Source organism: Gymnoscopelus microlampas (genome assembly GCF_963454915.1).
Source record: "Gymnoscopelus microlampas genome assembly, chromosome: 21".
Classification (NCBI taxonomy): Eukaryota; Metazoa; Chordata; class Actinopteri; order Myctophiformes; family Myctophidae; genus Gymnoscopelus; species Gymnoscopelus microlampas.
Genome location: NC_139958.1, coordinates 38,565,211 through 38,670,273, shown reverse-complemented (window position 1 = coordinate 38,670,273; position 105,063 = coordinate 38,565,211). Strand labels below are relative to the sequence as shown.

The window sequence follows — 105,063 nt, the reverse complement described above, 5'->3', positions numbered from 1 at the left end:
TAAGCCCTTAATGGTGAGACGCGGGGTCCAGCGAGGCCAGGCTCTTTGTTGGAATCATCACATCATACAGCAAACAGCTCCACTGTACGTGCTGCTGCTTGCGTTCTGGAGGAACACAGGGCTCTGTCAAAGGACCGCTCTGTTTTCCTGACCCGCTGACATGCTCACAAAAAGGATCGTTACGTAATCCAGTGGTTCTCAGACTTTTTCGTGTCAAAGGACTCCCCAAAAGACATGTGTTTGGCCGCGGACCCCAATGTCAAAATATTTTGTGTCCCCCCCCCCCCCCCCCCAAAAAAGCAAAGATTTGAGTTACAAATGTTCGCTCTGAAAAGTATTATATTCAAAGATTTGCACCGATTTTAACGATTTTTACTACGCTATGAGCTTGCTATTTTTGAATAGCCAAAGTACAAAAGGTTAAAGTGGTTCAAATTATTGTGATGCTATATTAACACATTTTGCTGGGGACCCCCTGGAACAATTCCCCTCACAAAGAACCCCCACTTTGAGAACCAACGATGTAATCGACTGATATGATGAGTATTGTTTTCAATTAATCTGTGATTCATTTTAAGCAGTGGATCTCAAAGTGGGGTCTGCATGAAAGACTTCTCTCTCTCTCTCTCTCTCTCTCTCACACTCACACACTCACACACACACACACACACACACACACACACACACACACACACACACACACACACACAAAGACTCACTCTCTGTCTCACTCTGTCATTCTCTCTCTCTCAGTGTGTGTGCTGTCCAAATTATTGTTCCGGTTCACACTGGGCCAATGCGAGTTGAAATGCTCTCCCTTCCCAACCAGCCCTGCCATTGATTCATTCAACATGCACAATGGGGTGACGACTGACGTCAGAGACTGGCCTCCAAGTACCATGATAATGGATGTACTAAGTACTCTGACAACCAGTGGTGGACAGTAACAAAGTACATGTACTTGGGTAATGTACTTAAAGGTAGGGTAAGAGATATTTTTGGGTAATTTTTTTTTTTAAAGTACTATATTCTGATAGTAATCATTGCTACAGAGCGTTTGTTCGGTCACAGGGGTCTCTCTAGCTCTTTAGTAAACAGAATATAGTACATTGTCAGATAGGTGACAACATTTAAACCATACCAATAAACCAATAAAGTATTCAATCAATCAATCAAAATAAAAGTTCACCGTCTTGTGGACATTTTCTGACTAAAGAGTGGATTTCATACAAAAGGTGGGTTTCTGAGAGGCTTCCCGCCGCGGAGAACAGGCTTTTATAAAACTGCCTTTGTTTCGGTGAGTAGCTAAATGATATTCTTTATTTTTACTACAGTTTAGACATGGCACTTTACAACCTATATGAGAAATACACAGTTCCTGGCAGAGTGTGTTTGTATTAGATACATACACAGCCACAGAAAACACAATGCATTTTCTTGGAGGGTCAGTGCTCCTTGTGTAGGATAGGCTACTCTTCCATAATTAATTGCACGACTTTGGGTCAGCTGTTTCAACTAAAGTTCTGGCAGAAAACGTGTATTTAGCCAAATATCTCCACTTTTCCATGATATTAACTCGGACAACATTCTCTGCGTGATGGGATGACATTCATAGCAGCAGCAAAAACATGTACGCTTCCTTCAATGAACGCATATAAACTATGGATGGGACACACAAATTGACATGTGCATCGTTGTTGGTACGGGATCACACAATAACAATTACAATGCTGCCGAGATAATCTCTCCACGAAAATGCATTGAGTGTTCATATGGCCGTGTATGGAAGCCATGCAATAATATCCTGTGTATTGCAGCCTTATCACTAGAAAAACGATCCGAAGTTCATCTTGAGTACTGCTGGTGATTGTAGAGTGGGAAATTAGACTGGAGCAAGCGTCGGACAAATTATATAAGTTGTAGTTGCAACTACTAGAAACTATTCACATCCAACACAAATGTAGGCTTTTGCTGGGAAAAAATACACCCTTTGCCACGCACTTGTTGCCATGCATACAGGCTCACATGTATATTTTTGTCATTCATATTTATTGATGTAATTCACATTTTAATGCTATTCATAACATAATTATGCAATGTAATGTTTTCATATTGGTCAAAGTGCGCTGTCACAATGTTTTCATATTACGTCTGCATGTTTTTATAATGTGTGCGTGTCGGCGCGGTTGCGCACGTGCACGCGCGTGCATGTGCTCGCACGCGTGTGTTATAGGGCGCTCCCCCACTTCTAAAAGTAGCACTGCAACACTGGTCGAGCGTCTATACACAAACACAATTAGTGTTCGGTTAAGGGAAGCCGGGCGGGGAGGGTGATTATTGTTACTGCATTTAATCTCCTACGGGCTGGGGGGCGGCACCTGTCAACAGGGAGTGTGGGGCGGGAGGAGTAGGATGAAGGCTCTACGTCCTCCCGGTGGGGGCTCCTCACTGGCAGGTCAGTGAGGATGCAACAACAGCGACAACACACAGAAACATTGGAGAAAAAAAACGTTTTTAAGGTTTGTGAGGTTTTTGGGCCTACCCAGCTCAATGGTTCCTCCGATGCCGATCATGGAGGCAGCGCTGTGGTACAGCGGTAGAGGAATGTACACCACGTCCTTCTCTGTCGCTCCGAACGCCCAGAAGCCTGCTGCTGCCTTCAGGGTCTGCAGGTGGGTGATGACCGCAGCCTTAGGGAGACCTGGACACATTGTTGCCAGATTTTGTGAGAGAAATAAGCAACTTGTCGTCCCTATTTGGGGCATGCCATTATAGGCGACCAATAGATAAAACAATATCTATGCTACTTTTTTTTTTAAACACTTCTGACACTTCTGACCCCAGGGTCATTCAAATGTATATCAAATATCTAATGTAGGTATTTGATATACATTTGATCAGACACATCAAGACTCACTGAAAACACACATCCCTGCTTCTGGTGACTAATGTTGTCCTTCTAATGCGTGAGGGGACCCGTCATTTTTCAATTAGTTATTTCATGCATGATTTTAATGGATTTCATGCATGGACTTGATTAACCCTGACCTCACCATCTCAGACAGGCCACTGAGCTGGTAAAAAAAAAACTGTCTGGGGTGCACACAAAGGCTGAGTAGACTATTAAAGGTAGGGTAAGTGATATTTTTTGGTTAAAACAAAAAAAAAATTGTTAAAATGTTAAAGCACTATTCTGATAGTAATCATTGCTATAGAGTGTTTGTTCAGTAACATGGGTTTCCCTGTCTCTCCAGCTCTTTAATAAACAGAAAATACATTTTCAGGAAGGTGACAAAATTCAGCCAATCAGGAGAGAGTACCCGTTTACCAGCTTCATTTGTATAGTGTTCCAGTTCCAAATTTGTCTGTTCATTTCTTTGTGTCATCACTTCCAATTTCACTTGTTTAATCTGTATCTTGTCTGAGTTCTCTCTCCTGATTGGATTGAATTGGTATCCCGACCCGAAAATGCATTTTCTGTTTAATAAAGAGCTGGAGAGACATGCAGACTCCTGTTACTGAACAAACACTCTGAGTGTATAGCAATGACTAAAGCTATTTAACACGTAATTTAAACCAAAGAAAACCACTTACCCTACCTTTAACCTTTAAAATGATCCCCAAAGTGTTTTAAAGTGAAAAAACCCTTTCAGTGGTTAAAGCGTGGGTTGTGTAGGTACCAGCTTTGAGCTTTGTACTGTACCTACGAACGCAAACAACATCAAGGCTGCCTCGGCCCGACCACCAGTGTCGGTTTGTTTAAGTCCGTTTGTGTGTTAAAAGTTCTTCCATCACAGAGCACAGTAACAACACATAAAGATGATGGATGATTATTTGGACTTCTATCATGGCCTGCTACCCACACACAACCCAACCTTCTACCAACCTTCAGCATCACTTTAAAGGGATAGTTCACCCCCAAAATGACTTTTTTTTCCTATCGATTACACACCCCATGGAGCCTTGAATTCATGGATATTTTTTAGTTTTTGTCGCATTCCTAAGCTAATAATTTGATGAGTCTCCGGTACTCCGGTGAACTTAATCATATTTGAACTTATAAATATTGTGAAAATAAAGCTTGTAGATCGGCTATTTTCACAATTTTTTACGTAATATTTGACAAGTTGGCCAATTTGGTATTTAAAAGGTCTTAAAAGTCATTACATTGTCACTTTAGAAATGTGCAGATACCCTGTATACACTTATCCTGTATGTTGGCCTGTTTACTGTTGAGCGACAAAACAATGTTGCACATTAAGCTAATCGTCTGGGGACCCCCCAAAAAAAATGTGGGGACCCCCCCTGGTCCCGACCCCCGGTTTGGGAACCACTGGATTATCTCACTATAAACGCTATACATTTGAGCAGAGTTTCTCGGTTACCGGTGGTCCCAGAGGTGAAGATGTACAGGGTGTGGGCCTTGAGGGAGGTGGTGTGCCGCAGCTCGGCGGGGACGGGCCGGGCCGAGGCGGCGTCCATCTTGTCCAGCAGCGTGAGGACGTGGGCGGAGTCACTGCTGCGCGTCATGGACCACACCTGGATGTTGTCCTCCTGCAGGCTGGGCAGGATGTCCTCCAGAGACGACACCAGATCTGGAGACACACACACGACCAACCAATCCACACCAGGCGTTAACCCATTATTAAGACCTGAGGCCTTAATAAATCCTAACAGCTTTCTGAAAAACCTATGTTGCTATGTATCGTTGCTGTCGGCCAGAAACCTCATATCTCCATATTCTACTTTTTTTTGTAAATGAATGCTCAACTACTTGATCATACTGCAGCGTCACACAAAAGGATCAAAAGTAGCAGATCTACAAGCTCAAAACGCGGCGCAAAGCCGCGTTTTGATATTTTTGAATTTGAATCCTGAAAAGTAACGATATCTAGCTACATTTTTCGCTTTCAAACATGTTTGGGGTCATTTTAACGTCTACTCTGGCCTTTGTGTTCTACCCCCGGCAGTTTTTAATTTGCTTGATTCAGTATTTAGATATTTGCTTTTAATTTTATCAGACACGCCCCCTTCCTATACAAAACCATTGTGACTTCAAACTCCATTTTAACCATGTTATATTCATTGAAAACACCCATCCTTGGTTCTGGTGACTGATATTGGCCTTCTAGTGTGAGGGAGCCGTGTTTTTTCAATTATTCTTTTCATTTATTTTTTATAATTTCTTTGGAAAACAATATAAAATAAATAAATGGGGGGTCCCTGGCACAAATATATATTTTCAAATGGGGGACCACGGCCATCGTCTCTGTTGGGTGGAAACCTCGTACGTCCAAAACTGTTACTTCTCAGGATTCAAATTCAAAAATAGCAAAAGTAACAGATCTACAAGCTCGAAACGCGTCGCAAAGCGACGCGTTTCGAGCTTATAGATCTGCTACTTTTAGTGTGACGCTGTAGTATGATCAAGTAGGGCATTCATTTACGAAAAAAACACAAAAGGTTAGAATACGGAGATAAGAGGTTTGTGCCCGACAGCAACGACATCAATTTGGGGGGTCGTCCATCCTCGACATGGAAGAAGTCTTAGGTAAGTATACCTGCTCCGACCACCAGCGTTGTGGCCCCGCAGCAGTGGAAGCAGTGCAGCAGGGACCTGGACTTGATGTTGGTGTTGAGAAAGGCCACGGCGCAGCCCAGCTTCCACAGGCCCAGCCACACGCACACGAAGTCGGGCTCGTTGCCCATCAGCAGCGCCACGGTGGCGCCCCGCCGCACCGCGGCGCGCGACAGGAACACGTTGGCCACGCGGTTGCTGCGCTCGTCCACGTCCCTGTCACCAATTGATTGATTGATTGATTGATTGATTGATTGAACACTTTGTTAATTGTTAACCCATTAAGACCTGAGGCCGACTCAGCAAATGCCTTCTAAATCAGTAGTTCTCACACTTTCAAGATTTTTCAAAAATGTTCTAAAATAGCAGATGTAGCCTACAAGCTCGCAACACAGATGCTTTCCTGGTTTTAAGGATAACACAAAAACGTCCTGGGAACTTGTTTCCATTGTGGTCCTATGTAAATTAATTCATCAACATAGCATACAAAATGAACACAATAATACATGTCATCAACAAATGCAAACACTATATGAGCATGAAAGTTTAGTCGATGATTAATTGTTGTATACATAATTGCGATTAATGGAGCACTTCACCCGATTTCAACCTTATTATTATTATTATTATGATTATTGTGGACAGTTCGGAATCTCGCCTACCAGTGACATCATCGATGGGGATTCCGAGCCAATAGAAACTACAGTCTCTCTTTCTGTAAGGTTAGCATGCTGAAATAGAAGCCATTGTTCTTGCATTAATAACAATTGTTTAAAAAAAATTGTATTTGAAATTACCAAACCTGCATACCGATGATGTCACTGGTAGGCAGGTTTCTGAACTGTCCACAGCCCTCCTCTGAGACACAGACACACGTAGACAAAAATGGTACCATATTATAATGAGAGTTAGTGAGGACCATTGAAAATGGGCGTAGAGCTCCTTTAATGAATTACATTTCTGTTTGAATTTAAGGCTTCGTAAACAGAACTTTCACAGGGCAGATATGAAAAAAAGGTCAATATACAAAGAAATGAGTTATAATGACATATTTGACAGATTAAATAACTTCATACTTTTAAAAGATATTAAAAAATATAGCTGCATAGCCGGTCTACAAGCTTACAACACATCATGATGTGACATGTTGTAACTGTAAGCTTGTAGATCGGTTATTTTGCTTTTGAAAATATTTTATAATGAATTAAAAATGTTCAACATGAAATGTATGATTAAAACTGATGCTGCGGTATGATAAGCTGGGTAACCGGAAGATTCGCCCCAAAACGAGCTCGCCCCCATGTTTTTCCTCTTGTATTTGTTTTACTGAGGATAAGGTTAGACATAAGTTAGGGGTTAGGCATAGTTTTACTGAGGTTACGTTTAGGAATACCAGGTGAATACCGCCGGATTTGCCCCGGGGGGCCGGGGCAACTGTGTTTTGGGGCGAGCGTTTTGATACCTGTGTAAGACAAGACCCTAGGCCAGGGGTCTTCAACGTTTTCAGGCCAGGAACCCCCTAGCAGAGAGAGAGATGAAGCAGGGACCCCCTCTATATTGTAAAAAAAATGTATCTCAGATAAACTTTTGCTGCTCTTTTTTCCCTCTACACCTATAACTCTTTGCCAAAAATAGCAGATCTACAAGCTCACAACACCTCGCAGTGAGCTTGTAGATCTGCTATTTTTTTCAGAAAAGGGATGCTAGGGTTCAAGTGGTGAAGGTAAAAAAAATAAATCATATCACACAAAGATTTGGCGGCCCCCCCTGTAGTAACTCTGAGGACCCCCTAGGGGTCCCGGACCCCCAGTTGAAGACCCCTGCCCTAAGCTAAACCTAAGTCTTCCATCCAGTATTATATCAATATTTTAATATTATATTATATAATTATTATAATAATTATAATAATTATAATTATAATTATAATAATAAAAAAATAATAATAATAATACATAAAAATAATAATAAATAAATAAACAAATAAAATAAAAAATAATAATAATTAAAAAATAATAAGAAGAAGAAGAAATAAATAAATAATAATAATAATAATTATTATTATTATTATAATAATTATTATAAACAAGTCCTAACAACATTTCTGCTTTGTTGTAGCCTACTTGTAAGTTAGTGACAAATAGGCTAAAACCCTCTTGTCATTCCTGGGATTATGCAAACATCAGATCAGAGGGCGGCGGTCAGTCATGTAACAACCAACACAACAGTGCCATGCTTTAGCTTTACCGGTAGGTGTGCGTCTCGTCCCCGTAGAGGATGAACGGCCGGTGGGGGGTGCTGGCCGCGCGGCGCGCGAACGTGTCGGCCACGGTCACCACGGAGGAGCGCAGCTTGTAGAGCTCGAGCCGCGCGCCGCGGCTCACCACCCGGCAGAGGAAGCACGCGTCCCGCCACAGGTACGGGAAACACAGCCTCTGCAGCGCGGCGGCGGCGCCCGCGGACACTAGAAGAAGACCCACCCAGTAGACCCAGCCCGGGGGGGCGATCATGATGAGGATGCCCGCGATCAGAGCCACCGAAGCGGCCAGAAGGAGCGACATGACCCCGCCGATGGAGAGGAGTCGGTCACACTGACTTCTACTACTACTCCTCCTCCTCCTATTATCTGTCTTTCTATCAGCCACAGGCTGCTCTCTGGTCACTTACTACCGGTGTTGCCAGGTAGTGCGAGAGAAACAAGCAGTGGGGTCTATGAAAATAGACAAGGGGTCCGGGACCCCTAGGGGGTCCTTAGAGTTACTACAGGGGGTCCGCCAAATCTTTGTGTGATATGATTATTTGTTTTACCTATTCCACTTGAACCCTAGCATCCCTTTTCTAACGAGAACTTTAGCCAAAAATAGCAGATTTACAAGCTCACAACGCCTCGCGCTGTGAGCTTGTAGAGGAGGCGTTGTGAGCTTGTAGATCTGCTATTTTTGGCAAAGAGATGTAGAGGGAAAAAAAGACCACAAAAAAAAGTTGAATCTGAAACACAATTGTAAACAATATAGAGGGGGTCCCTGCTTCATCTCTCTCTCAGCTAGGGGGTCCTTGGGCTGAAAACGTTGAAGACCCCTGGCCTAACATGTATTGATTGTTTTTACCTGTCATATCCCACTGGGGAACTCCATGAATGCTTTATTTACAGTTTGCGAATAGTACAGTGGTACGATTATACAATTAATGCTGAAAGGATGACACAAAAAGCCCTGAGGGCTTGTTTCCATTGTGGTCCTCTGCATTCAATTCATCAGGACATTTAAAGACATGCAATATACAGTAATATACAGACATCATCAACACTGACTAGTAGTAGCAATAAAACGTATACAGTAGACAGTTGGGGGTGGGGGGGGTCATTTCTGGTCTTAAGCTTCTTAGACTTTACACCAAAAGACCATAGGCTACATGAGCACTTTAATTCGGTAACAGCCCAACTCACTCCAAATCCAACTCACTCCAAATCGCGCCCAACTCACTCCAGACATCTCCCTCCACAGCAGAGCCCAACTCACTCCACACACTTGGCCAACTCCCTCCACACACTTGGCCAACTCCCTCCACAGCAGAGGACAACTCACTCCACAAATTTAATTTGCACACTCCACAAATTATTATTGAGGAAGACATTTGTGCTTAAGTACAATATTGAGGAATTAAGTACAATATTGAGGAATTTCTTACTTTTAACTCTATTCTGTTTTAGGCTTGGTTAAAGTTTCCACAAATTTAATTTGCACACTCCACAAATTATTATTGAGGAAGACATTTGTGCTTAAGTACAATATTGAGGAATTAAGTACAATATTGAGGAATTTCTTACTTTTGTGGTGTATTTTCTGGATACCCTTGTAGAAATTGTAGACCAGACAGTGCCTTTTTGGGAGGAAGTCAATTCTCGAGTTTTATTGACCAACGATTGAACACAATCAGCAGGGTTAGTAGGGCAAGTTGAGGCATCAGATGAGTGTGAGCTCTGAGACACAGAGAGATTCTGTGTCTCCCTTTATACAACCAGATCGGCATTTGATTTCGTAATATTGGAAGACACCAGATATGATGGGTGGCGTTACACAAAGCTTATTAATATCACACCTCCTGACCGATCTACCTATCCTTAGCCATCGGTTCCTTACAAGGGCCAAAGTCAAGGAGCCACCTGTCTTTGTCAGGTGCTCTAGTGCCAGCCTTCAGATGCGTTCATCATTCTTACTAAGAATAGGCTTGATTCAGATTCGCCGAGTCACTGTTGATATTCAGGCCTCAACCTCTAAATCTCCTCCAGGCACAGGGCTGTGTTATAATACACAGCTTTATAAGTAAATTATGCATAGATAATGTCACAATACATCAACACTTTTAACTCTATTCTGTTTTAGGCTTGGTTAAAGTTTTAAATACTGTCTCTGGGGGGGGGGGGGGGGCTCGCTGGCCCCCGTCTTGTTAGGCTATTATTGAGCCTTAACAGTATCTATGGCCCTGGACTGTTAACACTTTGGCACTTGGAGTCCAGTGTTTGTTAGATGTCTTATTCTATTGTTGGTCAAATCAAGAGGTGTTGTTATATTCCTCGTTAAGGTTTTGTTTTTTGACCTAAACCAAAGTGGATCCAAAGTTTCTCTTTATATTGCATGTAACCAAATGAACCCAAAGGTTTAAGAAACACTGCTCTAAATACCAGGTTTATACACAGGTTTATATAAAAGCTACAAGCTGCTGTTCATAACACAACACTATTTTTACCAATTCTATAGGTAGCCTACATCAGCTATTTGAAAATAGACAATCTAGATCTGCTATTTTCAAAAAGATATCTTGAAAAAAAATGATTGATATAATTGAATACTTTTTGAAAGACACAAGTCTTGTATGGCCAAAACATATTTTCAGATGGGGGTCCGCAGAGAAATACATTGACAAGAAAATGTTTGTGAAAAAGCACTGGTTGAAACAACAATGGGAAACAAGCCCAAAATAAGCAACTATACTCTTTAGAAACAAGCCCACAATAAGCAACTATATTCTTTAGAAACAAGCCCAAAATAAGCAACTATACTCTTTAGAAACAAGCCCAAAATAAGCAACTATACTCTTTAGAAACAAGCCCAAAATAAGCAACTATACTCTTTAGAGACAAGCCCCAAAAAAAGCAACCGCCAATATTTACAAGCAACTTCACAGAAAAAGAAGCCCAAAGTCGCTTATAATAAGCGGACATGGCAACACTGCTTACTACTGTAGCCTGCTGTACTTCTGTGGACTGTGGACTCTGTCTGTGTGTGTGTGTGTGTGTGTGTGTGTGTGTGTGTGTGTGTGTGTGTGTGTGTGTGTGTGTGTGTGTGTGTGTGTGTGCGTGCGCGTGCGCGTGCGTGTGCGTGTGCGTGTGCGTGTGTGTGTGTGTGTGTGTGTGTTTTTGTGGATCATGTGACTGTTGTTTCGCTAAATAGGGGGAGGATTCTTTGTAAAAGAGGGCGTCTTGTTGCGGTCGTGCATAAAAATAGATAGAAGGGTGGGGGGGTGTAGCCATGCAGGAGACCTGAGGAGACCTAAGGATTGATGATGATGTTGGTGAAGTGATGATGATGATCATGATGATGATCTAATTAAATGACAATAACTTTTTTTTATTTCAAGGACTCATAGTCTACTAATCCACTGGTTACATATTACATTATTACATTATTTATTTTAATGTATTTTTTATCTCTGGGGCCCCACTCTACACTGTCAGAGTGTTCATTCTACACTCAGAGTTACAGTCCTGTAAGGGTCCATCAATCAAGCTGTTTTTTTGTGTTATCCTTTTCACATTATTGTATAACATCAGCACTTTCAGCAAACTGTTAATAAAGTATTCAATCAATCAATCAATCAATCAATCAGTCAGTCAGTGTCTGTCTGTCTGTCTGTCTGTCTGCTGGGACCCCTGGGTGCCGATCAAGGACCCCCACATTGCAACCCACTGACATAAGGAATTATATAGAATCATCCTTTCTACAAGGGATCTACATTTATCCAAGTCCAATTAGTCTGCAATGCAATGTTTCTAAAAAGTTTTGATTATAAAGGACCCCCATTATATGCATTATTATATGCCATGGACCGCCATAACTCTGAGAGTTTGTAACTCTCAGAGTTACAAACGCACAAGGGTCAATTTTGTTATTAACTATCAATCATTTTGCTGGGGACCCCCTAGAACACCTTCCCGGACCCCACTTTGAGAACCATACTCACTGAAATGTAGTCAAGTAGACTCAGTTTTAGGTGGGTTTGAACAGAAATGTCATTATATTTGTCCGCATTTTGGAAACAAAAAAAGGTTTCAGTTGATGGATGTTGGAGGAAAGATTTCCATAGAAATGCAGTTGATACTCGACACAAAATACAATCTTTAACAACTGTCTGTAGTCATTTGAAAATGTTCCTCTGTTTGCATTTGTTTTTGTTGTTTTTTTGGCTGAGAAGAGTAGGGTACATTCTGTCACCATAGTCAAATATTAACCTGACATGCATGGCACAAGGGATAGTTTTTTCCTTCTGTAGCTGTCTGTCTGAACCAAAAATACTCCAAAATAGCAGATATACAAGCTCGCAGCGCGTCACTTCGTGCCACGCTGCGAGCTTGTATATCTGCTATTTTGGAGTATTTTTGTTTCAGACAGACAGCTACAGAAGGATGAATAGCCAACATATAGATGGATAAAGTGGTTAAAATGATTGCGATGCTACGTTAACTACTAGCTCCTGTGCTATGCATTGGACAGAGGGGGGATGTCCCAGCATGCCTGTGGTTATTGTTTTTTATTATCATTTAATTAAGTTGTTATGTAGCATGGGAAAGTGTTGAATTTATGTGTTGTGCTGTTTTATGTTATACATATCCTGGTTGTCAGGCAGTAACCTTGTATCTCCATATTTCAGCATATTTCAAAAATAGCCGATGTACTAGCTATGCAACACAGTGTGAGCTTGTAGATCTGGAATATTTTGGTACTTTTGTGTGTACCTTTGGGTTTTATAAATATTTAACCAATGAAAAGTATTAACAACAGCTTGTGACTAAATAATAACTACCTTGGATCCATTGAAACAGGTTCTTTTTAGAAAAAAAAAAAAAGGTTTCCAGAAGACAGTGACGATATGTGTGTTTGTGGATAGAGGGTTAATGACAGACTGTCTGTGTTCTATGTTGAGTGAGTGGTTCGGCACACACACATTGTGTAAATCAGAGCATTCCTGTCAAAAGAAATATAATGAAAACAAAACAAAACCAAGCGCTCGGGTGGCGCAGTGGTAAGGTCCCTGCTCACCACCACGGGGGTTGTGGGTTCGAAACCACCGTGGTGCATCCGGCTTTGTCGGGCGTTTATGCGAACACAATTGGCCCGTGTTCGGGGGAGGGAAGCCGGGCGGGTAGGGTGGTATTGGTCATTGCACTTTTTCCTACGGGCTGGGCGGCACCTGTCAGCGGGGAGTGTTGGGCGGGAGGAGTAGGACGAAGGCCCTATACGTCCTCCCGGTGGGGGCTCCTCACTGGCAGGTGAGTCAGTAGGATACAACAGCAGTGACAACACAGAAATGTGTGTGGGGAGGAATCAATCGACTAAATTGGGGAGAAAAAGGAGGTAAAAAATAATTGTCTACTCTAAATTTAAAACAAATAAATACAAATAAAAAACGAAATAAGTGTGTTGGCACTCTGAACTGTAGTTATTCCTGTATTGCTCAAACCAATATTAATCAATGTATATAATTAGACAAGGTATCTGTACAAAATTACAAACATTGAATGTTTATGCCTGTCATGATTTATGACCTTCATCAGCTTGACCCAGTACACACATAAGCATATTGATATCCGTGATACGATGATCATCAACTACTTTATCAGAGAGACTGACGTCTTCGCACAATGATACAAGATGCATGTTCTATTCCTATCCATTCTGTTCTGTCCTTGTTCCATATCTTCTGGTCACGTCATGTGTCCACTGTACAATACTGTATATATTCTCTATGTGTGTATTAAACTTAAGAGAGCTTGTCGTGTGATGCTGCCTGGTGTCAACTGGTTCTCCGTGCGTGCGACTCAACAGAAACCTTCACTCACCACCACCCTTATAGATGGAGACTCTTAGGGAGAATATGTTGGTCAACCGAAATCACAACAATGTTGTACTGCTTTTCTCTCTATTATTATTTTTATGTTGATATTGTTATTTTATATACTGTACAAGGTATCTGTATACATGGTTTGCCTTATTGCACATTCTCTTCTGATGCTATTGCTGCTACTATCCTTTTTTCCTAGCCTTTTCCTATCTTTATTTTTCTTTGCTTTATCTCTATTGTTCTATTTTGTGGACCTCACACACTTGCTTTCATTGCTTGTACCTGTATGTGTAGTGACAAATAAAGCTTCATTTCTGGCATTTATCAGTTGCTCTTATCCAGACTACTACGTGCAAAAACCAGAGCAAATGGCATGAACTCTAGTCAGCCAACAAGGTAAATAGTCACATAAGTAGAGTGCAGAGAGGACGCTATTAAACACTGGGCCCGATTCATGAACCGTACTTACAAACACATTTGTTCTTGACCCACTTAAGACGTTTTTTAAGAGATTTTGGCATTCACAAATGTTTTCTTAGCTGTGATTTGTTCTTAAGTTAAGAAGAAATCTACGCATACTAGAGAGCACTCTTAGGGTGGCCTTTGAGTTCTTAAGTGTGACATATGTGCAAAAATAATGAATTCTCGAAGTTTCTTCAATTCTACAGTTGTATAATATGGGATTTAAATTACAATAATATTTTTATCTTTAGAGCAAAAAATGTTCTCAAAAGTGTGGTCTGGGAAACGAGGAACCCGGTTGAGTTGAAGCCCAAGCCCCATACCCACCCCATAACCCCCCACCCAACCCACCCTCATCGCCCCCCCCCCCCCCCTCACCCTCATCGCCGCCCCCCCATACCCCCACCCCCATATCCCGACATTCGCCATACCCCCATTTTCCCGTCCCCTTCTTACCCGAAAGCCCCCCTATACCCACCCGTCACACCCATCCCCATCCCCCCCACACAGCCCCCTACACCCCTCCTTGCACCACCATACCACCCACCACACCCCTATTTCCACCCCATTACATACCAAGCAGCTGCTACCTTAAAGACCCTCCATATCCACCCACCAGCTTTCAGTAATAAAATGTTTTGTATCCACTACTAACGCTATACTGAACATGAAATATGGATAACATGGTAATTTCAGCAAATTTACATTGATGTCTAGTGGTGATATGTTGATTAATATGAGATAAATAATAAAATACATTCATTAATTAAATAAAATAATTTGCTGTTCACTTCAGAAGTACCTCCACAGAACTATTTATGATTTATTTATTTTTATGTTTGGAGTCTGGTGTTCAACCATCTTTAGACTTTAGTTTAGGTATTCTTTACTTCATTCTCTCAACTTTATTTCTGTGTGATTTCCTGTGATGTCTGTGAGCAGAAATCACACACAGGTGTGACTGCAGGCAGGGCCATGCAGTCATGCCTTATATGGGGATTGGTGGGGCAGCTCCCTATGGTAATTTGGATTAACTGGCGCACCCCTTCAAGTTACGAGGACTGGGATTCATCATCATAAGAACATACGTTACGAACAATTCTGCCATTTAAGAACGCTTCATGAATCTGACTCGACTTCTCTTAGGAATTCACTTAGGAAGAAATTTAAGAAGACAACTTACGAATTTATTGCTGAATGAGGCCCAATGAACCTAGCCTCTGTTTAAAAACAACATGCTGTCTAAATAACAATCTGTACATTTGTGGTCAAATAAAAAGTAATCTAAATAACAAAAACGTGTGAACAAGTAACCAACATACCGCAGTTGTACATACTGTAGTATGACTAGTAGGAACGTATCAAAAAAAGGTGCCATTATTCTTCCTTTGCTCCCAGGCACCGCCGACTCATATGCTACTCATATTATGAGTAGCACAGCTTGGGTAACTCATCCTCATCTCACAATCAGGCCAGCCTGGTATCAACTTCCAGGCCGACCAGTGTGATTCAGCGCGATTACAACTGGACCGGCCTGAGGTGGAAACACCAGCAGAACTAGTTCTCTACCGTGCCGAACCGAACCGTACCGTGCTGAAAACCTTAATGGAAAAGCAGGCCACCTTAAGTCACCATGGGACCCATACATACTCCCAGTAAGTACAGGGAGCTGATGGTAGGTGTTGTTGTAAGTTCTGGGAGCTGATAGTAGTACTGGGAGATGATGGTAGGTTTTGTAAGCACTGGGCGATGTAGGTGTTACGTTGTTCTAAGTGCTGGGAGCTGATAGTAGTACTGGGAGATGATGGTGGGTGTTGTTGTAAGCACTGGGAGCTGATGGTGGGTGTTGTTGCAAGCATTGGGAGCGGATGGTATATAGGTGATGTGCTCCACCTCAGTAATCCATATCCCAGGAGTCTAGCGCATTATTCTCAGTTGATACCCGACATTAAGTCACTCTGACCTACTTACTCACATATGAAAACATCACACAATGACATTATATGGTACCCATGGTGCACTCTGAGGGCTCTAAAGGTGACTCTCCAAACAGACTACTTCAGACTACAACAGACTGCAACAGACTAGTAGTCTAGTTCAGCACAAGCAGTCGGTTCGACGGTGACGTCATGACGTTCACTGTCAGTTTTGGTGTAGCTCCGAATAGTAGGCTACACAAATGTAACCAAATGGACTGGCTTATTTTGAGCCAGAGAGGTCTACTCTTTCCAACGCTTTCCAACGCTTTCCAATGCAGTCGGCTCGAAATCGGTGCGGTGGAGCTGCCTTATAGGCTACTCATAGAGTTACATATTTTAGAGAGGTAACCAGAAATCCACGCCCATTCACTTGTATGGAGTTGCTCACCCAGCACATACTCCCTTTTTACCCCTTCTTCAGGGTTGGGAAAGTTTGACGGACGGGGCCTATCTGGCGCCTCTGCGCGTCGTCTTGCATGCGCAGTAGTTTCACGCAACCCAACTGAGTGGAGCCCATTGGTCGAAACCAATGCTGCTCGTTCATGTGTCTTGCCCCAGCTGTAGTAAGCTGCAGTACCAGAATCGTCTGATTCTGCTTGTAAATCTGCTATTTTCTGTGAATTCCCCCCCAGAAAAGGGACGCTAGGGTTCATGCGGTGAACACTTACTTGGCTATGGACCAACTGGACCAACTACTGTGTACTTTAAGGACAAATTGCACTTTGTTCCTGTTTGCTAGAAGGCTAGCTGCCACACACGTGCTAATGGGACTCATGGGAGATCCTGAATGAACAAATAAAGTTGTTGTGGCTTCACTTAACCTTGACTAGACATGAACTGGAGGTACGGCGTGGTGTGGATATTAGCCTACTTAGTAATAAATTAGTACATTTTCTTCCACACTTCTTTCTATTGACTCAATACGATCAGCTCAAATGTTTTCATGAGAAAATCTTTGAGGATGCTAGAATCAATTAATCACTTAAAGCGGCACGTTATATAACTTTATTTTTAATGAATAAAATGTAATTTTGTCCAATCTGTATGGTAGAGTATGTTAAAACAATATAACTTATAGGCTACAACTGGGGTTTCAGCACTTGCGCAGGAAACCGGGTTCAAATCTGGGGTAGAAGAGGAAAGTTACATAGTGAAGCTTTAAAGGTGCTTTTGTTGTTATATTATGTGTTGATTTGCTCAATATTCAGATAAGCACTGCTATAGAGTAGTGTTTGTTCAGTAACAAGGGTCTCGCTGTCTCTCCAGCACTTTAGTAAACAGAAAATAAATGTTCAGGCCGGGATACCAATTTGATCCAATCAGGAGAGAGAACTCATATGGTATACACAGGATAAACGAGTGAAATTTGGAACTGATGAAACAATAATGAGCAGACAAAATTGGACATACTTTAAGCTGATGAATGATATTTGTGGGATTCTGTCTCCTGATTGGATCAAAGCTGTAACCCACCTGAAAAATGTATTTTCTGTTTACTAAAGAGCTGGCAAGAGTCGCGAGACAGGGAGACCCTTGTTACTGAACAAACACTCTGCATCAATGATTGCTATAATATAAAGCGTGAACTTTTTAATACAAATGTTTTGTTTTAACCAAAAAAAGATATCACTTACATCTTTAAGCTCAATGTTATACTTCGGCTATTCAAAAGTAACCAATCTACACAAGTTATGGGCTTGTAGATATGCTATTTTTGAAAACAATTAAAGATAATAAAGATCTTTATAAAGACTAATAAATATTTCCGAAAAGATTTATATTAGCCACCCAGGCTCCTGGTGAATCATGGCCATAAAGCATGTGATGTTCTGTCAAAAAGAAATACTTGAAAAACACACAAAAAAAGGTTTTTAGCCTATTAAATATAGTAAATATGTAATTAAATATTCAAATATTTTTGGACACAGAATCAAATGTTTTATGGTCAGTATTCACCAGGAGCCTGGATGGCTTGTGTTCCAGGCTTAAAATACTTAATATCAATATTTTCTGAGATCTCTGTGGGCTGAATGAATGGGCTTTCTATCCGTGGAACCTCAAAATTGAGCCACTGCTATGCTCCATTACAGTGGTTCTCAAACCTTCAAGGACCCCCAAAATGATATGTATTTAGCCGCAGACCCCCATATCAAAATATTTTGTTCCGGGGACCCCCAAGAAGCAAAGATTTGAGTTACAAATGTTTGCTTTAAAAAAATATATATATTAACGGTTTGCAAAAAAAAAAAATCTAATTTTTTAAAAATGATTGTGATGCTATATCAACACATTTTGCTGGGGATCCCCTGGAACCCCCTCCCCCAAGGGCCGCTGGGGGTAAAGCACCCCACTTTTAGAACCCCATGCTCTATTAGTGAGGGCCACAGAGAAGCCTATAGGTGATTTGTACCTGATGCTGCTGCCTGTCATGTCACCGCAGGGCAGTGTCACCAGTCGGGTCCGTTTGTCACACTGGAGCCACAGGATCGACTGGTTTGACATTCCAGCACCATTCACTCATCTGACACGCTGCTGGGGAGGTGTCACTTCATTGGGTCATGAATGAGCAGCTACAACTGACATAGTCCTGTATATATATCAGTGGTTCTCAATCAGTGGTCCGGGGACCACCAGTGGTCCTTGAAGGGGTGGTCCCCAGCTAAATGATGGAGAGTTGGTAACCAAATGAACCCTTATTAGATCTTTAACTCTTGAGAGCGTAAAATGAAACCAAATGGACCCTTATGGGTCCATTTGGTTTCATGTTACGCTCTCAAGAGTTAAAATATTGTTAAACATCTGCATTACTTAATTTACAAGAAGTCTACACAATTAGAGAATGTAGAAGAATTGTTACTTTGGTCAACGTTTGCCTGTTATCTCTACTAATGGTACGATATCAACACAGCATGGAATTGTGGAAATATTCTTAAGTCTTGGGTCTGAGAGTCTAAATTTCATCAAACCGTTGTTCTAATGCCGAATAAATAATAGACCATGATATTAAAAGGGTTGAGAACCACTGGTATATATGAAGGGATTTGTGTGCTAGACCAGTGAATAGTCAATAGCCATGGTTTTAGTCATCATAGCTTAGTTTTTACACTGCCAAGTTCAAGAACCATCGTTTTGTTTAGTTTTTTTTAACCATGTGAAATGTGTTTTTTTCTTTTCTTTTTTTCCCCATGCTGTACAAACTGGTCTTTGAAACAGCACCTTTAAGAAACATTGTACCTGCTGCTACTTTTCACCTGCATATGATGCTGGTGTTCCAAATATCATGAACATTATCTGCTTTCACATATGCTATTATAATATGATGAAGACTGTGAAAGCAGTAGCCTACTGTATGAGATATATTATCCATTTGTTGTATTTCTTTTCCTTTGCTCTCTCTTCTCACAGAATAATACAAAATTATTTAGTCCACAAGAAAAAAATACTTCCCCCACTGCTTTATAATGTAAACCTGTAATGTGAGGGCTTTCACTGAAGGTCAGCCTTTTTCGTGTAGATTGACTTATTCCCCTGGGGTATTTTAGTATCAAAGGGGCCCAGATTTACCTTTTATTCATATTCATTAAAATATAGTATTTATAATTTGTACCCTGCCATACTGTATTGGTGGCTTACTCATTCAAAGAAGCAGCCATTGCAACGACAAGGAAAAGACATTTTATTGCTGCAACAGCTCGCATACCAGAACTCTAACTCCTTGATGCTTATCTTACCCCATCAGTCATGGTGTAAATACACATAGACAGCATGAATAAATGACTGACACGAATAACATAACACATAATACCCTGTTAACGCAACACTTTCCCATAACGCAATAACTACACATCAAAATGACAGTAAAGCCATTGCGTCACAGGGAATATTTGGAAGTCTCCCCCGTCCCCACCCAGCCAGGGACGCAATATATATATTTTCTTTTACCCCCATTTAAGTTTCTATCTCCTCTAGGCAAAAATGACATTAGTGTCACATTAGTCTTGCGTAGCCAGACAACTATTCCACTCTCTCCGAATGCCATAGGCTATAGAGTCTGGAACTACAGACTAACTACAGAGAAAGGAAGCTGGCATCCGTTTGTCATTTCAGTTCACGAAAATATATTTAAAAATATTTTAAAAACATATTTTTTAATTCCCATTTCTTTTGCTGCTTTTTACCCCCTTTTCTCCCCAATTTAGTCATTAATGCAAATGATTTCCTCTGCACACACATTTCTGCCGTATCCTACTGACTCACCTGATAGTGAGGAGCCCCCACCGGGAGAACGTAGAGCTACTCCTCCCGCCCAACATTCCCTGCTGACAGGTGCCGCCCCCCCAGCCTGTAGGATTACATGCAGTGACAAATATCACCCTCCCCGCCCGGCTTCCCTCCCCCTGAACACGGGCCAATTGTGTTTGTAGACGCTCGACAAAGCCGGATGCACCACTGTGGATTCGAACCCCCAGACAGCAGATAGATACTTTATTATTATTATTATTATTATTTATTGTTATCGTTATTCATCCAAATTAAGTTCAAGTTCTATTAGAAAACATAATTGCATAACAGTATGAATTATGATGTTTCTTACCAATTCAAGATCTAAGATAAAAACACTCAAAACACAAACAATAAAAATAAGTTTCTAATACTTCTGGTAAAGCTTGTATGCTCTTGGGGAGGAACAACATCTGATGCCTTTGTGTATGACTCACATATTGTGTGAACCATGCAGTGTTGCCAGATTTTGCAAAAGAAATAAGGAACCTCTCTCTACGTCGTCCTCAGAACCTGGTCTATAACAACAAGAACAAAAGAGGCGACCTAGGCCAAGAACACTTGAAACCCATATGCATCGGCTATTTGAAAATATTGAAACATTTTAAATCCACAAATCTTGTATGTGGGTCCCTGGCACAAAAGATATTTCCAGATGGGGGTTCGCAGACAAATACATATTGACAAAACAATGAAAAGAAATAAGCAACTACACTTTAGAAACAAGCCCAGTAAACCACAACGCGTAGCTATCAATATTTTTCAAGCGTAAGGCTGACTTGATGGGTCAATGTGCATTGACAATACAGACAGACAAACAGACAGACAGACAGACAGACAGACAGACAGAGAGAGAGAGAGAGAGAGAGAGAGAGAGAGAGAAAGACCTATTTAGTCCCACAGGAAGAAATTCTGTTTCAGCCAATTGATGGCTGCTCAGAAGGTCATGGTGAGAACTGAGGGGGGAGCAGTGAGGGGTTAAGCGTCTTGCTCAGGGACACTTTGGCTGTCAATTTTGGAAACGCTTCAATTAGGAATTAGAAATGCCAGTGGTTCAGTGTCATGCTACGCAGCAACAACCCCCCCCCCCCCCCCGGCATCAGTATAAATGATGCAGGGGGCAGCCTTTTGCACACACTGACGAAACGCCGACCCTGAAGACGTTTTGCATATCTTTGCTGTCGGGCAGAAACCTTGTATCTCCACATTTCAGTTTCACACAAAAAAGTAGTGAAAAATAGCTAATGATGTAAGTGGTTAACCACTTAAACACCATATGGGTAACAAGAGTTCCTCAGGGCTCAATACTAGTGTATTTTTTTGTTTTCTGTTATTGTGGGGAAAGCTTTCGCTGAAAATAGCCGACCGACAAGCTCACAATATGCCACGCGAGCTTGTCAATCTGGTATTTTCAGCGAAAGCTTTCCCCACAATACGCATGCTGGGGTTTAAGTAGTTAAGTGTGTGTATGTGTGTGTGGGGGTATATTGAACCAATGAAAAGTATTAACAAGCTTGTGAATATAGTAGTATTATATTATAGAATATAATAGGAACATAGGGCTGATGACTGAGGGAACATAGACAGTAGACATGCTCCCAAACTGGCCATAACTCAACATCTACTGTTAATGACACCCCTTCGTCAGCTGTTCCAATAAATGTCCTATGGCACCCCCTGGTGGACGTAAGGTGCACATACCTCTGTGAGACGCTCATACATGGCTTGAGGTCTAAGTTCATAAAATCCCCGAAACGAAAATATTTCTTTCTCCCCCGCACCAGACAACCCCATGCATCAGTTACTGTATTGTGTCCTTATGTCCCTGTGTACACCAAGTGTCCTTATGTCCCCGTCAAGGCATTTTTTACTATTTTGAAAAACATTTAAAAAAAAAGTGAAAATAGACTAGTTGTGAGCTTGTAGATCGGCTATTTGAACTATTTTAAAATGTTTTTCAAAATAGTAAAAAGGGGCAAAACAGTTAAGGTATAAGGGGTAAGGCAGCGTGAAAGATATGGCCCCAAGTGTCCCTGCTTATTCTGAATCAGACCAGTGCTCTTGTAAAAGAAGCCTTGTTTGTTTTTTTAATCAAAAAAGGTCATGTTGGACTGTTGGTTCTCAATGTGGGGTTCAGGGTCCCCTAGGAGTCCTTGGTGGGGTTCCAGGGGGCCCACAGCTAAATGATTGATTGTTAGGAACCAAATGGACCCTTATTGGTCTGTTACTCTGAGGGCGTAGATTAGAAATGGAACCAAATGGACCAGGTCTTTGAAGTGAAACATTTTCAGAAGCAGTGGTCTAGCCTCAGTGTGGGAAGCACTGCATGTTGCAAAGTCACTGACCCACTTTTCCAGTCAGTTAACGGCACAAGGGACCGTGTCGTCACTTCCTGTTCATTGTAACGGACGCGTCCCTCTGGATTGGACAAAAAAAAAACAGGTGGGCGGGTTGATGTTTATCTGAGAAGAGACACACATGTTTGCCCCTCCAGATGCATTCACTTTATTTGAGAAATGCTAAGACATTGACTTACAAAAGACTGACATTTATATCATATAGAATCTAATTTACAATTGAAATAATGGAACAATACATCAGACTTTTTTAAAAACATTTTGTACATTTTGTTTAGAGGAATGAATGCTTGATAGCTTGTGCTTTATGCTGGTGCGTCATATTTAAAAGAGAGAAAGGTCACATGTTAGATTAAAAAAAATATGAATCTGTAAACCAGAATATAAAAAATATTTCACTGTTACAATAAAATCTTTCTAGCCTGCTTTTATTATGATTTTTTATTTTATCTACAGCAGTGGTTCTCAAACATTTTCACGTCAAGGACCCCCAAATTGATATGTATTTGTGTTATTTGGTGGTGGACCCCCATCTGAAACGATTTTGTGCAAGGAGCCCCCATTAGAGAAGATTTAAAAATGTTAAAAAATCATTCCACATTTTTCACAATTCCACAATTTTAAGTTTTTTGAGTGGTGCCAACCACTCCTATATCTGATTTTGTCCGTGTGTCCGTATGTATGTATGTCCAATAAACAAACATTGATGACAACATCAATACAGGGGTCAATACGGGGCTCATCAAAGGCACCACTCTCTTCACACAGGGTGTGATTTTTTATTTTCAAATTGCTAAATATAAAATATACTTAAAGTGGTTAAATTGTTCCTAATCTTTCTGGGGACCCCCTCGAGGATCCCTGGGGGTCACTCCCCAGACCCCAGTTTGAGAACCACTGATCTATAGTGTTGTGCTATGATAGTTTAATGCCTATCTGGAGGTAATAAAGAAAATAATTAAGTTAAGAAAATATCTCTTTCATTTTCCTTTTTATAAAGGTCTGTCTTTGTAATACAACCTGCCCACTCTGAAGTCTGTCCTTTGACACACACACCCAAACAGAAAACCTTGTTATCATTGTGATACCCATAAATAGGAACTTAAAGTTGCACTATATAACTTTCCTGTTCTACCACGGATTTGAACCCAAGTCTTTTTGTTATTATTTTTTTTAAACCACTGAGCTAATAGAGCCTGTCTACTGTCTCAGTAGAAGAGCAGGGAGACCAAATACAACCACCCCAATTGTATACGCTATATCGTATTAAAGAAGTGGCCGTGAAATGGTTGTTGTAAAAAATGTTGTAAAGAAATATGTCACTGAAAGATTATAACAAAAAATACTTTTTCTAAAATTGGAATATGACTTTAAACTGCATTTGATGCATTTTGATGCTGGAGTGATTCATTTATGTTGGCACGTTTGTAAACATTGGAGTGAAAGTGTTCTCCGTTGCCGTCGAGCGGAAACCTTGTATCGCCATATTTCAACTTTTTACATTTCTTCAGAAATCAATGCCCTACAAGCGTGTCACACTAAAGTAACTTAAATAGCAATATCTACAAGCTCACATCGTGACACGTTGTGAGCTTGTAGATCTGCTATTTTAGAATATTTAGGATACTTTAAATGAAAGTAGTAAAGTGTGTCTGTGGGTTTTATAAATATTGAGTCAATGAGAAGTATTAAAAAGAGCTTGTGACTAAATAATATCAACTGGAGCCATTGGAACACGGGTTCTTTTTGACCATTTCATGAAAAGTAATACTTTTGGACATACAAGTTTTCTACACCACAGCAACGATTATACGGACTGAGGGCTGTAAAAAAGTGAAGGATTCCTTTAAATACATTTTAAAAAAATTGCTGATCGGACATATAAACGTTCGAGTGTATGTGCCCCGGCATCCATACTGTTTGGAAAACGTTTCGCAGAAAACAGCCTATCTACAAGCTCACAATGCGTCGATCAGCTATTTTCTGCGAAAGATATCTAATGTAGAGCGAAAACAGAAAAGCCACCTGTAATAGAGCCCTGAGGGACTCCGCTCAACAATAGGCTCTACAGCAGCCATATTGGGAATGAATTGGGCCCCTTCCTTACTTCCTTCACAGGTGTTACCAATGATACTAATTAAGGCTCGGTTCCATTTAGTGTGGCATAGTGGTTGTCTTATTTTCAAGGACCCCCTTAACTCAGAGTTATACACCAACCATAAGGGGCCATTTGGGAACCACAATGGAGTGTTTCTAGTGACCAGAACAGAGCCTTCATTAGTATCATTGGTAGCACCTGTGAAGGAAGTAAGAAGAGGCCCAATTTCTTTCTAATATGGCTGCTGTGCATAGAGCCTATTGTACGAAATTTCAGACAAACTAATGAGACTGCATGGAATGTTAGGAGAGTGCCCCATCTAGTGACATAGCACTGGTACTACGCATACATATCATTCTCAGTTTCATCACCATGTATGTTCTATACAGCGGTTAAACGTTTACTGGACGTCATTAGTTTCGACAAACTTCATTCTACATGTGTTTAACCCATTAAGGGAGGCCGAATCTAAAAAACGTCTTATAAATCCGTTTTTTTTTCTGAAAAAAAAAAACGTATGTTGCTATATTAGTGGTGTTCAAACTTTTTCATGTCAAGGACCCCCAAAATTATGTGTTTGGCCGCAAACCCCTCCATCTCAAAAATATTTTTGCTCCAGGGACCTCCTCCAGAAGCAAAGATTTGAGTTAAAAATGTTTGTTTTAAAATATATAATATATATTCAAGGATTTGCAAAATTTTTCACGATTAGCTAAAATCTAAAATGACACAGATGCTCTCCCAGTTTTAATGGGTTAATAGAAGCATAATTGACGGAGGTTTGGTCGATGTCCGCCATGTCAATTCTGGAATGTTGTTGCGGTCGCAGTAACCACGTTGCATTGTGGGACATTTATAGCAGCGTAGTGTCCACTGTTGCATACTGCAATATTTCAGGAAACTAGTATGCATTTCACCTACTATTGAGTAGCTACTGAGCTTTCGAACATACTAAAAAGTCTCGCATACTATTTTGGCATACTAAAAATCGCACGTTAGTATGGCATTTCGGACGAGGACGCGGGGTCACTGTCACAGAGGACGCTACAGTTTGACCTGTCCGTTGATGATGTCGTGGTACACAGATGGTGTTAGGGAAATGTAGTCCTTCTGGGACACGTCCAGGAAGTACAGAGGACTGTGGACGGAGTCGGGGTTGAACCCCTCTTGGACCAGCGTCTGCTTCCGTTGCTTGTATGTCTCCGTCACGTCCAGAGACTCCTGACCCACAAAACACATTCAGACAAAGAATGATGCTTCACCCATTAGGCCTGTTACACCTACTTATGAAATATTATTTAAATATACTGTTCATATATTTAACAAAGGTACTGTATAATATACTGTCTAATTGTCACTTCTTTTTTAAACATTACCCCATGGACCACCTGTAATGATACCATGGACCACTAAGTGGTCCGTGGACCGCTGGTTGAGAAACAGTAGGAACAGTAAAACAATAGGCTCTATGCACAGCAGCCATTTTGGAGAGAAATTGGGCCTCTTCTTACTTCCTTCACAGGTGTTACCAATGATACTAATGAAGGCTCTGTTCCATTCTGGTCAAACAGAGTCAGGGTGCTGATATTGCACATTTTAAAAGGTGTGTAACTCTGAGAGTGTACAAATGGAAACAAATGGACCCTTACGGGTCCATTTGGTTCCATTTGTACACTCTCAGAGTTTGAGAACCACTGTGCTACTTGAAATAGAACAAAGCCTTCATTAGTATCATTGGCAAAACCTGTGAAGGAAGTAAGAAGAGGCCCAATATCTTTCCAATATGGATAGGCATAGAGCCTATTAAATCATTACTATCTGAAATGTAAAACATGAGGTCAAAACAAAATAAAACGAATGAAAAACTATAATATAGGCGTAGTCGTACGTACCTGTATCCTAAGGAACCAGGGCCAGGAGTAGGCGGGCAGTGTTCTCACTAAATGCTGGTGGAGCATCACGCCGTCCAGCTTGTGGTCTGCTTTTAAAACCACGGCTGCCATGCCTGCTCGACCTTCATATCCTGTTCACACAGTGGAAACACCGTTTCTCTCATCACTGCAAAATGATAATGACAGTGACCGTGTCACATTGACAGTACGTGTGGTGACGTTTGTCGGGGTACAGACCTGGGACGGTCACTCCATAAACGTTGACCTCCTGGATGAAGTCCACGCTGCTGAGAGCCTCTGACACCTCCGTGGTGGAGACGTTCTCTCCCTTCCACCTGCAACAACACACCACCACCAATCAACACTTTACCTCTGAACCTCATGGCATTCTATATTAGGAATAACCGCTTGAGCATCTCAGTTTTAAGGGGGTCCAAAAGTTAATCAAACAAATCAATTTAATCAATATATATATATTTTTTAATAAAATATAAATACAATATTTTGGGGGGGAAATCTTGAAATTCGAAATCTATTTTCTATCTATTTTTGAGCGGATCCTGCTCTATACCTGACTTTGTCCGTGTGCGTACGTCAACGTTCTGATTGGTCAGGTGCGTCAACAAAGTGATTGGTCAAGCTTCACGTGACACATGGGTATAAACACATTATAAACACATATCGATGACAAAAAGTATGAAAGGCGCCGCTACCTTCACACAGGGTGTGATTTTTTATAGTTGGTGTGAGCTCTGCCATCCACATGACTTAGAACAATTTTTAAAACTATACTTTTATAGTTATTATAGTTATAGTTACAGTGCTCAGTGTGAACGGCCCTTTATGGGGTCTTGAAATTTAAATGTTTGAGAACCAGTGGAGGTATGCCAATTCAATGTAGTACTGTAGTTAAAACTGGTTGGAAACAATTTATGGTAGATAGATAAAAAAAAAATCTAATCATATGGATCTTGGGATCCACATAGAAACGTTGTGGCTCTGTGGATCTCTGACTTATGTGACCAGCCTGTGACATCAGACATCTGTGACATCAGACATCTGTGACATATGTGACATCAGACATCTATGACATCAGACTTCTATGACATCAGACATCTGACATCAGATATCTGTGACATCGGACGTCTATGACGTCAGTCATCTGTGACATATCTAGCGGAGAGTAACAGGTTCAGATATCATAGCTAGCTAAATGTTCACTTTTGCATATTTCATTTGTAGAGGTACTAACCCCGTTTCCAACTCTTCAAGGACAGACACTTTGTCCCCAACCAAAGCATCTTGTCTACCAAACAGAGCCTCTCCGGTAAAACACATAAATGCCCGAAAAGGACAAAACACCTAAAGGCCAACAACAGAAACCCAGCGTCACTGACGCAACGTCCTCACTTCCCCCTACCGGGCCGGTAGCGCGGGACAAGAGCGGAGCTCTCGCCGTGTCTGTGCGCGCAACACCCGGCGCCAAGCGGACCGCCATCACGCGCGTGTCCCCGGAGGCGGTGGGGGTTTCCATAGCAGCGCCCCCCGCAGACGGGGAGGCCAACGCGGAGCTGGTCAGATACCTGGCTGAAGTCCTGGACGTGAGGCGGACCGACGTGTGCGTGGTTAAGGGGAACAGGTCCAGAGAGAAGAGGGTCACACTGAAGTGTTCTTTGACTCCACTTCAGGTCCTGGACAGACTCACACAGGCCGCCGGCTGATACGGCTGTGGGCGATACTGAAGTACATTTACTTGACGAATATGGCACTTGTGTGCGACACGTCGTAAGTAATAGGCTCTATGCACAGCAGCCATATTGGGAATGAATTGGGCCCCTTCCTTACTTCCTTCACAGGTGTTACCAATATTATATACTACTAATTAAGGCTGTGTTCCATTTAGTGTGGCATAGTGGTTGTCTTGTTTTCAAGGACCCCCATAACTCTGAGAGTGTACAAATGGAACCAACAGGTCCATTTGGTTCCATTTGTACACTGTTACGGCCCTAGCCGTATGGTTATATTATGTGTGGTTATATTTTGGTTATATGTCTGTGCTATGTGTGGCTTGTGTTATATTGTTGTCTTTCTGTGTTCCATATAAGGTCATGAGTGGTGGTGGAAGCTGTGAGTCTGAGTCTGGGTGTGGTGCTGGTATGAGTGAGTGAGTGATTGCCTTCCAGCTGTCCAGATTGACAGGTCCAGCCTCTGGCCCTGTTCTCCTGCTTCCATTCGTCGCCCCTTTGTCTCCGCCCTAGCCAGGGCTGGCTGTTCTCTGAAGCTCACCTACAAAAGCTCATTCTGCTCTGTCTGTCATGGGGACTGGTTGCTCTCACTTGAAAGAGCTGCAGAGATTCAATCCCTCTGTCTCCCCGAACCCATGTAGCCTGGTCTGATCTGTTCTGTTTTGTTTTGTTTCTGTTTCTTTGCCTTCTGTTTGTTCATTTGTCCATCAGTGACTTTTGATTCAATCAGTTATTTTGTTTGTTCTTTAGCTACTTTTTGTTTGCCCTTCAGTTATACTTTTCAGTTTCTTAGTTTAATCTATAATTTAATTATAGTTAAACTTGTTGCTTTTTGCCCAGTATTATTTTGAGTTAAGCATTATCTTGTAACTATTTGTCCACTTCCATTATTTCTTGTATTTAGTTATTCACTCGCCTTGTAGGGGTGTTTGGTCTTTTTGTTGGTTAAACCACTTTGTTTTTGTATATTCTTTAGTTAGGTAAGTAAGTTTAGTAAATGTATATTTTTCTTTTGTTAGGTTTAGGTTAGGGGTAATTTTCTTTATTAGGCAGCCTTTTTACAAATGTAAACCGGCACCCTGAAGTTCTTTGGCACTGGTGAAAAAAAGACAAAAAGAGTTTGAAATCTCTGCATAAAAAAAGGAAATAAAAACAATCCATTTTTGAAAGCGACTTTGTCCTCCATTATTATGTCACCTCCCCTACCCTAGACAGGGGGTCGTAACATAATTTGGGGGCTCGTCCGTTCCAAATTATAAAAAAATATCGATCCAAATTATAACATAATTTGGGGACTCGGCTTGGTTCAAAAGTTTACCCCTGAAACTTATTCCTTTTTTGAGGATTATTTGAATTTGGTTTAATTCGTTCGTTTAACAGGTTGCATGGGTTTGGTTAGGTCCTTCTGGGTTTCGTTCGATCTGGTGAGTAGTCAAAACTTTGCTCCAGTTGTCTGTTTTGGTTGGCAGGTTAGGTAGAGTATTTGATTAATTGTAATGTCCGCGGTTGAACCAGATGAGGTTGCATTAACTTTCCCAACTTCTCCCACTCTAGACAAATTAGATAAATGCACTAAAATTGAGTTAAATTTGATTGCTAAAGTCTTCAAAATTTCTGTCCCATCGGGTGCCAATAAGGCCGAACTAAGGTCTCATATAGAGGAAAAACTTACTGAAAAAGGGATCATAGAGCGTGTAAGCATCGGGCTGGCGGAGAATATGGCTGGGCGTTCGGGTGAGAATGTGGAGGCGACTGCTGACACAGGCTCCCCTGCGCTCACTGAGCTTGAGGAAGGAGAGGCTAGTGTCTCACCTCAGGACTCAGAGATAGATCCGCTTATAGCTCGTACCAATGCTGGGGGGGACTCACATAGTCTAGGGCTGGCCCTCCGCCTCCGAGAGGTGGAACTCGCAACAAAAACCAAGGAGGTTGAGCTGATGCAACTCCGCATCAGGGCCGCAGAGCTCGACAGGTCACCTGCCCCCCAGCCCAGGATTTCGGGATGCTCTCAGGATTTCAACATCAGTAAGCATATTCCTTTGGTACCGCACTTTAAAGAGACAGAACTCGATTCGTACTTTGACACTTTTGAACGCATTGCAACCACGGTGAAGTGGCCAAAGAACATGTGGAGTTTATTACTGCAGTGCAAATTAGTGGGAAAAGCTCGGGATGTGTGTGCAGCCTTAACTGTTGAGGAGAGCCGCAAATATGAGGTGGTAAAAGAAACCATACTAAGGGCATATGAGTTAGTGCCGGAGGCGTACCGCCAAAGGTTCAGGTCCTGTGAGAAAACTGCCAACCAGACTTATGTAGAATTTTCCAGGGAGAAAAGCGGCAATACGCTTCGATTCTTCAACGACATCAGCGCCAGCCTGTCCAGAAGACGCTCAGCATTCTCCGCCGTCATGGCCAACCTCTACAAAAAGAATGCTGCATTCAGGCTACTCCACCCGTGTCGATTAAGGATAAAGAAAGATGATCAGGTTTATTTCTTCAACACGGCCGACGAGGCACAAACATTTTACAACCTACACTGGGGTGAGTGACTTACAAACACACAGAGGACCAGGCGATATGACAAACTATTTGTGATTATGCACGGCATACATATTATATGACTGAGACACTTATTATGGAGATAACCTATCTAAGTTTACTAGCCATTCTTCTTTTTATTTTATTTTATTTTTCTCTTAAACATAACGCACCGCAAAGAATACAATTGCACTCGCCTCCTGTGCTGCGCATGCATGCACGCGCTGCGCACACAAGCACGCGCTGCGCACACATGCAAGCGCGCAACGTGCACACGCACACACCGAGCGCTCAATGGAACGAAGATCACACAAGGGGGGAAAAAAAAGGCAGAGCGCAACTACACGGACAATTGACTATCTGTTACTTTCTTAATGAAGATGCCTTTACATTCGCCCTATTTCTATGACACTCTAAGATATACGGACAATTATACTGACAGTGTATGACAAACGGTGAAGACATTAGACCTCGTGACACCGCCCGCAGCAGTCACACAGAGCCTCGTAGCGAGCGAGAGAGACACACACACACACACACACACACACACACACACACACACACACACACATACACACACACATACACATGCACATACACGCACACACTTGTGCGCGCGCAATGTCCATTGGGGTGATGCACACGTGAAAGGAATAAGTCTGAAACTGTGTGTATATATATATATTAGTGTCTGTTATATCTCCCAATGAAGATGTTGTACTCACATGATGTAAATGATTACGCAACAGTATACTTGCAAAACTAAAGAAATCAGCCATAGAGTGATAGTGTATCCATGCATAGAGGACTGCCTTAACTGTTCTGATACCATACGCCTGTGCAGAGCTGCCAGTTTGCACGCGTACTACACACACACACACACACACACACACACACACACACACACACACACACACACACACACACACACACACACACACACACACACACACACACACACACACACACACACACACACACACACACACACACACACACACCCTTTCTCTTGCATTGTAAATGATGATGTTGATGGTTACATTTGTTCTTTTCTCTTTTCCTCCCTCTCTGTTGCTTTATCTTCTCCCTTTTCTTTTTCTTTTTCTTTTTTTTGCATTCAAGGGAATAAATGATAAATCAAAATTGTATTATGATCAAAATGCTGACTGAGACATTTTCTATAATATTTCAGGTGCCAAACTCATTGAATCCGATGCTATGTGTATTACAATTTAAGAGTTGGGTAAGAGTGTACAAGACAGCTGCCTATTAGATAAGAAAGACAGCAAACTATAGATTATTATTTTTACTTTACTCTTATTTCTTATTACACTGCGAAATGGAAGCAAAAATGCACACAGACAGCAGCTTGGCATTATAAGGCAAACTGTACCCATCCATCTGACATGGACATCTTTTTTTCTTTTGCATTAAAGGAAACCAATGCTAAATCTAATGTGCATTATAGTCGAAATGTTGACCGAGTCATTATCTATATTATTTCAAGAGTTCTGAAACTCCCTTGCCAAACCCATAGTACCCGATGCTATGTGTATTATAATTCAAGAGTTGGGTAATGAGTGTATAGCGCACCTGCCTATTAGACAAGAAAGATAGCAAATTTCAGATGATTATTTTTACTTTATTTCTATTTGTTGGTGCACTGCGAAACGAAAGCAAAGATGCATACAGACAGTAGTTTGGCATTATAAGGTAAACTTTACCCATCCATTCGATATAGACATTACTTACTTTTCTCATTACACAGGTTAAAGTTAAGCAACGTAAATTTGACTTAGAGTCTCTGTGAGCGGTTGATCGTTTTTTTTCTTAAATACTTTAATTTAAATGTATTGGTTTCACTCCCCCCCCCCCCCCCCCTATTTGCCTGTGCCTCAGCGTGCCCACAAATAGTTGCATTTATTTCTACTCACTTTTATGTGAAATGAGTGTATCCGAGCTTGAAAACAGTTATTATAACTCATTTAATGAGAGATCCACCGTCCTAGTCAGAGTTAGGATAATGCACCGGTGGTATAACAATTGTAAGCTGCAGTTCCCCATTTTTGTTTTTCAAGGGAACTTAGTATTTCAGTTCGTTTTTGTCTTTTTTGTCATTAGGGGTTTTTGTTTTGTTTCTTTGTGCGTGGGTCACATCATGGGTCCAGTTTTCTCAATAATCATGTTCATTGAATCTTATACAGTGTCAGGTACAATATCATGGCTGCTTACTTTCTTGTTCTTATATCCCTTTTTCAACATAATCTATGGCTCATAAGAAAAACAACCAGATGAACAGTCCTGACTGTTCTGTGAGGATGCTTAGCTGGAATGTAAGGGGTTTGAACAGTCCAGTAAAACGATGTAGAGTGCTTAATCATATCAAAACCTTAAAAGCAGATATTATATTCCTACAAGAAACCCATTTAAAAAATGAAGATCATAAAAGACTTAAAAACAAATGGAGTAACCAAATCTTCCATTCAAAATTCGATTCAAGAGCCAGAGGAGTGGCGATTTTAATAAATAATCAAATCCAATTCACAGTTTCAGAAATAAAAGCAGATGTAAATGGAAGATACATAATTGTGTCAGGAATACTGTTCCAAACTCCAGTCCTGCTAGTTAATGTCTACGCCCCTAACTGGGATGACTTAGACTTTATGAATAGACTTTTATCTAGCCTTCCAGATTTAAACACTCACAAACTCATCTTTGGAGGAGATCTGAACCTAACGATCAACCCTTTGCTGGACCGTTCAAACCCTAAAAGCCTATCTGTTTTAAAAATGTCCAAATCCTTATCAACATTTATGGAAGACAGTGGATGTGTTGACCCCTGGAGGTCACTAAACCCTCAGACTAAAAGCTTTTCATTTTTTTCAAATGTCCATCAAGCTTTCTCCCGTATTGACTACTTTTTTATAGACAAATATTTTCTTAATTATGTGACATCAGTAGACTATCTGGCGATAACAATCTCCGATCATGCACCACTTCAGCTAGACATCTCATTTCCTCTAAACATTAAAACACGCCCTCCCTGGCGCCTGGATGCTTTGCTGCTTAGAAATGAGGATTTCTGTAAAAAAATATCTAGTTCTATTGACAACTTTCTGGCTGAAAATAAATCTGATTCGGTCTCTGAATCACTTCTGTGGGAGACGTTAAAGGTGGTTTTACGCGGTGAAATAATTTCTTATTCATCCCATGAAAAGAAAAGAAAAAATAAACGTTTTAAAGAACTCACAGAAGCAATATCAACAATTGACAGACAATGTGCTATAGACCCATCTCAACAACTTTTTAATAAAAGGATTAGTCTTCAATCAGAGTTTAACATTCTCTCTACCACGAATGCAGAGAGAATGCTATTACAATCTCACGGCTTAACATATGAATATGGAGACAAAGCCAGCAGGCTACTTGCACATCAGCTTAAACGACAAGCAGCCTCACGATTAATCCACCAAATTAAAGATGAGTCTAATCAAACTATTTCGGACCCCCAAAAAATAAATGATGTGTTCAAATCCTATTACTCGACCCTATATACAGCACAAGAAGTTAATGAAACAAATATGAAGTCTTTTTTAGACGATCTTAATTTTCCAACTATTAACGTGGAGGGTAAAAACAATCTGGAGAAACCGATAGAGCTTAAAGAGATTGTTACAGCAATTAAATCATTGTCTAATGGCAAGGCTCCAGGCCCAGACGGCTTTACAACTGACTTTTACAAAACATTTATTGACAAGTTGGCCCCCATTCTGCTAAACGTTTTTAATGAATCACTCAAAAATAAGTCTCTACCGCTAACACTCACACAAGCTACTATAACTCTTTTGCTAAAAAAAGACAAAGAACCCACTGAATGTGGCTCATATCGCCCTATCTCACTTCTAAACCAGGAACAAAAAATATTGGCGAAGGTTCTAGCCCAACGCTTAGAGTCTGTCATCGCCCAGATAGTCACACCAGACCAAACAGGCTTTATTAAAGGCCGCCACCTGTTCTTTAACATTAGAAAGCTGTTGAACATCATCTACACATCGAACGCGCTTCTCCCTCCAGAGGTCGTTATATCACTGGACGCAGAGAAAGCGTTCGATCGTGTAGAATGGCCTTACCTTTTCTCTGTTTTACGTAGATTTGGCTTTGGTGAAACATTTGTGTCATGGATTCAGCTGTTATATTCAAATCCACTCGCAAGTGTAAACACAAACGCATCGCACTCTTCCTTCTTCCGCCTAGCTAGAGGCACACGCCAAGGTTGCCCGCTATCAGGGTTACTCTTCGCTGTTGCAATCCAACCACTAGCCATTGCGCTAAAAGATTCTCAAATGATCCAAGGTATTACTCGATACGGGAAAGAATACAAGACCTCCTTGTACGCAGATGATCTTTTACTTTACATTAAAAACCCAATACAATCAATCCCGGCCGCTGAAGCTATACTAAAGGAATTTGGCTCGTTTTCCGGCTACAAATTAAATCTGAAGAAGAGTATATGCTTCCCCATTAACACCTCGGATCAACAAATTCAACAAAAAGATACCACCTTCCAACTATCACACGCTGGTTTCAATTACCTAGGAATTAACATCACACCAAAATTATCACTTCTTCATGAAGCCAATTTTGTACCATTGATAGCAAATATAAAATCTGACTTTCAACGTTGGAACAACCTGCCTCTATCACTGGCGGGAAGAGTGCAATGCGTAAAGATGACTACCTTTCCTAAGTTTCTGTACCTAGTCCAGTGTCTTCCAATATTTCTGCCTAAATCCTTCTTTAAAACTATAGACCAACTCATAACTAGCTTCATCTGGAACAATAAAACCCCTAGAATTAGTAAAAAAATCTTACAAAGAAGGAAGATTGACGGAGGTTTAGCCCTTCCTAACTTTTTAAACTACTACTGGGGAGCTAATACTCATAAAATAAATTACTGGCTACATGCACCGGACATAGACTGGTGCTCCCTGGAACTTCAATCGTGTCAGGTAGCCTCACTACCAGCCCTAGTTTACTCATCTCTTCCTTTATCTCCCTCCCGTTACTCACTTAACCCTATAGTTTTGTCAACCCTAAAAATTTGGATACAATTTCGACGTCACTTTAAATTTACCTTACCATCTATACAGGCTCCCATTAAAATGAACCACTTATTCACTCCTTCTACCATAGACTCGTCATTTAATAGGTGGTATGATGCTGGACTTAGGTGCTTTAAGGATCTGTACATGGATAATATATTTCATAGCTTTCCGTCTCTATGTTCTGAATTCAATCTGTCCCGTGATAACTTCTTTAGATTTTTGCAGATCCGTCAATTTGTAAAAGATACATTTGGTTCATTCCCACACCTTCCTAATAATCAGAAGTTGGAAAAACTGCTCCTGATCTCACCAACGGAGAGTGGATTCATCTCAGAGAGCTATACATTTATTTCATCGTTAACTGAAGTTAATACACAACGATTAAAAAACAAATGGGAGAGAGAATTGAGGATGGAGCTGACAAATAAGTGGTGGGCTGATGCGTTGTATAGAGTGAACGCAACTACCTCCTGTGCACGGCTCAGCCTAATCCAACTGAAAGTAGTACATAGATCTCATCTTAGTAAAGCCAGGGTGGCTGAAATGTACCCTGATGCTGACTCAAAATGTGACCGCTGTGCTCAGACACATGCACACCTTACACACATGTACTGGTCCTGCCCACACTTACAACTGTTCTGGTCACTTGTGTTTGACACCCTTTCGGAGGTCTTAGAAACTGCACTGCAACCCTGTCCACTGCTAGCTATATTTGGCACACCAGCAAATTCTTTACAATTTTCGAATCGAAAGTTAGATATTATTGCCTTTGCAACTCTCTTGGCAAGAAGAAGAATACTACTAGCTTGGAAATCTCCAAAGCCACCCTCTCACTCAATTTGGCTAAACGATGTGATGTACTTTTTAAGCCTAGAAAAAATTAAATTCTCTCTTAGAGGAACCACTGAAGGCTTCTATGAATCATGGAGACCTTTCATTGAATACTTTAATAATCAGACCTCTCGAGAGTAGAAAGCTCCGTAGGCAGCAAGTATATCGGTCAGTGGATTTCGGTGTATCTCCGTTGGGTGTATGTGACACAATGACAATGGCTGTGACCCATGATGTGACCCATGACCTTGCTTGTACTTTTATTTTTTTTTAGTACTTAATCTCAGTTACGTCGTTGTTTTGTTTTTTTTTGTTGCTTATTTGTTGTTTTTTGTTTGGGGGGGATTGCATGTTGTCTTTTGGCTTGTCTTGTTATGTAAAAAAAAAAAAAAAAAAAAAAAGAAAACAATGGGGGTGACTATACGCAATGATTGTGTATGCAATGATTACTGTAACACTACTGAATTATCCCCAATAAAAAAGTGTTATAAAAAAAAAAGAAAAGTGTCTTATTTGACAAATGGTGCACTGCAAACAAGGTATTGACTATTCACCAGCTTCGTGATTTGGTATTATTAGAGGAATTTAAATCCTGTCTACCTGAGCGTATAGTTGTCTACTTAAACGAGCAGAAAGTGGATAATGTGGTTAAAGCTGCGGTGTGTGCCGATGAGTTCATTTTGACACACCGATCTGTGTTTTCTGCTCCCTCTGCACGCCGCAATCCCATGGGCGGCAGAGTGGGGGGGAAGGAGGTTGAGTATTTGCTAGATAATGGCCTTGCCATTCCCAGCTCTAGCGCATGGAGTTCGCCTTGTCTGCTCGTGCCAAAATCTGACGGCAGTCAACGCTTCTGCACAGATTACAGAAAGGTAAATAATGTTACCAAACCTGATTCGTATCCTCTGCCTCGCATGGAGGACTGTGTAGACCGTGTTGGTGCTGCTAAATTTGTTACAAAACTTGATTTACTTAAAGGGTACTGGCAGGTCCCTTTAACTGCTCGTGCTTCAGATATCTCTGCCTTTGTTACCCCCGATGGTCTCTATCAGTATACTGTGATGCCATTCGGACTCCGTAATGCACCTGCAACGGCTTATGCACAATGTGTTAGCTGGGGTGGAAAATTGTGAGGTGTACCTCGATGATGTTGTTGCTTTTTCTGATACGTGGCCTGAGCACATGCACACTCTTGGTTTAATCTTCGGCAGGTTGGCGGGCGCTAATCTGACTCTAAATTTGTCAAAGTGTGAATTTGGTCGTGCCACCGTTACGTATCTGGGAAAAGAGGTAGGTCAGGGTCAAGTTCGGGCCATTGATGCCAAGGTCAAGGCCATAGTGGACTACCCTGTACCTACGTCACGCCGTAGTCTCCGCCGTTTTCTAGGAATGTCGAGCTACTATCGTGCCTTCTGTAAAAATTTCGCTGATGTAGTTGCTCCCCTTACCAGTTTGACCAGTGTGAAAAAGCCTTATGTTTGGTCGCCTGCTTGCCAGCATGCTTTTGAGTCCTGTAAGGCTCTTCTTTGCAGCACTCCTGTCCTGGCTGCCCCAAACTTCAAAATGCCTTTTAAGTTGGAGGTGGATGCGAGTGGAAGTGGAGCCGGAGCAGTACTGCTGCAGGAGGATGACGTAGGTATTGACCATCCAAACTGTTATTTCTCAAAGAAATTTAATGCACCTCAGAGTAATTACAATACTATTGAGAAAGAGGCTCTCTCTTTATTGCTTGCTCTGCAATTTTTTGAGGTTTACGTGGGATCTAGCCCATTGCCTGTAGTTGTTTATACTGATCATAACCCTTTGGTTTTTCTGAGACAGATGAAAAATTCGAATCAAAGGCTCATGCGATGGTCATTACTGGTACAGGATTTCAACTTAGAGATTCGTCACAAGAAAGGAGTTGATAATGTCTTGGCAGATGCCCTTTCTCGTGTTTATGCCCCAGCTTAAGAAACTTCTTTTTGGGGGGGGGGGGTTTCTTTAAGGGGGGGGGGTGTTACGGCCCTAGCCGTATGGTTATATTATGTGTGGTTATATTTTGGTTATATGTCTGTGCTATGTGTGGCTTGTGTTATATTGTTGTCTTTCTGTGTTCCATATAAGGTCATGAGTGGTGGTGGAAGCTGTGAGTCTGAGTCTGGGTGTGGTGCTGGTATGAGTGAGTGAGTGATTGCCTTCCAGCTGTCCAGATTGACAGGTCCAGCCTCTGGCCCTGTTCTCCTGCTTCCATTCGTCGCCCCTTTGTCTCCGCCCTAGCCAGGGCTGGCTGTTCTCTGAAGCTCACCTACAAAAGCTCATTCTGCTCTGTCTGTCATGGGGACTGGTTGCTCTCACTTGAAAGAGCTGCAGAGATTCAATCCCTCTGTCTCCCCGAACCCATGTAGCCTGGTCTGATCTGTTCTGTTCTGTTTTGTTTTGTTTCTGTTTCTTTGCCTTCTGTTTGTTCATTTGTCCATCAGTGACTTTTGATTCAATCAGTTATTTTGTTTGTTCTTTAGCTACTTTTTGTTTGCCCTTCAGTTATACTTTTCAGTTTCTTAGTTTAATCTATAATTTAATTATAGTTAAACTTGTTGCTTTTTGCCCAGTATTATTTTGAGTTAAGCATTATCTTGTAACTATTTGTCCACTTCCATTATTTCTTGTATTTAGTTATTCACTCGCCTTGTAGGGGTGTTTGGTCTTTTTGTTGGTTAAACCACTTTGTTTTTGTATATTCTTTAGTTAGGTAAGTAAGTTTAGTAAATGTATATTTTTCTTTTGTTAGGTTTAGGATAGGGGTAATTTTCTTTATTAGGCAGCCTTTTTACAAATGTAAACCGGCACCCTGAAGTTCTTTGGCACTGGTGAAAAAAAGACAAAAAGAGTTTGAAATCTCTGCATAAAAAAAGGAAATAAAAACAATCCATTTTTGAAAGCGACTTTGTCCTCCATTATTATGTCACCTCCCCTACCCTAGACAGGGGGTCGTAACATACACTCTCAGAGTTACACACCCACCATAAGGGGCCATTTGGGAACCAAAATGGAGTGTTTCTAGTGAGCCAACATGCACAATATCAGCACCCTGACCAGAATGGAACAGAGCCTTCATTAGTATCATTGGTAACACCTTTGAAGGAAGTAAGAAGAGGCCCAATTTCTTTCAAATATGGCTGCTGTGCATAGAGCCTATTGCCGTCGCTTCAAAATGACCCCGGCTGGGCAAAGAGGGTTCCCAGTTCCTTAAAGCAGGGGTCGTCAAACCTCTTCAGGCTGAGGACCCCTCAGCTGAAAGGGAGATGAAGCTAAGGGGTACATATTGTATAAAATTGAGATTTCATGGATAGATTCATAGACTATGTGTTGGATTCATGTTAATGTGTATATTTTCAGACATTTAAACACTTAAACCATCAATACTTAGTAAACTTGACCTTTGGCTCTGTAATTGGTCTGCTCTTTTTTTCCCTCTACACCAAACCTCTTTGCCGAGAATAATCCCCAAGTTCAAGTGGTTCATAGAAATATAAATCACAATGATTTGGCGACCCTCAGAGTCCCTCGATCGGGTTTGCCTTAAAGCGAACCCGACCGATTCCTCCGTCCTCCACTCATTCGGAGGCAGGGCTATGGCGTGAGGAAAGGATGCGAGTGAATGACACGACAATGAAAGGGGCTACAGGGTGGAAACCATGTATGTTCAAAGCTGTTACTTTTCAGGAAACGGACAAAAACAACCTGTGTGCCAATGGATCTACGTAGTCATTATTTAGTTACAAGCTTGTGTTATTACTTTTTATTGGTTCAATATTCATAAAACCCACAGACCGATAGACTTAAACCACTTTAACTGTTAATTAAAAAAAAAAAAAAGGAGCAAAAATAGCAGACCTACAAGCTCACAACACGTTGCACTTTTGTGAGACACAAGGACGTAGGGCATTAGTTAATGAAAAAACGAAAAGTTGAAATAGGGATTTTTAAGGTTTCTGTCCAATAGCAACAATTTGCAAGGAAGCTTCCGATGACTCCTATAGGAGTGACCATGTTGGACTCCTTGAACACACGTTCCTGGTTTTGGTGACTGATATTGTCCTAATGCCTGAGGGGGCCGTATTTTTTTTTACAATTACTTATTACTTACCTATTCATTTCTTATCTTATTTTTGTACATTTTAATTACAGAAAAAAAGTATAGTGATTAAATAAAAGTGAAATACTCGTTAAACCACTTGAACCCCAGCATGCCTATTCTGGGGGAAATGTTTCCCAAGAATAGCAGTCGCATTGCGTCTTCAGCTATTGTTGGCAGAGATTTGGTGTAGACGGAAGGAGTCGTTTCACTAAGACCTGCTATTTTCAAAAGTTTTGAAAAAGTGTTTTAACACAAATCTCTTCGGGGGGCGGGGGTCCCTGGCACAAAAAAAACTTTCAGATGGGGGTCCGCGGCCAAATATATATCAATTTGGGAGTCCTTGGCACAAAAAAAGTGTGAGAACTACTGGTTTAAGTGCTTTAAGGAAACGAAAACACGTGTCGGTCCAGAACGTTTCACAGCAGTCCCAGCTTGTGCTCGGTCATCCTGTGCGGGTCCCCCATCAGCTCGCTCAGAGCCGGGTCGTTGAGGAAGTCCTCGAAGCCGACGCTCTCGTCCGTCCCGCGGAGCGTGTCCAGCGCCAGGTTGGCGCTCGGCAGGAAGGGCAGGCGCTGCATCTTGCCGGCCGCCCGGAGCTCCATCTGCAGCCGCAGCGGAGCGTGGAGGCCCTGCTGGTTGCGGAGGGTGGCGAGGTGCAGCCTCTCCCGGTTGAGCTGGAAGGCCTTCTCCGGCAGCTCCAGCGCGTGACCGGGGAGCAGCTGGTTCTTGACGCCGGCGAAGCCGCCGCGCAGCGTGTCCTGGACGCCGTACGCGGACACCTGGGGACCCAGGCCTGCCAGCGGGACGCTGTCCTTCAGCTGGGAGTGGAGTCCTCGACTTTCCATGGTTTGTTTTTCTCTGCGGGGCTTTGCTCCTTTGCGATATATCTCTGGCTCTTGGCTCTGGCTGGTATCTGTCTCTCTCGCCTGAGTGTCTATTTGTGGTAAAGCGCTTTGGAGGACGGCGCCATATAAATGCAGTCCATGTGTCATTTATCTGTGACGTATGACATGACGCAATGACTCCAAATTTGGGCAATGTTTCAGCCCTGTCAAAGCCCCATTGATCTCCCTTATGAAATGAACGTTAATTCACATGAACCCTGGAGTCCCTATTCTCGGGGGCGAACGCTCGGCGAAAGAAGCTGATCTACGAGTCCACAACATGTTATATGAGAATGCCCATATATGGGCCTATGCTGATGACATCAGGGATCTCAATATGGGCATAACATGGACAACAGACAGATACAGAGATCTCCATACATGGGCACAAACGGAACACAGACAGACAGGCATGACGGGTATTGTGTGACCGGGCAGGGCATGCATCCCCTATTTGCGTCGTTCCCGAGTAGATCGGTGCACCAGTCTAGTTTGTTTCATTTTAACCCATTAAAACCGGGAATGCATCTGTGTAACCACTTTAACCATTATTTTATACTTTGGCTATTCAAAAATACATCTACATCTGCGGTGAGTTTGTAGATCTGCTATTTTTGAAAAATCGTGAAAATGTTTGCAAATATTTGAATATTATGTGTTTTTTTAAAGCAAACATTTTTAACTCAAATCTTTGCTTCCCGGGTGTCCCTTGAACAACATATTTTCAGATGGGGGTCCGCGACTAAATACATATCATTTTGGGGGCCCTTGACATGAAAACGTTTGAGATTTAGAAGACATTTGTAGAATTCGCAGAAGCAAAGATTTGAGTTACAGATGTTCATGATTTTTCTAAATATTTTTGAATAGCCAAAGAAATCTTTAAATGACACAGATGCGTTCCCGGTCTTTAAAGTTGAGTTAAGTTACCTGAACGTGTCTCCGAGGCGGTCCCTGAAGTAGAGGAAGTCCCGGTGGTCGTGCAGCATGAGGTCTCCAGTGTTGAAGTAGACGTCTCCGTCGCGGAACACGTCCCTGATCAGCTTCTTCTCCGACTGCGTCTTGTTCCCCGCGTAGCCCAGGAACTGGTTGGTGGCGGACAGCGGAGCCACCAGGAGACCAGTCTCTCCTGCAACACATGAAAAACATAATCGTCGCTGACTGTCGGGAGGAAAACTCATATCATTTTTTTTAATGTATTTTCGTAAATTAACGCCCTTCTTAAATCGTACTACAGTGTCATACAGAAGTAGCAAAAATAGCCGATCTGCAAGCTCACAACGTGTCCCCCCCTAGGGGTTCCTGGCCCCCTGTTGAAGACCCATGCTGTGGTTCTCAACCAGTGGTCCGGGGACCATCAGTGGTCCTTGAGGGGGTTCCAGGTGGTCCCCAGCTAAATGATGGAGAGCTGTCAACCAAATGGACCCTTATAGATGTTTAACTCTTGAGAGCGTAAAATGAAACCAAATGGACCCATTACGGGTCCATTTGGTTTCATTTTACGCTCTCAAGAGTTACATTATTGTTAAACATCTGCATTGCTTAATTTACAAGAAGTCTACACAATTAGAGAGTGTAGAATAATTGTTATTTTGATCAACGTTTGCCTGTTCTCTCTCCTATGGTACCAACATCAATACAGCATGGAATTGTGAACAAAATCTTAACCAACGACACCAAAATATTCTAAGTCTTGGGTCTGAGAGTCTAAATCTCATCAAATGGTGGTCCGTGGCTCAAATGGCGAATAAATAATGGACCTTGATATGAAAAAAAACACTGCTCTATAGCAATGATTAGAATATAGAGCTTTAACCTTTTAACAGACAAACCTTTAAGAATATTGCAACACACAAATGAACGCACGTACATGAACAGTGGCGGTGATGGTGATCTGGTTATGATTTTAGCCAAATTTCAGGTGGATATGTCACTGATGATTTTATTCTACAGAGCTTTCATAGGGTCTGTTATTTCATTTGCTGCCATTTGTTGGTATGGAAACCTTGGCGTTAGACAGAAAAATGCCCTTAACCCATTGGGACATGAAGCCGATTCTACATGTCTCCTAAATCTCAACAGTATTCTGAAAAACGTATGTTTCTATATCAGTGGTGCTCAATCTTTTTCATGTTAAGGACCCCCAAAATTATATGTATTTGGCCGCGGACCCCCGTCAAAATATTTTGTTCCAGGGACCCCCCAGAAGCAAAGATTTGAGTTAAAAATGTTTGCTTTAAAAATATATTATGTTTGAAGATTTGCACACATTTTCACGATTAAAAAAAAATAGCAGATCTACAAGCTCATAGCGCGGCACTCGGTGCCGCGCTATGAGCTTGTATATCTGCTATTTTTGAATAGCCCAAAGTGTAAAATAATGCTTTTTAGCTCAAATCTAAAAATGACACAGTTCCAGGTCTTAAAGGGTTAACGGGCAGGAGGAGCAGGAGGAGGTAGCTATTAGTAGCTATCATTATCTGGATCTTGTGATCATGTCTACAGTATGTCTATGTTTATGTCTTGTGTATGTATGTTTACTGTGTCTTGGAGTTTCCTATTATCTGCTGTAACATAAATTGCCCAGTTTGGGACGTAATAAACTTGAACTTGTACCTCTTTGACATCGTACACATCTTCCAGTGTCGGTGCGGACGGGTTCATATGTCTCTGCATCACATAACAACAGCTCGAAAGGCATATTTAGCTGAAAAAACAAACAAACAGAGTATTATTAACACATCGGCTGCCAAGAACGCAGATCTGCGTTCATTTGCGCAAAAGCCCGTTCGCTGCCAAGGACGCAGATCTGCGTTCTTTCAAAAAAAAAATCTTTCAAAATAAAAGTTTTTTTTTTTTTTTTTTTTTTTTTTTTTTTTAAACCCAAAGACCAAGGAGATATGACTTACCGAAGATTTAGACTCCCAGACACTTCCTTGTAACTGAAAACTTAAAAATTATGTATCTCGGCTCCTAAGTGCTTTTTTTTTCTCATTGAAAAAGTCTGGCAGCCTACTGTAGGGAAAAATTAAAAAAGCTGGCAGCCAATGTGTTAACTGTAAAGTGGCACAAGACATTACCATTGCATAATGTGTTACCCACATGAACCTTAGCATACCTATTCTACTCTATACTCATATTATGCTCATTTACAATATGGTACCATCTCTGTCTATTCACTCTGTGTCTCAGAGGAGGGCTGTGGACAGTTCAGAAACACGCATACCAGTGACATCATCGGGTTGGTCATTTCAAACAATATTTAAAATGTTGTATTTTAAAACGTATTAATGCGAGAACGATGGCTTCTATTATAGCATGCTAACTTCCCAGGAATAGAAAGCCTGCAGTTTCTATTAGCTTGGATTTCCACAGGCAAAAATGGTACCATATTAAAATGAGTATTAGTGAGGACCAAATAAATGACAACATGACAGCGTTGTGAGCTTGTAGATCTGCTATTTTCGGCAAAGAGATTTGGTCAGCTAAGTATATCGTTGCTGTCAGGCAGAAACCTCGGATCTCCATATTTCAACTTTTTTATGTTTTTCTTTTTTGTAAATGAATGCCCTATTTCAGGGGTGGGCAACTTTGATGATGGAGAGGGCCTTTTCCACCCTCACTCCAGAGGGCCACATTGCTTATAGGCCTGCTGTTGGGCAGAGACGTACCTCTTATCTCCGTTTTTCAATTTTTTTTCGTATATGAATGCCGTACTTCGCCATTGTGACACAAAAGTGGCAAAAATAGCCTATCTACAAGCTCAAAACGCGTCGCGGGAGCTTGTACATCGGCTATTTTTGCTATTTTTGAATTGGAATCCAGATTCTTTTTAGCTATTTTTTAAAATTGGAATCCTGAAAAGTAACATTTTTGCATTTCAAATGCTTTTAGTTATACTTATGTTAACTTTATGAACTTAAATACAAATACATTGGACATAAAAAAGACAATAGAAGTTTAATACTACTCATTAAGCCACTAATATAGACTTAAGTAATTAAAGCGGGTCATGTTTGCATGTTTGGAATTGTAACAGCTGAAATCAATAATATATCAGTATTCCGATATTAACCTGCGGGCCGCATTAAGTGAAGAGGCCCTATTTCATCATACAAGAGTGTCGCACAAAGGTCGCGATGCGTTGTGCGCTTGCAGATCTGCTATTTTCACTATTTTAAAAGGTTTTTAAAACAATAAAAAAGGAACGGGTTTTGGACATACAAGGTTTACATCCGACAGCGACAATATAGGGTTTAAAGGGAAAGTTCACCCCCCAAAAAAAACTTTTTTCCTAAGGATTAGTCCCATGGAGACTTGAATTCATGGATATCTTTCTGTTTTGAATTTGATGACTATGGTAGGTAGTGGTTCCGGTAGGAGACACAAAGGAGACTCTTTGTGTCTCCTACCGGGAACCGCTGCCGGTCATCAAATTATTGGCTTAGGAATGCGACAAAAACAAAAAAAAACACCCCCAGTGTGAAGAGAGTGGTGCCTTTGAATTAGTGTAACTGGTTGCATCCTTGTGTTGCAATCAGCTGCAGCTGTTGAGGCCGTGCTCAAATGGACGGACCCACACACACGGTCAAGAGGCTCTATTCACAGCAGCCATTATGAAGACATTCACAGGTGTTACCAATGATACTAATGAAGGCTCTGTTCCATTCTGGTCAAACAGAGTCAGGGTGCTGATATTGTGCATGTTGACTCACTGGAAACCTTCCAAATGGCCCCTTACAGGTGTGTAACTCTGAGAGTGTACAAATGGAACCAAATGGACCATTTGGTTCCATTTGTACACTCTCAGAGTTATGGGGGTCGTGGAAACCACTGTGCTACACTAAATGGAACAGAGCCTTCATTAGTATCATTGGTAACACCTGGGAAGGAAGTGATAAAATGGCTGCTGTGAATAGAGCCCAGTGTAGGAGTGGCTGGCACCACTCAAAAAAATCCATGAATTCAAGTCACTCTTAGCCAGAACTCCAGACTCACCTTGTTGAAGTAGCTGGCCCGCCCGATCGGTCCCACCTCGTCCGTGTAGTTGAGGAATCCGATGCTGGCCTCGGTCAGGCCGTAGCCTTCGCGCACTCCGATCCTCCCGAATCGCCGGGTGAACTCCCTCCACACGTCGGCCCGGAGGCCGCTCCCCGCCGCCACGCGCACCTTGTGAGCGCGCTCCTCCAGCGTCTGACCACGAAAACCAGACAGACATTAATTAACCTCATTAACTCTCTCAGTGCCAATGAAATGTAAAAAATATGTTCATACTGTGCCAGCAATTCTTTTTTTTTAAATCAGAAAAAAAACTCGGGATATCTCGTTGTGTGGCACTGAGAGAGTTAACAGTGGTGGAAAATGTACTCACATTTTTTTACGTGGAAGTATCGATACTGCAGTAAAGAAATACAAGTAAAAGTCCGGGATTCAAGATGTACTGTACTTGAGTAAAAGTACAAAGGTTTTGGCATCAAAATGTACAAAAAAGTACCAGACGTAAAAGTACTCATGCAGAATGTTCCATTTAAAATTTTTCAAATGTTTAAAAAGCTTTTGAAAATAGCAGATCTACAAGCTCACAATGCGTCGCGGTGCGACGCATTGTGAGCTTGTAGAGCGGCTATTTTCCAATGGCCGAAATGTGTAATAGGCTGAAGTTGTTAATGTATGTTTTGTAATAATAATCTAAATCTACAAACTAACTAGTAACTAAAGTTTTCAAATAAATGTAGTGGAGTAAAAGAACAATATTTGGATCCAAGATGTAGTGGAGTAGAAGTAAAAGTATTGGAAATTGGAAATACCTCAAAATTGTACTTTGTACAAAATTGTACATTGGCTATTCAAAAATAGCCAATGCTAAAATCTAAAATGACAGACGCTTCCCCGCTTTGACATGAAACCAGACAGAGATGTACGTAGATAGAGGCTGTGACGATTACAACGTTTAACTTGGCGATTAATTGTCATACAAATAGTCTTTGCATTGATTTGAACATTGGAACATTATGGATACAAATGTTTTTCTGTTTGCCTTTTAGGCTTCGTAATGAAACTTTGCACGGGGCAGATATGACAAATAACTTAAATATACAAAGAAATTACTGACATATTTAATAATTGTATACTTTCCAAAAAGAAAGTTGCGGGGAAATAGCTGATCTACAAGCTTACAACACGCTGTAAGCTTGTAGATCAGCTATTTCAGCTTTAATTTCTTTGCCGACTATGACGATTATGCAAAATAATTGCCGATTAAGCCAGTCAAATTCAAAAACAGCAGATCGACAAGCTCAAAACGCGCTGTTTCGCGCCGCGTTTCGAGCTTGTGGATCTGTTACTTTTGGGGGTGTTCATTTACGGGTGTTTTGGGGGTGTTAATTTACGAAAAAAACTAAAAAATATGTAGATAAGAGGTTTCTGCCCGACAGCAATGATATATAAATAATAATGAAAAGAACAAACAGGATAAACAGCTTCTTTCCAAGAGCTGTAACCTGTGTTGAGCCCCTACTGACAATGACTGAAAATGACCTCTAGGCGTCAGTGTTGGTCCACATTGAACACTATAGGTCACTGTCTCCTTTCAATGCTTATCTTCTGTGGTGGAAACTGGAAAGTAACCAAGTACTGTACTTAAGTACACTTTTGAGGTACTTTTTATATATTTTGGGTTAATCCATTCAATCCGGGAACACATCTGTGTCATTTTTAGATTTTAGCAATAACCATTATTTTATACATTGGCTTTTCGAAAAATAGCAGATATACAAGCTCATAGCGCGGCACCGAGTGCCGCGCTATGAGCTTGTAGATCTGATATTTTTGAGAAATCGTGAAAATTTGTGCAAATCTTTGAGTATTATATTTTTTAAGCGAACATTTTTTATTTATTTTTTTAACTTTGTTTATTGGGTTTTTCACAGCAGGATCCAGCATTAAATGCATATGATCAGGTGCATAAAAAAGCTCCTTAGAGCAACCAATAAAATACAAAAGATCGGTAATCACTTTGAATTATCTTTAAGCGAACATTTTTAATTCAAATCTTTGCTTCTGGGGGTCCCTGGAACAACATATTTTGAGATGGGGGTCCGTGGCCAAACACATATCATTTTGGGACATGGAAAAGCTGCGAGCACCACTGATATGTTGATATGTTAGGATTTAGAAAACATTTTTACTAGGCATGTATTTGGCCGTGGAGCCCCATCTCAAAATGTTTTGTTCCAGGGACCCCCAGAAGCAAAGATTTGAGTCTAAAATGTTCCCTTTAAAAATATATAAATATTCAAATATTTTGTGTTTTTTTTTGTATCAAGCTATAAGCTTGTAGAACTGCTATTTTTTGAATAGGAAAAAAAAATCTAAAAATGACACAGATGCGTTGTCGGTCTTAATGGATTAATTACCCACAGCCCTGCTAAATGAGTGTGTGTACTGTATGTACTTCTTACTGTAGGCTGGTCCACACAGCTCTCCTATGTGTGTGTATGTATGTATATATATAGATGTATGTACTTCTTACTGTAGGCTGGTTGATGAGGTATCGACACAGCTCTCCTATGTACAGGAACACAGTCACTTCATGCTTCATACAGTCCTTCCAGAACTGGCCGGCAGAAAACTTCTTTTTTAACACACAAGTAGCACCTGTGTGACCCGGGGAAGAGAAAAAAAAACATACAAAGAAAAGAAGAATTATGTTCGCTGTTGTTGGTTATTTCACAAACAACTTTGTGACAAATGTCAATTAAGACATTACTGTCTTCATAGAGAATATTATGAATTAAAGTATATCATTGCTGTCAGCCAGAAACCTCTTATCTTCATATTCTAACTTTTTGTGTTTTTTTTTTGTAACTTAATGCCCTACTTGATCATACTACAGCGTCACACAAAAGCAAGCGGTGGCCGACAAAAGTAGTGTTTCACACAGTTTAGAGAAAAATATACCGGTGAACGATTATATCAAAAATAACTTTTGCTTAATTGAAAAAGTTGCACAGTGTGACTTAAAGAAAATGTTTGAACCAATAGGCGTTTGAAATGAAATATGGAATGTTAAGGGAGCACTTCACCCATTTTAAACTGTGTCTCAGAGGAGGGCTGTGGACAGTTAGAAACCTGCCTACCAGTGACATCATCGGTAGGCAGGTTTGGACATTTCAAACAATATTTCAAACTTTATTATTATTTCAATTTTTGTATTAATACAAGAACGATGGCTTCTACTGTAGTTCAGCATGCCAATGTTCCAGGAAGAGACAGGCTGTAGTTTCTATTCTTGGAATCCCAATTGAGGATGTCAATGGTAGACTAGGCAGGGTGAGACGGAAATGGTGCCATCTTAAAATGAGCATTAGTGAGGAAAATGGGTGAAGTGGTCCTTAAACGGCTTGATATACTTTGTTGTGTGCGGTGTCGCACACCAAAAATAGCAGATCTACAAGCCTGTGAGCTTGTAGATCGGATTAAAAAAGCCGATGTACAGTATTTAGGGTTAAAAGTGGTTAAACTGATTTTGATGCTACTTTAAACTCATTTTTACCGCTGGGGGGGATGGGGTCCACCGGGACCCCACTTTGAGAACCGCCATTCTATTGGTTACCTAGCTGGATGCATCCTCCAATCCCCAGCAAGGAGGCAGACATGTGGTAGAGGGGCAGGGTGATGTAGATGACGTCACTGGACCTGGCCCCGCACAGCTGCAGGAAGGACATGCTCATGATTGCTTTGAAATGACCCACGCGGGTCGCCTTGGACACACCTGGGAAGTGACAGTAATTGGGGGACGGTAAAAGTATCAATACTGCAATGTAGAAACACTCTGTTACAAGTAAAAAGTCTGGAATTCAAAATGTGCTTGAGTAAAAGTACAAAAGTATTGGTATCAAAATGTACTCAAAAGTACTCATTATGCAGAATGTCCCATTTCACAAGTTATCAAATGTATAAAAAATCGTTTGAAATAGCAGATCTACAAGCTCACAATGCGTCGCATCGCGTGAAAGATCTGCTATGGTGAAAATAGCAGATCTTCAGATCTTCCAAGTTAACGGTGGTGTAAGTCATAATTGATTCAAATAAGTGTTAAATAGCTCTATATGTTGATAGTAATCATTGCTATAGAGCAGGGGTCTTCAACAGGGGGTCCGGGACCCCTAGGGGGTCCTTAGAATTACCACAGGGGGGCCACCAAATCTTTGTGTGAAATTTGTTTTTTTTACGTGAACCACTTGAACCCTAGCATCTCTTTTCTGAGGAGAACTTTAGCCAAAAATAGCCGATCTACAAGCTCACAACGCAGGTGTAGAGGGGAAAAAAAAGAGCAAGACCAAGAAAAAAATTAAAATAAATCTGAAACACAAGTTTATACAATATAGAGGGGGTCCCTGCTTCATCTCCTCTCAGCTAGGGGGTCCGTGGCCCGAAAAATGTTGAAGACCCCTGCTATAGTGTGTTTGTTCCGTAACAGGAGTCTCCTCATCTGTACTATTTCTTATTTTAATTTTTTGTATGTTGTTTTTATTGCGATATTGATCTCCCTTGGGTCTGAAATAAAGACTGAATTGAATTGAACAGCTCTTTGCTAAACAGAAAACACATTTTCAGGTCGAGGGATACCAATTAATTTTGATCCAATCAGGAGAGTTTACCGGTGGTCCCCGACGTAAAAATGAAGAGGAAGTTGGACATGATGTCGACGCTGGGGGGAGCCGCCACGGGCTCGTCGTCAGCGGAGACCCGCTCCACCTTGTCCAGTAAGGTGTTGATGCCGCCGCAGGGCGGAGCGTGGTCGACCACCCACACGTCCACCTGCTGCTGCTGGAGCTCAGCCAGCACCTCCACCACACCGCTAACCACGTCTATGGAGGAAATGGAAAAGAAAAAATGACTGACTTCACAGTAAAGAAAATCCTATATAATTTGCAGTGGTGGAAAAAGTACTCATTTTTTACTTGAGTAAAAGTATCAATACTGCAATGTAGAAATACTCTGTTACAAGGAAAAGTCCGGGAATTCAATGGACTTGATTAAAAGGACAAAAGTATTGGTATCAAAATGCACTTAAAAGTACCAAAAGTAGATAGTACTCATTATGCAGAATGTCCCATTTCACAAAGTTTTCAAATGTATGAAATGCATTAAAATCTTTTGAAAATAGCCGGTCTACTAGCTCACAATGCGTCGCGATGCGACGCATTGTGAGCTTGTAGATCGGCTATTTTCAAATGGCCGAAATGTATATAGGGCTGAAGTGGGCAATGTATGTTTTGTAATACCAATCATGAACTCTGCAAAGTTTTCGAATAATTGCAGTGGAGTAAAAGGGGTGCATTTCTCCTTTCCGACATGTCGCCTTTCCGACGTTGACTAACCCTATACCAAACCCTAACCCTAACCTTAACCGCACGCGGAAGCCACTAGTCGGAGTGGTGAGATGTCGGAAGGAGGAAGGAGCACCCCGAGTAAAAGTACAATATTTGCTAATATCCAAATCAAAAATTACACATAACTAGGTGAATGTATGTACCTACTGTATAGGACTAGGTAGTGTGCCAAAGTTTTGAGGAGAATAAATAATAGCGAGGAGGACAGGAGCGCGCTCACTGAAGCGAGCCCACAATAACATGGGGTGCTCCTTCCATTCCGACATCTCACTACTCCGACTAGTGGCTTCCGCGTGCGGTTAAGGTTAGGGTTAGGGTTAGGTATAGGCTTAGTTAACGTCGGAAAGGCGACATGTCGGAAAGGCGACATGCACCCCAATAACATATTAAGTAAGAGAATAAATAATTAAATAATCATTAAAAAAACATATACACTGAGAAACTAATCTTGTCGTAAGCCAGGTACGACAGCGTATCAATATGCAGCAGTTCCCGAAGTGTGCAAGTAGTGTGCATAATATGCATATCTAATCAATAGCAGCAATGTCACAGTCGAATGTGCAAATGGGGTCGAGCATATAGGGCAGGCTATACATAGAATGATGAGTCATTGTCGTTGTCAGTACCGTTCCTTATGTTTGGTTTCTTTTGTTCTCGTGGACAAATGATATAGAAATTGGTATAATCTCCGAGTTAAAGGCTCTGTGAGTGACATTTCTTTGTTAACCCATTGAGACCTGAAGCCGATGTCTCCTAAATCTCAACAGTATTCTGAAAAACGTATATTTCTATATCAGTGGTGCTTTTTCATGTCAAGGACCCCAGAATTATATGTATTTGACCGCGCGGACCCCCATCAAAATATGTTGTTCCAGGGACCCCCCAGAAGCAAAGATTTGAGTTAAAAATGTTTGCTTTAAAAAATATATATATTCAAAGATTTGCACACATTTTCACGATTTTTCAAAAATAGCAGATCTGCAAGCTCGTAGCGCGGCACTCGGTGCCGCGCTACGAGCTTGTATATCTGCTATTTTTGAATAGCCCAAAGTGTAAAATAATGCTTTTTAGCTCAAATCTAAAAATGACACAGTTCCAGGTCTTAATGGGTTAAGATAAGTGTTAAATAGCTCTATATTCTGATAGTAATCGTTGCTAGAGAGTGTTTGTTCAGTGACAAACACTCTGTCTCTTGTCTTTCTCCGTCTCTCCAGGCCTTCAGTAAACAGGAAATACATTGTCAGGTTGGAATACCAATTTCATCCAATCAAGTGGAATTGGAAGTTAGGAAACAAAAAAATGAGCAGACAAAACTGGAACAGGGACGCAATGAGATTGAAGCTGATAAATAAACGTCACACCAGGGAAGAAGAGAGGTGGAAGAAGTACTCAGATCGTGGACTTAAGTAAACGTAGCAATAGCAAGTACATGTTCTGCATTCAAAAAAAAATCGAAAGTACAAAAGTATGTATGGGCATTCAACTATCAAGGACGTGGACACCATTCAAAGTAACAGGGCGGCCACGCTCATTGAGTTCAATGGAGAAGTGGTGCCCTGTTATAATAATAATAATAATAATAATATCTCAAATTTATATAGCGCTTTTCTAAGTGTCCAAAGACGCTTTACATGGGGGTCGGGAGAAAACAAAAGAAAACTTTAAAAGGAAAAACACTAAGAAAAGGCTAAGACTGTGGAATAAAATAAAATAATACAGTGGAATGGTGAGACAGGGGGGTGTGCAGTTAAATGGGGAAAGCCATATTGAAGAGGTGGGTTTTGAGAGCGGTTTGGAAGGGAACGGCCTTTTGGCGTGTTTGGAAGGTTTGGAGGGTGGGGGGCTTCTCTGAGAGTATGGGGGAGTGCATTCCACAGGGTTGGGGCAGCAAAAGCAAAAGCCCCATCGCCCCAGGTACGGTACTTTGTGGTCCTGGGGACCTCAAGGAGGTTGGAGTCACCAGACCTGAGGGAGCGGGAGGGGACATGACGTTTGAGGAGGTCGAAGAGGAAGAGGGAGGAGCCAGATTGTTCAGTGCCTTGTAGGCAGTGGTGTAAATGAATTAAGTACATTTACTTAGTTAGAAGTACTGTACTTAAGTACAATCTTGAAGTATTCCAGTTTTCAGTACTTTTACTTCTACTCCACTACATCTCCGAGGCAAATATTGTACTTTTACTCCACTACAATTTTACACTTTAGTTACTAGTTACTTTGCAGATATTAATTATTACATTATAAAACATAATTTAACCCATTTTGGGCGGGAACCCCTATTTGTAACTATACCTTTCAGGACAGGAACCGCTATGTACAGTATATAGCAACATACATTCTTTGTACATTTTTAATACATATTTGAAGTTTTTCAGAAAACTCAGTCAGGATGTAGAAGGCGTTTTTAGAATCGGCCTCAGGTCTAAATGGGTTAACTACTTTAGGCCTATTTTATACCTAGGCTATTTGAAAATAGCTAATAAATAAAACTAATAAAAATATCTACAAGCTCACAACACGTTGCGATGCGACGCATTGTGAGCTTGTAGATTGTAGATCTAGATCTATTGTAGATTGTACCTTTTGGTACTTTAAGTATTTTTTGATGCCAATACTTTTGTACTTTTACCCAAGTAACATTTTGAACACAGGCCTTTTACTTGTAACAGAGTATTTTTATGAGGTATTGCTACTTTTACTTAAAATAAAATATCTGAGTATTTTTCCACCACTGCTTATAGGTGGTGAGTAGTATGTTGAAGTGGATTCTTTGTTTGACTGGAAGCCAATGCAGGTCTTGGAGTACTGGTGTAATATGGCCTCTGGAGCGGGTACTGGTGAGCAGGCGCTTCCTCAAACTCTATACTTAAAGTAGCAAAAGTAAAAGTATCCATTATGCAGGATGCTCATTTCAGAATCATTATCATTAATTGATCATTAACCACTAAAGCCCTATTTTATACATTGGGCCATTTGAAAATAGCACATATACAAGAAGCTTGAAGTTGTAGATCTGCTATTTCCTTCGTATTCATAATTTGCCAATACAAATCTGCCAAGTAACTAGTAACTTAAGATTTCGAGTAAATGAAGGCTAAAAACACTGCGGCGTAATAGTGGAGTAGAAGGATATTGTATCAAGAAACTCAAGTAAAGCTAAAGTACCTTGGAAATGTAAGTAAAGTACTTGAGTAAATGTACTTTTCGGCCCTGGGGAGCAGCAACAATGCAGGTTTTATGAGAGGAACAGAATGTGGGTGAAGGGTGAAGTGTAATCAAATGTCCTAGAAGGAGAATGTTATGTCATGTTATTATTACATATCCTTGTCGTCGGGCAGAAACCTTGTATCTCCATATTTTTTGTAACTTAATGCCCTACTTCGTCATACTAGCCACACAAAAGTAGTAAAAATATCGGCTATTTTTGCCGTTTTATTTTATTTCCTTTCTTTAAGTGGAAGTCGTTAAGAGCATCTGTGGGTTTTTATAAATATTGAACCAATCAAAAGTATCAACAGCAGCGTGTGACTAAATGATAACTACATTGGACCCATTGGAACACAGGTTCTTTCATACAAGGTTTCCGCCCGACGACAGCGACGATATGTAGACTCACACCTTATCCATGGAACCGAGGGACTTTGGCCCCCGGCACACGGGGACCCAAACACTGTAAAACCCCTCAGTGTTCATTTAGCTCTGAAAGCATACAAATGAACCCTTCTGGGTGTTTCATAACCTTTTCAACCCGTCACAGAATAGGCTCTATTCACAGCAGCCATATTATCACTTCCTTCACAGGTGTTACCAATGATGCTAATGAAGGCTCTGTTCCATTTAGTGTAGCACAGTGGTTTCCACGACCCCCATAACTCTGAGAGTTACACACCTGTAAGGAGGCATTTGGAAGCCCATGAGGGTCCCTGGACCCCAACTGTAGACCCACTGGTTTAACAGAGTGTTTCCAGTGGGCCAAAACATGCACAACATCAGCACCCTGACTCTGTTTGACCAGAATGGAACAGAGCCTTCATTAGTATCATTGGAAACACCTGTCAATGTCTTCATAATATGGCTGCTGTGAATAGAGCCTATTTCTATATCCATTATAATCCATCGTCTGGTCGTTTGTGTAGACAAACAGGATACATGCCCCGACCCTCAAAAGGAAAAAGTTTTCACCCGCGAGGTAACTTTCCCGGGCGCAGCCAGGCTGAAGGCAGCATATACCGGCAAAAATGCACGTCTTTCCCACCTCCCCAGCTGGCCACAGAACATTTATATATATTATGATCACGTGTCAGACCGTTGTTAAACACAAAGGGGAAAACTGTTCGTCGTACAGAGAAAAGAAAATATAACCGGAGCTTTCCCTTTGTTTTTGTGTTAAAACTATTATATAAAACAATTATTTTACGATTAAAAAAATAATCGGACGGGAATTCCTGTCCGTGGCAATGAAAAGAGTTAATCTGCCCATGCCGGGCTACTACTGTACTGACCTGCCCCCACCACCAGCCGCGTGGCTCCGCAGCTGCCCAGACAGTGCAGCAGAGCGTGGGGCTTGAGGTTGTAGTTGAGGAAGGCCACCTGCGCCCCCAGCTTGCACAGTCCCAGCCACGCGCACACAAAGTCGGGCTCGTTGCACATGAGCAGAGCCACCACGTCGCCGCGCGCCACGCCGCCCTCCTTCTGGAAGACGCGCGCGAAGCGGCCGGACCTCTGGTCCGCGTCCCCGTAGCTCAGGCTCTGGTTCTCGTAGACGATGAAGGCTTTGTCGGGAGTCTTCCTCGCCTGTGAGGGACGGGGGCATAAGGGTATCAGTGGTGTAAGGTAACTAAGTACATTCACTCGAGTACGGTACTTAAGCGCAAGTTTGAGGTGTTTTTTACTTTAATGCAGTATTTCTGATTTTCTGTACTTTTACTTCTACTCCCACTGCATCTCAAAAGGCAAATATTGTACTTTTACTCCACTACAATTATTTGAAAAGTTTAGTTACTAGTTACTTTGTAGATTTTGATTATTGTTACAAAAACACTTTAGACCTATACACTTTGGCAATTTGAAAAAAAATAGCAGATCTACAAGCTCACAATGTGTCGCATCGCGACGCATTGTGAGCTTGTAGATCTGCTATTTTCAAAAGATTTTTATACATTTTATACACTTGAAAACTTGTGAAATGGGACATTCTGCATAACAAGTACTTTCTAATTTTGGTACTTTAAGGTCATTTTGATACCAATACTTTTGGCCGCCAAATCTTTTGTTTGATAGGATTTTCTTTTTTACATTCACCACTTGAACGCTAGCATCACTATTCTGGACGGAACATTTGCAGAAAACAGCCCATCTTATAGACCCCTTAACAGACGACGTCACACTGGTTGCAAGCGTCATACTGCGCAACGTCAAACCCATTCTGTCAGGTCTCGCTAGGGCGCGCAGCACTAGCCAACACACAAGAGGGGGTTGGGGTGCGCTGAAACCAGCGCACCCCGAAACAACAGGTTGAGAATTGATTGCATGAAACAATCACCTGTGCATCCAGTCTCAATGTTGGTAAACAAATAATTGGTCTATAAGCTTGTAGATTGGCTATTTTCAGCAAAGAGATTTGGTGTAGAGGGGAAAAAAGAGCAGACCACGTACAGAGCCATGTCAGGTCAAAGGTCAAGTTTACTGAGGGTTTAAAGGGATATTTCACTTTCAAATAAAATAAACATTAAAATAAATGAAAAAATAAATGAAAAAAGTAATGGAAATATCACGACCCCCTCATGCATTAGAAGGACATTCTAATGTGTGAGGGGGCCATGATTTGTATTTTATTTAAAAGTGAAGTATCCTTTTCAGTGCTTAGATTAATCCAACATATTAATAGAAAAGATAATCTGTAAACAAACAAAGGCATGTTTTATTTTACACAACACTGATGATAGTGCTGTCAAACAAGTCTATGAAGCCATCTATGAAATCTATGAAAAAGCGCAACAGAATGTTATACAATACGCAGTCCCTGCTTCATCTCGCTCTCATCTAAGGGGTCCTTGGCCTGAAAAACGTTGAAGACCCCTGGCATATTGGCCACTTATGAGACAATGGGGCCCTGGGCACAGGCTTGTAAAAGGCGGCCCCACACTGACTTGCACGGTTATTATTATAGTTTTGCAATATTTCATTCGTTTTTTTGTAGTCTTTTGTTTTGGTTAGTTTTTAACATTTTTTGTTTTGTTTTTAGCTTTTAGAGAAAGGTTAGTTTTAGTTTAGCTTTTGTTAGTTCTGGATTGTTTTGTTTTTGTAATATGGGGTAGTCAAGATTTACACGATCTACAAGCTCATGGCTATGAGCTTGTAGATATGCTATTTTTGAAAAATCTTGAGAATGTGTGCAAATCTTTGAATATATATATATTTATACACATTTGTAACTCAAATCTTTGCTTCTGGGGGGTCCCTGGAACAAAATATTTTGAGATGGGGGTCCGCAGCCAAATACATATCTAAAACTGATTTCTAAATCCTAACAGTATGTTGCTATATCAGTGGTACTCCAACTTTTCCATGTCAAGGACCCCCAAAATGATATGTATTTAGCCGCGGACCCCCATCTCAAAATATGTTGTTACAGATCAGTAAAAAAAAAAAAGGTTTGCTTTAAAACATAATATATATTCAAAGATTTGCACACATTTTCCACGAGGAAACAAAAAAAAAGCCAGATCTACAAGCTTGTATATATATGTTATTTTTGAATAGCCAAAGAAATCTTAAAATGACGCAGATGCGTTCCCGGTCTTAACCCTTTAAGACCTGTGTCACTTTAGATTTCTTTGGCTATTCAAAAATAGCAGATATACAAGCTCATAGCGCGGCACCGAGTGCCGCGCCATGAGCTTGTAGATCTGCTATTTTTGAAAAATCTTGGAGAAAAAAAATGTTTTAGATTTTGTTCAAAAAACTGTTAGGATTTAGAAAACATTTTTAAGAATCGCCTCAGGTCTTAAAGGGTTCATGGATTAAGCAATTCCTCGTGTTTTCAGCAGGACTTTGGGGTCTCTGTTATTGACACGCATGACTAAGCCCTTTTTTTTTTGTTATTCAATTTTTATTGATTTTACATTTTACAAACAAATATGCATTTCAATAAAACAATAAACATAAATAACATCATTATCCCCCACCCCTCTCCCTTTACCCCCTCTTCATTCCCCCATCCCTTCCCACCCCACCCTCCTTCCACATAGTCACACAACACAACTCCAGCATTATCGAGTCAATAGATCTTTCAGATCAGATATCAGATTTGTCCACAGATCGATTGTGCCCTGTTTGGCATGATTAATCCTGGCCGATGACAGCTCTAGATAGGCAATGTCCAAAAAGCTCCTTAGCCAGTGTGTTTTGGATAAGTCATGAGGAGGTTTCCAGCGTTGGACAATAATCTTTTTGGCTGCTGTAAGTCCTGCTAGCCATACTTTGCGTGCCTTTACAGTAAGAGATAGTTTAGAGTCATCATTCAAAAGATGTACAAATGGATCCATTGGCAGTTGTACTCGCATTAATTCTGATAAAGTCCCCAACACATTCCCCCAAAATTCCATAATCCCCGGACATTCCCATACCATGTGTACAAAAGAGCCCAAGGTTCCCGGGGCACAGAATGTGCAATACGGGTCAGGTGCCAGTCCCATTCGGTGCCTGATTCTGGGCGTTACATATGCTCTGTGACAGAACTTAAGATGTATATACTGATGATTTGGATTTTTTGATGCACCAGCTACGTTGTCCCAAATAGCATCCCAGTCCAATTCTAGCCCTAAATCTGTTATATCACAAATCCAGGCTTTCATCCCTGCTGAGGTTGTATATTTTTGAGAATTTAATTGATCATACAAATATGACACTATTCGTTTAGGAGCTCTCTGGAACCAGCTAAGAATGGGATGGTCTTTTAACTCAGTACCCCAGGGAACCCTATTGGCCCTACAAACGGATCTCACTTTGAAATAAAAGAATAGAGAATGCCTATCGACACCATATTTTGAGACTATATCTTGAAAATCTAGAATGTTAACCGAACCATTAATATCTTGGAGAGTCCTAATGCCCTTCTCCTCCCAATTTCTGTTAACAAGTGGTCTCCCCCCAGACAAAATGTGGTTGTTATTCCATATCGGAGCTGCTTTACACCATTTACTTTTAAATCCTATGAATCTCTCTACTGTTCTAAACACCTGTAACAAATATGAAAAAATCGGTCCATAGTATAGATTACATTTTCTGATAGAAATACCCATCAGGAGGAAATCCTTCAATTGTACAGGGGCTAATAAGTCACACTCCAATTCTTTCCATGAAGATGTAATAACATCCTCCATCATGACATTGAGACTTCTTAATACAAATGACCAGTGATACAGTTTGAAATTAGGACATGCCCATCCCCCATCAGACTTTCTGTATTGAAGCACAGACCATTTTATGCTCGGCTTTTTACCATTCCAAATGTATTTTCTTAATGAGGTATCCAGCTTTTTCCAATATCCCGCTGGTGGTGCCAACGGGACCATTGAGCTGATGAAGTTGATGCGTGGTAAGATATTCATCTTAACCACCGCTATACGCGCTGGTACTGACGATGGCAGATGTTTCCATCTACTGATATCGTCCTCTATTTTTGTAGAAACTAATGAAAAATTTGTTTTAGCTATAGCCGATAGAGAAACACTAATTTTGATACCCAAATAAGACACTTCATCAGTAACAATAATCTGGGGAGGAATGGTCACGTCACATTGGTCCACATTCACAAGCATTAATGCAGTTTTTGATAAATTAACCTTACAACCTGAAAAGTACCCAAAATTCTCCAATATTTCCAACACAACCGGGAGTGATCTCTGCACATCCGCCATATATATCAATGCGTCATCAGCATACATCGAGACGGAATGTGATGTCGTGCCCACCGTAATAGGAGAGATCCGAACACAGCTCCTAATCAATTGCGCCAATGGCTCGATGGATAAATTAAAAATGAGTGGCGAAATCGGATCCCCTTGCCTAACCCCACGTTTTATATCAAACAGTTCCGAGAGGCCTCCTCCAACATTGACCCTAGCTGATGGAGTAGCATACAAAGTTCGAATCATATTGATAAAATGGTTTCCAAATTTGAATTTTTCTAATACCTTCCATATATAGGGAAACTCCAAGCGATCGAAAGCTTTTTCGAAATCAATAAACAGTAGGCCACATGCAGGAGGAATCTTGCCTGTTGCACTCAGAATGTGGAGGAGTCTACGAATATTGTCAGCGGCGAGACGGCCTTTAATAAATCCAGTTTGATCAGGACTAATTATTTTCCCAATGACCGTCTCAAGCCTGCTGGCCAGAACTTTAGAAAATATTTTTAGGTCTGCATTTATCAGTGAAATTGGTCTGTAATTTGCACACTCCAGGGGATCCTTTCCGGGTTTTGGAATAACTGTAATCAGAGCTGTGTTCAGGTCTCTATGAAAAAAACCCTTTTCAATTGCATAGTTCAAAGTTTCCAACCATATAGGACCAACAACCTCCCAAATTGCTAAATACAGCTCCACTGGGATACCATCTATACCAGGTGAACGGCCCTTGTTAGTATCTTGCACAGCTTTAAGTAATTCCCCTAATGAAATAGGCGCATCCAATTTCTCTGACTCCTCTGATGTTAAACTAGGCAAGTCCAGTCCTTCAAAAAACTCTGTAAAGTCCTCCTCTGATGGGACACCACCCCCTGTATATAGGTTTTTAAAAAAATCTTTAAATGTCTCATTTATTTCCTCTGTTGATGATACCACACCTCTTTTAACACATTTAATAGCTGGTATAGCCCTCTTAGCTTCTTGTCGTTTAAGTGTTAATGCCAGTAAATGGCTAGGCCTGCTGCCCTCTGCGTAGTACTTGTGTTTAGTTATGTGGATCATGTATTCTGCCCTGCGTCTTAATAAATCATTTAATTCTGCTTGTTTGGCTTTAAGCTCGTTTTCTATAGACATGGTGTAGTTCCTTTCAAGCGTGTCTTCTAACTCCTTACATTGTTTTTCCAACCGGGAAATATCTTGCAGTCTGGTTTTATGTAGATGGGAACTAAACCATATTGCATTATTTCTAATAAACCCTTTAACCGTGGCCCAGACTACAGTCATATCCGCAACACTGTCTTTGTTTATAGAAATAAACTCAGCCAGTTTCGTCCTCAATTGAGTAATAAATTCTTCATTTTTCAACAAAGTGCAGTTAAACCTCCATCTCGAAGCCTTATTTTTAATATTTCCGTAGTCAAATGAAGACATCACCGGGCTGTGATCCGACAGAAGCCTGGGTAAAAATTCTACTGAATGTACAGTGGACAGCAAGCCAGAGGAAATTAAGATGTAATCAATTCTACTGAAACTTTTATGCCTAGGGGAGAAATAGGTGTAGTCCTTCTCAAAGGGGTTGTGCACTCTCCATACATCCACCAGGTGGAGATCTTTAACAAAACAACTTAATGCTTTGGATGCAGAGTCCTGAACAGATGCCATAGATAAAGAGGATTTGTCTTTTTTGCTATCAAATACAGCATTCATATCTGAGCCGATATATAGCTGATAATCATTTAACTTTAGAAGTTCTGCAGTGATTGAGGGGAAAAAGTCAGCGTCAAAAACGGTTGGTGCATAAATGCTAACAAATGCAACTTTTTTGCCCTGAATGGATGCACAGCAGAATGCCAAACGTCCCTTCCTGTCTGCGCCTATCTTATCAACGGTAATATTTATGTTGCGCCTTGACAATATCATCACTCCTTTTGTACGTGTACCATCTGATGAGGCCACAACTGATTTATAGAACTTATTTTGAACTCTGGGGGTGTCTTCAAGTTTAAGATGCGTTTCCTGCAAAAGAGCAATGTCAATTTTCTTCCTTCGTAAGTAATCTAGGACCTTAGAGCGTTTTTGTGGTGTGTTTAGACCTCTGACATTAAAAGATAATACATTAAAGGACTCTAACCTTCCCATGTCATTAACCTTGCCTTGGATTTGTTGTGATTTGTTAGTGGAACTTCGAGGAGTCCTTCCCCCCACCCCCCTCCCTCTGCCCGCCCCCTCCCCCCTCGCCCCCCCCTCCCTCCCACTCGCCCCCCCCTCCCTCCCACTCGCTCCCTTACTTCCCCCCACCCCCCTCCCCTGACTTTGTAACATCAGTGAGAAACACTTAGCAACGTCTGTCACTGAACACTGTCTGCCCCCCCCCCCATTATTAATACAATGATGAAACCTTACCCACAGATACAAAATAAATGATAGAAAAATAACCTACATAATCCTAGGTAAACACAACTCAAACATACGTATTCGTTGATACATACTTATTAACTATGTGACCGAAAAGACCATCACACCAAAGGGTGGCGTCACTCTCACCGCGGCTCCAGTAAAACGAACGGAGAAGAGAAAAGAAAAGAGAGAAAAAGAAAAAAGAAAAAACATTGGAGCACGGAGCCTTTCGGCTACCGTGGCGCAGTTAAAACTCAACCTAAACATACACCTCTCTTCCAAGTTTAGTAGTCCACCGCAAAAAGGAAAGAACATTGCATTTTAAAAAATAAAATAAACAAACAAACAAAAAATATATAAATAAAAATATACAGACGACTATTTACCTCGTATAGTCTTATCATATGCAATGCCCTGAACACAATATACTATATGGACTGTAAAATACTTTTTAAGGTGCCTTGGTTTTCTTCAAAACAAAAAATAAAACAAACAAGCGAATATGCATATAAATGTTTCAAAAAATCAAAAAATTAAACCCCCATTGCAGTCGCCTGTCCATGTCTGCCCACTCCACAGCTCACCCATCTCCATTACGCATCGTTGTTGTCGTTCTCGTTGTCGATCTCCGCAGCCTCCTCCTCCATCGTCTCGCTCTCCATCGCCGCTGGATCCAAGGCGTCTCTCGCTTCCTCCGCCGTGTTAAAAGACATTTTCCTGCCCTTGTAGTTGACTTTAAGAATGGCCGGGTAGATGAGATACGACTCGATGCCTTTTTGCCACAATTTGGTGCGTATATCTTTGAACGCGCGGCGGTCTTTCGTCGTACCAGGGCTGTAATCGGCAAAAAACAGCAATTTGGCTCCCCCAGGTAGAGTCGGCTTGGCTTTCCGTGCTCCCTCCAGGATCGCCTGTCGGTCGGGGAAGTGTAGAAGCCTGAAGATCATCGTTTTCGGTCCCGATTTCTTGTTGGAGAAGATTCTATGTGCCTTGTCGACGGTCACCACCGCATTACGCAAGCTCTTCATGGTTGGAATCCATTTGGGTAACATCTTCTGGAGGTAACCCCTCGGATCATCTCCTTCAGCACCAGTCGGCAAACCGACCAATCTGACATTATTAATTCTGGCCCGATCCTCCAGCTCGTTCAGCTTCTTCTGGACCCTAATCAATTCAGCAAGGCAGGAATCATTGATTCCCTCGCCCGTGCGTACGTCAGCTTGTAGGCTATCTAATCGGTTGGACATCGTGTCAAACTTTTCAGCGTGGACCACTAGTTGCCCTTTCAGGGACTTAAGCATATCGCCATTATCTGCCAAACCTTTCTGTATGGGGACCATAGCTTGGCCAATTGCATCTTTTACGATGGAAGCTACTAGTCCTTGCCAGGTTCCCATCTGCGATTCAATTGTTTGTTTGATTAGCGTAGCTATATCCCCCGTTAGCATGTTAGCCCTCGGTCCGTCGCCCGGCTCTTGTTGTTTGTAAGGCGAGGAAGCGAAAGGGTCGGATTGTCCATCCATAATGGTGAAGTTTAGATCTTAATTTGTATCAACGTTGAAAAAATTGTGGAAAAAAGTTGTCTATGAGTCGAAAAAAATATATAAAAAGAGGAAAGTTTGTCAGCGCTCAGTGCCGTGCGGCCATCTTGCTTCGTGCCTCACGTGACTCTCCATGACTAAGCCCTTTGACAAAAAATGCAAAGTTAATAATAGCAACAATTTGTGCAAAAGCTCGAGGCATAGGGGCCCCCTGAGCTCATGGGCCCCTGGCCCGAGGCTGGTAACCGGAACAGTGGGCCCCTGAGAACAATGGGCATTAATTTTACAAATGATGGGCCAAATAGCCTACATGTATAATGATTATGTTGTATTATTATTACAATATTTTTTGTCTTTGAAATGTAGTGGAGTGAAATACATAAAGTAGCCTATCCAAAAATACTAATAATCAAGTAAAGTCTAGATACTCGAGAAAATGCACTAGAGGGTACAGCACTCAAGTAAATTCGTACTTCGTTACTGCTCACTACTGATGCCAATACTTTTGCACTTTTACCCAAATTAAACTCTGAATACAGGACTTTCACCTGTAACAGAGTATTTCTACATTTTGCTACTTCTAGTTAGTAGGCTAAGGAGTGTGTACTTCTTCCATCCTACCTGGGTGAAACAGGCAAATATTATTACCTTTTTTTAGTCCACTTCACTGCTTATTATTTGAAAACTTTAGTCAGTTACTTTGCAGGTTTAGGTCAAAATTTAAAAAAACAACAACTTTGATTCTGCATGAGTATTAGGCTACTTGTACTTTTGGTACAATTATTTGAAAACTTGAGTTACTAGTTACTTTTTAGATTATTATTACAAAACCACTTCAGCCCTTTAAACTTTAGCAATTTGAAGATCTGTAGATCTGCTATTTTCAAAGGACTTTTATACATTTCATACATTTGAAAACCTGTGAAATGGGACATTCTGCACAATAACTACTTTAACCTTTGGTACTTTGAGTACATTTTGATACACTTTTGTACTTTCAGTGAATTCAGATTTCCACACTGTTACTTGTGTTTCTACATAGCACTGCCACTGATTGCAGTATTGATACTTTTACTCAAGTAAAAAAAAAAAAACTGTGAGTGCTTGTTCCCACCACTGACCAGTGGTGGAAAGTAACTAAGTACATTTACTTAAGTACTGTACTTAAGTACAATTTTGAGGTATTTGTACTTTACTTGAGTATTTCCAATTTCCAATACTTTTACTTCTACTCCACTACATCTCAGAGGCAAATAGTGTACTTTTACTCCACTACATTTACTTGAAAACTTTAGTTACTAGTTACTTTTCAGATATAAATTATGATATAATGAAACACACATTAACTTTAGCTTAGCCACTTTAGCCCTATTTTATACCTTACTTTAAGTACATTTTGATGCCAATACTTTTGTACTTTTACTCAAGTACATTTTTAATTCTGGACTTTTACTTGTAACAGAGTATTTTTTATATTGCAGTATTGGTACTTTTAAAGGTGTACTGAAAATAGATAATAAAATAATAAATACATAAATATTATTAATAATAATAACAATAAATAATAATAAATAAATACAAACTTTAGGTACACCTTAAAGTTTACTTTAAAGAAGTTGAGTACTTTTCCCACCACTGCCACACTGACCTGGTGTATGAAACAGTCCAGGTAGGTGATCACCCCTCTCTGCATGCGGGTTCGGACAGCCCGTCCGACCGTCCGAACCCGAACGTAGTAGCTCAGGTCCTCCCAGAACCACGGGTACGCGTTCCTCTGGTACAGCAGCGCGGACAGCAGGCCCGCTAAGACTGTTGTCAGCGCCAGCCATGTTAACATGTTTACACACACGGCTTTTTTTAATCACATTTAAAGTTCTGCTTCTTCAAGAAGGAAACGTTTTAAAAACTTATTTCCATGGCTGAGCCCCTGAGCTGGGGGGACGCTTCCTACCCTAGAGTTATGATATATATCTAGAGCGCGGACGGTCCCGCCCCCACCTATTAATTTCAATGAAAGTTGCTCACGAGCGCGTAAAGCACCCGGAAGTAGCTCTGCTTTCTGGGTTAGCTCCAATGTTGGAGCCAATAGAGCAGGCGCACCGGCGTTTCAGACGACGGGAGCATGCGCAGTAGCATTTTTCAAGGCAAAGTCCTTGCAATACCAGATTTGACCACCACAGGCAAACGCAGCTTCGCTGTTCTACCGCGGTTCAGGGGGGCTTGGTTCCTACTAACTTGCAGGGGGCTGGTGGGTGCGCATGCGCAGGGACCAGCGTTGCCAGGTTTTGCGAGAGAAATAAGCAACCCTCGGAAAACAAGCACGTACTTGAAAAGAAGCAACTAGGCACTAGGGCAATTAGTTACCAAACTTTTTTGTGCCAAGCACCCCCAAATTGATATATATTTGGCCGCGGACCCCCATCTGAAAATGTTTTGTGACAGGGAACCACAGAAGTGAAGATTTGTGTTTTTAAAAAAATCACAATTATCAAAAAATGTTAAACACTGTCAAGATTTTTCAAAAATGTTCAAAAATAGCAGATGTATAGATCTGCTATATTTTAATAAATAAATGGATAAAGTGGTTAAAATGATTGTGATGCTGTATCAGCACATTTTGCTGGGGACCCCCTGGAACCCCCGCAAGGACCCCACTTTGAGGATCAATGAACTTGGCACCCACAGCCATTATGAGCACTTTCAACCTATAAACTAAACTGTATACATTGAAAATAGCCGATCTATTTTATTATCTTGAAATAAAATGTGGAATATTTGGAATATTTTTGAAACATTTTAACAACACAACTCTGGTATGGGTCTCCCTGGCACAAAACCTGTTCAGATGGGGGGTTAGGGACAAATACATATTAATTTGGGGGTCCATGACATGAAAACTGGTTAACTGGTTAAAATAATGTTGTTGTTTTTTTTAAACAAGCCCAAATAAGCAACTTTACAGAAAAAGAAGCCCAAAGTCGCTTATAATAAGCGGACATGGCAACACTGGCAGGGACGCGTGGACGCTTCTTTCGGTTGTTGTGCAACTTGAAGCCCTGAGCAGGTGTTGTGCTTCGTCGCACGACGGTGTCGCACGCCAAAGCTAGCAGACCAACAAGCTCACAGCTTGTAGGTCTGCTATTAAATCAGCCCATGTTGAGGCGAGTTGGCAACCAACCAAACCCCCCCAGTCTGTCAAGTCACGTGACGCCACACCAAACGCACGCACGCACGCACACACACACGCAGGCAGGCAGGCAGACATGCATTAATAGAGGAATCAGTGTAGCATGTCATCTGTCACTGCCAATACTGTGAGAACTACAAACATTAAAAAAATAAATCATGTGTGGAGTGGAAGAGATGAGTCTAACATGTATTTAACATCGAGTTAGACAGTCTAGTGGTTCCCAAACTTTTTAGCTCAAGACTCAAAAGTCGTTTGCTCCGGACCCAAACTAGTGAAAATAGCAGATCTACAAGTTAAAAAAAAAATTGTATTTGAAAGAAACTGGACTGGTCTAAAATAATAATGTATTGGTCAGTGAAGTATCTTCTGACTGACTGACAGACACTCCTAATTAGATAGTAAAGATGTTTGTTTGGTCCGTACTCTGGATCAGAAGGTGGCGCTAATGCACCAAAAAGATGGATGCCAACCGCCGTACAATAAAAAGAAGAAGACAGACTCCCACACAGTAGGTGGCGGTAATGCACCTATAGTGGCGGACAGTAGAAGAAGGGTGTGTGTTGATATCTGGTTGATATTGAGCTTTTATATTATCGGCGCTAAAAAAAAAGCTTATTTTAAAACATCCTTGATTAAAAGATCAAAGCTGTTGGTGACTTAATGTGAGAAATAAAGAGGCTCGTTTATCCTACAAGAATCTCCGTTGTTTCTACAAGGTAAACAAACACTTTAGGAGCAGAACAGATGAGGATTGTTGTCAACGCTTTGAACTCCTTTTACTTTCACTCTGCTGTTGTTTTCATAAAGTCATAGAGACTCTACGGTTATGTATGAGACCTTCATAAACATTATTTTATTATGAGGCTTTTCACTGTAGAACAGCTTTAGACTGTCAGTCCTGGAGTTCCTTCAAAATAGTCTTTGCACTTTCGCCCTTTTTGGTCCGTACATCTACATAAACGTCATATTCCAAATGTAAAGTGCTTACCCCATGGCCACACATGTTACAATTATGTACGTTTCCTCGGAAGTACCCATATATCCCGTATTGTTCAATAAAAAGCATTCTAATCTGATCGTTTGCCATTTTTCTCATAGGGTTATAATGTATCAGAGTGCAATCCACCTCCCAACCGATAGGGTCGCGCAGTTGGAAAACGTGGAAGAAATGGCCATCAATCGGATTAAAATGCTTTTTATTGAACAATTAGGATTATACGGGTACTTCTGAGGGCCCGTACATGATTGTAACATCCGTGGCCATGGGGTAAGCACTTTATATTTGAAATCTGAATGTTTATGTAGATGTACGGACCCTAAATGCGAAAAGTGCAAAGACTATTTTGAAAGAACTCCAAGACGGTCATATTATATATTACAGTCTTGTATCAAGGCTAGGGCAGTTTGGTAAATATTGGTGCAGATTAGAAGGACAAGGATCATATTGAGGTGGATCGCCATGGACGGTCACCAGACATGTCAACCCAACCCAAGACAGCTCGACCAGCCGTGAATTTGAGACAGCTGGACCCAAATCGACCGGGTCTGGTTGTCTGAAGTAGTAGCTCTGTGTAACCCCTAGAGGGTAGTAGAGTACAAGGTACAAGGTGACGGTGAGGGAGGTCCTGAGTATATTTATAGTATATTTAAGAGTAAATATTGTAAGCATGCTCCCCCAGTTGCATACTTTTTTTTAAGAAGTGTTTTTGTAAACCTTCTTTTCTAAATGAAATAATAATATATGCCTTATTGTGTCTGTTTTGTCCTCCTCTCCTCTAAAATCATTTGAAAGTAGCAGATCTACACTAGTTGCCATCATTAAACACAACACAAGAAGTGAAATGAATTAAAGTAACTGTTATTTTATTTGACAAAACAGGGCAGTGTAAAACAATTTGATGATGATGGCTGCTAGCCTTAGGAATGTGATTGATGTTGTTGATGGCCTGTGTCTCTGTGTTTCTCTGCATATAGCTGCATTCTATATACAGTTTTAACTTTAAAGGGACATTAAGCATGTATACAAGTCTTACATCCATCAAGCTATGGGGATGGATGATGGTGCTGATGATGGGTGCTAGCCTTAGGAATGTGATTGATGTTGTTGATGGCCAGTGTCTCTGTGTTTCTCTGCATATATCTGCATTCTATATACAGTTTTAACTTTAAAGGGACATTAAGCATGTATACAAGTCTTACATCCATCAGTGTTTGAGGTGATGAAAAGGAAATAGGCTGAAGCTAAACATTTATGATAGCCTATCCTTCCTTAAATGTATAGCTCTCATTATTAACATTAAAAAGATATGCCAATAATAGAAATACCAGATCCTTTAGATCCTTTAGATCCTTCCTTAAACAAGGACACGGTCATATGCTGTGTAGCATACATATTCACCTTGTAAACAAAATGTAAGTAAGATGAAATATGCAATATAAATGAAATCCCAATTATAATATTTGCATCTCATATACGACAACACTGACTGAGCTGCTGCTAATGTGTAGACTGAACGTCACTTTATGATGTTCTGTAAACGTCCTCTGGGTGGCTCCCTTTAGCTTCCATTAGCCTCCATTAGCTTTGTAACGAGTGCAACAAAAACACCAACACAGTCCCACACCAATACAGTCTTGAAGCTAAAGCATTCATAGAAACTTATTATAACATGGCAACTTTGCACTTTACCTGAAAAGGGGAGAATAAAGTGAGTGCAAGAATAATTGTCAGACAACACAGATTGAGGATCGCCAGGCTGAACCAATTGATAATAGACACACTGTAAGGATTTAGAGCTGAGGTAAGGAGGTGTCTAATGGCTGTGCTTGAAAGCCTTATCACATCAAGAAGACAATAGGGCTTGAGGTAAGGAGGTGTCTATCTCAATGGCTGTGCTTGCTTGAAAGCCTTTGGGCTTGTTTCACCCTGACAGACAAATAATAATTCTTTGGTAAATCAATGTACATATTATTATTATTATCTCTCTCTCTCTCTCTCTCTCTCTCTCTCTCTCTCTCTCTCTCTCTCTCTCTCTCTCTCTCTCTCTCTCTCTCTCTCTCTCTCTCTCTCTCTCTCTCTCTCTCCCTCTCTCTCGCGGTCCAGGTCGAATTTGGGTCGAGTTGTCGGGTCCAAGCGGGTCGAAAGCGGGTCGACCGGTCCGGGTCGAGCTGTCTTGGGTTGACATGTCTGGTGACCCCATGGACGAGGGACCAGTATACTGAGAGACAGAATGACATTTAGCTGGTTGAAGAAGTCTTACAAATATACACAAAACCACATACTATATCAGCAAAATTTAACACACATGAAAAAAAAAGAAAGAATGGCAATACATTTTATACAGTTTCCAGCTTGTTGTTCAGGAGATTTCCATAGTTATTTGACCTGCTAATACTATCTCATAATGTGATTGCATTCATGTGATGTTCTCACACTGTCTTTTGTCTCCATGAATATTGTGTTAATTAAAGGTATTGTAATCGTTACTATCTTACCCTTTATTCCTTCTCCTCCTACTGTCCTATAGGCTTCTCTAGCAAAGGGAGACATGGCTGAAATGGTTCCAGTCGATGCCAGTTTACCCTCCTGCCCTATGGATGTTACCTCACTGTCCTCACTGGAGAGTGATAACTTTGTGTTTGTGGAGAACACACATCCCAACAAGATCTTAGAGGGCCTCAACGATCTACGACTCAAAAATGAGTTTTGTGATGTGATTCTCTGCTGTGAGGGACAGGAGTTCTCCTGTCATCGTAATGTCCTAGCCTCCTTTAGCCCTTACTTTGAGGTAAACACACATCCTCATAATGTACTAGCCTCTTTTAGCCCTTACTTTGAGGTAAACACATCCTCAACTTTACATGTCAACATTTATTGACGCTTGTTCTTAAGGAAATGGCATTCCTCTTTGGCTTTCATATGAACCGAACATAATCCAATCTATTCACTGTTAGTGTTGACACAATATAAATAAGACATGAATGAACTATAAGCTCCCAAAACCAGCCATTCGCCTTTTCAACCTGCACAGGCAATGTTTACAACAGAGTGGATGGAGTCCCAACAGATAAGAGTAGCCATCAATGGAGTAGAACCTAAGGTGATTGGCATGATGGTGAACTATGCCTACACTTCAAAGGTGCTCATCTCCACAGAAAATGTGCAGGTGATGTATTATCATCATAAACCTTATTCATTCTCTCAGTTTTTGACCTGCATCTGTGTTTTAAAACATCTATTTTGTTTATTTGTTCTAGGCCCTGCTAGCAGCATCAAACCTGCTAAATGTCATGGCTGTTCAGGAGGCCTGCTGTCATTACATCGAGCGTCACATGGATGAAAAGAACTGTGTAGGAATTCACTGCTTTGCTGAGATCCACTCCTGTAAGAAGTTGGAGAAAAACAGCAGGCATTACATTCTGGAACACTTCAGTGTCGTCTATCAGCAGGTCAGATATTGAGGGATGCATTTCCCATGTTGTTTGTCTGCTGTTGGCTTTTTCTCCTATTCACCTGTTTCCTAGGCTGTGTTTTCTACTTCCTGTCGATTTGATCCAATGAAATCCAATGAAACTGGTCAGATGACCAATGATATCCAATGAAATTGACAGGAAGTGGAAAATACACAGCCTAGGAAACGGGTGAATACATTTGGGGAAGCTCGCAGTATGAGACAGGTCTACCCTGGTAAACCCCTCCCTCTGGAAATCTCATTTCCATTTGATCTCAGGAAGGAGTCTAGCCTGAGGTTCTGTCTGGGCGTTTCTGCGGAGTTCATAACATGAACTCTCCAATCAGCGTCCTCTCTCATTGTTCTATGATTGACAGCGCATGTTGGCCAATCAGGTGGAACCCGAGTGGAGCCAAGTGCAGCCGAGCGAAATGGAACGGCGGCCATTAAAACTTTGTCCGCTGTTTTAAAACTTCAAAACACTCAAACTTCTTTTTTGTGGAACGGAATTTACTTTTAAGATATTTTTCGGATAGCATTTAGTTGTTTAACTTCATATATGTGGTCAATTAATCATGACACAGCCTATTTAAAAATACAAATGTATAGAACCGGCAGGGGCGGGCAGTGACACTCATGTATCCGAATCAAAAGTCCCCTTGCGTCACGTTGCTCTGTGGTGGTGGTGGAACAAACTGCTGACTGGCTGAAGGGGTGGTGGTGAAACAAACTGCTGATTGGCTGAAAGGGTTGTCAGTCAACGGTATTACTCCCGCCCACAGCCAAAAAGCCTAACAGGCCCCCATGCCAGACTCACTACTGAGATCAAATGGAAATGAGATTTCCGGAGGGAGGGGTTTACCAGGCTAAGACAGGCCCACCCAAGCTGATACAATATTAAAAGTGTTTTATTACAAATACTCAACCTGTCACCAACACAACTGACAGAAAATCCAATCAGTCATTGGATGAATATTAACAAGCTACTGTCACTTGTCTTTTTTTTTTAACCAAAACTACATTTTTGACTCAGTGAGCACTTGAGAGGAGAAAAGGTTCATACTGTATCAACTAGTCTACTGTATTTCTTCCGCCCCTAGGAAGAGTTTCTCTCTCTCTCTCTGGACAAAATGACAGAGATTCTTTCTAATGATGATCTTAATGTATCCAAGGAGGAGATGGTGTTTGAGGCTGCCATGTTGTGGTTAAACAAGTGTCCTACTAGGCAGAGCTTTGAAAAGGTCAGTCACTTCCCACTCTTTCACATGATTTTCTATAGACCGTAGAGAAGTCATAGAAATGTGTCTGGATTCTACCATGCTATGTGATTGAAGTACTGCTAAGGAGAATTGGAGATACATATTTTAACCATGTCTAAAAGGCCAAATCTGTCATCATGTCTGTGGTCTCCTTCATATTTTAATTCAGTTTAGATTTGAACATTCTCTAGTGTGCACCCAGCTTAATTATGGAGGATTAAACACCACTGTTGTTACACACCACAATTATTGGTACAGCTCAGGAGCATCTTGCATCAGGCAGTTGTGAATTAGATAATGAAAATATAAATAATGGTCATGATTATACTTCCTAAACATATAGGATACAAAAAGTATAGTATTAAATGGTGGCATACTGTATATACATGTTTGATTCCTCACCTTGTCTTGAGTCAGATGTAGAGATTTGAAAGCAATGTTTAATGTTGTTCAGCCCATATCCAGTTGGACTAGTAAATAACTAGTGTTCTATTTGTTCTTGAAGGTACTAGAGCATATCCGTCTGCCTTTTATCAGCCCCTCCTACCTCCATGATGTGATTGAGTCTCTGGATGTGGTGAAAGAATCCCAGGGCTGTCAGAGGCTCATCTCTGAGGCCAAGAACCAGCATCTCCTACCTTACAGCCATAGAGCTGAACCACGCAGGGCCACAGGTATCCTGCCTCACACATGCATGCATGCTGCAACTAATGCTGGAAAAAAGTAATCGAGGGTTTTCTATTTCCTTAAATGTGCAAACATACCTGGCAATACAAATTATTCTGTCTTTTTTTCTTCGGTGTGGCGTCTGCGGATTTATCAAGAGTTTAGCCTCCTTTAGCCCTTACTTTACTAAGCACCAGGCACCATCCACCCGCCTGGTATGGTGTAACCCTCTATATTAAAATGTGCTGTTTATGTTCTTACCCTCTATTAAACGGTATATCTAACTCGGTGAAGTGATACTGATGTTGGGAGGAGGAGCCAGCGTTGAAAGGTTTAATCGCTGGACCAATCAATGGAAGACTCTGGCATGTCTGCCCTTCGCTGTAAGCAAGCACTGTGTGGTTGTGTCAGGTGAGTAGTACCATCGCAGTCAACTGGACTGAAGATAGGGATGGGTGATATGGCAACAAAGATTATGACATATTTCTTTTCATATAATATTGATATCATTTATCACGATGTACAGTACAGTAGAATTTGATAATGCTGCCAGTGTGAAGTGTTCTGATCATGACAAAAATCTGAAGGAACAAGAGCATTAAATCAAACCTTTCAATATTAGCACTTAGCAGTCCTTGAGTGGGTTCCAGAGGACGCCTAGCTACATGATTTATAATTGGGAACCAAATGGGACCCTTACTGGTCTGTAACTCTGAAGGCCCTGTCTTCCGTGGCCATTGCGCTACAATATCTTCCCATAACGCACAGAAATTACGCCTGGTTTGTCTAGATAGCAAATGATATAGCAGCAACTTTGTGCATTGAGGTGTGTTGATCTTAAAATAAGGCGTGGTCTGGCGCAAATCATGGCGCAAAGCTATTTTCCCCACAGACGTTGCTCTTTTAGTTAAGACCAGCTCCAAGCTGACAGCAGCGCAGGTCATTTTGTTATTCTGGCAGCGTAGCGCACCCACGGCGCCTAATCCAAAAAAACGATGTGTCTTGAGCTGTAACCATCTTTATTGCTTTAAAAATCAAGGAATAACTCACTGTTTTAATTCTGCTCTTCTCCCACCATAGACTCTACTCTGTATTTGGCTGGAAGAGAATTCTCTGATGGATCAACCAGTAGGGAGATGTGGCGCTATGATCCTTCCCATGATGACTCCTGGTTGAAGATGGCTCCTATGATTTATGCACACGAAAACCCATTCAGTAAGAACGTCTACTGTATATATATTTTCCTTTATCTCTGACTACTCACAATACAGAGAAGAAAATAGTTGACTGACGACACAGGCTGCAGTTCAAGAGGCTGTCTCCACAGTACTTTACAGGGTCCATTACAGTTACCCATTCACACACATACACACATCGATGGCGGAGGCAACCATGCAAGGTATCAAACCTGCTCACCTGGAACAGTTATGGGTTCAGTGTCTTGCTCAAGGACACTAACCCCGTGGGAGCCGGGAATTGAACCGGAAACCTTCTGATTTGACCCAGTCTTTTTGTTTTTCCCCTTGCACAACCCCACATGGTCCATAGGCCTGGTGATGTTGGATGGACATGTGTATGCAGTGGGTGACCACAGAATAGTGAATGTCGAGAGGCCCCACACTCGTGTGCAGCGCTACACCCCCAACACCAACACCTGGCAGCTTCTAGCGACTCCTGACTCCATGATTTCCTATTACTGGGGTAACGGCCCTGTTGTGGTCGCACTAGATGGACTGCTCTATTTTATTGGTATGGAACAGATTTATACACCTGCAGATTCAATCTGCAAGGTTTCATGAGGGTATTTTTTGTGTGCAAATGTCCAAATCCTTTATGTTTGTCCTTCTCCTGTTGATTATAATGTTTTGCCATGTGTCCTCCTGGGTCCTAGGTGTTGATGTTATTCGGGAGGATGGTGTTGTATTTGCACCCCAGGTGTTCAATTTCAACCCTAACACGAATGCATGGACAGAAGTCGCTTCTATGCAGAATATTGCACGTGGTGGTTTTGTAGCCTGCACTCTCAAAGGAAAAATCTACGTCATGGGTATTTTAATGGCTCTTCTTAGTTTCATAATGGCACTTCAACTTGATTGTAGTTTAGGCACATAATGGAGTCCTCTAACAGTCACTATCCTGTTAATTCCTTCTTATGAATAGGTGGTATGGATGATGATGCAGTAGAACCCATCGACAGGGTGGAGTGCTACGACCCAGAGACCAACCAGTGGACCATGTGTGCCCCCATGAAGATGCCACGCTCCTCTCCTGGCGTAGCTGTGGTGGATGGAATGATCTACGTACTAGGAGGGCAGAGTGACGAGGACAGGTAAGAGGCTGCTGCTTCATGAAATCCTGTTCACACCAGACATTACTCTCTTGACTATTTGTCTCTCTTCATGTAGGAGTCAACACACCATCGAACGGTACTGTGAAGACACAGACTTGTGGGAAGTGGTGGGGGAGACGCCCACCTTTCGCACGGATTCCGGCTGTGTCTCTCTCTGGCTATGGAAGGATGCACTCTGTGAACTGAGAGGAAGATGACAGAAAGATCCTCTAGGTTACTAACAGACATTAAAGACAATGGTTCAGAACTACTGAAGGATGATGGTGGCACAGGGAGAGGTGTCGGTCTATTATTCACGTTGAATAATATTTATTTACAGGCACATGTTGTGACGAACAAAAATGGAGTGGAAACCAAGCACTGTTGTTGCTGAGAAACTTATGGTTTTGTTTTGTCTCCTTCCCTAAAACTATTTCACAGTTCTTTAATTGGACTGGTAACGTTATGTAATGTAACAGAACATGTCTCTCGTCGTTGCCCAAAAAAAGGTAATTGTTCATGTTATACGTCAGTGGTTCACAAAGTGGGATCCAGGGACCCCGCCGTCCCCGGCAAAATGAATAGTTTAGTTTCACTATTATTTCACTGGCTAGAAGGTCAGCCAATGAGAGAATGTATAAGAATGACTATTCAGATCTTAAGTTGTATTCTATCCATCTACAGTAAAGACAGTTGTAGAATTCTGTACTAAATCTAATCTAACAGCAACAATGTTCTCTTAAGCTGGTTCCTGGCACTACATATTGTCAACTGGGGGTTCATATAATAATACATTTCAATTTGACATGAAAATGTTTGAGAACCACTGAGGTAGGCTACTTTGAGCTGCCATGAAGATTAAGTACTTGCTATTGCCTGACTTGACCAATAGATGGCGCTAGCTCTACCTGTAAGGATGTATCTTGTGTCAGTACTTAGTTCACAGTATTTTGTTTAGTGTGAATATAAATATAATGGGCCTATTATGTTCTATGAGGTCTTCAACTAATTTCTGTCATATATTAGAAATGTACAATTTACTTGGTGTGGGTCTACTTTAGTGCACGGTTTGCATATCCAAGGACTATCCAATCAGGTTGAATAACAAATTGCACATTGATACATCGCATTGTACCAATTATCTTTATTTTGTTTTATACTTGAATAAATATTCAGTTTTTTTGCAAACAGGAGTTTCTATTCAATGACCATGAATTTACATCCCATTTTAAACTCCCAGTTCCTCCCAAAGATCAATACTGCTGACTCAGTTAGGAAAACATTTTTTTACATCAGCATTAAATCATTGTATTTATTAACAACTAATACTGTAGTAGCTAATGGCCTGTTCAAACACTGCACTTAATAAACCAAGATTCCTCATGATTGTCAAATACTATAGTGCAGTGGTTCTCAACCTTTTCAGGCCGCAACCCCCCAAAATAATCATATTTGAACTGGGGACACCCCACCCTGACAAGCACTTGAAATTGTAGGAGTTGAGGGGTTACATTTTGTTTGACTTTGTTCCACAGATAAATATTGTGAAAATAGCCGATCTACAACCTCACAATGCCTCACATTGCCAGGCGTTGTGAGCTTGTAGATCGGCTATTTAAAAAAAAAAAGAATGCCTCTTATATTATTTGACAATTTGGCAAATGTTTGACCAATTTTATAGTATAATTTGTTGATTACTTTTGATGCAGTAATGGTCTTTTTTCTTTTAGGTATTAAAACATTAAAATTCCGTAAATTGTCACTTCAGTGTCCACCCAAAATTATGTGACACTCAAAATCATATGTGGGGACGGGTTCCGACCCACAGGTTGAGAACTCCTGAAATAGAGGAATCAGCGGAGCATGTCATCTGTCACTGTCATAAATACTCTGAGAGCTACAAACATTAAAGAGAGAAATCATGAAGTTTGGAGTGGAAGAGATGAGTCTAAAATGTATTTAACATCGAGTCTAGTGCATTATTTGAAAGAAACTGGACTGGTCAAAATAATGTATTGGTCAGTGAAGTATCTTCTGACTGACTGACAGACACTCCCACACAGTAGGTAACAGTAGCTAAATATCGATGGCCAAAACGCAAAACCTCCTAAGTGCAAATTTCATGATTTTCAGATTTCACTGTGGATGAGGACTATTAGGCTATGCTGCACATGCTCAGTCTGTCTGCAAGATAGTCCCGCCCCTCATTTTGTCAGAAAAGTCATTTGACTAAAAACTCCTATCTTGTTCAGTGCCAATTAGTGCTAAAATGTTGAAGCGCAAAACCTCTTATCTGCACCAGAACTAGTTGAGCAGCAGACAGAGCTGAAACTTTAGAATTCTGTGTTATGTAGACCATCTAAATGTCTTTCAGTTTGTACTAATCAATTATTTTCAAAATAAAAAAGTGTCTTCCACCCTTACTATTTAAGAATTTGTTAGTAACTGTCAAGTTAATTGCATTGCCTTGTTGATTGCTAATGATTAGTGTCAGGTGGTGAAACTTTTATCACACCAAGAGTGTGAGTTGATCAAAAATGTGATTGGTAATACTTGTTACAGTACTGTAGAATGTCTTGATCTCAAAATGAGCATAAAAAAAACATTATTTATTAATTTGTAAGCCTAACTGTTTCTACAGTAGGTAAAAACCTCCTATGTGCATCTATGTAGATAGGAGGTCATTTTTAGGTATAGATAGGAGGTTTTGGCGTTGAACATTTTGAACTTGTGGTTAGAGGTTGTCATTGCTGCTTAGATGTGAACATCCATGTTGTGATTTTTTATTAAATGCAGATCAAAATCACACGTGAACACCGTGGCAGCCAACAACCCTGTGAGAATATTGTGTTGTGTCGGTTGGGGGGTATGAGGGTATGGGGGTGGGATGGGGTTTGGAGTAATGGGGTGTGGGAGGTATGGGGTGGCGGTTGGGGGGTTATGGGGTGGGGGGTGCATGAGGGCTTGGGTGGGTGGAGTTTGGGGGTTGTGGTGTGTTGGTTGGGGGCATGGGGACCGGGGTCTCTGGGAGTGGGGGTGTAATGGATTGGATGGGATTTGGGGGTACGAGGGTATGGGGTGGGATGGGGTTTTGAGTTATGGGGGTTGAGAGGTGTGGGATGGCAGTTGGGGGGTATGGGGTTTGTGGGAGTGGGGGAGTATTGCAGGTGGTGGAGTTGGGGGGTAGAAGGTATGGGGGGGATTTTGTTGAGGGGGGCATAGGCAAGTTAGGCCAGATCATATAGGATAGGGTCTTTGCGATGCGAGAGTGTGGTCTAGCCAACACCAACTCGGGACTCCTGAAGTGGAATGGGGTTTTGAGTTATGGAGGTGGAGAGGTGTGGGCTGGCAGTTGGGGGGATGGGGTTTGTGGGAGTGGGGGAGTATTGCAGGTGGTGGAGTTGGGGGTAGAGGGTACGGGGGGGGATTATGTTGAGGGGGGCATGAGTCAGTTAGGCCGGATCATATAGAATAGGGTCTTTGCGATGCGAGTGTGGTCTAGCCAACACCAACTTGGGACTCCTGAAAAGCTGCCCTCCACACTCTCCTATCTAGCATCAGGGTTTTGAGCTCTACAGTGTTGTTGGCTAAGCTGTTACGCCGAAGTGCATCTACGTAGGTGGTGCACTTCCTGTCTCTCCTGGCTTTGCCCTGGGTTGGCTCCCATAGTGTCAGTTTGCTTGCCATTAGTTACAGTATGGGTACCTGACGCAGTGCCCTGCCTCATCCTTCTCTCTCTGACTTTGTCTGTGACACATGGTAGGTTCCCATAGAGGACCACATTTCTGATTTGGTCCGTCCATGTGACTCCTAGTGCCATTCATAGCATTCTTGTGTAGACTCCATCCAATGCCCTTTCCTGTTGTGCTGTGATGGTCCATGTCTCAGCCCCATACAGCAGTACTGACTCAACTGTAACTATATGAACAGCCGCCTCTTGAGGTCTTCTCCCATGTCTGATTTCCACACTCTCCTCATCCCATGCAAGGCATTCCAGTCAAGTGCCCCCCGGACCTTCAGGTCCTGCTCCATTGAAGCAGTCCAGGCCCAGGTTATTTGAAGGACTGCCTCAAGTCCTGGACTGAGGCACTGCCTGGACTGCCTCAAGTAACGTGTCTCCATCATCTGAACCATCTTCTCAGGAACTCCGTAGGCCCGGAGAATGTTCATCAGTTTCCCCCGGTGGATGGTGCCAAAAGCCTTTTGGAAGTCATGAAGGTGATCACCACTGAAAGATTCATCTCCTACTCCTTCCAGTATCCTCCTCAGCACCAGTATCTGCCCGTCTGCAGTTCGCTCTGGGCGGAAGCCGTTCTGCGAGTTTCTCAGTACAGGGTCTAAGATGGGTCTAAGACGGTTGAGGATCATCCTGTTAGCCGCCTTGGCGACTTGTGAGCTCAGGTTAATGCCTTGGAGGTGTCCGTCTTGGTGAGGTCGCCTGACTTTGGTACTGGATCGATGATCATTTTGCTCCACAGCTTCGGCAGCTCATTAGACGTGTGTGCTTGATGAAATCCAACACCACCTCGTCTACGGGCACATACATCAGAACCTCTGCTGTCACTCCATCCTCCTCTTGCCTCACTTGATAGTAGCCTTGGCTCTCTGGTACTCATCCATGGTAAATGATCCATGATCTGGTATGGGAAGGTCATGGAAGACAAGAGCATCGGATCATCCTCTTCTTCTGCTGGTACCATGCTTCAAATCGTTCCTCTGCGCTTTCTCCCCAGATCTTGGAAGTCTGAGAAGAGCTTCTGCCAGAAATTTCATTGATGAGCTTCCAGCTCTTGCCATGCTTTGTTTAACATGCACCTTTTTAATTCCCTGATCTTTTGGGGCAGCTCCTGTTTTTCGAGTTGCATACACTTGGTATAGCTCCTCCTTCCTCCGCTTATATTCCTCCCTCAGACCCTCTCCTTTTTGGTCAGCGACAAAGCCCCTGTGTGCTGCTCTCATCTCCTCCCTGGCTTTGGTGATTCTAGGGTCAAGGCATCCGTCTTTCCTCCTTGCTTATAGGCTCTTTAAGACATTCAATGATCTTACATACTATTCCACTATCCACACTGGACACAAGGTTGGTGATCCAGTTGTATGAGTTAGGGGAGTTGGAGGGCATGAGGGTTTGGGGGGGTGTAGTGTGCTGGTTAGGGGGAATGGGGGTTGTGGGAGTGGGGGGGTATTTCAGGTGGTGGAGTTGGGGGTAGAGGGTATAGGGGGGATTATGTCGAGGGGTGCCTGGGCCAGTTGTTTTCTAGTCAACCTAATTTTTTGGTTTAAACAAAAAGTATGTTGTTAAAAGGTTAAAATACTATATTCTGATAGTAATCATTGCTATAGAGTGTTTTTTCAGTAACAGATGTCTCCCTGTCTCTCCAGCTCTTTAATAAACAGAGAATACATTTTTCGGTAGGTGTCAAAATCTCAGCCAATCAGGAGAAAGTACCCATTTTTAAGCTTAATTTGTACAGTGTTCCAGTTCCAATTTTGTCTGCTCATTTCTTAGTGTCATCACTTCCAATTTCACTTTCATTTCTGTATCCTGATTGAGTTCTCTGTCCTGGTTGGAAAAAAATGGAAATGAAACTGAAACTGAAACGAAAATGCATTTTCTGTTTAATAAAGAGCTGGAGAGACAAGGAGACTCCTAATACTGAACAAACACTCTATAGCAATGAGTACTATCACAATATAGAGCTATTTAACACGTATTTTAACCAAAGCAAATCACTTACCCTACCTTTAAGCAATCACTTTACATTGAATGCAAAAGCTCCTATCTGCAGAATTATCCAGGAAAAGTGGGGAAAAACCTCCTATCTGCATTTGCAATATGAAATCAGTGTAATTAACATATAATAATGTAATATAGTCCAGACATCCAGAAACGGTGTATTATGTGATGGGTTTCATTAAAAAATAGCATTGTGCAAAAAAAATACAACATTTTGTAGTTTTCTTTTTCATTTTCCCAACAATGAACATTTTTCAGATAGGAGGTTTTGCGTTTTGGCCATCGATATGTAAGTGCCCCACAGCGTCAAGCGTCAAGTCACACCACGAAAAATAAAAGCACAATAATTTTTTTGTATGGAAATTTTGAAAGCCATTGGTGCAAAAAAATAAAGAAATTAATAAATCAAAATTAAATAAATAAATATATAGCAAGGAATGCGTTATTTTTATTTTATTTCATGAGACTTCTATTTATTTCATGACAACCTTTATTTAATTTGGAGACTAAATGGTCTTCCATAATATTCGACACACACAGACAGACAGATAGATAGATAGTATTAAGAATGCAATCATCTTAACTCAGTGAGCTACAAGTCTCCAGAAGTCATTTGTCATAGTACACTTTATTATATCCAGTGGTGGACAAAAGTGCTCAACTCCAGTATCCTACTTGAGTCAAAGTATACATACTCGGGAGTAATATTTGATCAGGAGAATGACAATCATAGTCAAACACTACTCAACTACACCCTGACAAGCACTTGGAATTGTAGGAGCTGAGGCATTACATTTTGTTTGTCTCGGTTCCACACATAAATATTGTGAAAATAGCAGATCTGTGAGCTTGTAGATCAGCTATTTTCACAATTTTTGCCTCTTTCTTATATTATTTGAAAATTTGGCCAATGTTGGACCAGTTATATAGGCCCTATAGTTTGTTGATTACTTTTGATGCAGTCTTTTTTTCTTTCAGGTATTAAAAAGGTCCTTAAATTGTCACCCACAGGTTGAGAATCCCTGAAATAGAGGAATCAGTGGAGCATGTCATCTGTCACTGCCATGAATACTCTGAGAACTACAAACATTAAAGAGACAAATCATGAAGTGTGGAGTGGAAGAGATTAGTCTAAAACGTATTCAGTAGTTAGACAGTATATAGTGGTTCCAAAACTTTTTAGCTCAAGACCCAAAAATCGTTTGCCCCGGGACCCAAACTAGTGAAAATAGCAGATCTACAAGCTCACAACGCATCGCTTCATGCCGCTTTGTGAGCTTGCAGATGTGCTATTTTCACTACTTCTTAAACCTTTTTTGTATTTATTTATGGAAATAATTAGATTTTTTCATTTTATTTATGCAATACTTTTTGCTGAAATGATGGAATTGTTTTTACTTGATGAAAAGTTGCGATTAAAATATAATCTTTTGAAATATGTATTTTTTTAAAGGTAGGAAACGGAAAAAAGGAGATATTTACTCGCAACCCATAAAAATGTCTCCGCGACCCAAACATGGGTCCCGACCCACTGCTTGAGAAACAGTGGTCTAGTGCGTTATTTGAAAGAAACTGTACTGGTCTAAAATAATAATGTATTGATCTGTGAAGTATCTTCTGGCTGACTGACAGACACTCCTTATTAGATACAGTAGTAAGGTGTTTTTTTTTTATCCATAATCTGGATCAGATGGTGGCAGTAATGCACCAAAAAGCTGGATGCTAACCGCAATAAAATAAAAAGAAGAAGAAGACGGACACTCCCACACAGTAGGTGGCGGTAATGCACATCTAGTGGTGGACAGTAGAAGAAGGGTGTTTGTTGATATTGAGCTTTTATATTATCGGCGCTAAAAAGCTTCTTTTAAAACATCCTTGATTAAAAGATCAAAGCTGTTCGTGACTTAATGTGAGAAATAAAGAGGCTCGTTTATCCTACAAGAATCTCCGTTGTTTATACAAGGTAAACAAACACTTTAGGAGCAGAACAGAGGAAGATTGTTGTCAACGCTTTGAACTCCTTTTACTTTCACTCTGTTGTTGTTTTCACAAAGTCATAGAGACTCTACGGTTATGTATGAGACCTTCATAAACATTATGTTATTAAGAGGTTTTTCACTGTAGAACAGCTTTACTTTGTCTGTGTAGCGCTAGCTTTGTAAGCTCAAGGAAGCTCTAACCTTGAACAAGACTGTCAGTCCTGGAGTTCTTTCAAAATAGTCTTTGCACTTTCGCCCTTTTTGGTCCGTACATCTACATAAACGTTCAGATCTGAAATATAAAGTGCTTAACCCATGGCCACAAATGTTGCAATTATGTACGTTCCCTTGGAAGTATCCCTATATCCCGTATTGTTCAATAAAAATAATTCTAATCTGATCGTTTGCCATTTTTCTCATAGAGTTATAATGTATCAGAGTGCAATACACCTCCCAACCGATAGGGTCGCGCAGTTGGAAAGCGTGGAAGAAATGTCCATCAGTCGGATTAAAATGCTTTTTATTGAACAATTAGGATTATACGGGTACTTCTGAGGAACCGTACATGATTGTAACATCCGTGGCCATGGGGTAAGCACTTTATATTTGAAATCTGAATGTTTCTGTAGATGTACGGACCCTAAATGCGAAAAGTGCAAAGACTATTTTGAAAGAACTCCAAGACGGTCACATTATATATTACAGTCTTGAATCAAGGCTAGGGCAGTTTGGTAAAGATTGGTGCAGATTAGAAGGACAAGGATCATATTGAGGTGGATCGTCATGGACGAGGGACCAGTATACTGAGAGACAGAATGACATTTAGCTGGTTGAAGAAGTCTTACAAATATACACAAAGCCACATACTATATCACCAAATTTAACACACATGAAAAAAAAAAAAAGAATGGCAATACATTTTATACAGTTTCCAGCTTGTTGTTCATGAGATTTCCATAGTTATTTGACCTGCTAATACTATCTCATAATGTGATTGCATTCATGTGATGTTGTCACACTGTCTTTTGTCTCCATGAATATTGTGTTAATTAAAGGTATTGTGTAAACAATCGTTACTATCTTACCCTTTATTCCTTCTCCTCCTACTGTCCTATAGGCTGCTCTAGCAAAGGGAGACATGGCTGAAATGATTCCAGTCGATGCCAGTTTACCCTCCTGCCCTATGGATGTTACCTCACTGTCCTCACTGGAGAGTGACAACTTTGTGTTTGTGGAGAACACACATCCCAACAAGATCTTAGAGGGCCTCAACGATCTACGACTCAAAAATGAGTTTTGTGATGTGATTCTCTGCTGTGAGGGACAGGAGTTCTCCTGTCATCGTAATGTCCTAGCCTCCTTTAGCCCTTACTTTGAGGTAAACACACATCCTCATAATGTACTAGCCTCTTTTAGCCCTTACTTTGAGGTAAACACATCCTCAACTTTACATGTCAACATTTATTGACGCTTGTTCTTAAGGAAATGGCATTCCTCTTTGGCTTTCATATGAACCGAACATAATCCAATCTATTCACTGTTAGTGTTGACACAATATAAATAAGACATGAATGAACTATAAGCTCCCAAAACCAGCCATTCGCCTTTTCAACCTGCACAGGCAATGTTTACAACAGAGTGGATGGAGTCCCAACAGATAAGAGTAGCCATCAATGGAGTAGAACCTAAGGTGATTGGCATGATGGTGAACTATGCCTACACTTCAAAGGTGCTCATCTCCACAGAAAATGTGCAGGTGATGTATTATCATCATAAACCTTATTCATTCTCTCAGTTTTTGACCTGCATCTGTGTTTTAAAACATCTATTTTGTTTATTTGTTCTAGGCCCTGCTAGCAGCATCAAACCTGCTAAATGTCATGGCTGTTCAGGAGGCCTGCTGTCATTACATCGAGCGTCACATGGATGAAAAGAACTGTGTAGGAATTCACTGCTTTGCTGAGATCCACTCCTGTAAGAAGTTGGAGAAAAACAGCAGGCATTACATTCTGGAACACTTCAGTGTCGTCTATCAGCAGGTCAGATATTGAGGGATGCATTTCCCATGTTGTTTGTCTGCTGTTGGCTTTTTCTCCTATTCACCTGTTTCCTAGGCTGTGTTTTCTACTTCCTGTCGATTTGATCCAATGAAATCCAATGAAACTGGTCAGATGACCAATGATATCCAATGAAATTGACAGGAAGTGGAAAATACACAGCCTAGGAAACGGGTGAATACATTTGGGGAAGCTCGCAGTATGAGACAGGTCTACCCTGGTAAACCCCTCCCTCTGGAAATCTCATTTCCATTTGATCTCAGGAAGGAGTCTAGCCTGAGGTTCTGTCTGGGCGTTTCTGCGGAGTTCATAACATGAACTCTCCAATCAGCGTCCTCTCTCATTGTTCTATGATTGACAGCGCATGTTGGCCAATCAGGTGGAACCCGAGTGGAGCCAAGTGCAGCCGAGCGAAATGGAACGGCGGCCATTAAAACTTTGTCCGCTGTTTTAAAACTTCAAAACACTCAAACTTCTTTTTTGTGGAACGGAATTTACTTTTAAGATATTTTTCGGATAGCATTTAGTTGTTTAACTTCATATATGTGGTCAATTAATCATGACACAGCCTATTTAAAAATACAAATGTATAGAACCGGCAGGGGCGGGCAGTGACACTCATGTATCCGAATCAAAAGTCCCCTTGCGTCACGTTGCTCTGTGGTGGTGGTGGAACAAACTGCTGACTGGCTGAAGGGGTGGTGGTGAAACAAACTGCTGATTGGCTGAAAGGGTTGTCAGTCAACGGTATTACTCCCGCCCACAGCCAAAAAGCCTAACAGGCCCCCATGCCAGACTCACTACTGAGATCAAATGGAAATGAGATTTCCGGAGGGAGGGGTTTACCAGGCTAAGACAGGCCCACCCAAGCTGATACAATATTAAAAGTGTTTTATTACAAATACTCAACCTGTCACCAACACAACTGAAAGAAAATCCAATCAGTCATTGGATGAATATTAACAAGCTACTGTCACTTGTCTTTTTTTTTTAACCAAAACTACATTTTTGACTCAGTGAGCACTTGAGAGGAGAAAAGGTTCATACTGTATCAACTAGTCTACTGTATTTCTTCCGCCCCTAGGAAGAGTTTCTCTCTCTCTCTCTGGACAAAATGACAGAGATTCTTTCTAATGATGATCTTAATGTATCCAAGGAGGAGATGGTGTTTGAGGCTGCCATGTTGTGGTTAAACAAGTGTCCTACTAGGCAGAGCTTTGAAAAGGTCAGTCACTTCCCACTCTTTCACATGATTTTCTATAGACCGTAGAGAAGTCATAGAAATGTGTCTGGATTCTACCATGCTATGTGATTGAAGTACTGCTAAGGAGAATTGGAGATACATATTTTAACCATGTCTAAAAGGCCAAATCTGTCATCATGTCTGTGGTCTCCTTCATATTTTAATTCAGTTTAGATTTGAACATTCTCTAGTGTGCACCCAGCTTAATTATGGAGGATTAAACACCACTGTTGTTACACACCACAATTATTGGTACAGCTCAGGAGCATCTTGCATCAGGCAGTTGTGAATTAGATAATGAAAATATAAATAATGGTCATGATTATACTTCCTAAACATATAGGATACAAAAAGTATAGTATTAAATGGTGGCATACTGTACATGTTTGATTCCTCACCTTGTCTTGAGTCAGATGTAGAGATTTGAAAGCAATGTTTAATGTTGTTCAGCCCATATCCAGTTGGACTAGTAAATAACTAGTGTTCTATTTGTTCTTGAAGGTACTAGAGCATATCCGTCTGCCTTTTATCAGCCCCTCCTACCTCCATGATGTGATTGAGTCTATGGATGTGGTGAAAGAATCCCAGGGCTGTCAGAGGCTCATCTCTGAGGCCAAGAACCAGCATCTCCTACCTTACAGCCATAGAGCTGAACCACGCAGGGCCAAAGGTATCCTGCCTCCCACATGCATGCATGTTGCAACTGATGCTGGAAAAAAGTCGGTTTTCGATTTCCTTAAATGTGCAAACATACCTGGCAATACAAATTATTCTGACTGTCTTTTTTTCTTCAGTGTGGCGTCTGGGGAATGAACCAGGCACCATCCACCCGCCTGGTGCTGTTTTTATGGTGTAACCCTCTCTATATTAAAATGTGCTGTTTATGTTCTTACCCTCTATTAAACGGTATATCTAACTCGGTGAAGTGATACTGATGTTGGGAGGAGAGGAGCTCTACACGCCGCTTGCCAGCGTTGAAAGCTTTAATCGCTGGACCAATCAATGGAAGACTCTGGCATGTCTGCCCTTCGCTGTAAGCAACCACAGTGTGGTTGTGTCAGGTGAGTAGTACCATCGCAGTCAACTGGACTGAAGATAGGGATGGGTGATATGGCAACAAAGATTATGACATATTTCTTTTCATATAATATTGATATCATTTATCACAATGTACAGTACAGTAGAATTTGATAATGCTGCCAGTTTGAAGTGTTCTGATCATGACACAAATCTGAAGGAACAAGAGCATTAAACCAAAGCTTTCAATATTAGCACTTAGCAGTCCTTGAGGGGGTTCCAGAGTACGCCTAGCGACATGATTTATAATTGGGAACCAAATGGGACCCTTGCTGGTCTGTAACTGAAGGCCCTGTCTTCCGTGGCCATTGCGCTACAATATCTTCCCATAGCGCACAGAAATTACGCCTGGTTTGTCTAGATAGCAAATGATCTAGCAGCAACTTTGTGCATTGAGGTGTGTTGATCTTAAAATAAGGCGTGCTATTTTCCCCACAGACGTTGCGCTTTCAGTTAAGACCAGCTCCAAGCTGACAGCAGCGCTGGTCATTTTGTTATTCTGGCAGCGTAGTGCACCCACGGCGCCTTATCCACACAAACAATGTATCTTGAGCTGTAACCATCTTTATTGCTTTAAAAATCAAGGAATAACTCACTGTTTTAATTCTGCTCTTCTCCCACCATAGACTCTACTCTGTATTTGGCTGGAGGAGAATTCTCTGATGGATCAACCAGTAGGGAGATGTGGCGCTATGATCCTTCCCATGATGACTCCTGGTTGAAGATGGCTCCTATGATTTATGCACACGAATATTCACACAAATGCAGTAAGAAAGTCTTCTGTATATATATTTTCCTTTATCTCTGACTACTCACAATACAGAGAAGAAAATAGTTGGCTGACGACACAGGCTGCAGTTCAAGAGGCTGTCTCCACAGTACTTTACAGGGTCTGTTACGACCCCCTGTCTAGGGTAGGGGAGGTGACATAATAATGGAGGACAAAGTCGCTTTCAAAAATGAATTGTTTTTATTTCCTTTTTTTATGCAGAGATTTCAAACTCTTTTTGTCTTTTTTTCACCAGTGCCAAAGAACTTCAGGGTGCCGATTTACATTTGTAAAAAGGCTGCCTAATAAAGAAAATTACCCCTAACCTAAACCTAACAAAAGAAAAATATACATTTACTAAACTTACTTACCTAACTAAAGAATATACAAAAACAAAGTGGTTTAACCAACAAAAAGACCAAACACCCCTACAAGGCGAGTGAATAACTAAATACAAGAAATAATGGAAGTGGACAAATAGTTACAAGATAATGCTTAACTCAAAATAATACTGGGCAAAAAGCAACAAGTTTAACTATAATTAAATTATAGATTAAACTAAGAAACTGAAAAGTATAACTGAAGGGCAAACAAAAGGAGCTAAAGAACAAACAACATAACTGATTGAATCAAAAGTCACTAATGGACAAATGAACAAACAGAAGGCAAAGAAACAGAAACAAAACAAAACAGAACAGATCAGACCAGGCTACATGGGTTCGGGGAGACAGAGGGATTGAATCTCTGCAGCTCTTTCAAGTGAGAGCAACCAGTCCCCATGACAGACAGAGCAGAATGAGCTTTTGTAGGTGAGCTTCAGAGAACAGCCAGCCCTGGCTAGGGCGGAGACAAAGGGGCGACGAATGGGAGCAGGAGAACAGGGCCAGAGGCTGGACCTGTCAATCTGGACAGCTGGAAGGCAATCACTCACTCACTCATACCAGCACCACACCCAGACTCAGACTCACAGCTTCCACCACCACTCATGACCTTATATGGAACACAGAAAGACAACAATATAACACAAGCCACACATAGCACAGACATATAACCACACATAATATAACCATACGGCTAGGGCCGTAACACCCCCCCCCCTTAAAGAAAACCTCCCCCCCCAAAAAGAAGTTTCTTAAGCTGGGGCATAAACACGAGAAAGGGCATCTGCCAAGACATTATCAACTCCTTTCTTGTGACGAATCATCAGCGAAATTTTTACAGAAGGCACGATAGTAGCTCGACATTCCTAGAAAACGGCGGAGACTACGGCGTGACGTAGGTACAGGGTAGTCCACTATGGCCTTGACCTTGGCATCAATGGCCCGAACTTGACCCTGACCTACCTCTTTTCCCAGATACGTAACGGTGGCACGACCAAATTCACACTTTGACAAATTTAGAGTCAGATTAGCGCCCGCCAACCTGCCGAAGATTAAACCAAGAGTGTGCATGTGCTCAGGCCACGTATCAGAAAAAGCAACAACATCATCGAGGTACACCTCACAATTTTCCACCCCAGCTAACACATTGTGCATAAGCCGTTGGAACGTAGCAGGTGCATTACGGAGTCCGAATGGCATCACAGTATACTGATAGAGACCATCGGGGGTAACAAAGGCAGAGATATCTGAAGCACGAGCAGTTAAAGGGACCTGCCAGTACCCTTTAAGTAAATCAAGTTTTGTAACAAATTTAGCAGCACCAACACGGTCTACACAGTCCTCCATGCGAGGCAGAGGATACGAATCAGGTTTGGTAACATTATTTACCTTTCTGTAATCTGTGCAGAAGCGTTGACTGCCGTCAGATTTTGGCACGAGCAGACAAGGCGAACTCCATGCGCTAGAGCTGGGAATGGCAAGGCCATTATCTAGCAAATACTCAACCTCCTTCTTAAACAATGAGCGTTTAGTAGGATTTACCCGATAAGCATGTTGTTTAATGGGAGGATTCACACCTACTTCCACATCATGTGATAGGACAGTAGTGCGGGAAGGTATGTCTGAAAATAAAATGGGGTTATTTTCAATCAAACTAACTACGTCTGCTTGAGCCACAGAATCCAAGTGCTGCAAATAATCAGGCAGATTTTTCAGAATTTCAGAATTTTGCATCCGAGAGCCAGCCGAGCTCTTTGAACGCAAGCCATCACTCTCTGGGGAATATAGAGAAGGCACGACGGACACTACTGAGGCTACCGGGGTGGGTAGAACTGAAGGCGCAACACTCTCAGAACGATCAAAATAGGGTTTGAGCATATTAACATGGCACACTCTGGTTTTACTCCGGCGGTCTGGGGTCGCAACTACATAATCCGTATCACTAAGTTTTTTTTCTATGACATATGGGCCACAGAATTTAGCCTGAAGGGCCGAAGTGAGAAACGGGAGCAACATTAGCACCCTATCACCCACATTAAACTGGCGTGTCACCGATTTGCGATCAAAATGTTTTTTCATTTTCCCCTGGGACGCAGTCAATGCGCTGCGTGCGAGGTTACAGGCATTGTGCAGGCGGTCTCTGAATTTAGCTACATAATCCAACACATTTGAGGATGGAACAGTGGATTTCAATAGCAAGCGATCACGGAGCACCCGGAGAGGACCACGCACACTGTGCCCGAACACCAGCTCAGAAGGGCTAAAACCAAGTGACTCTTGTACCCTTTCCCGCACGGCCATGAGCAGAAAAGGTAACCCCTCATCCCACGACTTGCCCGTCTCAGAACAGTACTTTTTCATCATTGACTTGAGCGTTTGATGGAACCGCTCAAGAGCGCCCTGAGATTCAGGATGATAAGCACTAGACTGTATGTGTTTAATGGACAAGGACGCGACAACCTGCGCGAAAACTTTAGAGGTGAAATTTGTTCCCCTGTCCGATTGAATGGACTTGGGTAAACCAAAAATAGAGAAAAAATTAACCAGAGCTTTTATTACAGTTTTGGCCTTTAATGTGCGCAATGGAATCGCCTCCGGATACCGAGTGGCAGCACACATTAAAGTCAACAAATACTGATGACCTGACTTCATTTTGGGAAGTGGGCCAACACAGTCAATAATGATATGTTCGAAGGGCTCTCCCATCACCGGAATAGGTAATAAAGGAGCAGGAGGAATAACCTGGTTAGGCTTCCCCATCATTTGGCAAACATGACACGAACGGCAAAAATTTGACACATCAGATTTAAGCCCTGGCCAATAAAAATAACGCAAAATGCGGTGATACGTTTTACGAATACCTAAATGACCAGCCAAATTGTCATGTGCGAGACTAAGGACTTGAGAACGAAAAGGTTCAGGTACAACAACCTGCTGAACGAAGTTCCACCCGAGGTTGCCAGCGCCGGGTGGGAACCAATTGCGCAACAAAATGCCATCCACTACACTGTACGCACTCTGCGCATCCTGCGCATGAGCGGCCCCCCAGCAAACAGCGAGGGATGGGTCATTTTGCTGTGCCGAAACGAACGTGTCTTTATCGACATCAAACACAAATTCAGTCTTTATTGGCATCACATCAACCATCTTCTGCTTAACCATGGCGGCAGGAAGATTCACTGGTTGCTCAGAACACATAAAAGTGTCCTTCAAACTAATGTTCTCATCACAGCCCTTCCTTGCCTGTGCACGGGTCACAGCGCAGGCAGGGAACAATACCGAGGTGCCCATAGACTGATCCAAATCGATCACAGGATTCTCGACAATTTCCGGCGTTGGGAAAACTTTCTCCCCTGCCAAGTCATTGCCGAGAATTAACGAAACGCCGCCGACTGGTAACTGAGCGCGAGTACCCACCTGCACAAAACCGGAGACCAGGGGCGAACGCAAAAACACAGAGTGCAACGGAGCGCGTAATGAATTCATCTCCACCCCCAACAATAGAGCATCAGATCCACAAAAGGAATTATTCGAGAAAGGCAACACATCATATAACATGAGAGATTGTGACGCTCCCGTATCACGCAGGATTGTGATCGGTACCTGATCTTTATCCTGACCTGACAGGGACACTGAACCTTTCAAAAGGAAGGGTCCAAAACATCCCTCCATTTCATCTGACACAGGCGCCCCTGTGTCAGAGGAAAGTGGAGGAGGAATGGACCGAATGAACCCAACTGCTTTTGATTTTTTTGGACTCTGAGTTTCTTTTCGTTGTAGAGTGGGACATGCCGAAATGAGGTGACCCTTTTCATGACAATAGAAACAATCACGAGTCTCTGAACCAGAGACAACATTAGAACCAGAACGAGGCGGGCTTTTTGACACAGAAAACTTTTGATTCCCCCCCACTCTGCCGCCCATGGGATTGCGGCGTGCAGAGGGAGCAGAAAACACAGATCGGTGTGTCAAAATGAACTCATCGGCACACACCGCAGCTTTAACCACATTATCCACTTTCTGCTCGTTTAAGTAGACAACTATACGCTCAGGTAGACAGGATTTAAATTCCTCTAATAATACCAAATCACGAAGCTGGTGAATAGTCAATACCTTGTTTGCAGTGCACCATTTGTCAAATAAGACACTTTTCTCCCTGGAAAATTCTACATAAGTCTGGTTGGCAGTTTTCTCACAGGACCTGAACCTTTGGCGGTACGCCTCCGGCACTAACTCATATGCCCTTAGTATGGTTTCTTTTACCACCTCATATTTGCGGCTCTCCTCAACAGTTAAGGCTGCACACACATCCCGAGCTTTTCCCACTAATTTGCACTGCAGTAATAAACTCCACATGTTCTTCGGCCACTTCACCGTGGTTGCAATGCGTTCAAAAGTGTCAAAGTACGAATCGAGTTCTGTCTCTTTAAAGTGCGGTACCAAAGGAATATGCTTACTGATGTTGAAATCCTGAGAGCATCCCGAAATCCTGGGCTGGGGGGCAGGTGACCTGTCGAGCTCTGCGGCCCTGATGCGGAGTTGCATCAGCTCAACCTCCTTGGTTTTTGTTGCGAGTTCCACCTCTCGGAGGCGGAGGGCCAGCCCTAGACTATGTGAGTCCCCCCCAGCATTGGTACGAGCTATAAGCGGATCTATCTCTGAGTCCTGAGGTGAGACACTAGCCTCTCCTTCCTCAAGCTCAGTGAGCGCAGGGGAGCCTGTGTCAGCAGTCGCCTCCACATTCTCACCCGAACGCCCAGCCATATTCTCCGCCAGCCCGATGCTTACACGCTCTATGATCCCTTTTTCAGTACGTTTTTCCTCTATATGAGACCTTAGTTCGGCCTTATTGGCACCCGATGGGACAGAAATTTTGAAGACTTTAGCAATCAAATTTAACTCAATTTTAGTGCATTTATCTAATTTGTCTAGAGTGGGAGAAGTTGGGAAAGTTAATACAACCTCATCTGGTTCTACCGCGGACATTACAATTAATCAAATACTCTACCTAACCTGCCAACCAAAACAGACAACTGGAGCAAAGTTTTGACTACTCACCAGATCGAACGAAACCCAGAAGGACCTAACCAAACCCATGCAACCTGTTAAACGAACGAATTAAACCAAACTCAAATAATCCTCAAAAAAGGAATAAGTTTCAGGGGTAAACTTTTGAACCAAGCCGAGTCCCCAAATTATGTTATAATTTGGATCAATATTTTTTTATAATTTGGAACGGACGAGCCCCCAAATTATGTTACGACCCCCTGTCTAGGGTAGGGGAGGTGACATAATAATGGAGGACAAAGTCGCTTTCAAAAATGAATTGTTTTTATTTCCTTTTTTTATGCAGAGATTTCAAACTCTTTTTGTCTTTTTTTCACCAGTGCCAAAGAACTTCAGGGTGCCGATTTACATTTGTAAAAAGGCTGCCTAATAAAGAAAATTACCCCTAACCTAAACCTAACAAAAGAAAAATATACATTTACTAAACTTACTTACCTAACTAAAGAATATACAAAAACAAAGTGGTTTAACCAACAAAAAGACCAAACACCCCTACAAGGCGAGTGAATAACTAAATACAAGAAATAATGGAAGTGGACAAATAGTTACAAGATAATGCTTAACTCAAAATAATACTGGGCAAAAAGCAACAAGTTTAACTATAATTAAATTATAGATTAAACTAAGAAACTGAAAAGTATAACTGAAGGGCAAACAAAAGGAGCTAAAGAACAAACAACATAACTGATTGAATCAAAAGTCACTAATGGACAAATGAACAAACAGAAGGCAAAGAAACAGAAACAAAACAAAACAGAACAGATCAGACCAGGCTACATGGGTTCGGGGAGACAGAGGGATTGAATCTCTGCAGCTCTTTCAAGTGAGAGCAACCAGTCCCCATGACAGACAGAGCAGAATGAGCTTTTGTAGGTGAGCTTCAGAGAACAGCCAGCCCTGGCTAGGGCGGAGACAAAGGGGCGACGAATGGGAGCAGGAGAACAGGGCCAGAGGCTGGACCTGTCAATCTGGACAGCTGGAAGGCAATCACTCACTCACTCATACCAGCACCACACCCAGACTCAGACTCACAGCTTCCACCACCACTCATGACCTTATATGGAACACAGAAAGACAACAATATAACACAAGCCACACATAGCACAGACATATAACCAAAATATAACCACACATAATATAACCATACGGCTAGGGCCGTAACAGGGTCCATTACAGTTACCCATTCACACACATGCACACATCGATGGCGGAGGCAACCATGCAAGGTATCAAACCTGCTCACCTGGAACAGTTATGGGTTCAGTGTCTTGCTCAAGGACACTAACCCCGTGGGAGCCAGGAATTGAACCGGGAACCTTCTGATTTGACCCTGTCTTTTTGTTTTTCCCCTTGCACAACCCCACATGGTCCATAGGCCTGGTGATGTTGGATGGATATGTGTATGCAGTGGGTGACCACAGAGCAGTGAATGTCGAGAGGCCCCACACTTGTGTGCAGCGCTACACCCCCAACACCAACACCTGGCAGCTAGTAGAGACTCCTGACTCCATGGTTTTCTCTTACGGCCCTGTTGTGGTCGCACTAGATGGACTGCTCTATTTTATTGGTATGGAACAGGTTTATACATCTGCAGATTCAATCTGCAAGGTTTCATGAGGGTATTTTTTGTGTGCAAATGTCCAAATCCTTTATGTTCGTCCTTCTCCTGTTGATTATAATGTTTTGCCATGTGTCCTCCTGGGTCCTAGCTGTTGATGTTATTCAGGAGGCTGGTGATGGTGAACCCCAGGTGTTCAATTTCAACCCTAACACGAATGCATGGACAGAAGTCGCTTCTATGCAGAATATTGCACGTGCTGGTTTTGTTGCCTGCACTCTCAAAGGAAAAATCTACGTCATGGGTATTTTAATGGCTCTTCTTAGTTTCATAATGGGCACTTCAACTTGATTGTAGTTTAGGCACATAATGGAGTCCTCTAACAGTCACTATCCTGTTAATTCCTTCTTATGAATAGGTGGTATGGATGATGAACCCATGGACCGGGTGGAGTGCTACGACCCAGAGACCAACCAGTGGACCATGTGTGCCCCCATGAAGATGCCACGCTCCTCTCCTGGCGTAGCTGTGGTGGATGGAATGATCTACGTACTAGGAGGGCAGAGTGACGAGGACAGGTAAGAGGCTGCTGCTTCATGAAATCCTGTTCACACCAGACATTACTCTCTTGACTATTTGTCTCTCTTCATGTAGGAGTCAACACACCATCGAACGGTACTGTGAAGACACAGACTTGTGGGAAGTGGTGGGGGAGACGCCCACCTTTCGCACGGATTCCGGCTGTGTCTCTCTCTGGCTATGGAAGGATGCACTCTGTGAACTGAGAGGAAGATGACAGAAAGATCCTCTAGGTTACTAACAGACATTAAAGACAATGGTTCAGAACTACTGAAGGATGACGGTGGCACAGGGAGAGGTGTCAGTCTATTATTCAAGTTGAATAATCCTGTTTTTATTTACATGCACATGTTGTGACGAACAAAAATGGAGTGGCAACCAAGCACTGTTGTTGCTGAGAAACCTATGGTTTTGGTTTGTCTCCTTCCCTAAAAGTGACTATTTCACAGTTCTTTAATTTGACTGGTAACGTTATGTAATAGAACATGTCTCTCGTCGTTGCCCAAAAAAGGTAATTGTTCATGTTATACGTCAGTGGTTCACAAAGTGGGGTCCAGGGACCCCCGCGGTCCCCAGCAAAATGAATAGTTTAGTTTCACTTTTATTTCACTGGCTAGAAGGTCAGCCAATGAGAGAATGTATAAGAATGACTATTCAGATCTTAAGTTGTATTCTATCCATCTACAGTAAAGACAGTTGTAGAATTCTGCACTAAATCTAATCTAACAGCAACAATGTTCTCTTAAGCTGGTTCCTGGCACTACATATTTTCAACTGGGGGTTCATATAATAATACATTTCAATTTGACATGAAAATGTTTGAGAATCACTGAGGTAGGCTACTTTGAGCTGCAATGAAGAGTATGTACTTGCTAGTGCATGACTTGACCAATAGATGGCGCTAGCTCTACCTGTAAGGATGTATCTTGTGTCAGCACTTAGTTCACAGTTTTGTTTAGTGTGAATATAAATATAATGGGCCTATTATGTTCTATGAGGTCTTCAACTAATTTCTGTCATATTTTAGAAATGTACAATTTACTTGGTGTGGGTCTACTTTAGTGCACGGTTTGCATATCCAAGGACTATCCAATCAGGTTGAATAACAAATTGTACATTGATACATCGCATTGTAACAATTATCTTTATTTTGTTTTATACTTGAATAAATATTTGGGCTTTTTTGCAAACAGGAGTTTCTATTCAATGACCATGAATTTACATCCCATTTTAAACTCCCAGTTCCTCCCAAAGATCAATAGTATCAATACTGCTGACTCAGTTAGGAAAACAATTTTTTACATCAGCATTAAAAATGTATCATCGTATTTATTAACAACACATACTGTAGTAGCTAGTGGCCTGTTTAAACACTGCACTTAATAACCCAACATTCCTCATGATTGTCAAATACTATAGTGCAGTGGTTCTGAACCTTTTCAGGCCGCAACCCCCAAAATCATATTTGAACTGGGGACCCGGCCCCCACCCTGACAAGCACTTGAAATTGTAGGAGTTGAGGGGTTACATTTTGTTTGACTTTGTTCCACAGATAAATATTGTGAAAATAGCCGATCTACAACCTCACAATGCCTCACATTGCGAGGCGTTGTGAGCTTGTAGATCGGCTATTTAAAAAAAAAAAAGAATGCCTCTTATATTATTTGGCAAATGTTTGACCAATTTTTTGTATACTTTTTTGATTACTTTTGATGCAGTAATGGTCTTTTTTCTTTTAGGAATTAAAACATTAAAATTCCTTAAATTGTCACTTCAGTGTCCACCCAAAATCATGTGACACTCAAAATCATATGTGGGGACGGGCCCCGACCCACAGGTTGAGAACTCCTGAAATAGAGGAATCAGTGGAGCATGTCATCTGTCACTGTCATAAATACTCTGAGAGCTACAAACAGAGAGAAATCATGAAGTTTGGAGTGGAAGAGATGAGTCTAAAATGTATTTAACTTCGAGTCTAGTGCATTATTTGAAAGAAACTGAACTGGTCAAGTATCTTCTGACTGGCTTAACTTGGAGACTAAATGGTCTTCCATAATTTTCGACACACACAGATAAATAGATAGATACATAGATAGTATTAAGAATGTAATCATCTTAACTGAGATACAAGTCTACAGATGTAATTTGTCATACAGTAGTATAGGCCTACACTTCATTATATCCAGTGGTGAACAATGTGCTCAACTCCAGTATCCTACTTGAGTCAAAGTATACTCGGGAGTAATATTTGATCAGGAGTATGACAGTCATAGTCAAACACTACTCAACTACACCCTGACAAGCACTTGGAATTGTAGGAGTTGAGGCATTACATTTTGTTTGATTATGTTCCACACATAAATATTGTGAAAATAGCAGATCTGTGAGCTTGTAGATCAGCTATTTTCAAAATGTTTGCCTCTTTCTTATAATATTTTGACAATTTGGTCAATGTTGGACCAGTTTTTAGTGTATAGTTTGTTGATTACTTTTGATGCAGTAATGGTCTTTTTTCTTTTAGGTGTTAAAAAGGTCTTAAAAGTCCTTAAATTGTCATCCACAGGTTGAGAACCCCTGAAATGGAGGAATCGGTGGAGCATGTCATCTGTCACTGCCATGAATACTCTGAGAACTACACACGTAAAAGAGAGAAATCATGAAGTGTGGAGTGGAAGAGATTAGTCTAAAATGGATTTAACATCGAGTTAGATAGTAGTGCAGTGGTTCCCAAACCTTTTAGCTCAAGACCCAAAAGTCGTTTGCCCGGTACCCAAACTAGTAAAAATAGCAGATCTACAAGCTCACAACGCGTTGCTAAAAAAAATCTTTTGAAATAACATAGGCTATGTATTTTTTTAAATGTAGGAAACTGAAAAAAGGAGATATTTAATTACTCGCAACCCATAAAAATGAGTCTGTGACCCAAACATGGGTCCCGACCCACTGTTTGGGGAATGGAGGATGGAACACCACTGTTGTTGCACACCACAGTTACGGGTACAGCTCAGGAGCATCTTATGTCAGGCAGTTGTGAAATAGATTATGAAGTGAGGGTCGCTCACTGTGAGAGCAGACAATGTTTGTTGGCAGCGCGGTCGCTGAACCAAGGTTTGTTTTATTCTACACGTCAACGTTTGTGTTCTTGTCAATGAGTTGTACTGTATGTCATGTTTTATTATGAGTTTAATTGATTATTTGTTTTATTTCAGTTTGTTTACAGTTGTTATTTGGGTTTCCTGAGGGCTCATTCCCTTCTTTGTTTTCATGCTATGCACAGCTAGGTGGAAAGACTGGTGATGCGAGATTAATGCACAGCAGCCACATTATGAAGACATTCACAGGTGTTACCAATGATACTAATGAAGGCTCTGTTCCATTGAGTGTAGCCCAGTGGTTTCCAGAGTGTACAAATGGAACCAAATGGACCGGTTACATTTGTACACTCTCAGAGTTACACACCCGTAAAGGGCCATTTGGGAGTGTTTCCAGTGAGCCAACATGCACAATATCAGCACCCTGACTCTGTTTGACCAGAATGGAACAGAGCCTTCATCAGTAGGCCTATCATTGGTAACACCTGTGAATGTCTTCAAAATATGGCTGCTGTGAATAGAGCCTATGAGGTAATTTCATTTCTTAGTGCATTTTTCTTTCCTTATGTTTTATGTGCGTTACGTGTTTAATGTCATGCTTATCGTTGTTTATTTTTTGTGTTTTGAACAGTTTGACGGTTGGTACATTAAGCTGACAAGTTGCTTAATAAAAACCCATCAGTAGCAAACCATATCTGCCTCGTTCATGAAGGGAGTGACAGTCAAACTCATCGCATACAACCGACCCACGGCAGTCCAAGCCCCTTCCGTGGGGGTCTACAAGACAGCAGCCAAGCCGAACCGGGACCAAGCGGGCAGTTTCCTCTGCCCTTATTGCCGTTTCGCGGAGCTGCTCGGTGGCCATTAAAGACTTCAGTAGCCCAGATAAACACACGCTGTTTTGCTGTTAACCTACACCAACAGCAACAGGTTAGTAGTGCACTACACAAAGACTGTGCTAAAGGTGCATAAAAGACATTGAAAAGACATTTGAAAAGAAGAGGAAAAAGTGCATTCTTATGCAAATGGCCATTCATGGCACTAAGGACATTTTCATTTATGGTGGTTCAAATTTTGAGGGGTTTAAGTGTTGCATTCTGTGTTGAATTAAATGCAAACCTAATTTGACACCTATTCATGGGCTGTTGGAAATGGTTTTGAGTGTGTTGGTAGTAGAGTAAACATGTCTGACCCAATTCAGTTGACAAAGGAAACTAAAGAACCAGCACAAACTAAAGAACCAGCACAACCAAAGCCAGTTAAAGAATTTAAAGAAGCTGTAGCCTAGTATTTCCTTTTATTCACGTCATTTCCCTCGTGTCTCTTGAGGTAGTTTTGCACAGTGGACCTTGACTGTGCGAAGACCACATTGTAAACAGCCTGCTCATCCTCTGACAGTTTGACACGGTGAACCTCAAAGGTCCGGTCAGGAAGGTTCACCAGTGGTTTTCCTGAGGAGTCCCGTTGGTCTTTCATGCGTCTGAGCAGGAGACTCTTGGTTAGGAGATTGAGTCTCTCCCCTCCTCTCTTAGAGCCGTTGTCTACCATAGCCTTCCACAGCGTGTACTCGTCAAACGGAGAACAACGCAAGAACTTGAGCAGGGAGTAGGCCTACATGTCCATCAGATTGTTTTGGAGGGGGGTTCCAGTGACGGCCCAGCGAGCCTGGGCTCTGAGCCTGCATACAGCCAGCGATTGCTTAACCTTGGGGTTCTTGATGTTGTGTGCTAGACCTAGACCCATGTCATCCGCCAGAATTCCTCCAGAGGGTTTCTGGTTTTCTCATAGCAACAAGGCTACAGCTTGCCTCTGGTGGAATCAAGAGTCACCTTGATTCCCTTGGGGTCTGAGACCTCAGTTTCAGGACCAGGACAGGACTCCATGGACTTATGTATACATGTAATGTGTATATATGTAATTGTATTGTATATTGTATTAATGATGTAACATATTATTAATTATAATGTTATATGTTGTATTATAGTATATAATGATATAACATCAATTATATCATATTTATATAATATAAATAATCTGAGAGCCATAAGTCCCATCTCTACTGTCGCAGTCAGTCTTGCCAGGTTATCAACTGTCGCAGTCACAAGTTAGGAAAAAAAAACGTATACATCAGCATTAAAAAAAATCATCATTGTATTAACTACTGTAGCTAGTGGCAGCGGTGGCAGCGGTGGTTGATACCGGAAGGTCCCTAGTTCGATTCCCCAATTCATCACATCAATCATGAATCACCGCTGAATAGCCCTTGAGCAAGGCTTCCATGCAGGGTCCGGCTGGAAACAAGCTTCGTGCTTAGTCCGACACCCTGGGTAAACAACAAACTTTGCTTTGCTTTGCTTAGCTAGTGGCCCGTTCAAACATGGCATTTAACCCTTCCATTGTGTTAGGGTCATTTTTGAATAGGTAAAAAGTACCCTTTACATTTCTTCATTGGAACAAGGTTTCTGATATCCTCAGAAACCGATATTTTAACGCAACAAAATGAATTTTAGTTAATTCTGATGGTTTGTGTGCGTGCATGACGCAGGTGAGGGACTATGTATGAGTTGTAGATAACTTTTATTTCTCTTAATGTGCCAAAGTCTATGTTTCCTTTACAATTAACACTGTGTCATGATGTTTGGTTAAATTAGTGTGTTATACTGTATATGTCAGTCAGTGAGTTGAAGTGCAGCGTAAATACATAATGTGCCTGTTTACTGATGTTTGTGATGTATGAATCTATAACTGTAGGCTATATTGTGTAAGATGCAATTTGGTGGCCATTTCCAGGTGTTGCGGATATAGCTAATTAGTGCTCTATTGAAGGTCACTGTGACCTTGTATTTGACATGACTGAACTGTAATTTGTGTTTATTTGCTTTATATTTCTCTGTATTAGAGACCACACATACACAACACTGCATACCCTGTACGGCTGTACCCTGTGCTTCATCAGTAAAGCCTCCAAAAAGGATTCTCTGACAGAGTCTAATATTTCATATGTGATTACTCAAACCACTGTTGCACCGAGGTCCCTTCCACAGTCTCTGAAAAAAGTGACATCTGTGTTGTTGAGGGTCAAATATGACCCGGCAGAGAAGTGTGGCTCAATTCCCCCCAAATTGACAATGTTTACACGTTTGAGAGTGAGAGAAACTTGTCCTATTTGCATTTTCTGTTATTTGTTACCCCACAGATGTCACTATTTGTAATATGAAAAAAATGTTAAAGTTAAAAAACAAGTGTTTTATTTGTGTTGTAATGTTAGTCTATTATAGCTAGATAACATCATTATCCATCGTCTTCATTATAGGAAATGTAATGAGTGTAAAAATGAGCTATATTGAAAGATGAAACCCTAAATAATATTTTAAAGTGTTTACATGGATATGAATGCATAACAAGTCAGCTATGAGGTGGGGGGGAAATAGAAATTAATTATATATATATTTTTGTATTTTGGGCTGAGTTAAATCGCGGGTCAAATTTGACCCGCTAACATCAAAAGTGTATACATTCCGCACACGTGAGCTTGTAGATCGGCTATTTCTTAACTCAATAAGCTTCAAGTCTCCAGATGTTATTTGTCATACAGTAGTATAGGCCTACACTTCATTATATCCAGTGGTGGACAAAGGGCTCGGGAGTAATATTTGACCAGGAGTATGACAGTCAAATACTACTCAACTACAATTGAAAGTTGCTGAGGGAAATTGATCCCCAGCATACATATTCTGCAGTAAACATTAGCCAAAAAAAATGCTGATCCACAAGCTCTCAACGTTTTAGTAGAGCTATTTCTGGTGAAGAGGTTAAGTATTCAAAAGTATAAATTACAAAGTACTTTTCTTTTATCAGTAAGGGCCCATGCCTGATGGCACCATTAGCCCGGTTCATAATCCACTAAAAACTACATTTTGTTAGTTTTACTGAACGAGTTCATGATACATTATCCTAACTGTTACACTTGGATTGGAGTGGTACTGAGGTTGTGGGACATTTTGTCAAGTTTTTAATTTCAAGTCGAGGACCCCCAAATTGACATATACATATCTGGCCGCGGGCCCCCATCTGAAAAGGTTTTGTGCCAGGGACCACCAGAAGAGAAGATTCATGTAAAAAAAACAAAAAACAAAACTACATTATTCCAAATTGTCCAAACATTTTCAGTATATATTTGTTTAAATTAAAAAACAGATTAGAGTTTGCTCAGATTTCAAGCTCGCAGCGCTCCATGTTAACAACGGCAGACTAATTGAAAACACACATCCCTGCTTCTGGAGACTGATGTCCTTCTAATGAATATGGCGACCTTGACTTTATTTGGTTAATTTTCTAATGTTAGACATAAGATAGATACTAGAGGTAGGGTAAGTGTTAAATACCTCTATATTCTGTTAGTACGCT

The 105,063-nt window shown here is 41.4% G+C and overlaps 5 protein-coding genes across 7 annotated transcripts in view; 2 read left to right on the top strand and 3 right to left on the bottom strand.

Moving 5' to 3' along the window:
• slc27a6 (solute carrier family 27 member 6) overlaps positions 1-8,347 on the bottom strand; it is a 38,039-nt gene extending 29,692 nt beyond the window's left edge. Inside the window, exons 1-4 of the mRNA XM_084046598.1 lie at positions 7,823-8,347; positions 5,562-5,794; positions 4,386-4,595; positions 2,543-2,701 (exon numbers count right to left, since the gene is read on the bottom strand). Of these exons, the coding sequence (XP_083902724.1) occupies positions 2,543-2,701; positions 4,386-4,595; positions 5,562-5,794; positions 7,823-8,136 (916 nt within the window). The 5' untranslated portion in view covers positions 8,137-8,347. The remainder of the gene's footprint in view (positions 1-2,542; positions 2,702-4,385; positions 4,596-5,561; positions 5,795-7,822) is intronic.
• A 15,046-nt stretch (positions 8,348-23,393) lies between these two features.
• Positions 23,394-67,168, bottom strand: LOC311038291 (long-chain fatty acid transport protein 6). Of its 3 annotated transcripts, none has more exons than XR_014600044.1 (12): positions 66,875-67,168; positions 56,882-57,173; positions 51,648-51,857; positions 50,600-50,758; positions 49,517-49,641; positions 46,984-47,178; positions 44,602-44,692; positions 42,916-43,114; positions 27,000-27,097; positions 26,763-26,893; positions 24,690-26,091; positions 23,394-24,616 (listed from the first exon to the last, which is right to left on the bottom strand). XR_014600044.1 is itself a non-coding variant. In XM_084047715.1 (11 exons), the coding sequence occupies exons 1-11, from the start codon at positions 67,061-67,063 to the stop codon at positions 25,915-25,917; spliced, it is 1,866 nt and encodes a 621-aa protein (XP_083903841.1). In that variant the 5' UTR covers positions 67,064-67,168; the 3' UTR covers positions 23,394-25,914. The 3 variants fall into 3 exon arrangements, 1 of the variants encoding a protein (XP_083903841.1); XR_014600045.1 differs by having other exon boundaries at positions 23,394-24,835; positions 25,137-26,091; XM_084047715.1 differs by having other exon boundaries at positions 23,394-26,091.
• LOC311038292 (proteasome maturation protein-like) lies at positions 41,518-41,946 on the bottom strand (the record flags this gene model as incomplete). Its single annotated transcript, XM_084047716.1, has 1 exon — positions 41,518-41,946. The coding sequence occupies one exon, from the start codon at positions 41,944-41,946 to the stop codon at positions 41,518-41,520; it is 429 nt and encodes a 142-aa protein (XP_083903842.1).
• A 4,923-nt stretch (positions 67,169-72,091) lies between the features above and the next one.
• On the top strand, positions 72,092-78,253 carry LOC311038242 (kelch-like protein 23). The gene is made up of 11 exons (XM_084047638.1): positions 72,092-72,204; positions 72,448-72,582; positions 72,674-72,865; positions 73,968-74,108; positions 74,632-74,800; positions 75,087-75,203; positions 75,873-76,007; positions 76,341-76,541; positions 76,684-76,839; positions 76,953-77,121; positions 77,198-78,253. Exons 2-11 carry the CDS (start codon positions 72,451-72,453, stop codon positions 77,337-77,339), a joined length of 1,554 nt encoding a protein of 517 aa, XP_083903764.1. The 5' UTR covers positions 72,092-72,204; positions 72,448-72,450; the 3' UTR covers positions 77,340-78,253.
• Positions 78,254-84,669: 6,416 nt separating this feature from the next.
• LOC311037961 (kelch-like protein 23) lies at positions 84,670-98,736 on the top strand. Its single transcript, XM_084047256.1, has 12 exons — positions 84,670-84,818; positions 85,952-86,212; positions 86,456-86,590; positions 86,682-86,873; positions 87,976-88,116; positions 88,636-88,804; positions 89,061-89,195; positions 89,838-89,978; positions 96,803-96,994; positions 97,137-97,289; positions 97,404-97,563; positions 97,640-98,736. Exons 2-12 carry the CDS (start codon positions 85,973-85,975, stop codon positions 97,779-97,781), a joined length of 1,800 nt encoding a protein of 599 aa, XP_083903382.1. The 5' UTR covers positions 84,670-84,818; positions 85,952-85,972; the 3' UTR covers positions 97,782-98,736.
• The last annotated feature ends 6,327 nt before the right edge of the window (positions 98,737-105,063 follow it).

Coding starts and splice junctions, on each gene's coding strand:
- LOC311038242 (XM_084047638.1), top strand. CDS start 72,451: ATGTTTACAACAGAGTGGATGGAGTCCCAACAGATAAGAGTAGCCATC. Junction 72,583..72,673: donor TCTCCACAGAAAATGTGCAG/GTGATGTATTAT, acceptor TATTTGTTCTAG/GCCCTGCTAGCAGCATCAAA. Junction 77,122..77,197: donor GGGCAGAGTGACGAGGACAG/GTAAGAGGCTGC, acceptor CTCTTCATGTAG/GAGTCAACACACCATCGAAC.
- LOC311037961 (XM_084047256.1), top strand. CDS start 85,973: ATGGCTGAAATGATTCCAGTCGATGCCAGTTTACCCTCCTGCCCTATG. Junction 89,979..96,802: donor CGAATATTCACACAAATGCA/GTAAGAAAGTCT, acceptor CATGGTCCATAG/GCCTGGTGATGTTGGATGGA. Junction 97,290..97,403: donor AGGAAAAATCTACGTCATGG/GTATTTTAATGG, acceptor TCTTATGAATAG/GTGGTATGGATGATGAACCC.
- LOC311038291 (XM_084047715.1), bottom strand. CDS start 67,063: ATGTTAACATGGCTGGCGCTGACAACAGTCTTAGCGGGCCTGCTGTCC. Junction 26,894..26,999: donor TTATGGAGTGACCGTCCCAG/GTCTGTACCCCG, acceptor CTGTGTGAACAG/GATATGAAGGTCGAGCAGGC. Junction 26,092..26,762: donor CCTGGTTCCTTAGGATACAG/GTACGTACGACT, acceptor TTTGTGGGTCAG/GAGTCTCTGGACGTGACGGA.